This window comes from Lagenorhynchus albirostris, chromosome 8 (assembly GCF_949774975.1).
Source record: "Lagenorhynchus albirostris chromosome 8, mLagAlb1.1, whole genome shotgun sequence".
NCBI lineage: Eukaryota > Metazoa > Chordata > Mammalia > Artiodactyla > Delphinidae > Lagenorhynchus > Lagenorhynchus albirostris.
Genome location: NC_083102.1, coordinates 57,080,167 through 57,224,345, shown reverse-complemented (window position 1 = coordinate 57,224,345; position 144,179 = coordinate 57,080,167). Strand labels below are relative to the sequence as shown.

Sequence of the window (144,179 nt, the reverse complement as noted above, 5' to 3'; positions counted from 1 at the left end):
TTAGGAGACCTGAACCAACTGCCTTCCTCTTGGTAACTCCTGCTTTCCTTCCCAAATTGGCTGTCCCCAGGAGCTTAGGAGTATGGATTCAGCCTCCTGCTTGGGAAAGTGATTGAGCTGTAGTATCTGTCACTCATTATTCAGAAGATAACTTTATCTATCTGGCCAGGCTGTGTTCCCATTTTTCTCACCATTCCATGTAAAATATTTCCCATCCAAACAGGACCTTTGGTTGAACAGGAGAATATTCTTTTTGCAAAAGGATACTTTTAAAATCAAGGCTATGCAAGTTGAAATCTCCACACCAAGCAATGCTCTGTGAAATTACATGAGAGCCTGGTCCAATGTTGACCATTGGGCTCTACTGTTATATTTTAAGACCTGCATGTTTTCTACTTACTTATATTATTTCGTATCATGGGCACCTTGGTTTTCCCAGCAGGGCTGTAACTGATACTTAGATATAGCTTGCAGGTGTCACCCATTATATATTTTCAATGACTAATTTACATGGGGCTGGTACTCTTTTGGTAGGAGAAACATAAATAATTCCAATAACTGGTACCCAAAGAGAAAATTTATAATAAGAAAAAAAAGAGTCTGACACAATGAGCGGGATTCTGTGACAAGATCTGAAATTCGAAGGGGGAGTGTAGTCAGAGCACCTGGACCAAGCCTCTTCTCTGGCATAACGGCCCCCAGGGAGAAAACGTGCTGTGATTTGTGTCTCTTTTTATCTTTTCTTCTATTTTTTTAAATTGAGGTAACATTGGTTTGTAACATTATAGAAGTTTCATGTGTACAACATGATATCTTAACTTACGTATACACTATAGTATGCTCACCATCCAAAATTTAGTTTCCATCCATCACCATACAGTTGACCCTCTATATACATTTTGCCCTCTCCCCACCCTTCTATCCCGCTGGTAATCACTACTCTGTTCTCTGTATCTGTTTGTTTTTGTTTGTTTGGGTTTGTTCATTTCCTTATTTTTTAATTTTTAAATAATCCACATGTGATATACCACATCAACAGAATAAAAGATTAAAATCATCTTAATAGGTATAGAAAAAGCATTTGACAATATTCAACACCCAGTTATGCTAAAAACCCTTAATAAAATGGCTATAGAAGGAATGTACCTCAACATAGTTAAGGCCATAAATGACAAATCCATAGCTAACATCATACTCAATGGTGAAAAACTGAAACTATCCTTTAAGATCAGGAAAAAGGCAAGGATGTCTACTCACCACTTTTATTCAACATAGGATTAAAGGTTTTAACCAGAACAATTAGGCAAGAAAAAGAAATTAAAGGCATTCAAATTGGAAAGGAAGAAGTAAAACTGTCACTATTGGGGGCTTCCCTGGTGGCGCAGTGGTTGAGAGTCCGCCTGCCGATGCAGGGGACACGGGTTCGTGCCCCGGACCGGGAGGATCCCACATGCCGCGGAGCGGCTGGGCCCGTGAGCCATGGCCGCTGAGCCTGCGCGTCCGGAGCCTGTGCTCCGCAACGGGAGAGGCCACAACAGTGAGAGGCCCGCGTAACGTAAAAAAAAACAAAAACAAAAACAAAAAACTGTCACTATTTGCAGATAACATAATTTTATATGCAGAAAACCCTAAAGATACCACACAAAAATATTAGAAATAACAAATGAATACAGTAAAGTTGCAGGGTACAAAATCAATATACAAAAATCTGTTGCATTTCTATACACTAATGATGAACAAGAAGAAAGAGAAATTAAGAAAACAATCCCATTTACAATTGCAAAAAAAGAATAAAATATCTAGGAAAAAAATTAATCTAGGAGGTTAAAGACCTGTACACTGAAAACCATAAGACTGTTGAAAGAAATTGAAGACACAAAGACACACGCTGTGATTTTAAAGTGAGAGCAGTGCCTTCAGGTGCAGCACTTGAACAGTGTAATTACAGCAGAGGGTAAACCTTTCCTTTTATTGTCTTGAATCAGACTGCAGAACTGTCCCAACTCTAAGTTAGGAGCCTCTGTAGCCAGCATGGGAAGAGTTCAGAGTAGCTATGATCAAAGGCAAGAGGCACTTTGTTCTCATTCATGGCTGTGTGTAAAACACTCTTTAGGAACTTCTAATGATTGTTGCCCATGGAGCGTAGATTGTGCCAAGATGATTCGTCCATTGGCTTACCCTCCACTCAGTTCCTTCATATTCACATTTCCAATGATCCTGTCCTCCACCCGGCGTCAGTCACCCACGGCAGCAGTCAAGCCCTTCTTGTCTTCTTGCCCTTGTCATTATCAATAACTGCTCTCCTGTAATGGACAATGAACTCTCTGGCTTTGTTTAGGACTAATTCCTCCAGGAGTACCATTTTTAGCTGCTCTAGAACTCTGATCTTACAATGACTATCCCTCTCTTCTGCATTATCAGTGTTTCCCTCCCAATGCAGCATACACAAATGCTCTAAAATCTCCAATCAAAAAAAAAAAATTACAGTTCTGCCCCTTGACAGTAGATCCTCTGTCTACTACCACGTAGCTGTCCTCTTTATGGCAAAATATCTTTAAAGAGCAATGATGTTCGTTTCCTTACCTGACACTCTCTTATCTTACTGCAGTCCCCATCCTTCCACTAAAACTACTTTTTTCAAGTCATCAACAACTTCCATGTTCCCACACATTGTGGTCAGTTCTCAGTCCTCATTTAACTTGGCCTCCCACTGTCATTTGGCATTATTGGTCACTCCCTCCTTCTTAGAACACCTCAGGACTGGTGCTGTAGGGCACCATTCTTTTTTCTTCTTATTTACTTGCTGCTTCTTATCAGTCTCCCTTTGTTTGTTTGTTTGTTTCTCCTCTGCCTGACATCTAATGCTAGAGAACCATAGGTTCAGTCCTCAGCTGTCTTTTATTCCCAGGGTAATCTCATTCTTTCCCAGTGGCTTTAGATACCATCATATACTTAACTCCCAAATTCATATCTCCAGCCTTTTTCTTGAGTTTGATTTATCTGTCTATTGATCCCAACAGATAATGTCTAACAGACATCTTAAATTTAGCATGTGCAAACTATATTCTGGATATCCTCTCCTCTCTTCCCTAAACTTGCTTTTCCCTCAAAATTCCCCATGTCATTAAATAGAAGTGATATTTATGGGCCAAAGTTCTGTTACAAAGGCCAGTAGGGGCAGAGAGATGTAATGGGGTTTATTTATTCATATTCTGTTGGGCACCAGCATCTTAATTACCCTCCAGCCATATGTTTTGCTCCTAACTAATGGCTGCATCTGTGGAAGAAAACAAACTCTTTTCAACAAACTGACAAACCCTAAATCCTCCTTGTTTTATATGCGATCAACAGTACATCATGGAACTAATTCCCATTGATCACTATTTTGTTTTGGTCTAGGCTGTGTTCTGCCTAAAACATGTGACCAGGAGATAAATTGCAGCCCAGATAATTAAGAGACAAGTAATTTAAATAGTGAGTTATACCCAGGAATTATAAATGGCTCCATGGGCACGTTCTGAACAGTTTTGTTTGTTTCTCTTTTTTAATGTGTCCTTTTTAGTTCTCCCTCAACACCCCCTTTATTGAAGTTTTGTTTTTCTATTTGACCTTTTCCATTTAGTATAGATTTCAGAGTCAGAACCGGGGAGACTTAGTTCCTCTCAGCCCTAGAGGTTATTCTCAGAACAAATCAATTTGCCATTGTATTTAATAAGGTGTGTATTTATTTATCAATCATCTTGTTACTTAAAGGATTTGAGAGATGTCAGTCTAAAAGTCTATGAGGATCATATTGATCATTAGGGCTTTTTTTTGTTTTGTTTTGTTTTGCGGTACACGGGCCTCTCACTGCTGTGGCCTCTCCCGTTGTGGAGCACAGGCTCCGGACGCGCAGGCTCAGCGGCCATGGTTCACAGGCCCAGCCGCTGCGCGGCGTGTGGGATCTTCCCGGACCGGGGCACGAACCCGTGTCCCCAGCATCGGCAGGCAGACTCTCAACCACTGCGCTACCAGGGAAGCCCTAGGGCTTTTTGTGTGTATAATTTTTAGCTTTGTTTTGCCTACTAGCTTTTAGCATGTTAAATAGTTTCTGGGCTTTTCATCTGCCACATCAGAGTAATGACAGACTCTTAGAGCAATAAATAGAAAATTAAATGCTTGAAAAGCATCTGGAAAATATATAACACTCCAGATATACAGATTTTAATCTTGTAATGCGACTGGAGGGAAATAGTACCTTAGAAATTCTCCCTGTTTGTTTCATTTTGATTTTTACTCTGTGAAATTGAAGAACTAAGCATACTTCATATGAAAGCCAAAATGAAAATCTTAACATATTTATGGGTATTGAAGCCTAGCTAATTTTACTTTTACTTTGCCATGTTTATTAGGCAACATGTTAAATTCCACTTAACAAACTCTTCTATGTAGAATTAAGGATTCCAAAATGTAAAAAGAAGCACAGTTTCTTTCTTCAGAGCTTAAGCCAGAGAAAAGGATTCACATAAACAACTGTAATATATTTTTACAAAAACCTTCCTCAGGCCTAAATATTTCTCCAGCTGGACTCCATGTATTATGAAGGGATGTTCTAGTCTCCTATGAGATATTTTACATTTTATGTTGTAATTTCAAAAACCTTTTGGAAATATTAATAGATTCCTATTCAAGAACATTGAGATGACTTTCCTATAACCAAGAACTGCTGTAGACTTAAAATATATCTGTGTTTGAGTTTTTGATCAAACTGGCACCCTAAAACAACGTGTTTTTTTTTAAATGCATTGATAAGCTTGCCTGCTTGCTGTTAACTTTCTAATGTCAAAGTGATAGCAATAGCCCAAAGCCTGTCAAGTGCTCAGACTGAATTATTTTCCTAAATACATAAAACTTCTCTTCTAAAGTGATAACTCACAACTGAAAGATATATTCTAATTTGACTTTAGCTTTTAAATATATTTTTAAATATCACTTTAGTTTGACACCACAAAAAATGACTGTGGCAGAGTGATTTTTTTTTTAAATGTTGTGGTTTAATAATACAGCCACAGCCCATCATACTAATAAATGCTGATGATGGGTCAGTACAAAATGTTGGATGCAGATGATGTCATGGTACACAGTATATATGAAACTCCAGCTATTAAAATATAAAAAATAAGAACCAGTTTTGAATCAAACATTGTTTTAAGTACTTTCCATGAATTAATTTATTTAATCTTGTGGTATAGGCAGAATAGCAGCCCTTCAAAGATTTCCACATCCTAATTCCCAGAACGTGTGAATATATTACATAGATGACAAGAGGGATTTTGCAGATATAAATATGATTATGGACCTTAAATTAGGGAGATTATCTTTATGGGCCAGTTTTATCACATGAGCCCTTAAAAACACAGAACTCTCTCTGGCTGGAGATCAGAGAGATGTAGCAGAAGTGAGAAAGATTCAAAGTATGATAGAGACTCAATCCACCATAGCTGGAGAGAGACACATGGAAAGCATGAGAAGAAATAATGACAGCCTGTAAAATCAAAGGCTGACCCCAAGCTGACAGTCCACAAGGAAGGGAGGACCTTAGTCCTATAACTGCAAAGAACTGAACTCAGCTAACAACCTGAATGAGCTCAGGAGCAGATTCATCCCTAGAACCTCTGGAAAGGAACATAGTTTTGCTGTTTTTGCCCTTGTGAAACTCTAAGCACAGGACCCAGCTGAGCCATGTTCTACCTGGAATTCTGACCTAGAGAACTGTGAGATATAGTAAATGGGTGTTACTTTAAGAAGCTAAACTTGTGATAATTAGTTACAGCAGCAATAGAAAACGAATATAAATTTTGACAGCAGCCCATGAATTGGTACTACTATTATCCCCATTTTACAGGTAAGCAAACTGAGGCACAGAGAAGTTAAGTAACATATCCCAAAATACCCAGTGGTAAAGTTAGGATTTTGACAGGAGAAATGAGCCATCATTTGAGAGGGTGTATTAAGGTTTGTCACACCCAAAAGAATATGTTGTGTATTAGAGATGTATTTTTATTTTTTATTTAATTTTTTTATTTTATATATTTTTTTAATATTTACTTATTTATTTATATTTATTTTTTGGCTGTGTTGGGTCTTCGTTTCTGTGCATGGGCTTTCTCTAGTTGCGGCGAGCGGGGGCCACTCTTCATCACGGTGCACAGGCCTCTCACTGTTGCGGCCTCTCTTGTTGCGGAGCACAGGCTCCAGTCGCGCAGGCTCAGTAGTTGTGGCTCACGGGCCTAGTTGCTCCGTGGCATGTGGGATCCTCCCAGACCAGGGCACGAACCCGTGTCCCCTGCATTGGCAGGCAGACTCTCAACCACTGCGCCACCAGGGAAGCCCCCGAGATGTATTTTTATTAAAAGAAGATGTAATGTATGAACTGTATCTTTTGCATTTGATCTGTAATAGTTCATTAATGGTAGTATACCAGTAATTATTATTATTATTATTATTATTTTTTTTTTTTTGCGGTACGTGGGCCTCTCACTGTTGTGGCCTCTCCCGTTGCGGAGCACAGGCTCCGAACGCGCAGGCTCAGCGGCCATGGCTCACGGGCCCAGCCGCTCCACGGCATGTGGGATCTTCCCGGACCAGGGCACAAACCCATGTCCCCTGCATCAGCAGGCGGACTCTCAACCACTGCGCCACCAGGGAAGCCCGGTATACCAGTAATTATTAGTAAATTTGCTAGTAAACATTAGTACGTTTTTCCTCAGAGAATATTTTCAACTTCACCGTATTTATTTTAGAGATGCACAATTAAATTGCTTGGTCCATAAAATTAAGAATTAATGACTAATGAATGAGAGTTCCTTACTGAATCAAAGGCATAATAACCAGAAATGAGGATTAAAATAATGGTTTATCGTGTTCAAAACCAAAAATCAAGTTCAAACACAAAACATTCAAATCACAGAACAAATTCTTGTCATGAGAATTGTCATAAGATTTAAATGCAACTGGCCGCAGCATGAGGTTCATTGTGAAATGGTATGAAGTGAATGTTTAAATCTGCTTAAACTTCCTGGATTTCTGGAAATCAACACAAATCATGTTAAAATTGCCTTTCTACGTTAAAAAATGGCTTGTGAGAATCGTGAAAATATGAGCACCACAAAAATATATTTGGTCCCAATGAACAAAACTGAGCACATGCTTCTTACAAAGTATCCTTATAAAATTTAAAACTGTATAAATTATACATCAACAGAGGAGCCCACAAAGACCATGGTCATTAAAATTCTGCAAAGAACTAAATTAAATGAATATAATAATAATACATTAATGAATATTAAACACTGTAACATGTTATAAATATTTAATAAATTAATAGATTATTTATTAAATAATAAGTTAAATGCATGAAAATATGAAGGAAGAATTCTTTTCTTACAAAAATATTTTCAATTGAAACGAGTATGGACATCTCAAATAAGTAGTTATATTTTATTGATGGAAACATGGGGAAACTTGCAGAAGATTTTCTTTTTATCATTTACTATCGACTGACAATGTTGCTAATGCTATATTTAACAATATACACTAATTTTAAATTTCTCATAATGCTACCTGGAGACCTATAAATGTCATTACAGTTAATTTTTACACATGGCTTAATGTTGAAATCAGGTAGACCAAAAGCAAAAAAATACAGCTCACATTGCTAGAAGTATTCTCAAAATCTGGAGGTTAAAAGACATATATGGGGCTTCCCTGGTGGCACAGTGGTTGAGAGTCCGCCTGCCGATGCAGGGGACACGGGTTCGTGCCCCGGTCCGGGAAGATCCCACATGCCGCGGAGCGGCCGGGCCCGTGAGCCATGGCCGCCGGGCCTGCGCGTCTGGAGCCTGTGCTCCGCAACGGGAGAGGCCACAGCAGTGAGAGGCCCCGGTACCTAAAAAAAAAAAAAAAAAAAAAAAAAAAAGACATATATGTTGCAAATGTGTGCATATGTTTCATACACCCTCCCCCCATAAAAACCTTAACAGTCATATACATTTTAAGTTAAGTGGTCTCTGGAAGGTACAAGCCTAGCATGTATAATTTAAATATTTTGTCACCTTGGTCTAGAATTTATAACTATTTCTGTATCTGCTAAAAGTAAGAATGAGCTGTTCATGTGTTGAACATGTGTTCAAGTGGTAAGGTGTAAGGGAGACTTGTCTAGAAATCTATGAGTAGCATAGATTCAATGAACTCCGCTTGTAAAGACCCAGTTGGCTCATAGCAATATTAGTCCAATTGCTCCAAATAGGGTTGTATAGTTCCAAGTTAAAAAAAAAAAATGATCATTCTTTCTTAAGCATTCTAAGCTCTTTTAAGACCACTTCCAAATTCAAACTAAATAAAATGTCTTAGTGCACTGCTGCTTTTCTGTGCATATCTTGCTTCTGTTAGACATCACCAACCTTTTGACTTCTCTCTCCTAGGCTTTTAACCCCCAGGCCTTCAAGAAAAGACAAGGTGATAACATTAACTTACTTTTTTTAAAGAAACACAGGGTGTAAGTCTGTAAATCAAAACCAGCACTTGTGTCAAACTTCCTGCAATATGGGCTGTTCATTGCTGGAAATGGTGATACAGGGAGGTTGTAGACTTCTTCCTTATATGTCTTTAAAAATCAAGTAGTCCTAACTATCTGGAATTGGAAATGCAGATAGCTAATATTATTGTTGCCATCTACTCAAATACAATTTTGATTTTTTTTTGTTTTTTGTTTGTTTTCGGTACGCGGGCCTCTTACTGCCGTGGCCTCTCCCGTTGCGGAGCACAGACTCCAGACGCGCAGGCCCAGCGGCTATGGCTCACGGGTCCAGCCGCTCCGCGGCATGTGGGATCCTCCCGGACCGGGGCACGAACCCGTGTCCCCTGCGTCGGCATGCGGACTCTCAACCACTGCGCCACCAGGGAAGCCCCTCAAGATATTTTTTAAACATCAGAATTTATTAAACTTTGACAGCAAAAGAACTACAAAGTAAAATCTTTATATGTAGAACTTGATAATCAGGGAATTATTCTAAGACATAAAACACATTCCTGATGTATCATCCTAGGTATAAAATGGGAAAACAAGAAGTTTTCCCCAACATTTACACTAGCTTTTAAAATTCTTTGACTTTACTATGACCAAAATTGTTTAGATTCTACACAATGGGATTGTTTTGTTCCACGATCAGATGATTGAAAAATGCATCCTTTTAATTCTGTCTTCCAAATGTTTAAATCCTAAAGACAGATTAGGTAAACCAATGCAGAATCATACTGAATAAGGGTTGCAGTTGCCCTTCGGTATTCTCAGTTCTTTCTTCCACCTCTGTTGAAAATTATCAGATTACCTTTACATTATTCATTCAATCTACCGTTATTGAGAATCTATTATAAGGAAGTTACAGAGATTGGTCATAAATAAAACCCATCCAGACCTACTAATGGAAGACCCAACCCTTGACTTTTCCTTCTCACGTGTCGTTGGGAGTGTCTCACATGAGTTCCCATAAATCCAAACACCATGGGGTCGGCTGCTGTGTTGGTGATCCTGTTTCCTTCCTCCCCTGCTTTGGCTCCTTAGTGCTGAGTACAGCCACTTTCACTTTCATGGGAGTTTTCTACATGCTGCAGGCACAACAGTCTCCTGAAGGCACCCCTGGGGTTCCCTAGGCTTCGAAGAGTGGAAATTCTCTCATGCCAGTTTCTCCAGATTCTCCTCCGCCCCAAGGCAAAGCACTGGAGTGCTGCAGTTGTCAAAAGGCTGTGTCTAGTTCAAAGAGCAGGATGGCTCCTCCCTGTTCTGTGTTCCCCCCTGTCATGGGGGGGGGTCTCCATTTTACTCCCTCAGGCATTAGTCCTCATGCTGGCACAGGAAATGAGGTGGGACAGGGACACCATGCTGAATGCAGACTTGCTCTTACCTTCAGTAACTAAGGTTTTGTCAACCTTTTCGTGTCCAACTCCTTCTCTTGGAATGATTTTCCTTCCAAGAATCCTCTTCATTCCTTGTATGCGTAGACTTATATGGATCTATCCCACAGTTCACTGAGTATTTCTGAACCCTGTAGCGGTCACAATTTAGACAGGAGATACTGCAAAACAAATTATTATGCAATGTCTGCCTTAAGAGATTCTAGAATTTCTCTAATTGCTAACACACCTCAGGACGAATTGAAGCCATCAAATATTTGTAAATGTCAAGGAGAAGAGAACAAATTGCTGCTGTTTCCAAGTACCCCACTCTTTTTCCTCAGATTATCATAAGTTCCAGATGTTTATTAATATATTTTTAAAAGAATAACTGATTCACTACTGTTCCAAATTTTGAGAATCACCTTATCTCACAGAAACAAGATTTAAGCATCTGTGTGGATGAGGGAGATTTATTTAAAAGGTTACTGAGAATTTTATTTTAATACTTTAGAGTCTTTCTTGACAAAAGGTGATAGTAAAACATTAAAAGGGTTATCATCTTAAAAGTGGAAAGAGGATTTGTGACACAAAGTCAAGCAAAAAAAAAAACCTTTGAGAATTGTATTTATGAAAAAATTGTAATTTTCAACATAAAAAAATTAATCCCTATTCATCATTCAATATATCATCATTTAATATGAAGGACAGCAGAATACACTTATAAAACGCTGAATAAATTTGCATTTTAGAGTAATTTACTTTTCACTAACATAATTTGGATGACTCAAGTGAAACACAACGCAGTTAACTGAACAGATTATTTCAGGTATAAATTTTACAGGCAAAATGTATGTCAGATACAACTCACGTTTTTATTCCTAAGAGAAATTGTGAGCACTTTACAATGATAATCATGTTGCAAAAATCATAAAGTTCCAATATATCTGAATGACTTAATTTCGATAAGACTTTCTTTCTTTCCTTTATAATCATGAGTTCAACTTCTACATCCAGCACTTTCATTATCCAGAATACTATTCTATGTCATTCAGAATTGTTTCTTCATACACTGAGGGTTTATTGCAGAGAATTACACAAGATGTTAGGATTTGTTAGAATAAAAAAAATCAAAATTGGGGCTTCCCTGGTGGTGCAGTGGTTGAGAGTCCACCTGCCGATGCAGGGGACACGGGTTCGTGCCCCGGTCCGCGAAGATCCCACATGCCGCGGAGCGGTTGGGCCCTTGAGCCATGGCCGCTGAGCCTGCGCGTCCGGAGCCTGTGCTCCGCAACGGGAGAGGCCACAGCAGTGAGAGGCCCGCATACCGCAAAAAAAAAAAAAAAAAAAAACCTGAAAAGATGAATACGGTGTCAGTAGTGAAGAGAAATGATCCATCACTGAAAAATATCAACACTACATGTTTTTGCATCTGCCATACCAGCTTTTTCAGCCCTATAGGAATAATCCCTAATGAAATAAATTAATTGATGTGCATTTTTCTTTAAACTTAGTGTTCGTAAGTGCAGGAAAGCTCATGTTAAAATATATATATATTTGGTTGTGTCACTTTCTTGCTTAAGACCCCTTGATGACTCCCTACCACCACCTGTTGCAGGTTGGTTTCCTAGGTAAGAAGACTTGGAAACTCTGTTACTGTGTAGGAGTTTTATTAGGGAATGGTTTTAGGGATCAACACTGATGGAAAGGAAGAAAAAATTGCAGAATTAAGCAGGGGGAGAAGTGACACTGAGAATCTGTCTCCATGGGGCCTCATCTGAGGAGTTCTGAGGTTGGGATAACCCATCTGAGTTGTCCTGAGTTGGGGTCAAGGAACCAGGCTTTATTGCCCATGTCAATCAGTCATTGAGTGTGGGCCACCATGAGAAGGAGGCATGACCTTTGATGAGATGGCCTCCTTCAGCTGAGGCAGTCCCTGGACGGGGGCCAGTTAGGGAGGGCTGAGGGCTTTCTGCTGGCAGCAGTTGGTGAAGTTAAATCCTTTATTTTTGAAGGGGGATCTGGGTGACACATTATGGCATCTACACACCACTTGACAGGATGAAATCATAACAATATAGCTCACAGTCCAAAGCCAGATCCAACATACTTTTCCCAATTTATTCTCTACTATTAGCCTACCTGTATCCTGGATGCCAATCAACTCCCCTACTCGTTTGTTTTTTTTTTAATAAATTTATTATTATTTTTTTTGGCTACATTGGGTCTTCATTGCTGCACACGGGCTTTCTCTAGTTGCAGCAAGCGGGGGCTGCTCTTTGTTGCAGAGCACGGGCTCTAGGTGCGCAGGCTTCAGTAGTTGTGGCTTGCGGGCTCTAGAGCGCAGGCTCAGTAGTTGTGGTGCATGGGCTTAGTTGCTCCACAGCATGTGGGATCTTCCTGGACCAGGGCTAGAACCCATGTCCCCTGCATTGGCAGGCGGATTCTCAACCACTGTGCCACCAGGGAAGGCCCCAACTCCCCTATTCTTGTATACCTCTATGCTGTTGAAAACAATAACTTGGGCACACTCTCCTCCCCCCTCTTTAAGACCTCATATACTCCCTTAGAGTTTATGCTTCTTCTGTGTTTATATACCATTAGCATTTATCTCACATTATGATTATCAATTTATTTACTAACTCCTGAAGACAGCTGCTTTTCCTTCGTATTGTACAACAAATACTTAACATAGAGCCAATATGCAAAGGTCCTATAAACAGTGAGTGGCCAAATGAATAATGAATGAGCAATAATTCACAAGACCAAGAGGAAGCAGATGTCATTTATTTCATGGAAACTGATTATCTTTTTTTTTTTTTTTGCGGTACGCGCGCGGCCCTCTCATTGTTGTGGCCTCTCCCGTTGCGGAGCACAGGCTCCGGATGCGCAGGCTCAGCGGCCATGGCTCACGGGCCCAGCCGCTCCGCGGCATGTGGGATCTTCCCGGACCGGGGCATGAACCCATGTCCCCTGCGTCGGCAGGCGGACTCTCAACCACTGCGCCACCAGGGAAGCCCGAAACTGATTATCTTATTAAGCAAGCCCAATTCATTAAGGGCAGAAATCAAATCTAATAGACCAACATTTACCCTAGTCCTGGTGTATGTCTGAAACTGCTTGGAATTTTAGAAAATACAAATAAATGAGAGATGTATTCCTTGTCTTCAAGGTTCCTATGATCTATTTGAAGAGAAAGGAGACAAAAAATATAAAAATTAAATGGCACAACAGAAAATAGAATTTAATACAAAGATACGTGAGAAATCATGGACAGCCCACCTACTATAATTGAGATGTGTTATGGAAAGTTATTTATGATTTTTTTTTTGACCAGAATTCAGGTCCCATCTTCCCACAGAACAGTATTTGACATAACAGTCAATTTCCCTAGATAGCTTATATAATCCTCTTTATTAAATTTAGAACAGGCCTTAGGACTAACAGTGATATATAATGTAGTAGCACTTACTATAGCATTTTTATCTGTATGCCAAATTTAATGAATGGATTAATATGTTCACATACTCAACAAATATTATGATGAGCATCCACTGCATGCCGGGCACTGGGGTATAGCTATGAACCACTCAGATAAGCTTCTCCTTACAGAGTGAATGGTCTTTGGGGCAAAGCAGACATTGAGTGATCATAATAAAGGGCACTAAGTGTTATGAAGAGGGACCGTGGGTTACGGTAGTGTTCAACAAGGGAGCTGCTTGGGCTGGGGCTTCTCATTTAAGGCAGGGTTAGGCTGAGGTTTTAAGGGTGAATTAGATATAAACTGGAGGGTGGAGAGAAAAGGAGGAAGGATGGGTTCCAAGTAGAGGGAAGATCATGTGTAAAGGTCAAGGCATGGGAGGAAATATGCACATAGAGGCCATTTGAGTAACAAAAAGAACTGTCTTGCAGATAGAGCACTATGAATAAAGTGAGACAAAGCTACATGTTGGAGAGAGACGTAAAGGTCACATCATGGCAAGCTTTGGAATGAGATTGGTCTTTGTCTTAAATGTTGTGGAGAGTTAAAGGTGGGCAGGACAGCGTCAGATTTGCATTTGTGGAAGATTATTCTAGAAGCAATCTACGGGAGGAGTCGTAAGGGTCAAGGATGACAGCAGGGAGACCAGGTGGCTAATACTGCTATTGAAAGCGCACAGTAGGTTGGCCTAAGGTATTGGCAACGAAGGTGAATAGAAGTGCACGGTAGCAAGTCCGTAGAATGAATGATGATTGGAGATTGATGAACTGTGGGGAGCGAGGAGAAAAGAGGAGCTGGGATGCCCGGGACCCTTGAAGTTCCAGGAAGGGATGCCCGCAGTATACCTGCCTCCTCATCTGATCCAGGCAGTGTGGGAGGGCTTGACTGTGCTCCTGTTCAGGCACAGGCCACAGAGCAGGAAAGGAGTCCCTGGGCAGGTGGCCACAGCAGAGGCAAGGCTGGAAAGCGAGCCACCCTAAGCAAAGCAGGATGAAGGAACAGAGTGACTCTGGGGGTCTGTTGCCAGCGAGGAGGAGAATCCCTGGCCAGGCCAGAACAGAAGAAAGACAAAAGAAAGCAGCCCTCGATACCTGGAACTGAGTTTTACAGGTAGACCTCAATGCTATTACAAGCTGGTCTGACATTCAGAGCCAGGTCATTTTATTCTCCCGTTGGACACAAACAAAATCTCTAACCCCAGATGAGATCACCCTGAGACAAGGATAAAATGAAACAGAGCAAGACCACGTCATAATTCTGTCTAAACACAGACAAAAAACATGGTTATTGTGCCAAAATAACCAAATAAAACACCCAAACCTAGAAATACCCTCTTTTTCTAACAACATCCCATCCGGAGCAAACTCTGCTTCCTTAGACCCTCTCCCAATCACCCAATCCAAGCCTAAGTCTTGTAACAGGTTCTTTCTGACTTTACTGAGATGCCCCACGGTTCCCCATGTCATGTGGTCCCCCGTGCTGTGGTGAGTAATAAACCCAACTTGTTCAGCTACAAAGGGGTTCCTGGTGGTCTCTGGCTGAGGGCACTGACAGTAGGCTAGAAATTCATAAATTGGCAATTGCCTGCCTATATGTGATGCCTTGGCGTTTTAGTGCTGTGGAATGGCACGCCGTGGGCACATAATGAACATTTGCTCGACAAACAAGCAAGCGTTTACAGGAATGAAGAAAAGACCACTGCAATAACCCACCTGCTTGCAATCCATTCCAGCCAGTCTCTTGGATTCGAATGCTGATCTAAACCCACACGGAAAAAGAAAACAGAGAAAAAATTAAAACGAAGACAAAAACACAACCCCCAGAAGATTTATGAGTAATGCTACTTCAGTCACAACAGTCTTTAAATTTTTTTTTTTTACTTTGATTTTGCTCAGGGAACTTTTAGCTTTACTCATCTTTAATTACCTCAATTTCATGCTGAACTCAGGCACAGAAGAGACCTGTTTGTAATTTCAGATGAGAGAAAATGAAATTCCCCTCAGCAAAGTCAAATTTTAAAATTCAACAGGAAGAACAGTGTGCCAGTTCACAAAACAATACCGACTTTACATGTCAGGGTACTTCAGCGGCAGTGCAGCACTGAAGAGCCCACGTTTTGTTCTGAAGACAAAACAACATTCAACAGAGAGGGAGAATGTTAAGACAGAATCTGTTTGTCTCTCCCTCTCTCTTTTTTATTGTGGTGAGAACATTTAACATGAGATCCACCCTCTCAACAGAATTGTATGGACACCCTACCGTATTAGTAAGCGCTATTAAGCACAATGCAAATCTCAAGGACTTAATCAGTTATCTTGCATAATGAGTTTTATGCCTGAACAGCAGGTCCCGCATCCCGCCCACCCTCCTAGCCTCTGGCAACCACCATTCTACTCTCTGCTTCTGTGTGTCTGACTAGGTTAGATGCCTTAGATCAGTGGGATCATGCAGTATCTGTCCTTCTGTGACTGGCTTATTTCAGTTAGCACAGTGTCCTCCAGGTTCATCCCTGTTGTCGCAAACGGCAGGATTTCCTTCTCGAAGGCTAAATAACATCCCGTTTAATGAACCACATTTTCTTTATCCACTCCTCTGGCAATGGACACGGAGGTTGTTTCCACTTCTTTGCTATTGTGAATAATGCTGCAATGAACATGGGAATGCAAATATTTCTTTGAGATCCTCATTTCAATTCTTCTGGATATATACCCAGCAGTGGGATTGCTGGGTCATACAGCATTTCTATTTTTAGTTTTTTGTTTTTGTTTTTCTTCGTGGTACGCGGGCCCCCCACCGCCGCGGCCTATCCCGTCGCAGAGCACAGGCCCCGGACGCGCAAGCCCAGCGGCCACGGCCCACGGGACCAGCCGCTCCACGGCATGTGGGATCTTCCTGGACCGGGGCACAAACCCGTGTCCCCTGCATCGGCAGGCGGACTCCCAACCACTGCGCCACCAGGGAAGCCCTATTTTTAGCTTTTTGAGGAACCTCTATACTGTTTCCCATAGAGGCTGCACCAGTTTACATTCCCACCAGCAGTGAATATGGGTTCCACCTTCTTCCCCATCCTTGCCAACACCTGTCATCTTTTTCTTTTATAATAGCCATCCTAACAGGTATGAGGTGATATCTCATTGTGGTTTTATTGTGCGTTTCCCCATGGTTAGTGATGTTGGGCATCTTCTCATACACCTTTTGGGCATTTGTATGTCTTCTTCGGAGAAATGTCTATTCAAGTCCTTTGCCCGTTTTAAAATCAGGTTTTTTTTTTTTTTTCGCTATTGAGTTTAAGGAGTTTCTTACATACTTTGAATATTAACCCCTTATCAGCTATATGATTTGCAAACATTTTCTCCAATTCTGCAGGTTGCTGTTTCATTCTAATTGTTCCCTAGGCTGTGAAGAAGCTTTTTATTGTCTCTAGAAGGTGGAATATTCAGCAGATGTTAACATTTTTCTTTAGTCTCTTGTATTTTTCAAATGTTCAAAAAAGAACAATAATTATTTTATAATTAAAAAGAAAACAATAGTAATTCAAACTAATTAACAGAAGCCAATTCATAAAGCTAAGTGGAATGGGAAATATGGTAATTGTCTGAGCCTTGATAAAGGTTATTTGAGGAAAAAGGGGAGATTTGGACTTACATATATGGTTATTTATATGAATCATGTTCACCAAGTTCTTCCCCTCTTCTACAATTTATTTGATGCAAAGTCAATGACTCAAAGACCAAGAAACCACCTTCTGAAGCTTCTGAGAAATTTCAGTTTGCCAACTTAATTTTCTAAGTTTGGGAAAGGAAATAATGAGAAAATGAAAATGTGCAAAAAGTTACCAACTCTTATGCATTATGGATGATAACATTTAGCAGTTTCTAGGAGAGGCAGATACAGAGATCATATTTTGCATTTTTAATACACTTCTTATATTTGCTGAAAAAAGCTAGTGTAAACAGATGCATCTCCCTAATGAGGATGCTACAGCTGATAGTCCTCTTTACTGTGAAAACTCCCAAAGTTTATGAAGAACACACACCAAAAAAAAAAAAAAAGAAAGAAAAAAAGCTGAAAGCAGAGACATGTTTTTTTGAGAACCATAGCTAAGTTTTTCTTTAATTACTGAAATATGAGTCAGATTAGGATCATGATATTCATGAATAACACAATGAATAAAAGAATGACTCGCCCACGTGGAACAGAAGATGTCAGTGCAGGGCTGTCGGCTTTGTTATTCCAAACTTAAGAGAATGATGGGCACAGTGTTATTCATTTTGGAAGATTCTACACCAAAACACTGACATCCTAATTAGGACATGTCTGTCTTCTATTCTTGTGCTTTTCTATACACTTTGTCAGTGACTTTCAACCATGTTTTTTAGCTGTATAAGAACTCGACCTCAAATTCTCAAAACTCCTTTTTATCGTCTTTAAATATTTATGTGGCATTCAACACTTCTTTGAAAGCTATGAGTCTACCTCAAATCAAATACAGACTTGCAAGCTAAAAAGTCTGGAAACCACTGTCCAGGGGGATCAATTCAGAAGGAAATATGTCTTATATAAATTGGAAAAGCAACAGGACTAACTCGTTGCAAGCCGAAGTGATGTTGGTGTCAGACCACGGAACATCTTAAGGATAAAAAGGGGATTATAGAGGCACAGCCACAGTGAATCAACCACATTCAAATGAAAGCTTTTAAGTTGTGTATAATTAATAATTTTTGAAGGGGTGGCATGAGGTTTGGGAATTTTTTTGCGGCTTCTCCCCTTTCAATGTTTTCTGCAACCCTCTGGCATTAATGATGATTAACTCTACTTGCCGGGGCTATCACAACCCACCCTATCAGAATTCTAAAACGATGCATATCAAAATAGACAGATAAAATAATTACAAGAGTTAGTAAGCAATCCAATGTCAGGATTGAAATACAGTTGAAGATGTTGGAAAATGTCTAACCTGATACAAACCATCAAACTCTGGAACTTCGCTTCTTTCACTCTACCAGGAAAGGTGATATCCCTGTTGTGGATTATTCCTGAAGGGCCCAAGTAAAGCCTGGGTGTGTGACACCAGTGATCCTCCCTCTCCAGTAGCTATGTACTTTTCTGAAATACTTGGAAGCTGAGCAGCCTTGTGGTAGAGAAAAGTGGTGATGGTGGTGAGGAGGGGGAAGCCTGTCTGTAGAAGAGTCCACCGCAAGAGAAGGAGAAGGCTGGTACAAGAAGCCAGACCCAGAAGCGGTATCTGAGGTTCTAAAGTGAGGGTGGTTCCAGGTTCTGTGAGGCTACTGATGTCTGAATAGGTCACATCTTGGCACGCTGGCTGCGTGTGTGCTCTGGAGGAGAAGCTGAGGATGTGTAAAATCAAAGGTGCCACACCTCCACACAGAGTCTAGAGCCCAGGAAAACTGCGTGCCTTACCTGCTTCTACTGGGCAGGGGACTACAAATCTCCTTCTCAGCTAGCTAATGAGGCAGGGCTGAACTGGAGTGGAAGGAGGCATCTCTACAATTCCAAGATCTCTCTCTATGTGGGGAGGAGACAGTCTTTGACACAGGACTGCACGTAGATGACAGACTTAGAATCATTACATCCATGCTATGAAGTCACCATGAAATGAGAATTTCAGTTTACCAACTGATTTACTTATGCATTGTAACATAGAACAATACATAGTTTCTAATAGGTAACCTCATTTCCCCCCAAAGGCTATATATAACATGTAGGTACAGTTTACAGAAAAGTGATAAAACACCACCTAACTTAAGAAATAGAATATACCAAATGTTGTGATTTTTGCTTTACTTCTATTATACAGTAGAAGCATGGTATCAAATGGGGTATGTTCTTCTCTCACTCATAGAGCACACTCCTTAGAGAGTTACTGCTACATCAAAGGGTTGTTAAACATGACCAAGGGATGAGAATTGTCTCCAAAGAAGTTGTGCTGATCTCCATTCTCACCGGTATTTGAAGGGTGTTCTTGTTGCCTCACGTACTCTAATAAGATATTTTCTTGTTTCCCTCATTTGTGGGAGGTGAGACGGTATTTTACGGTGATTTTATTTTCCTTCTCCTTGACTGCTAATACAATTAAGCATCTCTTAATTTGCTCACAAACCATTCATGTTAACTCTTCCATGAATCACCTTTTGTTCTTTCTCTTGGTTTGACTTTTTATGGTTGATTTATAGAAGTCTTTGCTATGTTCTGATTTCTCGTCTTTGACAGTTGTGTGTTTTGCAAATAACTTCTCCCAGTTGGAGCTTGTGTTTTTATTCTCTTTATGATGTCTTTGATGATAATCAGTTCCAGATATAAATGTTGACATATTTTTCACTCTTTTCCTGTATGTTCTGTGCTTTTGTAAATGGTCTTAAATGAAATAATTTTGTGAATCGAGGGCAGAACAATATTCTCCTATATTGTCTTGCAAGCATTTTGGAGTTTTGCTTTCCACAGGTATGTCCATCTGGCATTGAATTTTATGTATGGTGTGAGTCATAATTCACGGTGTGGTCTTGATTTGCTTTTTTCCAGTTGTGAAATCAATATACTAAACAGTCCATCTTCCCCCCACTGATCTGCCAAGGCAAATATCAAGTTTCTACGTACATGTTGGTCTCTTTCTGGGCTCCCTTTCCTATTTCATTGCTTTGTTTACTTACTCATGTGTCAGTATGACACTGTCTAAATTATGTCTTTTAAGTATTGCTGCCTCAAAGCACAAGAGCCATCTTTCTTGAGAGGTAGTTTCCCCCCCATATTTTCAACTCCACAGTGAGATATTATTATTACTATTATTATTAACAGTCAGTGTTGTTTAGTTTTTCCCTCAGCCTTACCAGTTTTTTTGTTTTGTTTTGTTTCTGTTTTTTCTGTTTTTGTCCTTACCAGTTTTTTTTTTCTCACTGTTGTCTCCTGAATTTCAGACTTTGCGTCAAGGATCATTTTCCTTCTTCCTGAAGTATAATTTTAGAAGTTCTTTTAGTGAAGGTTTGCTACTGGTAAACTCAATTCTTGTTGTTGTTACTAATGCTTCAAAGCATCTTTAATTTTTCCCTCATTCCAAATAAAAACAATCATTTTTCTGGGTATTCTAGAGTGACAGCTATTTTCTGTCAAGACTTTATAAAGATTTTTAAAAAAATTTTCCCAGTTTCTATTGTTCTTGATGAGTGTAAGGTTTTTTTTTTTTTTAACATCTTTATTGGAGTATAATTGCTTTACAATGATGTGTTAGTTTCTGCTTTATAACGAAGTGAATCAGTTATACATATGTTCCCATATCTCTTGCATCTTCCTCCCTCCCACCCTCCCTATCCCACCCCTCTAGGTGGTCACAAACCACGAAGCTGATCTCCCTGTGCTATGCGGCTGCTTCCCACTAGTAGTGGTAGTGTATATATGTCCATGCCACTCTCTCACTTTGTCACAGCTTATCCTTCCCCCTCCCCATATCCTCAAGTCCATTCTCTAGTAGGTCTGTGTCTTTACTGCCATCTTACCCCTAGGTTCTTCATGACATTTTTGTCATTCTTGTAGGTAATTTGGGACTATTTAAAATTCATATTTACCTTGGGCTTTTTGGTTATATAATTACTATGAATTACAGCTTCAAATTTGTATGGGGAATGTCTAGATTTATATGGTTAGGCATTGCCCATGGAGAGATTTCTTCTGTCTAGCTGTCTGTCTAGCTACCTAGCTTAATTGCCATTAAAAGTACCACTTTTTGATTGTTTTGGTCTCTGATCTAGCTCACAGGTTTGACTTCTGTTCTCTGCATGCACAGACCTTCAAAATCCACCTTCTCAACCACAAGGAATTTTCAGATATGCCCATAATAAACACCTATTTATCCAGCACTTATTTATCTTTCCAGATCATGATTCCTTACAGCTCTGGTCTCTGGTGATTTCCTGAACATTCTGAAAAGCTCAGCCATGCTTTTAAAAAGATGATGTTTACATTTTATCATGCATTTCAGGTACTCTGTACAGGGAATGTTTCTTCAGATAGAAATTCAAATGTGGTATAGGAAGCAGAAAACTTGGATATTTTCAAAATCTTCTTTAATATCCTTAAATACTGCTTTAAACTCTTAATAGCCTTCAAATTTTTCTCCATTAAGGAACTGGTAAACTTCCTTGTTAGTTCCAGGACCAGAGGCATCTTGCTTCTGCCAGTCATCTTAATTCAATCTCCCAACTGCTAGTCTTCCTAATCTTTACAATCATTTACATTTTTTTGCTCTTTGTTCATTTACCTCTGAATCCTTCTACTTTCTTTCCCTTAGATTTTCTTGCCCTGTGTCTTCTGGTGACTTTGAGTGTGATTGTTGGAATCAGCAAATGAAGATCAAGCTGTTGCCCTAAACAGTCTTGGCTTAGCAGAGGAGAAAGTATCAAAACATGTAGACATAGCACGTACCTTTCTGAAGTCTCCCTGGGAGAAGATGAAGTGCGACTGCCTGGAGTATGGTAGCAAGTGGGCCTGTCTTGCCTTTGTTTCTGTATCTCTCTGAAATGGCACCACTTTTAGAGAACGCTCTTTTCTCTTTTTCCTCAGGCATCTAATTCTGCCACTTCTTGGGACTGACTAATGACAAGAAAGAAATAACACAGGAGACAGAAAGAACACTAAACTTCCAAGAGGAGTAGAGATATACCAGGTAAGCAGTAGCCGAGGATATATCCGAATACACACGCGGTAGAGCCATATAATGGGCTGGACAAGCATTGCATAAGCTCTACAAAGCAGAGCTCTTTGAAGGTTTTATTTCTAGTTCCTGGCACATAGTAGGTATTCAGTAAGTATTTGTTGAAGGAAATTTAACAAATAAGTGAAAAGAGTATTCAATTTGAACTTAGATTATTTTTTTCATACTTGCTTTAATAATAATATAACAATATAACATCATAGTACAAATTAATCAGTTTAGGTAGATTCATTTTTCAAGTTTATTTTGTACAAAGACCATCAGGAAGTTAATAATGTATCATATCTTGTTTTTCTGCATTACCCATGCCTGAAGTGAGTGTAGTAATTGGGGCTATGCTACCCAAAACAGACATTAATATTTATGTGGTAGCAGCTACCAGAAGAGCAGACATGGTGCCCTGGGGAAATAATTCACTTCCTTGGGCTCAGCCTTGCATCCCAGATTCTTATCAGTGAAGAAATGCCCCAGAATAACTCATTTGTTGATTGCCACTCAAAACCTCTCATACTTTCCCTCCTTCTCTCATTTCTAGTTTTTCTATTATTTTTGCCATCATTCTAACCTTTAAGTAAGGCAGGTGCTAATGAATGTATGATTTTTTTAATCAGCTGAAGATGTTGTCACAATCTAAGTGTACATGTAATTTCCCATAATAGATGTTTTTAGAAAACGGGCGGTAATGGTAGGTTGTTAAGTTTATGTTGAATGAATAATAATGCATGTTTTACGTGCATTAGGGGAGGTTGCTTTGTTAAAAGAAATCCCATAGTGAGTTTTGATAAATTTTAAAATCCACCTACAGACGTATTTAGAACAGGGAGAATAATCACCTTCTGCTTTTAAAAATCTGGATTTTCATGCTTTGGAATTACCTAAAGCAGGGATATGTCTGTAAAATAAACTAAGGGGTTTTTGGGTTTTTTTTTTTTTTTTTTTTAAGAATAGCATTCCTACGTGTTTAACCTTGTTAAACAATATTTTCAAGAGAAACCCTATTAATCCTGGATCCCTACCTTGGTTCAGGTGGTTCTAAGACAGGATCCCCCATTCAGATGCCTCTTGGGGTCAGGTAGATTAGAATAAATGAGTGAAGTAGGCTAGTAGTAATGCAGTTAGGAGTATTTCAGACTGTGGCAAAGTGAAAAGTGTATGCTTCAGCTCAAGAGTTCCCATCAACTCTTGCCTTGTAAAAAAGCTGGTGGCTACTTCCAGATCTTGTTTTTTCAACAAAAGCAAAAACCAGAATTTAATGTGAATTTTCCCATTTGTAGAGCATTAGCAAACAAAATCAAAAAATGGACAAAGATATGATCAGGCCATTCACAGAAGAGGAAACCCCAAAGGACAGTAAACTTTTGAGAATGTGAATTTATTTTCATGGGTACTCAGAAAAAAGAACATGAAAACAACAATGGATGTTATTTGGTCCCATCAGATCTAAGGATCGCCGAGGAGTCCAGCAAAGGGAACTGTCCTTCACTGCTGATAGCAGTGGAAACTGGCGCAGCCGCTTTGAAGAGAATATAATGACATTCAATAAGATAAAGATGCACATACCGTATAACCAGCAACTTCACTTCTGAACTTTTACGCTAGAGAAAGCCACACACATCGGTACATTAAAGATAGCATGTGAATGTCTGCAGCATCATTGTTGGAAACAGCAAAAATTGGAAACATAAATGTCCTGCATAAAGTGTTTGGGGAAATATAGTGTAGCATATTCTTAAAATAAAATGTGGTATCACATTTTAAAAAATGACCCCAAACTACATGTAACAACATGTTAAAAATATGCTACTAAGCAAACACAAGCCAAGAGGTGTGGAAGGCAATGTACAGGTTGCACAGAAAAAGCTGAAAAACCTGGAAAATAATATTATATGCATATATACATATATAATATATGTGAACACATGTATATAGTACAAAATTACTTCCTTATACTTAAATATGAAAATATTGCACGAGAATAATAAATATCAACGTTAAAAGAGTGGCGGTGACCTCTGCGGGGAGAGAGAACGGAATGGAAGGAGAAGGGTACAGGGAGGTGTTTAGTAGCTGTAATGCTGTAGTGCATAGAAAAAGGAAAGATTCAATAACACACAAAGGGTTCATTGAAAATACTTGTACAGTGAGCCACCCTGATCAAGAGCATGTCTCACACCCTCCTACTACACTGGCTACACATTTTTACTCTCTTCTGCTGATTCTTCTTCAACTCTTGGGTCTGTCAGCATTTGCATTCTCCAGAGCTTTGTCCTGGGAGATCACCTCTTCTCTGGGCACTAGTTCCCTACGTGCTTCAATGTCGTTTCTTGGGTTTAAAAGCCATCTATACGCTGATGACTTTCAGATTTATATTTCTAGCCAGAACTTCTCCCCCTAAACTCCAGACTCAGTTATTCAACTGTCTACTTCATGTCTCCACTTGTATGTCTGTTAAACATGTCAAATATAACACAGCTCCTAACTCCCACCTGCAAGCCTTCTCTTTGCAGCCTTCCCCATCTCAGTAGACAGCAACTCCACCCTTCTGCTTGCTCAGGCTTCAAACCATGGACTCAACTTGGAATTCTCTTTTGCTCACACTTCATATCCAGTCAACAAGTTACATAATCCAACCTTCAAAATATATTCAGCATCTGACCACTTCTCACAACTTCCAGTGCTACCACCTGGTCCAAACCAATATCATTTTGCCAGGACTATTGCAATAGTCAGCACATCTGCGTGTTTCTACTCTTGCACCACTTCAATCTATTCTCAGGACAACTTTTTAAAAATGTAAAATCTATTAAAATGTGCGTTAGGTATGTTACAACTTGACCTAAACTCTCCAATGGCTTCTCATCTTATGCAGAGTAAAAGCCAAAGCCTTCCCACGGTCCACAAGGGCCCTCAGGGCACAGCTCTCTTCATATCTTTGTATTCATATCCTGCCTCTTCCCTTCCCTCTGCTAGAGCCACTGACCTCATCACCATTCCTCTCCAAACACAAGGCTGGTACCAGTACCTAGAGGCCTCTACATCCCCTAAACCCTTTATTCTAGTTTATTTGTCTCCACAGTTCATATGTACTGTCTTCTTCTCTGTCTTCTTTCTACTATGTGTCTCCCCTGCTATAATTTAAGTCCCATGAAGGTAGGAAACTTTGTCTCTTGTTTATTGCTATCTCCTCAGCACCTAAAATAGTGTCTAGCACATAGGAAGCACGTAATAAATACTTATTGAATAATTTAGTAAATGGTGAGTAAAAAAACCTTATAGGTAGAGTGAATAATTGACATCAAATCAAAAATTTTTAAATAATCTAGATAGATTGGAATTATGCAGATCAAATTTTTTATGGATGTTGTAAAGACCTAATTTAGATGAAAAAGATCAATTGCATAGGACAAAGAGGTATTTGTTCCCATGTAAAACAAGCTAGCATATTTAATTGATCAAATATTCAACATCTGTTAACTTGGATGACATAAAAAATTAATGTTGACAGACTGCATTTAGAGTAGGGTATAAGAGAAAGCTAATTAATGACACCTACACACAGGCCATATTTCTGTTCTTTGGGGAGAATAATAAAATCATACCTGAATATCTTCTAATCTTACTATGGGTCTAAATTATACTGAAATGAGATACCAATTTAATTGTCTTCCTGAAAATTAATTGTCTTCCTGAAAATTAATTGTCCTTAGCTTCCTAAGAGCATCCAATCATTTTTTGGTAACTATACTCCTGTCTTTCCTTTTGAAGCATTACCAGTATACTTTAACCTTATTGATATTTTTTAATTGCAGATATAATGAATATAGAGAAAAGTATATAAATATAGAGCTTAACAAGTTATTGAAGACAAGTCTGGTGAATCCCCCGAATATACTTTTCATTTCCTGTGTCTACTCCTAGTCTTCCAGGCCTTTATTCAAGTCTTTTCTCCTTTACGTTAGTGCGTGTTATCTTTCTTCATCAGGGTTTCCTCAAAGCTGATCCCATGTAGGGAATGAGATACATGCTCTTTTTAGGAGGGTTCGATACTTCTCCTTCTTTTCCTCAAAGCCTCTCTCCAGGGCCTTGAACATTGAAAGAGCTCAAAAAATGTGCGTCAAATACAGGGACAAATGAAAGTGGAGTTGTATTAATAGATGGTAAGGACACAGGGATACGTAAACCCCTGCACATCTCTCAAATAATGAAGTGGAATCATTGTAAGTGTTGAAATAGATAAGGACAGACTGTATGGTGATCAACCCTCCCTTCCTTATTTTTTAACGCTTAATTTAAGAACAGAACATTTGATATTGAAATGTTAGACTTTATGAAGATGTAGTCATTAAAATGAACAAGTTAATGAGGCAGAGAAAGAATGAGACAAGAACAAGGTTTTCACAGAATCTTTGCATCAATAAATAGCCAAGCCACGACGGGAAGTGCTCCTATTCCTCAGGAGACAAGGAACGCAATCAAGCGCCAGACCTTACTAAATTGCTGCAGTCTAATGGGATAATTAAGAGAAAAACATGGCTACTTCCTTTTTATTCTTCCTTTTCTGAATTGCCCATTTTGATTGCAATTTCACTTGTCTCTGTAGAAAAGGCAAACAAGCAGCCAGTCCTCAGCCACAGCAAGGGAACAACACCCTCAGCATCTCTGTAGAGTACAACAGCTTTCTAATGCCTACACTGCACACTGCTTTAGATGCAGAGAGGGGCAAATAACTCAAAAGCACTCATTACTTTGCCACCTAAACTAATAATGGAATTTGGTGGATTCTATCCCAAAGGAGAAATAATGCAAAAAACTGCATCGTATGTCCAGTCTACGTTTGTAGAATGTTCTCTTCTGAAGACTTCATGCCCAAAAAAGCACGTCTATGCACCTTTTGTGAATGGAAACTGTTGACAATCATAAAAAAGTAGTTCCTTGGCTGGAGATCTCAAAGTATTAGAAGATAGGAGAAAATACAGAAAAATATAGCCGTGTCCTGAATTCTCCTAAGCTGAAGGACCCCATCACCAAATAAATAGATTTACAAATATCTTTAATGCCTGGGCTTCTGAGTGAAGTTTCAAGAAAAATCAAAAGATAGTACAATGAATAAAATGTAGGACAGGTAGCAAATATTTGAAACTACATAAATAAAAATATAGAATTTAACAAGAAAGAAGGGAAGGAAAGGAGAGAGGACTTTTTGGAGGCAGAATGGAGGTGACTTGGAAAGCACCAAAGGGAGAAGCCAGGAACTCAGAGTTTTCTCCTGATTATGCCGCAGAGCACCAAGGGGAGGACTACAGCCGTGTGGCTGACAGGGTCTTGGTGCTCCGGCCGGGTGTCAGGCCTGTGCCTCTGAGATGGGAGAGGAAATTCAGGAAATTGGTCCACTAGAGAACTCCCAGCTCCGCGTAATATCAAATGGCGAAAGCTCTCCCAGAGACCTCCATCTCAATGCTAAGACCCAAGTCCACTCAACGACCAGCAAGCTACAGGGCTGGACACCCTATACCAAACAACTAGGAAAACAGGAACACAACCCCACCCATTAGTAGAGAGGCTGCCTAAAATCATAATAAGGTCACAGACACCTCAAAACACACCACAGGATGCAGTCCTGCCCACCAGAAAGACAAGATCCAGCCCTATCCACTAGAACACAGGCACTAGTCCCCTCTACCAGGAAGCCTGCACAATCCACTGAACCAACCTTAGCCACTGGGGGCAGACACCAAAATCAACGGGAACTAAAACCTGCAGCCTGCGAAAAGGAGACCCCAAACACAGTAAGTTAAGCAAAATGAGAAGACAGAGAAACACACAGAGGATGAAGGAGCAATGCAAAGATCAACCAGACCAAACAAATGAAGAGGAAATAGGCAGTCTACCTGAAAAATAATTCAGAGTAATGATAGTAAAGATGATCCCAAATCTTGGAAATAGAATGGAGAAAATACAAGAAACGTTTAACAAGGACCTAGAAGAACTAAAGAGCAAACAAACAATGATGAACAATACAATAAGTGAAATTAAAAATTCTCTAGAAGGAATCAATAGCAGAATAACTGATGCAGAAGAACGTATAGGTGACCTGGAAGATAAGATAGTGGAAATAACTACCACAGAGCAGAATAAAGAAAAAAGAATGAAAAGAATTGAGGACAGTCTCAGAGAGCTCTGGGACAACATTAAATGCACCAACATTCGAATTATAGGGGTCCCAGAAGAAAAAGAGAAAAAGAAAATATTTAAGGAGATTATAGTTGAAAACTTCCCTAATATGGGAAAGGAAATGGTCAATCAAGTCCAGAAAGCACAGAGAGTCCCATACAGGATAAAGCCAAGGAGAAACATGCCAAGACACATATTAATCAAACTATCAAAAATTAAATACAAAGACAAAATATTAAAAGCAGCAAGGGAAAAACAACAAATAACATACAAGGGAATCCCCATAAGTTTAACAGCTGATCTTTCAGCAGAAATTCTGCAAGCCAGAAGGGAGTGGCAGGACATATTTAAAGTGATGAAAGGGAAAAACCTACAACCAAGATTACTCTACCCAGCAAGGACCTCACTCAGATTCGACAAAAGCTAAGAGAATTCAGCACCACCAAACGAGCTTTACAACAAATACTAAAGGAACTTCTCTAGGCAGGAAACACAAGAGAAGGAAAAGACCTATAATAACAAACCCAAAGCAATTAAGAAAATGGTATTAGGAACCTACATATTGATAACTACCTTAAATGTAAATGGATTAAATGCTCCAACTAAAAGACATAGACTAGCTGAATGGATACTAAAACAAGATATATATGCTGTCTACAAGAGACCCACTACATGCTGTCAACAAGAGACCCACTTCACACATAGGGACACATAAGACTAAAAGTGAGGGGATGGAAAAAGATATTCCATGAAAATGGAAATCAAAAGAAAGCTGGAGTAGCAGTTCTCATATCAGACAAAATAGACTTTAAAACAAAGACCATTACAAAAGACAAAGAAGGACACTACATAACGATCAAGGGATCGATCCAAGAAGAAGATATAACAATTGTAAATATTTATGCATCCAACATAGGAGCACCTCAATACATAAGGCAAATGCTAACAGCCATAAAAGGGGAAATCGACAGTAACACAATCATAGTAGGGGAATTTAACACCCCACTTTCACCAATGGACAGATCATCCAAAATGAAAATAAACAAGGAAACACAAGCTTTAAATGAGACATTAAACAAGATGGACTTAATTGATATTTATAGGACACTCCATCAAAAAACAACAGAATACACTTTCTTCTCAAGTGCTTATGGAACATTCTCCAGGACAGATCATATCTTGGGTCACAAATCAAGCCTTGGTAAATATAAGAAAACTGAAATTTTATCAAGTATCTTTTCCGACCGCAATGCTATGAGACTAGATATTAATTACAGGAAAAAATCTGTAAAAAATACAAACACATGGAGACCAAGCAATACACTACTAAATAACCAAGAGATCACTGAAGAAATCAAAGAGGAAATCATAAACTACCTAGAAACAAATGACAATGGAGACACGACAACCCAGAATCTATGGGATGCAGCAAAAGCAGTTTTAAGAGGGAAGTTTTTAGCAATACAATCCTACCTCAAGAAAGAAGAAACATCTCAAATAAACAACCTCACCATACACCTAAAGCAATTAGACAAAGAACAAAAAAACCCCGAAGTTAGCAGAAGGAAAGAAATCATAAAGATCAGATCAGAAATAAATGAAAAGGAAATGAAGAAAACAATAGCAAAGATCAATAAAACTAAAAGCTGGTTCACTGAGAAGATAAACAAAATTAATAAGCCATTAGCCAGACTCATCAAGAAAAAAAGGGAGAAGACTCAAATCAGTAGAATTAGAAATGAAACAGGAGAAGTAACTACTGACACTGCAGAAATACAAAAGATCATGAGAGATTACTACAAGCAACTCTATGCCAATAAAATGGACAACCTGGAAGAAATGGACAAATTCTTAGAAAGGCACAACCTGCCAAGACTGAATCAGGAAGAAATAGAAAATATGAACAGACCAATCACAAGCACTGAAATTGAAACTGTGATTAAAAATCTTCCAACAAGCAAAAGCCCAGGACCAGATGGCTTCACAGGCGAATTCTATCAAACATTTAGAGAAGAGCTATCACCTATCCTTCTCAAACTCTTCCAAAATATAGCAGAGGGAGGAACCCTCCCCAACTCATTCTACGAGGCCACCATCACCCTGATACCAAAACCAGACAAGGATGTCACAAAGAAAGAAAACTACAGGCCAATATCACTGATGAACATAGATGCAAAAATCCTCAACAAAATACTAGCAAACAGAATCCAACAGCACATTAAACGGATCATACACCATGATCAAGTGGGGTTTATTCCAGGAATGCAAGGATTCTTCAATATACGCAAATCAATCAACGTGATACACCATATTAACAAATTGAAGGATAAAAACCATATGATCATCTCAGTAGATGCAGAGAAAGCTTTTGACAAAATTCAACACCCATTTATGATAAAAACCCTGCAGAAAGTAGGCATAGAGGGAACTTTCCTCAACATAATAAAGGCCATATATGACAAACCCACAGCCAACATCGTCCTCAATGGTGAAAAACTGAAAGCATTTCCACTAAGATCAGGAACAAGACAAGGCTGCCCACTCTCACCACTCTTATTCAACATAGTTTTGGAAGTTTTAGCCACAGCAATCAGAGAAGAAAAGGAATCCAATCGGAAAAGAAGAAGTAAAGCTGTCACTCTTTGCAGATGACATGATACTATACATAGAGAATCCTAAAGATGCTACCAGAAAACTACTAGAGCTAATCAACGAATTTGGTAAAGTAGCAGGATACAAAATTAATGCACAGAAATCTCTGGCATTCCTATACACTAAGGATGAAAAATCTGAAAGTGAAATCAAGAAAACACTCCCATTTACCACTGCAACAAAAAGAATAAAATATCTAGGAATAAACCTACCTAAGGAGGCAAAAGACCTGTATGCAGAAAATTATAAGACACTGATGAAAGAAACTAAAGATGATACAAATAGATGGAGAGATATACCATGTTCTTGGATTGGAAGAATCAACATTGTGAAAATGACTCTACTACCCAAAGCAATCTACAGATTCAATGCAATCCCCATCAAACTACCACTGGCATTTTTCACAGAACTACAACAAAAAATTTCACAATTTGTATGGAAACCCAAAGACCCCGAATAGCCAAAGCAATCTTGAGAACGAAAAACGAAGCTGGAGGAATCAGGCTTCCTGACTTCAGACTATACTACAAAGCTACAGTAATCAAGACAGTATGGTACTGGCACAAAAACAGAAAGATAGATCAATGGAACAGGATAGAAAGCTCAGAGATAAACCCACTTACATATGGTCACCTTATCTTTGACAAAGGAGGCAGGAATGTACAGTGGAGAAAGGACAGCCTCTTCAATAAGTGGTGCTGGGAAAACTGGACAGCTACATGTAAAAGAATGATATCAGAACACTCCCTAACAACATACACAAAAATAAACTCAAAATGGATTAAAGACCTCAATGTAAGGTCAGAGACTACAAAACTCTTAGAGGAAATCATAGGCAGAACACTCTATGACATAAATCACAGCAAGATCCTTTTTGACCCACCTCCTAGAGAAATGGAAATAAAAACAAAAACAAACAAATGGTACCTAATGAAACTTTAAAGCTTTTGCACAGCAAAGGAAACCATAAACAAGATGAAAAGACAACCCTCAGAATGGGAGGAAATATTTGCAAATGAAGCACTGACAAAGGATTAATCTCCAAAATAACAAGCAGCTCATGAAGCTCAATATCAAAAAACAAACAACCCAATCCCAAAATGGGCAGAAGACCTAAATAGACATTTCTCCAAAGAAGATATACAGATTGCCAACAAACACATGAAAGAATGCTCAACATCACTAATCATTAGAGAAATGCAAATCAAAACTACAATGAGATATCATCTCACACCAGTCAGAATGGCCATCATCAAAAAATCTAGAAACAATAAATGCTGGAGAGGGTGTGAGAAAAGGGAACCCTCTTACACTGTTGGTGGGAATGTAAATTGATACAGCCACTGTGGAGAACAGTATGGAGGTTCCTTAAAAAACTACTAATAGAACTACCATATGACCCAGCAATCCCACTACTGGGCATATACCCTGAGAAAACCATAATTCGAAAAGAGTCATGTACCAAAATGTTCATTGCAGCTCTATTTACAATAGCCCAGAGATGGAAACAACCTACATGTCCATCATCGGATGAATGGATAAAGAAGATGTGGCACATATATACAATGGAATATTACTCAGCCATAAAAAGAAACGAAATTGAGCTATTTGTAATGAGGTGGATAGACCTAGAGTCTGTCATACAGAGTGAAGTATGTCAGAAAGAGAGAGACAAATACCGTATGCTAACACATATATATGGAATTTAAGAAAAAAAAATGTCATGAAAAACCTAGGGATGAAACAGGAATAAAGACACAGACTTACTAGAGAATGGACTTGAGGCTATGGGGAGGGGTAAGGGTAAACGGTGACAAAGCGAGAGAGAGGCATGGACATATATACACTACCAAACGTAAGGTAGATAGCTAGTGGGAAGCAGCCGCATAGCACAGGGAGATCAGCTTGGTGCTTTGTGACCGCCTGGAGGGGTGGGATAGGGAGGGTGGGAGGGAGGGAGACGCAAGCGGGAAGAGATATGGGAACATATTTATATATATAACTGATTCATTTTGTTGTGAAGTTGAAACTAACATACTATTGTAAAGCAATTATACTCCAATAAGATGTTAAAATGAAAAAAAAAATAAATGAAAAGGAAATGAAACAATAGCAAAGATCAATAAAACTAAAAGCTGGTTCACTGAGAAGATAAACAAAATTGATAAACCATTAGCCAGACTCATCAAGAAAAAAAGGGAGAAGACTCAAATCAGTAGAATTAGAAATGAAAAAGGAGAAGTAACTACTGACACTGCAGAAATACAAAAGATCATGAGAGATTACTACAAGCAACTCTATGCCAATAAAATGAACAACCTGGAGGAAATAGAGGAAATGGGCAAATTCTTAGAAAAGCACAACCTTCCGAGACTGAACCAGGAAGAAATAGAAAATATAAACAGACCAATCACAAGCACTGAAATTGAGACTGTGATTAAAAATCTTCCCACAAGCAAAAGCCCAGGACCAGATGGCTTCACAGGCGAATTCTATTAAACATTTGAAGAAGAGCTAACACCTATCCTTCTCAAAGTCTTCCAAAATATAGCAGAGGGAGGAACCCTCCCCAACTCATTCTACGAGGCCACCATTACCCTGATACCAACACCAGACAAAGATGTCACAAAGAAAGAAAACTACAGGCCAATATTACTGATGGACATAGATGCAAAAATCCTCAGAAAAATACTAGCAAACAGAATCCAACAGCACATTAAAAGATCATATACCATGATCAAGTAGGGTTTATCCCAGGAATGCAAGGATTCTTCAATATACGCAAATCAAACAATGTGATACACCATATTAACAAATTGAAGGATAAAAACCATATGATCATCTCAATGGATGCAGAAAAAGCTTTGGACAAAATTCAACACCGATTTATGATAAAAGCCCTCCAGAAAGTAGGCATAGAGGGAACTTACATCAACATAATAAAGGCCATATATGACAAACCCACAGTCAACATCATTCTCAATGGTGAAAAACTGAAAGCATTTCCACTAATATCAGGAACAAGACAAGGTTGCCCACTCTCCCCACTATTATTCAACTTAGTTTTGGAAGTTTTAACCACAGCAATCAGAGAAGAAAAAGAAATAAAAGGAATGCAAATCGGAAAAGAAGTAAAGCTGTCACTGTGTGCAGATGACATGATACTATACACAGAGAATCCTAAAGATGCTACCAGAAAACTACTAGAGCTAATCAACGAATTTGGTAAAGTAGCAGGATACAAAATGCACAGAAATCTCTTGCATTCCTCTACAGTAATGATGAAAAATCTGAAAGGGAAATTAAGGAAACATTCCCTTTTACCATTGCAACAAAAAGAATAAAATACCTAGGAATTAACCTACCTAAGGAGGCAAAAGACCTGTATGCAGAAAACCAAAAGACACCGATGAAAGAAATTAAAGATGATACAAATAGATGGAGAGATATACCATGTTCTTGGATTGGAAGAATCAACATTGTGAAAATGACTATACTACCCAAAGCAATCTACAGATTCAGTGCAATCCCTATCAAACTACCAAGGGTATTTTTCACAGAACTAGAACAAAAAATTTCACAATTTGTATGGAAACACAAAAGACCCCGAATAGCCAAAGCAATCTTGAGAACGAAAAACCGAGCTGGAGCAATCAGGCTCCCAGACTTCAGGCTATACTACAAAGCTACAGTAATCAAGACAGTATGGTACTGGCACAAAAACAGAAAGATAGATCAATGGAACAGGATAGAAAGCCCAGAGATAAACCCACACACATATGGTCACCTTATCTTTGATAAAGGAGGCAAGAATGTACAATGGAGAAAAGACAGCCCCTTCAATAAGTGGTGCTGGGAAAACTGGACAGCTACATGTAAAAGAATGATATCAGAACACTCCCTAACAACATACACAAAAATAAACTCAAAATGGATTAAAGACCTCAATGTAAGGTCAGAGACTACAAAACTCTTAGAGGAAATCATAGGCAGAACACTCTATGACATAAATCACAGCAAGATCCTTTTTGACCCACCTCCTAGAGAAATGGAAATAAAAACAAAAACAAACAAATGGTACCTAATGAAACTTTAAAGCTTTTGCACAGCAAAGGAAACCATAAACAAGATGAAAAGACAACCCTCAGAATGGGAGGAAATATTTGCAAATGAAGCACTGACAAAGGATTAATCTCCAAAATAACAAGCAGCTCATGAAGCTCAATATCAAAAAACAAACAACCCAATCCCAAAATGGGCAGAAGACCTAAATAGACATTTCTCCAAAGAAGATATACAGACTGCCAAAAAACACGTGAAAAGATGCTCAACATCACTAATCATTAGAGAAATGCAACTCAAAACTACAATGAGGTATTACCTCACACCAGTCAGAATGGCCATGATCAAATAGTCTACAGACAATAAATGCTGGAAAGGGTGTGGAGAAAAGGGAACACTCTTGCACTTGTTGGTGGGAGTGTAAATTGATACAGCCACTATGGAGAACAGTATGGAGGTTCCTTAATAAACTACAAATAGAACTACCAAAAGACCCAGCAATCCCACTACTGGGCATATACCCTGAGAATACCATAATTCAAAAAGAGTCATGTACCACAATGTTCATTGCAGCTCTATTTACAATAGCCAGGACATGGAAGCAACCTAAGTGTCCATCGACACATGAATGGATAAAGAAGATGTGGCACATATATATGTGGAATATTACTCAGCCATAAAAAGAAATGAAATTGAGTTATTTGTAGTGAGGTGGATGGACCTAGAGTCTATCATACAGAATGAAGTAAGTCAGAAAGAGAAAAACAAATACCGTATGCTAACACATATATATGGATACTAAAAAAAAAAAAAAAAAATGGTTCTGAAGAACTTAGGGGAAGGACAGGAATAAAGATGCAGACGTAGAGAATGGACTTGAGGGCACAGGGAGGGGGAAGGGTAGACTAGGATGAAGTGAGAGAGTGGCATGGACGTATATACACTACCAAATGTAAAACAGCTAGCTAGTGGGAAGCAGCCACATAGCACAGGGAGATCAGCTCGGTGCTTTGTGTCCTCCTAGTGGGGTGGGAGGGAGACATAAGAGGGAGGAGATATGGGGATGTATGTATATGTATAGCTGATTCACTTCGTTATAAAGTAGAAAGTAACACACCATTGTAAAGCAATTATACGCCAATAAAGATGCTAAAAAAAAAAAAGGATGATTTTATGCAGAAAAAAAAATAAACGAATGAATGAAATGAAAAATAAATAAATGAATAAATAAAAATATAAGGATTTGTTATTATGCAATAATACCCCTAATAATTGTTTGGTGACTCAGAATTTCATCATCAAATTCGTAAGATCAAGGCAAACTTTCCATTCTCATTTGCTTTTGGATCATTTGCACTTCCCTTCATGTGGTTCCTTCTACTTTCTAAATTTCTCTACCAAAGAAATTTTAAAAGTATATTAATCTTTTAAATATATTATTCATTTCTATCTAAGTGAAAGGGAAACAGAAACAGGGAGGACATCAAATTAAGAATACAAAAGAGACACAGTTGGCAAAGGAGGATGCTGATTAATAAGAAAAATAAACTTAGATCTGATTACAAATTAGAGAACAATCCAGATGTTCACTGATGTGAATTCGATGGTATCATTTATTTAGTAATTATGTTATGAGAGGTACTGAGTGTCAGATACTAGGAGCTGAAGATAGCTCACACTCAAGCGTGCACATCAGAGCTCAGAGCTGGGGGATACACCATGGTGGTTGTATGTTAGATATTGTCATGTAACAAATTACCCCCAAACTTAGTGGCTTTAAACAGCTATCATACCCTCCCTCCTCAAGAGTCATCAGGATGGCTGGGTTGTTTTGCTAGGCATTGGCACTTGATCACGTCAGCTTCCCATCATCAGGGTGGCTTTGCTGATTTGGGGTAGACTTTTTCTGGGACCTGATGGGACAACTGAGCTCACTTAGCTCTGCTCCATGTGCCTTCTCATCTTCCAGCAGGCTAGCCTGTTCTTGTTGAGAACAAGAGAGCATCATGAGATGCTGAAGGAAGGGGAGCAATAGAGATAGCCAACGTGTCCGTGTCCTCTTGGGGCTAAGCTTAAAGCTGGCATTCTCTGCATTTTCTTCCACAATCTACTGGCAGAAAGAGGTCAAGGGGACAGTCAAGTCAAATCAGAGGGTAGAGAGAGAGACTCCACCACATGAAGGAAGGGACTGCAAAATCACATGGAAAAGAAGGTGCACAGAAGAAAGGGTGAAGAACTGGGGCCACACAATGGCTTTACTTGGGGACAGGAAAGAACATAAGGGAAGTGGTATTTGGCTTCAAACTACCTCAACTAAGAAAATGCAATTTGCCAAGTGAGAAAGGTAAAGGATGCAAAGCACATAGAGATCTCACCCACCATTCAGGCAGCAGTGTCTTCGGGATCATAAAGAGAAGCCAGCCGTATCAGGTATCAGTAACCTAGGTAAAGAGCAGCCAGCACTGAGGCACCTGAGAAGGCAGGTAGTGCTAAATCCTAGTGCTAAGCTCTACCTTTAGAGTCATCTATGACGAGCAGGGGGCTGAGCCGGCTGGTAGAGAGTGGAGGTGGCAGTTCTCAGTAAACTATGTTTTATTGCAGGAAAGTTTTGGCTTACCTGAAGGACTGTGGATACCTAGAGTTGATCTCTTCTAGAAAACCCCATAATTTCAAAGCCACATTTTTATTTGACTCTAGTCAGTTCGTGCTTCCCACCTGATGAAATCCCCTTGGTTTCCTCCACTACATATAGAATGATTCGTTGTTGTGTTTTCAGCATAGGTACATCTGTCTGAGAGCAAATATTCAATAGCAAAAAGAAATGAGAGCCAGATTCATTCTCCTCCGATTACATTATGACACAGGAGGACACCCACCAGTAGTTTTATTCATTATTGGATATTAAAATCAAAGGCCTTTAATATGCAGCAACAGTGTTGTCCAAATTAAAGCCCATCTGTGCATCCTTGTAGAAGTTTTCATAGCATAATGCACAGGCAATTTTAATAAACCTATTATTTTTTCAGTCTGCCCCAAAGGACTGACTGAAACTTCAGCATTATCTTAATGCCTCTTGAAAGCTCTTTTCTCAATCTAGATCTTTTAAAACTAGACCGGCTGACCATGGGCAATGCAGTCACCAGTTGTAAAGAGCCACCTACTGCTCTAATGCCGCCCAGCATGTCTGTCCCCAAGACACAGACCCCTTTCCTCCCTCCTGTCTGCCTCAACCACATTTCTAAGAGCTCCATCAGCTTTTACGTTTTTCTGATCAAAACCTGAGTAAGGTACCAGTAACTCTGGCCTCAGAAATGCCGCCTTTTTCATCCATGTTTCCTTCTCTTGTCATAAATATTAGTGGCAGAAAATTTAGAAATGGGAAACATAATCTGAATGGACTTCCAATGTGTGGTTCAGATTCTTAAAGAAACTTCAGGGGTAACAAAACTCTGCTGCTATAGCTGCACTTCAGTTGCTTTAAATTATAAGATTTAGAGAGCTGTTCAATTCCTTCCTCTGTCCACTTACCAACTTTCTTTTAGTATCAAGTCCCATCTCAAATGCCAAAATAGCCTCTGACATTCTTTCATGGTCGAGGGGAGGAAGCAAGAGATCTTAATAGAATACGGGTTCCAGAAGAGGCAGACAAATCTGGGTTTGAGCTTTTGAGAAGTTATTTAAACTTCTCTAAGCCTTGTTTTCTTCATATTCAAGTATAATTTAAAATGGTATCTACTTCCTAAGATTGTTTTGAGAATTAAGTGAGATAGGACATGTCCCATTACACATTCAGCATTCAGTACACGTGAAAAATTGCTATTATTACTGCAGAATAATAACTCACTCAGTCTTAAGATCTGTCTTAAAAATAAATAGAATGTGACACTACCTAGACTTACTATAGCTCTATTAGTCAAATACTGTTACAAGCACTTTCAGTATATTATCTCATCTAATACAAGTGGTTTCTACGTATTAACTCATTTAATACAACAGTGCCACAAGTGACATACTTTTATTATTGTGTCTTACACATAAGGACACTATGGCAGAAGAAGCTATATGACTCAGCTGAGGTCACACGACTAGAAAGTTGCAGATCAGGACTCTAAACCCAAGCTGTCTGGTTCCAGAGGCTATACTTCCAACTATGATATTATGCGACTTCTGGAGAGAAACTGTCCTTTGGGAAAGGAGGATGCTATGGTTATCATACATTTCTCCAGTGGTTACATAGCTCTAATTAGATGTATGGCTTGTTGACTGAGTTAGGTATTTCAAAATATTTTCCTTCCTCCTTTAGAATATAAAATCCTCTGGGGCAGCAGCAACGCATATTGTTTTCCTTGTGCTGTAGCATAATGTTCTGTAAGCTGCAGGTCCACAGCAGGTCTTATTGTCTGGCTTTCTCTGGCGCTCATTTTCCCAAAGGCCTTCTAGGAACTATAAGTGGGTCCCAGGGGCTGAGAGTTAAAAAGGCCCTGAGGTTGGGCCTCTCCTCTCCCACCCCCTTGCAAAATTCTCATTAACAGTTCTCAGGCAGCTAAGCCCTTGTCCATGTGAAGGAATCCCAGATTACTGGAGAACAACACACATTTCTGGAAACCTATGAAATGATGGTGCCCACAGCTGCCAGCCTCCTGCTTGGTGGTGAGCCCAGCACTGCCCAGAGCTCCACTTGCCACGGCCTATAGGTTCCCTGGACCACGGCTCAGATGCCTGTGAAAGCTGACAGGTGAGAACCAACCCAAAGGGAAGCCAAAGAGAGCTCAAAGGAAATACTGAACAGTCTTTTTTGATCACCAGAATACTTTTCATTCGAAGATTTTTAGAAATGTTTAAAAATTAGACTTTGTAGGCAAAATGCTGCCCTTAATGGAAGATTAGGGATATTACAGGAGGCTACATAATGTACACTATTTTAATGGTTAAAAGGTTTAACATGAAAACAAATACCCTGCTATTTACTATCCCAATAACTCTACATAAAAGAAAACTCATGATATAAAAGAAATTGAATGTATCAAATCTTTCTCAGTTTGGACTTTTCCTTATAACACATTGCATGTATGAAGTGGAATCTATTCAGCATTTGAGTTACATGCTGGTATTTAAAGCCTGTTTGGCCCTCCTGCTTAGCAGTCAGGGAAGGTGGGTTCAGATCCAAGCTCCATTTCTAAGTAGTTGTGTGACACTGCAAAAGTTATTTAACTCTCTCTTAACCTCAGTGTTTTTCATCTGTAAAATGGGGATAGTGATATTTCTACCTCTTAGGATTATTTTGAGAATTAAATCCAAAATGACATACAAAGAACCTAGCACTTAGCAGTTACTCAATTAAAGCATATTATTATTGATATAAATATAGACTGATACATAGATTCTGGTCATTCACTAGACTCTAAACACCATGAAGACAGAGACTTCGTTCCATTCACTGGTATACCAGCATGTAGAACAGTGCCAGGCACATATTAGGAGTTCAGAAACTGGTCAAGTGTTTGAAACAATTTGAGAAAATTTACAGCAGGTTTGTAGTGAAGACTGAATCCTATTCTATGTTAGCGGAAGAGGGGCAAAGCTTCCATGTACAGTTGTATATTAGTACTACCTCAGAACTAATTTTAGTTCACATCACCTGTTAATCTTGTCTTTTATCTCTTTTTCCTTTTCTTCCTCACTCTCTCTTTCTGGCTTTCCTTTGCATTTCTTATCGATCCAGGGTGTATAAACTATCAGCCCTTATCCTCCCATAGGGATGGTGATCCATTTTGTCTAGTTGACTCTCTTTACAGATGTTAATGTCACAAACCTCTGGGTTAAAAGGAAACTGACTCTCTTTCTATGTAGAAATTTTAGTTTAGTCAGTGGGAAAAGGCAGCTTTTCTCTTCCAGCTATGATCTTTGAGAGGAGAGTTTGAAATAGAATGTGGACATCTCAACAACGCAAACTTATTCTCCAAAAGGAATTGCATACCTCCCCCAGGAAGTGTAAGAGAGATTTTTACAGCTCAGTCTCAACTCACGGTTATGATACAAACATCAGCACATCTGATTTTTAAGAAACTAGAAAGAGAGAGAGAGATTGGTATCAATGTAGAAGTTTTATAAACCCAGAAGATTGAATTCGTGGGTATGTGGTCACATATTATTGAAAGTTAGCAATAACTGTACAAGAAGATCACACATGTTTGATTTAGGGAGGGTCTGGAGTAGTCCTCATGATCTGAACCTAAATCTGAGCCTGATTTCTTAATTAATGGAAGTGAACAGAATCTTCAAGTTAACTGGCTGTTCTGGCTCCATGAGAATCTCTTAATCCAGTGCTTCAGGACACCATCATATCCTTACTCATATTCATTCATATGAATATTCATACTCATTCTTCATTCTAGGCTGGAACCTAAGGGGAAAGACTGCCAAGAAGACCTGGTCTTTACCCTGAAGGTGATTACACTCTGATGGATCACAAGCCTAACATGCATTTGGTGATTAGAGAAGAGCTAAGTGAGAAGCATTGGACTCTAAGGGTGAAACAATCACACAGAGAGCTTTGTGGGCTAAGCAGTAGGAGGAGAGTTTATGCACAAAATACAACTTGAATTAGGACTTGATGGTGGCTAGGACTGAGAAAGCAATGGGAAAGAGGGGACACAACCGCAGTAGTGGGAATACCATAAGGAAATAAGTCCCAGAACAGTGGGGGAGGCGGAGAGTGGTGGGAAACAAGACTGAAGGAGAGTTTCAACTTGAACACAATAGACATGGGGTTGAGGTCTCTTAGGGGTTTTTCAGCAAGGAAATAATATGTTAAAAGTGTTCTTTATTCAACAACTAGCACCACTTTTGGCAAGAGATTTTGCCTGGTGCTGTGAGGAAAAGACGAATGAGTCCAACTCTTTGCTCTAGAAAGGTTTAGCATTCATTAGAATCTGACTAGGAAGTCTTGTGTTAGAATGATGTATTTGAATGGCTATATGTGTTTTTCTTTTAATTTTTATTTTATACTGGAGTATAGTTGATTTACGATGTTATGTTAGTTTTAGGTGTACAGCAAAGTGATTCAGTTATACATATACATATATCTATTCTTTTTCAGATTCTTTTCCCATATAGGTTATTACAGAATATTGAGTAGAGTTCCCTGTGCTACACAGTAGGTCCTTGTTGGTTATCTATTCTATATATAGTAGTGTGTATTTGTTAATCCCAAACTCTTAAATATGTGTTTTAAAATGTCCATTTCAGCAATGTTTGGAGGAAAGTTTATTATTAAGTTAAATGTAAACCCTCTTAAAGCCTTCATTAAAAATTCTTCTCTCTTGGTTCAAATCCACTTAAGACTCGATTGTAGAACTGATTGGCACAAAAATATCTGTGGTTCAGAAAAAAGTCTCCAAAGACTGGCATTTAATTTTGTCCAGTATCAGAGTTCATGATATGGATTCTGAGGGCAGATATAATTTCTGGACTTAGATCCTCTTAGCCTAATAGCTCTTTTTTTTTTTTTTTTAAAGGAGTTCAAGATGCTTATTCCGATTCTGGCTATGACCTGCCAGGATCTCTTACCCAAAGCGGATACTAACATCTGTTGTTTTCACTTGGGATGCCTCAGATTTTACAAGCCATATTAATTGTCAAGACTGGACAAGTAACTCACCACGTTTATCTTTTTGCTAGATTCCAAAGTTAATGTGGCTGATATTAAAGTGTCAGTTCCTTGACCTTTGGATCCACAGAGGAGCCTCGGAGGACATTCCCAGCATTTGAAAGCAAGCTGTGAAAACTTGGTACTGGAAAGAAACGTTACTTGCAGTTTAATAGTCTTTGGGGTTAGTGTGGTACTGTTTTAAAAAGTACTTTGTGTTCTTGGAGATTTGGTTGAACAAATTTAGAGCACAGTGTAAGTTCATGTCATTATTCCTTAGCATTACTGAATTTTTAGTGATAAGAGGTTTGAAAATAAGTTATTTTCCTTGTGAGTCTATATTATTGGACTCCTTAGGTACATATACTTGGGAAAGTGCCCTTAGAAATGCTCTTTGATCTGCTGCAGAGAACGCTGTTTTCTCAAGAATGCCTCGGACTCTGGAGAGTATTATTCTAGGGACATCTTGATGAATAGGAAAACATTTTTACATCCCTCGAACTAATTAAAATGAACACAGTTGTGGCTGGGTAAAAGGCAAATGAAATTTTAAATAGTGATTAACAAAATCTATATTCCGGGGTAAAAAATGAATATGGTCAAGGAAATGAGGCTTATCAAGTCTTTCCACTTGCCTCACAAATCTTCTGTGAATTAATAATCACTGACATTTTTATGAAACAATGTCATTCTCAGCACAAGTCCCCGCTTTCTGTATTATGACCACCTTTATAAAGGCTTACCTCAAAGTGAGAGGAATTAAAAAGAAGTCTTCACAGAACTCTTCAAACAATTACCAGAGGAGCAGCAGAGGGAAATAAGGGCTCAACTTATTCTGCCCTGAAAAATTCTGTCAACTGACATAAAAGTAGTATGAGTACATTGAGAAGAGAATATAAATGCCATATAATTACAGAGAACCCAAACTAGATGAATTATCAGGGAAGACTCTGAACTGGAGAAACAGGCTCTGTGACAGTCATTACCTTTTAAAAGTCTCTTATTAGATTAAGGTATCACAATTTGAGTTTTCTACGTCCACTAAGGCCCAGTAAAAATCCATGAAAATAGAACAATGTAAAACTTATTTGTCCATTAGTATAAAAGCAATTTGAAGCAAAAGTACATCTCTGCTACATTTCATTTTCTCAGAAAGAATGATAAACTTGCATTTGAAGTTTGAAACTCTTTTAGCAATCAAGAGGAACTTTTCTATGGTTAATGATTCTTTATTAATCACAGAGAATTACACCTTCAACATTATCTTCAGTCTCTTCCTAAATTAGTTTAACCTACTTAGAGAGTCTTTTAGGATGTCAATGATAAAGCAAATTCTTGAGACTAAAAACATAGGGTCTTCCTCCAATGACTTCACTTCTCCATATATACATAAGAGACGTTCCATCTGATACCCTTGGTTCCAAAAAGAGAAACTTGAACATCAAAGCAAGTAAAGCAATTGCCTGCTGATATATTATGAGTGGTGGTAATTATACAAGTAGTAATAGTAAAATGAGTGAATGATAAAAATTGAAGAGTCTCCCAACACCTCTGATAGTGCTTATGAAAATAATCATAATGTACAGTGTTTTGGGGCAAATTTATAGTTTTTTCTAAACTAGCACCTATCAATTTTTTTTATACTCAGAACACTCTTTGAGGTATGAAAGTCACATGCCATTCCATGAGTTCAACAGATTAATACATTTAGGCCAAGAGAAATAAAATGACTGGTTAAGATCATGGATTTAACAGCAATCAGGATGACAATCCTGGTGTTCCTGGCTCTGAGTCAGAATTCTTTCTATAATAACAGACAGGTGTTATGTCTATCATCTACCATCACAGCTCTACCCACATCTTTATCTCCAAAGAGGAAGTGCTGGTGGCACTATGGCAGCATGTACCTCCATAAGCATGTATAAATAAAAACCCATGTGCCCAGATCCCTTCTTTGAAGAAGCTTGGTGAGCATTGACTGTTTTCTCGTTTCTTTTCCCTGAGAACTGTGCCATGGGTCTACCTTTAATAGAGCTACACTCTTATGTGGAATGGATACAAATATTGGCAAACGATATATCTGATAAGGGGTTAATATCTAAAATATATAAGAAACTCAAACATGTCAGTGGCAAACATCAACAATAAACGAACAACAAGAAACACCTCATTAAAAAATGGGCTAAGGATCTGAATAGACAATTCTCAAAAGAAGACATACAAATGGCCAATAGGTATATGAAGATATGCTCAACAACACTCACTAATCATCAGGGAATGCAAATCAAAACCACAATGAGGTATCATCTCATACCTATTAGAATGGCTATTATCAAAAAGACAAAAGATAACAAGCATTGGTAAGGATGTGGAGAAAAGAAAATCTTTGTACATTGTTGGTGAGAACGCAAATTAGTACAGCCTTATTGAAAACAATATGGTGGTTCCTCAAGAAGTTAAAAAGAGAACTACCATATAATCTCACAATCCCACTTCTGAGTATATATCCAAAGGAAATGAAATCAGGATCTTGAAGAGATATCTGCACTCCCATGTTCATTTCATCATTATTCAAGATATGGAAACAACCTAAGTATCCATCAACAGATGAATGGATTTAAAAAGTGATATATATATATATGATATTCCATGTACATATGGAATGAAATATTATTCAACCTTAAAAAAGAAGGAAATCCTGGTATATGTGACAATATGGATGAATCTTGAAGACATTATGATAAGTGAAATAAGCCAGACACAGAAAGACAAATACCCCATGATCTCACTTGTAAGTGAGATCTAAAAAAATCAAGCTCATAAAAGCAGAGAGTAGAATGGTGGTTGCCAAGGGCTGTGGGTCGGAAAATGAGATGTTGGTAAAAGAGTACAAAGGTTATTATGCAGGATGAATAAGTTCTGAAGATCTAATGTACAACTTGGTGACTACAGCCAATAATACCATATTGTACACTTGAAAGTTGCCAAGAGAGTTGAGCTTAAGTGTTTTTACCACACACACAAAAAGTGTAACTATGTGAGGTGATAGATACATTAATTAGCTTGGTTGTTGTAATCATTTCATAATGTTCATGTATATCAAAACATCATTTTGTACACCTTTTGTATACAATTTTTATTTGTCAAGTATACTCAATAAAGCTGGGGGGAAGAAAGAACAACTGCCTGCCTTCTGTTTCATTCTTTTGAGCATTTAGCAGAGTTTGTGCAAAAAATCTGCTGGAATCACCAAAGCTTCCACAGCAAATCAGAAAATCCTATGGATGATGTTAACAAGTTGGTATTTCTAACATCTGAAACCATGATTACTGCCTCCTAAGGATAATACAGGACTGATGCCCATAAAGATGAAGCTGATACAGGACAGACAAGTAAAAGTGGACAAAATATGTTAATATAAATATGTTTCGTGAAAAAGGCATCTATCAAAACAAGGGGATTGAGAAGTTTGCGTTCCGCTGAGTTTCTAACACCTTTATATTACAGAGTTAAACATGTATGCAAAGTGTTAGTGTTTAAGGTGGATCTCAAGTTATTGTGGCAAGATGCCCTGTTTTATTTGCTTGCAGATATATTAGGCATACAAACAAGAAAGATGTTATTTTGCGGCAAATAGGAAAATTTTAAGAACACTACAGATCATGTAAATTATGGTCAATTACCTGTTAATTATTTTTTCCAACACTCACAGTGCTAACAGCTGTACATTATATATGAACTGGGCACTCAATAAAGATGTGTGGGGTGGATGAGAAAGTGAATAAGCTCAGGGACTGTCCAGAAGAGTGATGTACTTAAACAGATCAAAATGGGGGAACCAAAGGAAATAAATAGGGAATGATAGATATGATATGAAAAGGAGCACTGCAGCAGAGGAAGGACAGATATTCCCAATAAAGAAAAACCATTCACCCCGCAGCTGGTGTTGGAGGGGATTTTCCACCAGGGGAGCTTTTAAAATAATGGCATGGCCAAGGATTCCCCATGCCTAATTCAATGCCTGACATATGCTAAATGCTTAATTGACTCCAAATCTCTAACAGTGAAAGCATAAGATGCTTAATAAATATTTGTTCAATAAGTGAATTGCTCTTTAGTAGGTTGCATCACTGCCACATTGGTCCTAACTGCATTTTCAGAATTATACCATTTCCAGGAAGAAGGTAGCCTGTGCCTGACCCTTCAGCCATGCCGTGGTGAAACCTCTGAGAAGTTCTGGCATGGTGGGCTGGCCTGCACAATGTAGGATCTCTTCAATCATCATTCCCTCGGGAATTCGTTCAAAAGTAGCGTTTGCTCCAAGCGACCTTCCCTTATCTAATCATTAAATGATCATAGTTGACCACTATTGAAAAATCACTCCATGTCAGCCTCTGGTCTACACATCCTGCACATTGAACATCAGGCTCCACCCTAGCCCTTGCGACCAGGATCCACAGGTTTCCCAGACTCCCAGGTGATTCATATGTACATTGAAGTTTGAGGAGCACTGAATTAGTTCGTTTGATTCTTCCAACAGCCCTATGAAGTGGAAAGGTTGTTACCTTTACTTTAAAGAGGAGGAAACAGGGGCATTGAGAAGTTGAGTTACATACACAAGGAGATATAGCTTGAAAGGATCAGAGCCAAGATTCAGACCCAGCAAGGCGGGCATGGTACTGAAAATCTAAACCACAATACTATTTTTTTTTTTTTTTGTGATAGCACTGCCAACAGCAGGGATCCCAAATCTCTAAGAGACAAAGTACAATAAAATGAACCATTAAACCTTTGAACACTGGGACGTTAAAGGAAACCTAACGGTTTCCACCAAGTAGCAGAAAGGACATAGGCTTTGGAACCAGACAGATCTGGATTTTGCGCCTTACTCCTGGCCTGACCTTGTACTAGTCATTTATTTTATTAGTTTCCTTATCTGTCAAATTGGGTTTTAATCTGCCAGATCGTTGTAAGAATTGAAGATAATATTCTCAATTTATCTTGAAAGGTATGTGAAACCAAGAATGCCCAGTAAGTGGTCATTCTAATGAGAGGGATCTGCAATTTTATGTTTGGTATAAGTAGCCTGAAACAGTTATTTGAACTAGAATACTTACAACACCTTGAGCAAATATCCAAACAAAACCTACACTTATTTTCCCCTTTAACTAAATGAAAAACTATTTTTAAAATTTTCAGCAGCTTTGATAAAGATGTTAACAGTCATTTTGAAGGACAGGTTGGGTACAATAACAAGCTAGTCATTTGGCAGGAGTAGGTCAAGTACAACAAAGGACTGAAGGTTTCTATTGAATTCCCAGAGGAACTACTGAACTCTGGTCAAGAACTACAAGAACTCGGGTCACAAGATGGACCCGATCCTCAGGTCTTACCTTCTCTTCCTCTTACCTTCTCTTCCTAGTAACCGTTGAACAAGGATGACTTACAGTTATAATACTGTAGCCAGATCCAGAATCATTCTGGGACATCACCAATATTGATTCAATACCTGAATGACAAATAGGAAAGAACATATGCAACTTCACTGGAATTTTAGAGAGGTAGAAGGCAGAGCAAACTTGTCCTTCTTTCCATTTTGGTCTCTGATTTCATCAGAAAAGATGTTAAATGTAGCCACTGAACTTTGAATTTTCAAATTTTGGTTATAAACTATTTCTTTATTTGCTTATGGTGATTATAATTGAAACGGTAATGTAGGGTCCTAGCTCAAAGCATAGAGTCACCTCTTCTCTGTCGTTTGTGGAGATTCACTGTCACGCTGGCTATTGGGGAAGGACAGAAAAACAAGCTCCTAGCGCCTAAGGGAAGGAATTCTTAGCCCTTAATTCACTTTTCAAAGCCCAGGCAGAATATTAAGGTAATTGGCCCAATCTAAAGCATATAATCTATTTTTCTTTCTCTCCCAACTGCTTCCCAGTACCATTAGGTTCTTATGTCAAGGTTTTCTGAGAAATAAAGCAATTATATTAATGTTGTCAATCACTGCTGCCAGGCTGATCAATAAAAACAATGTTAATCTTACTAATTAATTGCTAGCAGTCACCTAACTAACTTGAAGAAACTATTAGTTGCACAAAACTGAATAAGGAAATGCTCTAAGTGATTTTTATAATGTGCTACTTAAAAAACAAAAGATTTCAATTCCTCTCTAAAATACAATCTTTCAGCTCTAAAGTGAAAAACAGTAGCCTCTTCTATTTGGTTTTTGATGAGAGTATATATTTTTATTGCAATTATCATTCAAGGCTGCTGACAGCAAATATAGCTGGAATGTTCACTACAGATGTGCTATTTGTGTAAAAGTTATCTGAATAATTTTGGTCTGACAGAGCCGGGCAAAGGTAACCCCTTCTCAGGCCCCATTATGGTTGCATAGTCACCAGGGTCATCCTGATTTAGGGGCTTCTGGTTTAACAATAGCCAAAGGGGCTTCTTTGCTTGGGTTTTTTTGGAAACAAAGAAATCATTTAAATATTCCTTTAAAAGGTTGGTTTATTGTATTGAGATTAAAAATTTAGTTCTGCTCTATGTGCAGGTTAAAACGTCATGAACGTTTTTACCCAGGTTGAGGCACTACTTGGGAAGGCAACCTTGGTTTCTTGACTGAAATTGTTTATGTTGGGAGCGTATTTTTCGGGGACTGTAGGCAATCTGAAATTTACACAGTATCTCTAACATGGCAATTTTTTGTTTTTAATTTTAAAAAATCATATGATGGGCTTCCCTGGTGGTGCAGTGGTTAAGAATCCACCTGCCAATGCAGGGGACATGGGTTCGAGTCCTGGTCGGGGAGGATCCCACATGCCGTGGAGCAACTAAGCCCGCGTGCCACAACTACCGAAGCCTGCGCGCCTACAGCCCGTGCTCCGCAACAAGAGAAGCCACCGCAATGGGAAGCCTGTGCACCACAACGAAGAGTAGCCCCCACTCGCCGCAACCAGAGAAAGCCCACACACAGCAACGAAGACCCAACACAGCCAAAAATAAAAATAAACAAAATAAATAAATTTATATTAAAAAAATCATATGAGGAGTTAAAATGCTGATTCCCGGGTTGGTCTACTAGGAGGTCTAGTTCAGTAGGTCAGGTATCAGGAACAAAAATCTGCATTTGACTGTGGCCCATGCTCTGAGAATCGTGACTATGAATCTGAATGGAGAGCCCAGCCCGTTCCAGACATTGAGCTCTCTGAACCTCATCAAATCTTAAACTCCGAGTGCTGAGCTCTTCTGAACACTCGACTCCAGGAGGCTGAGGATGGCAATGGGGGTTGGCAGTTCCTTCAGGAGTTTGGGGAGTTGAGAAGGGAGGGGGGTGGTGGTAGCAGCAATAACCACTTAAACATGGAGAATGCTTAAAGTTAGTGTTTAGTTGGTGACTGCTGGAATAGCAGGCCTCTGGCTTTTGTGGATTTAACATAGTTTCAACAGTTTGCAGGTGATTTCATGGGTGCCTCAAATATTCATTTGTAACATTGCAAAGACAGGAAATTGAATTCATGTTCTGGAAAGCTGGTGTAAACACAAGTCTTTTAGCTAGGAGGTAGGCAAGGCCCTCTAACCAACATCTCCATCTATTCTCACAAACTAAGGCTTCTAAAGTGATAAGAAAAATTTTGCTTTTCAGTGTCTACCATAGGGCGGGTCTGACTCATTTTTATTTTATTTTGTTTTCACTTAATGTTTCTGAAACAAAAGCCAGTTCTTTGGGCAATGATTTACAATGTGTTAATTTCTGCTGTATAGCAAAGTGATTCAGTCATACATATATATATATATATATACATTCTGTAAGTATTCTTATACTGTATTTACTATTTCTGTTTTTATATCATGGTAATGGAGGAGCACAAAAGTGACGGAGTGGCTGGTGAATTTTAATCCTCCTGAGAGCGAATCAGAATTAAAACGTGATGTTAAATCAGGGAAAAGATGGATTTCTCAAATGACTTTTAAATATGCCCTTTATGATGACAGTGATATTATTAACTGTCAGTGATAGAAGAGCAAAGTTTGAATAATTTTATTTTATTTTTTTCTCCACAAATTAAAACAAAAGTACCCCACTGGTTCTTTACTCAAATTAAAAATTATGAGACTTTAAGTAGGCATTAGGGAGTAGACAGAAAAGAGTAACGCTGGCAAGGAAATTGTATTTATATGCCAATGATGAATGATACCTCCTGCCTTTTTCATTCTTATACCATGGGCAGTGTTGTGGCCTAGTCTAGTATTACCTGAGGATTCATTTAGTAAATATATTTGATTGCCTACTATGTGCAAGGAATTGAACTATCAAATTGAGACATTTATCTTTCCTCAGGGACTTTACAATAGGAGAAGAAGGCATGGATATAATTTATCATAATCTAGGGCAGAAGGCAGATGTGGTATTAAAAATGCAAAACAACCGGTAGGACATAGCCAAGAGTCAATCAGAATGAACACTGCCCCAATCATATAGATGCCCGCAGTCAACAAGGGTTCCACCTGCAGAGGTGCATGCCAGGTGAATGTGTGTGCTAACAGAAGGTGACAGAGTTCTTAGGAGAGGGACAGACTGTGAATTCAGAAAATTCCCTTCTGGTTGAGGGTATCAGGGAGAAATATGGGGAGCTTTGAAGAATGGGTAGTATTTGATTAAAAATTAGATGTAGGAAACTGCCTGAGGAAAAAAAAGGCACGAATTCAGAGGAGTTCAGGGAATGCACCAAGGCCAATTAAATGTTTCAGCTTCAGTTTTCTAAATGGGGGGGACACTGCAGATGCGCTATGGGGTAGAGAGCTTGGTCAAGAGCTAGGAGAAATCCTAGGAGCCTGAAGACCAAGCCAGCCCCCGGAGGAAGGCGAAGGACTTGTTTGGACTAGTGGAAGGGTGCAGAGCATGCCAGGCTTCACCTGGTCTTGTTCCTGCAGGCTTTTGAGTAACAGAAGAAAGAGAAAACCTGGAAGGAAGATTAAACTGTACAGTTTCTGACCCTCTAGGCAAGAACGGACAAACAAAATCACTGTATTGAAAAGAAAAAGAAATCAGAAACGACACTGCTAAGTTGCCTACGTGAGGCAGGCTCAGAGCTCAAATCAGAGATCTGACAGTTACGGCAAAAACGAAAATCACATTTGCTACATACTCAGGTTTGTGACGTGAAATTCATACCTATGATGCATTTAAAGCCTTTAGCTCTTACTAAAAAAGGTGGCGATTATCAGTAGCTGGCAAACCTGTAAGATCTTCAAGACATCTAAATTAAATCTTCCGTTTGCCAGTTAAACTCTTTTTTTCTTTACCTGTTTCTGCTGGAGATAGAAAACAGATCCTGTTCCATCCTCTGTGTCTTTAATGATTTTTGTTGTTCAGGGCAATTCCTTTCTTCCTCCTCCAGCTGCCTATTTGTCAAAACGTAATCCTTTCAGTTTCTCTACATTGGATGATCTTCAAACTTAACTACAGAAGTAAAAGCTGAAAGTATGCCAAGGCGATGTTGAAAAAAATGAGGGTGGCATTTCAGAGAGGTACTGTATTCACACAAGTATAGTGATCCCAGCCCCATTTACTAAAACAGAAAAACAAGTTTCAGGAGGCCACAGATGACTCTCATTTGGCATTTAGACCTCAGAGTCAGTCTGACCCTTTTTATATTTATGAAGTTTCCATATGATTTTTTATTGCCTTCTAGTCTGACTTGGTACTTACTTGAAACATCAACCTAAATGTTCACTTTCAGTTTGAATGGGTCATTGTGCATTCCAAGCCTCTGAGTCCTTGGTAAAGTCATAGGTGTTTCTTCTCTGGCAGCAGAAGTCTTGCAATTTGGGAAAGTTGTGTGAAAATTACAATTCACATATTCCCATGATGCGCAATGATTTTATTTTTAGTGTCTTCCGACATTATGAAAGAATCTAACCACTCTCACGGGATTTCTGGCTGGTAATTTCCAAATAAGAGTGAGGAGGGATGTTCTTCCTTTTGTTTGGGGACAGAAAATATTTGTCTGATCTGTTGGCATCTTGACGTCAGAGCACTTCCTGAAACTTCTAAGAAATAGGGCAGTGCATGCGCACTCTGTCTCATAGATGGTAGGCATATGTAGCTGATGGAGCAAACCACAGGAATAAGTTACCTTTCACTTTAATATGTAATCTGAGGAACCCCAGAAATACACAAATCTGGCCTTGGAAGCACTCAATGCAAGGGAAGGAATCTACAGGATTGTCTTTATCCCTTGGTGAGCACCTTCCACGGTACTATCTCTTGAAATCAAGCTAGATGACGCTGCTATTTATCATCTAAGCAAGAAAAGTCAACATTCTATTTGTGTTTTGTATCTGTCATACTTCGTGGCTCATTTTTCTATGTTGAGGATTAACGCATTGGTTCCTGCAAATGAAAATATACTCTGATTCCTGCTAGACAGAAATTCTGCAGGTGGTGACATGGCTGAATGTAATAGTACCTGTTGTTGGGGATACTTTGTTTAAAAACCCCAGGGGAGAAATAAGAAAACAGAAGATGACCAGCATTTAATAGGTTATGTTCATCACCTTCATAGCCTTTCTTTCTTTCCTTAAATTCCCCTCTTAATTTCCAGAGCAAGCTATTTCTTCTTTTTGCTATCTGTTATTTTAAAAAAAAAAACAAAAAACACCGCTACGTGCACCTGGCGCTCAAGCAGGGCCCTGGTTACTGAGCAGTGAACTGGTGTGTGAGTCCATCCTGAGGCTTGGTGTATAAACTAGAATAAATCTCTTTTGAAAAAGGTACTTCACTATGCTTTACAAAAACGTAGATTTTGTTGCATTTTCAACTTTCTTTAATTCATTAAGGGTGTAAAATTCACTTTTAATTTGGTTGTTTCTATTTCATCCAATCTTCCATATCCATGTAGCATATGCACCTTGACTATTCCTGGATAATTTTCAAAATATGGCTGAATGTATACCTAAAATTTCTATTCTTAAAGACTGTCTGGAGGAATTCAAACATATATTTTAACAAATGAATGCTTATGAATTATTTAAATGACCAGTTTCAGCAATATTTAACTTATTTATTCAATACAGTTTTATAGTTTTAAAAAACGTGTTATTTTGTTTTATAAACTCAGCAATTACTCAAGGGAATTTGGAAAAGAAAGAATGAAGAAATTATTTTGCATGTTTTCTCACATTCAGAGATAAACACTGTTAATATTTAAGTTTTTTTCAATGTTGGTGTATATTTATAACCTTTTTCACATGCCAATATATTCGGAGCTTTTCTCCCATGTTATTAAATATTTCTAAATAAATTTTTTACGATTTAATAGCATTTCATCAAACAAAAGCGCCTAATTCTAATGTTTTTGTTCTTGCTCGTTTAGCTACCTTTCATTTTTTGCTGTTATAATCACATTATGATGAATATTTTTATGCACATATATTTTTGTTCATATTTAATTATTTCTTTAGAAATTAGAAATAGAAATTTCCTGAGGGTTAAATTCTTGAATTAAAAAATATTAATGGGTAGAAGACCTAAATAGACATTTCTCCAAAGAAGATAAACAGACTGCCAACAAACACATGAAAGAATGCTCAACATCATTAATCATTAGAGAAATGCAAATCAAAACTACAATGAAATATGATCTCACACCAGTCAGAATGGCCATCATCAAAAAATCTAGAAACAATAAATGCTGGAGAGGGTGTGGAGAAAAGGGAACACTCCTGCACTGCTGGTGGGAATGTGAATTGGTACAGCCACTATGGAGAACAGTATGGAGGTTCCTTAAAAAACTACTAATAGAACTACCACATGACCCAGCAATCCCACTACTGGGCATATACCCTGAGAAAACCATAATTCAAAAAGAGTCATGTACCAAAATGTTCATTGCAGCTCTATTTACAATAGCCCGGAGACAGAAACAACCTAAGTGCCCATCATCGGATGAATGGATAAAGAAGATGTGGCACATATATACAATAGAATATTACTCAGCCATAAAAAGAAATGAAATTGAGCTATTTGTAATGAGGTGGATAGACCTAGAGTCTGTCATACAGAGTGAAGTTAACTCAGAAAGAGAAAGACAAATACCGTATGCTAACACATGTATATGGAATTTAAGAAAAAAAATGTCATGAAGAACCTAGGGGTAAGACAGGAATAAAGACACAGACCTACTGCAGAACGGACTTGAGGATATGGGGAGGGGGAAGGGTGAACTGTGACAAAGGGAGAGAGAGGCATGGACATATATACACTAAAAAACGTAAGGTAGATAGCTAGTGGGAAGTAGCCACATAGCACAGGGATATCAGATCGGTGCTTTGTGACCGCCTGGAGGGCTGGGATAGGGAGGGTGGGAGGGAGGGAGACGCAAGAGGGAAGAGATATGGGAACATATGTATATGTATAACTGATTCACTTTGTTATAAAGCAGAAACTAACACACCATTGTAAAGCAATTATACCCCAATAAAGATGTTTAAAAATATATATATATTGACATTTTAAAACAATATACATTGTCAAACTACCCTTCATAATTTTCCCTGCCAATTTAGTTTCTTCAAAAGTGACTCAAAGTACTTTTTTTTTTTTTAAAGCAGAATATTTTTCCAGTGAAGGAAGGTTTTAACTTAAAGAAAAGGTGTTAATAATTTCAGGGCCTGTACTAGGTGCTGGTGAAATAGAGAACCCTGTAAGGTCTTTTTCTAATTGCTGGCCCCTTAATAATTTCTCCTGTTGTGGGTTGAATGGTTGTTCCCTGAAACAACCACCAAAGGTTTTGCTTTGTTCTGTTTTGTTGTTATTTGTTTGTTTTATGTTTCAGGGGAAGAATAATTCCTAGTACTTTTGGAAGACTTCTCTTATTATCAGTGTCTCAGGCCAATTAAATGTCATGGAACCTCTGATAGCCATGATTTCTGAAAGAAATGGAGTGGCACCTATGTGTTCAAGAATTTCTCTTCTAAGGCTCTCCTTTTTATCAGGTTCTGTTTAATTGTCCCCGGGTACTCCCAAAGGCCTCCAAAACTATGGGAAGATCAAAACAAAAGCCCTAGTGACAGATTATAAGGGACTCTGCCTTATGCTTTCATCTATTGTCACACCCTGTCAACTTTTCATTAAATTTCTGCCAGAAGAAGTCCCATACAATTTTCACACATCCTTCTCCTGTTCCAGCCTTGACCATGACATGCTTCTTCCCTGGAACATCCTTTCTCAAACCAGAACGTCTATAAATCCTAAACTTGGCTTAAAACTTGGTAGCTTTACAAATCTTCTAAATATACCACGCTCATTTTAGTCCCCTCTTTAGGGGTCTTTTGTTATAAAAATGTTTGTCTAAAAATCACAGAGGCATGAAATTGATTTGATTAAATTATTAGTCTCCTGAAAAGTCCCCATTTTTGTTTTATTATATTATTTTTTCTTCTCCCTTAGTTCCCCATACTCAATCCTATTCCTTGCTTCCTCTTTGGTACCCACTCTCTCTTTATTTAATGAATGTCCTTTGACGGATATCTGTGTACCTTTAAAAAATATAACGTATTATTATGTGGATGGGGTTTACATCAACCGACATTGTATATGAATTCCATACTGTTTATTGCTTTTTAAAATCAACATCAAGTTATTGAGATCTGCTCATGCTACTATATTTAAATCTAATTAATTACTTCTGACTACTGCCTTGTATTCTATTGATGGCATATACCATATTTTAGTTATTCACACACCTCTTGTAAAGCTTTCCTAAAACACCTATTTTTACTATCATAAAAAGTGCTGCTGGGGCCTCCCTGGTGGCGCAGTGGTTGGGAGTCCGCCTGCCGATGCAGGGGACACGGGTTCGTGCCCCGGTCCGGGAGGATCCCACGTGCTGCGGAGCGGCTCGTCCCGTGAGCCATGGCCGCTGAGTCTGCGCGTCCGGAGCCTGTGCTCCACAACGGGAGAGGCCACAACAGTGAGAGGCCCGTGTACCGCAAAAAAACAAACAAACAAAAAAAACAAAAAAAAAAGTGCTGCCATTAATTTTTTGACACAGTTCCTTGTATACGTGAAATTTCCTTCACCGGTCACAGGGCTTCTTTCAGATTATGCTTAATAGTGGTAAACTGGTTCTGGATTTTGGAAACATCTTACAACTATTCAAAATGAAGTGATTGATCAAGCTCAAGAATATCACTTTCAATTTGATTTGCTTATATGGTTAAAGGGTTTTTGCTTGATGGTTGTTTGTTTTTGCTATCTACTCTCAATTTCTATAGAAACAGTGTATAAAAGTATCGGCGGATACCGGCTTGCAAGTCAAAATGACTGTTTCAAATACTAGCTCCAATTCTATCTCAACATCTGTGTTGGTTAAATAGGGATGAGAAAAAAACAATGGTGAGTACTAACTTACCAATAGAGGTATTTTCAAGATAATATGAGTTAGTAGTACCTGGCACTGAATAAGTATTTACTACATAGCCGCTGGCATCGTCATAATTATCATTAGCTAAATTATCCCATATTACCTAATAGACTGGAACCTATGTGAGAAAGCTACTTCCTCAGTCTCACTTGTTTGATTATTTTCTTTAAGACTGTTACTGGCAGTCAGACCCATCTTTCCTTATGAGACAATATAGTGAGCCTGGGGAAATAGAATTTTGTACATACTTTTCTTCTGTTCCTCCTTGGATTTTAATTCTTTCTTCATTATACACCTGTCAATCAGAAAATGAAATTACTTAGAGACACACATATTTATCCCATATACTTTAGAGGCAAACGAGTAATTACTTCTCTGTCTCCCAGACTTAAGGGTTTATCCTCAGCTCGCTGCCCCCAGCAATCCCACAAGCAGGTAAACACAGTAAATATTTCTGTGACATTTACTAACGACCGAGTTCAATTAGTATGTGTTTAAAATGTGCAAGAGAAACAGAAGAATCCTATCTTTAAATTTTTGTCAGCTCCTAAAGAATAAATTATAGCTTATATCCAATATACAGCTCACAGACCCTGGCATGCCACTAGGTAGCATTTTTTTTTTTGGCATTTAATAGTATGTCTTCATTGTTTTTCTGATTATAAAAATATTAGTATACATATTATATAAAACTAAAACATTACAGAAAAATATAAACCTGGAAACGAATATCCCCAGTAATTCTATCTCCAGAGATAACTGTTAACTGTTTGGCATGATTTGGGGCACAATTTTTCCCATGCAAGAATAATATAAATATGAATAGTAAGAATTTTTAACCTTCAACAACAAAAAAATTTCCTCAAATTGAGGCTATTGTTTCAGAATTAATGACTTAAATAAACATCTTATATTACCAAATTATAGGCAACACTAACTACCCCACTAGCTTCTAGTTATCGGAAATAGAATCCTTTCGAGTATTTTCTACAACTTGAAATTTGAACCTTCTCAATTCCCTGCTCTTTGTTGGCAGGCTTGCAGGGACATTTAGAGCTAAAAGACCTATGGACATTAGATTTGGGTAAAAGGCTTGAGGCTAGAGGGAGAGGGGATCTTTAAAATTACTCTTTTTTTTCCTACGGAAATTTTCTCTAAATTTTCAAGATCAAAAATAGAAGAGAGGAGAAGACAGGAGAGCAGAGAGAAAACAGTTTGACAAAACCATGTTTGGCTAGGATTAGCATTATAATCTGAGGTGACACTCTAAATCATTTGATGTTAAACCGTTAGAATATGAAGGCTGGCCCTCGTGTTCCTGTCAGTTCTATGCTGTAGAAGTTATCTTATAGATAAAGGTGGCCAAGGTGGCCCTAGACTCTGGATAGATTTCTGGAGGGGTTGTGGGAGCAGTCAGAGGTGTGGAGTGAAGTTGGAAGTAAGGTAACAACTGAGAAAATAAAAGCACTCTTCCAGCCTTTTGAGGTCCCCAGGTGGAGGGGGCAAAGGTGTATGGATAAGAAGGTTGGAGCAAAAGATAGGTGCCTCTGACTTATTACAATCATCATTGTACATAGTAAACATTAACAATAACCATTTACCAACAGAGAAGAAAACTAATATGAAAGTTAGATACTGAGTTCATGTCACTGCATGCCAGAAATAAGGTAGCAGGTTCAGAATGTAGTAACTTATCAACAGTGTTGGGGTCGCAGTAGTTTTGTGGAGTATTGGCAGTGATAAATGATTCAGGAGTAGTAGTGCCATCAAAGTAAACAGCTTCCATTTCCATCACTGACTGTCCACAGACTTAGGTGGCTCTGTTAGATTGAAATGCATGGTACCATATATGGGGAGAATTATCCTGAGTTTGCTTTATGACAGATGGTAAGAAAATACACTTTAACATGCAGGTTATGTTCAAACCAGCAAAAGGTTAGGGTCATGAGAATTTTCTTTTAGATGGTTGTCCTGTTTTTAGAGTATGACATCATATCATTAAGTAAATTAAATCTAGCCCCTACGCAGTAGTACCTCAAACTACTTCCTTCCTAATACACACGTTGGCTTTCTCTCTTCCCGATGATTACATCTGTTCCAGGAATAAGCACCAACATGTATAATGCTGTTTATTTGCTGCAAATCATTTAGCTCCTTAATAAAACTCATCCATATTCAATTCAGCCTATATGAGTCACACCTCACTGTTAGCCTATATGAGTCACACCTCACTGTTAGCCAGAATATTAATATTTCAAGATATAATCCAATCTAGGTCAGGAGGTACTATGAGGACAATTCACCAATTTACAGAGTTTCCTCTTTATTCTGTCTGGGTCTCTTCTACTGAGCATAACTGATTAGTCATGATGTTTTCTTCGTGGATACAAAATTGCTGAAATCAATCAATTGTAAGTATCCAAGTCTGATTAGCTGTATATAAAATCAGGCTAATTCTGTAACTGGAACCAAATTAACAGTTTTTGGACATGTATTTAGTATACTTAGCATATAAGTTAGAACTGTACGTCCTGAGACTTTTTCAAGACCTTTTATCTTTGTAGAAAAAAGCAGGAAGGAAAAGAAGGAAAAAGAGGAAAGAGGGAGGCAGGCAGGAAGGAAAGAGTTGAGCTATCCTCATTTCTCACCAGCCAGGAGAAGGGGCGTTAAAATAAACATCAAGGGTCAAAAAGGCAGCCTGAGTTGTGGACTGATGTCGCAGATACATGACAAATATTTCCGATTTATCAGAAAAAAAAATCATTAAAACTGCAACTGTGAAGCTTCAAAGTCTATGTCCAAATCTAAGGACTGGTGTTGCACAGCTGGTACCAGTTAAAAGTAACAAGTTACTTACCCTACTTCCTACCTGCCTGCGAAAGTACCTTGGTCTACAAGACTCCTAGCACAAGACTCAGAGTGGCAGCTGTGATGTGCTGTACCAAAGATGGGTCCTCCCTGCTCATATACATAAGCTTATGAACATAAGCCCAGCTGCAATATCTGCAGTATGATTATTCTTTGTTTTCTAAGTCTTATATTCATAGTTACATGTGTGCACCGGCGCTGAATTCTTCCCTCCCTCCCTTTCTTCTTTCCCTCTCTCCTCAAATATTAATTGAATATCCATTGTATTTCAGACAAAACCCTGTCCTCTGCAAGTACACAGTCTGTGAGGGACAGAAACATGGGAACAAATAATTAAAAGCTGATGCAGTAGTAAAGTGAGCTATATTGACTGAAGTGAAGCAGATACATGACAAATATTTCCGATTTATCCGAAAAAGAGATCATTAAAACTTCAACTGTGTAGCTTCAAGGTCTATGTCCAAATCTAAGCAGGAAAAAAAATGAGAGAACACAATATTTCAGAACGGTTTGTAATGAAAAATCTGTACAAAAGTATTTACATAACCAGGAGAAGCCTCTAGAGAAAGGGAGAATTTGCGGGTAAATTAATGAAATGGATTCATAGAAAAAAGGCAGAATTCTGGGAGGCCCAAAGGTACACTTTACAATGAATAATTCCATCAGAATTATGTGTGCAAATTAGATCAATTAAAGTGAAAGATGCTCAGTCACATACTGGTCTAAGAGTTAGATGTTGGGGGAATAGAACTAAAACCAATTCTCCCTGAAACTGTGGAGAACATCCCAGGTGGAAAACAACAATTCCTGAAGGAAAGAAAGTAAAAGTATTAGTTTCTTTCTTTCTTTTTTTTTTTTTTGAAGGTTAACAGTTTTTTTAAAAAAATCATGCACGTTTTGCCTGGCTATTTATACATTTCTACCCTCCTTGAACGACAACAGTAACAACAAAAACAGAAGAAAAAGGCACAAACCTTTGCTCATGAACTCAAAAAGGCCAACCAAAAGTTGGGCCCCAGTTGACCCTAATTTTCTCAAAATTTAGAGATTTAATCTCCTTCTTTGTTAGATTTTTTACACACTCAGTTAAATATTTCTTAACTAAAGAACTACAAGAGAGAAATGGGGAAACTGAACATGTTATTTCAAGACAAAGCAAATGTGTGAAAGTCCAGTGCATATTATAGACAAGGTGAATTGGTTTGCTATCACTATTTATTATAACTGTTTATTATTGTTCAAGCATCTATGGCAGCTAGATGATTCTTCAATTTCAGCTGGACTCACTCATGCGTATCTGGTCATCTGCAGGTTGGGTAAGCAGCTCTCCTGATCTAGATGGGGCTCCCTCACAAAATCAAGCATCAACTAACTAGAAACTGGGGGTGCCTCATTGCCCAGTAGACTAGCCCAGGCTTGTTCTTTTTTTTTTTAATAGATCTTTATTGGAGTATGATTACTTTACAATGTTGTGTTAGTTTCTGTTGTGCATGAAAGTAAATCAGCCATATGCATACATATGTCCTCATATCCCCTCCCTTGTGAGCCTCCCTCCCATCCTCCCTATCCCACCCCTCTAGGTCATCGCAAAGCACCAAGCTGATCTCCCTGTGCTATGCTGCTGCTTCCCACAAGCTATTTTACATTTGGTAGTGTATATACGTCGATGCTCCTCTCACTTCGCCCCAGCTTCCCCCTCCCACCCCATGTCCTCAAGTCCATTCTCTACGTCTACATCTTTATTCCTGCCCTTCAACTATGTTCATCAGTACCTCTTTTTTTTTTTTTTTTTAGATTCCATATATATGCATTAGCATATGGTATTTGTTTTTCTCTTTCTGACTTACTTCACTCTGTATGACAGACTCTAGGTCCATCCACCTCACTACGAATAACTCAATTTCATTTCTTTTTATGGCTGAGTAATATTCCATTGTACATATGTGCCACATCTTCTTTATCCATTCATTTGTTGATGGACATTTAGGTTGGTTCCATGTCCTGGCTATTGTAAATAGTGCTGCAGTGAACACTGTGGTACATGACTCTTTTTGAATTGTGGTGTTCTCAGGGTACATGCCCAGTAGTGGGATTGCTGGGTCGTATGGTAGTTCTATTTGTAGTTTTTTAAGGAACCTCCATACTGTTCTCCATAGTGGCTGTATCAATTTACATTCCCGCCAACAGTGCAAGATGGTTCCCTTTTCTCCACACCCTCTCCAGCATTTATTGTTTCTAGATGTTTTGATAATGGCCATTCTAACTGGTGTAAGGGGATATCTCATTGTAGTTTTGATTTGCATTTCTCTAATAATTAGTGATGTTGAGCATCTTTTCATGTGCCTCTCGGCCAGCTGTTATGTCTTCCTTGGTGAAATGTCTATTTAGGTCTTCTGCCCTTTTTTTAATTGGATTGTTTATTATTTTTGATATTGAGCTCCATGAGCTGTTAGTATATTTTAGAGACTAATCCTTTGTCTGTTGTTTCATTTGCAAACCAGGCTCGTTCTTAATAGTGGAGGCCAGGTTTTGAGAAAGTGGAGGTACATGAGATCTCTTGAGAATGTAGGTTTGGAACTGGTACACTGTTGTTTCCCCCACATTCTATTGGCCAAACAAGTCAGAAGGCAATCTCTTATTTGAGTAATGGGGAAATAGGAATTTCAAAGTCATATCTTAAAGAGTATGGATATAGGGAGACCGTTACTTGGGCCATCAGTGCAATCGGTCTCTCTCACAAGAGATAAGCAATCTTCAGGGAAACGACTTTTATTGTAGACAAATTATTATAGACTAGCGACATCAAAACCATTGCCCCATGAAATGATAGAAGCTGGGGAAAAAAGGAAACAAAAGTTAACTTCGGATCATGGAACAACCTGCCATTCATCAACCTCTCCTTATAACTGATGTTGTAATTACCAGTGGCTTTGGGTGTTGTTGGCTTTATGTTATATTGCTAGCACAATGATAGATAACACTGGATAACATTTATTAAACAGCTGCTATATATACCAAGTATTAATGCTAGGCAGACTATCTACCTATCTAATCTTTTTTAACCTTCAAAAATGAGCCTATGGTGTACAACTTATTATAGAGGAAGAAGAACTTCTCCAAGAAACAAGAACTTCTCCAAGAAAGAATAAGAACAAGAACTTCTCCAAGAAAACATCACTAGTAAATTAGAGGATTTGAATCTAGATCCCAAACACATGCTTTTTTTTCTTTTTAAAAGCATGAATGTTTAACTACATAGATAGACATTTACAGTGGACATCCTTATTATTTGCCTCTCTGGCATCTTCTCCCTCTTTTAGTGGCAGTCCCAAGTTTTATTTGAGACTTTTAGTTTTCATGGTGTCAGTGCCCTACAGGTGCTGAGCTCTCAGTCAATCAGTGTATTGCTTTCTTCTGGCCACTGTCATTTCTTTCTTCTGGTCCACACTTGGGCACCTAACTACTTAGTAATCTAATTGGAGCAATTCTCAGGCTCCTTCTAGGACCAGTGGCTCAACAAAGACAGGCTACCAGAAGTCCGCCACAGGTGCAGACAGTAAAGGGGTGCATGGTCCGTGGAGAATTTAAAAGCAATAGTAAAACTAAGTACACGTCAGTTGCTTTTATTATGACCATCTACTGGAAATTATAAGAAATGTTAATGAGGAACTACTACTCCCTCTCAATTTGTCTGCTCTGACTGCCAGCCCCTTTCCCTAACTGGAACATCCTGGGTAGGATTACTATGATGAAGAAACTGGCTTCTTTCTCCAGATTCAAATAGGGAAACCAAGCCCCAGGAATTGCTGGCAATTTCCTCTTATGAAAAATTTGGGCCTGAGCATGGAAACAGCCCAGGGGAAGTAGAACCAAACTGAGTCAAGCCACAGATGAAGTTACCTTGAGCCTAGGTTTTTTCAGTTTGCTTGAGTCAACAATGTCTTTCTCTCTCTTTTTTTTTTTTGTATACATATATCCCCATCCTCTTGGACCTCCCTCCCACCCCCCATTTTCTCTCTTTTTTAAAGACTCTGATTTGTTTCAGAAATCCAACCAACACAAGGAGAAAACATTCTGTTTTAAACCCAGAACATTAACGTTAAGGGTAGAAGTCTCTTTGACCACTATAATTAGTTTGTGTTTATTCTCTGGGCTTGACACACTTTTTCTGAAAAAGGGCCAGACAGTAAATACTTTGGCTTATGTTTTCTATTAATTAAATACTAATTAACTAATGGAAAGTTTTAGGCTTATATTTACTGTCTCTATACCAACTATTCAACTCTGCCATTGTAACCTGAAAGCATCAGGCTACATTTAAATTTAAAGTATCATTAAATTTTGCCATCGACAAAATTTAATCAAATGATTGTGACTGTATTCTAATAAAATTTTATGTACAATAAAATTTGAATTTCACATAATTTTCATGTGTTTCAAACTATTTTTCTTCTTCAGATTTTTCCTTCAACCATTTAAAATTTTAAAAACCATTCTTAGCCACAGACCTTACAAAACCAGACAAGCCACAGTTTGGTGACCCTTTTCTCCAGACTATTTAAAATATTAATATGCACATATATGTATCCATGGAAAATAGTTTCCTTTGAGATTTTGAAATGTATAGATGATATTGATTTACATATACCTTTCTACAACATACTTTTATAACTCAATAAAAGATTTTTAGAAATTTAACCATGTTCGGACTTCCCTGGTGGCACAGTGGTTAAGAATCCGCCTGCCAATGCAAGGGACACGGGTTCGAGCCCTGGTCTGGGAAGACCCCACATGCCGCAGAGCAACTAAGCCCGTGCGCCACAACTACTGAGTCTGCGCTCTACAGCCTGTGAGCCACAACTACTGAGCCTGCGTGCTGCAACTACTGAAGCCCGCGCGCCTAGAGCCCGTGCTCTGCAAGAGAAACCGTGCACTGCAATGAGAAGCCCACGTACCGCAATGACAGCAACGAAGACTGAACGCAGCCAGAAATTAATTAATTAAAAAAATTTAAGCATGTTAGTCCAAACCCTCCTTTTTAACTGCTTCTTACTAATATAACATTGATAATTCTAAGAGATACTTAGGCTATTTCTACCTTTTTGTAACAAACACTTTTACTTATGTCACCTTATTCCCAGGCATAGTACCTTTTCAGGGTAGGTGCCCAATTGTTCCTGGGAAATGTGTTATAAGCATTTGAAATTTTAAACTGTATGAGAGTATCGCATTCCTCACACCCTCATAAACATTTGATGTCATTAAACCTTTTAATATTTGACCATATGATAGATGAATATGTTGTTTGAAATGTTATTTCCCTGAATGTTATTGAGGATGAATACATTTTTACATCTGCATTGACCATTTGTAGTTTCTATGAATTGACTGTTCCTTTCTTTTGCTAATTGTTATTGTACCGCATGTCCTTTCTTATTGGTTTGTAGAAATTCTTTGTATATTCTTGATGAAAACCCTTTATCATTACATTGCAAATATTTTCTCTTCATATGTCTTTATCGTTCTTTCTATTAGTGATGTATTTCATCAATGAGAAGTTCTAACATTTGATACAGTCAAACATCAATTTTTGGTGTCAGAGGATCTTCCCCATTTCAAGGACATAAACTTAACCATTTTTACTTTCTTCTATTATTTTTATTTTTTGTCTTTTACATTAAGATATTTAATCCATCCAGAATTTAATGTTATAATTTCCATAAGGAAGAATATAATTATTTTTTCAAAATGATTAGACAGTTGCCTAGAAAGCATTTATTGAATAATCTGTCTTTTCTCCACTGATATAAAATGCTGCATCTATCATGTCTAATTTCCCAACTATGCATGGGCCATTCTCTGTATTATCTATTTAATTTCACTGATGTATTTGTTCCTTAGCCAATTTCAGAGTTTTAATTACTATACTTTATAAGATGTTTTAATGTCACACAGGGAAAATCCATCTTTTGTTTTTAAATATTGTCTTGGCTACCATTTTGCATTTTCTCTTGTACATGAATTTTAGAATTAAATTTTTAACTGCTGTGAAAAATTTTATTGGTATTTTATTTGGAATTAATTGAATTGATAAATTAATATGGTGACAATTGATAGTCATAAAATACTGAGTTTATGGATCCATAAATATATCTTTCTATATATGAAATCATTTTTTATGTCCTTCATTATCATTCTATATTTTTCCATGGATTTAGAAAAATTAACTGGTTATATTGCTAGCTATTTTGTTGTTTGTGTGCCTAGGAAAAATGACATCTTTTTTCTTACAATGGGTTATGTACGTCTCTAGACAAACTATCAATTTTTATACATAAATGAGACTGTCCTATAGTTTGCTGTAATTTGCTATCACTATTCATAGTATCATATTTGATTCCAGTGTTTTATGTGAATCAAAATAAATTTAGTGGCTTGCCACATTTTCCTATGCTCTGAAACAGTTTGTATAAGCTGGGAATTCCATGTTCCTGAAGGTTTGGTAGACATCACCTATAAAGGAATTAGGATTTAGTACCTTTTGAGGGTCAGGCATATATTTATTTGTAAAAACTGCACTGATTGCAATATATTCAATGGATGATGGTTTAATCAGGTATTCTACTTATTTGTGGCAGTTTTTATAATTTAAATTTTATTAGTAAATTGTGCAATTCATTTCATATTTATTGGTATCATATTGCACATATGACCCTTACTTTTCAAACCTCTTCTTTTGTGTAGTTATATCCTAGAATATTACTATTCTTCTAGTAGTTATTCCTAACTTAGAAACACATAATTTAATTTGTACTTTATAGTCAATATCAACATTTCACCAGCACCTATATCTAATATGCAGATGTAGATATCAATAATTTAGCTATATCTGTATATGCCTAGATACCCATTTTGCTTTAAAGTTTACAGTTGTTTACTGCATGCCTACTCAATGTCAGGCACTTTACTAACCAATCCACAAAATCCCACTGCAAAGTAGGCATTCTTATTCCCATTTTACCAAAAAGGAACTCAGAGAGCTTAAGCAAAGTATTCAGGATCTCATAGCTAGAAAGGCGGGCAACTGGGGCTTAAATGTAAATCAAAGCCTGTCCTATACCTAGCCCAAGCACTGTCCAGAAATCCAGTTTTGAATAGACTTTCATCTAGCTTCTGTCAAAAGTCAATTTAGGCCAAATGATACAATAACAGACTATGATGGCAAATTTAATCCCTGGTTGATCAACAGAATCAATTTAGAGGCTTTAAAATATACATAATTGTGTGAGTCCTGTTCCAAGATCTACTGAATCAGAATTTCTAGGAATAAGACCAATACATACATGCTTGATATTTTATATTTTGAAACATTCCCCAGATAATTCTGATGGTCCAGGTTTGGGAAGTGCTCATCCAAGGTTTACATTAATGATTCATTCCACTAAACTAATATTCCTCAAAAATATGGTCTATTGAGCTGATGCCCACTAAATAATAATCTCTCAGTCAGAAGTTCTGTAATTGTATCTTAAACAAGCTCCCTGGGTAATCTTGTGCACACTAAAGTTCAAGAACCATCACTATATGCTTACTGAGTTCTATCCTTAATATATCTTATTTTGGCTCCTTAGTATTTTCATAACTGACAAACTAATCTTGAGTTTTTGGCTTTGTAGAGGATCCAAAAACAATAACAAAACAAAAAACAGGTATATGGAGAACACGTCAACATTCTTTGTGAAATTATCATCAGCAAAATTCTATTGATTGTGACTTGAGAACCAAGCTGAAAGCTCAAGATAACTTGAAAGTTTCATTATATTAATTACACACGGGATGGTTTCTGGTCAAATTATTGTTCCTTTTTCTTCATCGCAGTTGTCCAATCATTGACATTTTGGGTCAGACAATGCTTTTTTGAAGGACGGGGAGTAGCTGTCCTATGCATTGTAAGACATTTAGCAGATTCCCTGGCCTCTTCCCACTACACAGCAGTAGCAATCCACCTACCCAGCTCCCCCCCGCCCCAACTGATAACTGAAAATGTCTTCAGACATTGCTAAATGTCCCCTGGAGGGCAAAATCACTCCCCAAATTGCCCACTGCATTACAGGATGGCTTATCTCTTCTCACTGACTTTATAGTTAAGACTCCTGCATGAGTATATGAATTATGAGCCATCTCAAGTAACTGTGGGAGTTGTGAATTATAAACACATTTGAAACAACAAATATTACAACTTTATTAAAAATCCATTCATAGATATATTCAGAAACTGAGTCTTTATATAATTATTAACAGATTCCAAAATAATTTAACAGATTCTTCACTTCAATATGACCTTTTGGAGACCTGTGAAATGACCTGCCATCCCAAGCTTGTTCTCTTGTCTAACAATTTAGCTAGCATTATCAACAATTCTTCAAAAATACGTCCTAGTTCTTCAGGGCATGATAGCATATGAAGTCTATCCATGGATACTACAGCAGATAACAAATTATATAGACCTGGGTAAGTGAAGGGGAGATGAATGTAACCATTGAGTTAATATTTGTCCTTCGTCATGTTTGTCTTTTTATCCATTGTTCAGGAAAATGTCATAAAAAAGTTTGTCATAGCTCAGTGTTTGATGTTGGATCCGGATAAGTATTGGTCCAGAAGAATAAGTATTTATTTGTAATATTTGAGACCCAGCTAATCTTGGGTTTCAGAGCTAGTTCTCATTAAAATCACTAGCATTTCTATTTATACTTTTTCCTATCTGTTGACATTTTGTAAATAAATATTTAGACACCAAGTGGCTGCACCTATAGGACTTCACATTTGGGGATAAAAAAATGAAAAATATCATTATCTAGCCGTTTCCTAAGTTTGCATGTTTTGTTCTATGTTAATGATGCTAATTAAAATCAAACAGAGCAAATAAAAAGTAACAGGAGGCTCAATTTTCCTATATATCATATAAAAGAAGGCATGAGAAACAGAGTAATTTAAGGATATCTTGTGCTTATGTAAGTTAGGAAATATGTATTTTACTAAAATTCATTTCTTTTTTAATTTCTAGAAGATTTTGAACAGAGAAAACACTGTTATGTTACATTTAGGATTCTGGTATTCATTATAGCTATACTGCTTTACATAATTAGAAGGCCACTGAAAATAAAAGTAGTTTACTTGCATTCAATTAGCACTAACTGAGCATATATATTATGCAGATGTTGTGCCAGGTGTCCGGGAAGACTAAGATGAATAATCACGGTCGCTGTCCTTGGGGAGCTTGTAGTCCCTGGGGGAAAGAGATTGTGACTAATGGTAGTAAGAAGTGGGTAACAGATACATGCTTGCCGTGTGGACACAGGCCATGGACTGAGGGGTCAGTAAGCAGTTCTGGAGTGTGGCTGGAGGTCACAGTGCAGTGGGAGGATGTTATAGAAGATGGGCTGTAGTGGCGGTCTGCAGATTCCACAGGAAAAAAATGAAGAAAAAGTATCTTCCTCACAGTTACCTTCTGGTAACACAAAAGCTGGGTAGGTACATTTTTTGCTGCTCTTTCATATAACAAAATAAATCAGTTGTTTTTTTTTTTTAACTGGCGTCTGGCCAGTGGTGTATTAAGCAATAAAGATACTCCAAGTCAAAAATCATTTATTTATTTGGTATTTTTGGTTTCAAATGTTACCTTCTTTCTCCTAGTCTAACTACGTAACTTTCACTCGTGTTTTAAAGAACAAAGAGAGCTTGAAGTGATAAAACATGTGGATAAAACGTGTATCATTAACTTCATTGATTTGGATATATTCCATTTTATTGAAGGTCATGTCAATTATAGACATGATGCTCTATATTTTAACCAACTGAAGCCAACCCTGTCATTTTCCCCCTCATAATAGAAGGATGGCTAAGGGTTTGAATCTACCTTTAGATAAGCGTATTTAATATAATACAACTCAAGCCAAAAGCATTGTCACACTAGCCTATTAGGGTGCTCAGGATATATCCAAGTGCATTAAGTCAAGGGCAGCAGCAACAGAAACAGCCCTGGCTTCCCAGCTCCTTGTTCCTTCACTCACACATCCTGCCTCTAGGTCAAGGTGTTCTGAATCTCCTGGTCTTTCTCCCCTTTCTCTTTGCCAAATTGTACTCTCAGAAAAGGATCTGATATTTATATCTTGGTATAAATTTAAGTCATTGTATTATCTCTCCCTTTGTTACTTGCTTCTGAATCATACCTTTAATTATGTATACAATTCATTTTAGATATTTGTGAGTAGGAAAAGGAGATCCAGTTAACATAAGGACATACTTAGTAAATACCTAATGGCTGACTGTTGGATTACTCACCAAGTATTAGCTGCTTTGGGTCATAGAAAAATGAAGCATGTAACTTTATACCTTCAAATAATGTTAGAGGTGGAAGAGACACCTACTTTAGCTTCTGCAGTTTACACATTACAGGACTAATGGCCAGCAAGTGAAGAACCAGGAGCCTGGGGTAGCACAGCTGGAAACAGAGCTCTGATCTCCTGATCAAAATACTCCCACTATGCAACATGCTATTTTCTGCAAAGCAGGCAACACAGTCCCCAGTGCAAAAGACTGAAGATAGATAGAGTTTATAACGTATGACTCTTAGGCTGTGCCTTTTGATTCTTACATTATTGTCTCTGGTTATGTTTTACCAGAACTCCAGCCCAGCCTTGGCCATAGAGACACTCTACAGCATTGCTATTGGTTAGTAATTTCAACATTGACCTTTGTTTTCAGAGACACTAATCATCCTGATTATTATGTTCTGTGTTTTATCACATATGCCTCTTTCTTGGTACTGTTGCATGTACATGATGTTCCATCATCACTGAGAGCTTTAAGCCTCTTCTTCATCAATTTTTATCAAAATATGTTTTACTTATGTTTGTAAACCAAACGTTCCCTGGCCTTACTGGCCTACACCTACAAAATAAAATTACATTTCCTTTAATAACCATATTATGACGACTTAGAATGAGCATTCTATTCAACTGCAAGGAATCCAGTGTCTCAGCTGGGGAGATTTACGTACTCTGCCAATCCAGGCTGTCTTCTGGGGTCTCAGCCTTCTCTGGTCTCTACTCTGCCCCATGAGTTGCTACTTGTTCCACTGCAGGTCACCTCTTGATAGGCTGAGAGTGCAGTGTCTCTCAAGTTATCACCCCTTCTCTGTGCATCCTCAGTGGGGATACTGTTGCATCCACAGGGGTGAAAATTGGTTCTTGAGGGGTGAAAACATCTTACTTATCTTACTGTTTAAATGGAGAAGGCACAGAAATGCATATAGTACATATACAGTCTATCTGTGGCATGAAACTTTCATGAGGAGGGAAGCAGTTAGGGAAAAAAAGCGGGGGGGGGAGGAAATTGCTTGACTTTTCATAGCCCAGCTGAGACCAACCTGCAGGTGTTTACAAGATTTCCTTAACTAAAGATTTTGGGAGTGACATCAGATGAACTCCTGGGAAAGTGCTAGATCTAGTCTCACTCAGAACACATCCTCCCTTAGGGCACCTCACAATGCACCTCTCCACCTAGGTCCTGATCGACTTTTATTCTCATCGGTGTTACTACCCTCTCTCCAGGAGAGTTCTGGACGTGTCTGTGATTTACATTTTACATTTCCCCTCCCAGTTTCATTCTCTGTCCTGGAGCTGCCGGTTTCCAGGGTGGTTGACTGTGGAAATTTCCACTCCCTCCAGAGTACTCATTACTCATAACAGGTCGCCTTGCCTCATGGCCTCCAGAAGGAAAACCTTGTTGGAATATCCTAGTCTGATACAGTACAGTTTTCAAGTCTGTGATATCTGGTCTTAAATTACTCTAAAATGATAACATCAACAATTTAATCTAGTTTGAGATTAGTCAAACCCAATCTAATACCCTTTCAGTTTCCCTTTTGTCTGAAAAGAGATCATATTGCCAAGTCTTCCCGGTCATCTCTGAGATCATTGTGCTCAAATTCCAGTACAAATAATTAGAAAAAGGTGAAGAAATTCTTTAACTATTTTGTCAAAGTATAATAGTTAGTTATTCTTGAAAAATCCATTATCACTTTGTCTTCCTTTAGATTCCACCACAAGAGTGACCCAACTGAGGTGTCAGTTGTTGGGTAGTTGATATATGGTTTTACTCTATTTCAGATTGAAGTGCGTACTGATGATAAGTGAAAAGCTTCCAGCAGGTTACCAACTTACCCCTGTTTGTCTGGGACTTGATCTTAGCACTTAAAGTCCTGGGTCCCAGGAAACCACTCAGTCTTGAGCAAACTAGTTTCCACCTTTTAAGTGACTACTTAGAGACCATTCTAGCAAAGGTGACTTAACATTGGCAGGTATTATCACGATTTCCTGTGGTGCGGTGCTGAGTTTGTGTCCTGGATGCTACATTCTTCCTGACTCTATTTCTCACCGTAAAAAGCAAAGCTATGCAGCAATATTACTTTTCCCTATATAACAAGTTAAACATTTTATCTTATAATCAGTATGTGAACACCTATCTTTTAGAAACTGGACACTGAGGCAGTCACTCGGTAACAAGCCTCTAATAGGAAAAGCTATTATCTTTGACAGCTGAAAGTGGTGAATCATTCCATTTGGTAATCACAGTTTGCTGGTTGTCATGAAAAAACATTTTAAATATTGCATGATACTGCTTAGCCCTCTGCCCCTCCTTGTCAATGCCACTGCTGTGTCTCCTGAGAGACCCAGTATGTTAGGGCATGCCCACTGAAAATTGAAGCTGTATAATCTATTACCATGCAAAATAGAAATCAGCTTCATGCTGTGGGTAGCATTGAAACAGCCTTGTTACATCTACAAAGATTGCTCTGATAAGAGCATCCCCAGTTGACCAGCATATGGGCTCTGATGAGGCTATGTGTCTCTCATTTAATTTATAGTTGGAGCTTCCACCTTTGAGGTTTAACTAGCTTTTCAATGGGACATTTTGCACCTGTGCAGTGTTACTAATCCCAGAGACTATTTTCCTCTTTATCCTGTGGAATTATCGAGAGAGGCCAATTAAGGGGGGGAAAAAAGCAACTCAGGGAAATAGAAATATGCTGTATCCCAGAGGCTATGAGATGGAGCACATGAGGGAAGATGAATTCCTCTTTGAATTTGCTACTATAATTTTAAAATAACATCATATATATATACATATATAAATTGGCACATATTGCAGGAAGCTTTTAATGAGTTTTACAATTCTCTATTAATTCCTATCGTACATAATTCATATAGTTTTGAAGTTCCTACTGTATAGATTAATGACAACAGACAACTCTTTCTTCTCTTCTTTCTTTGCCAGAAAGAACAGAGGTCAGTATCGCATAACTTCCATATCAGCTGGAGGAAAGTAGAAGATGCCCTCATCTCTATGTTACAAATGGAGAGACCCTCGCACAAAGACACTGTGAAATCTCCAGCAACCTCATAATTTGCCAGCAGGCCTGAAATATGATCAAGTCAGGGCTCTTACATCCCTGTGAGCTTTCTGGCAGGAAAATGGACCCACTTTTTCTCTTTACTTTGTCTTGTTCTGAAAAACATAGTTCATTAAGTTTTCAAAAGATTGATTTTCTGATAGTTTTTTATGATAATGCTTAAGCACAGCCAGGAAGGAAATCAAAACATCAGGTATTAGAAGTTCTGTGCAACCTAAATAGGGAAGAGATTGAATTTAAATACATAAACTGGAATAAGCCAAATATTTTCACATTTCAAAGTTTCAGTTATAGCAGTGTTCCCCTCTGCTATGTTGAGATTGTGACCTTTTATATCTACTATTGTTTTGAAGTGCCTGAAAGGCAGTCACCCCACCTCTGTCCTGTTTCAATTGTAGTAGCAAGTTTTGGTGCCAAGGAATTAAATCTGATCAATTATGGAAGATTTTATGTAATTTTTCTGCTTATATTAGAAAGATTTAATAGTGCCCTAATTGCTTAATATGACTGCTCAGATTTCATTAAGATAAAATTATAGCAGATTATTGTAATATTTAATTATGAACAAGAGACTTGGCTTCGTTACAGGGAGTTCTGACAAAATACATAGGTTGAACCATATGACTCAGTTTCATTCAGTTCAGTCTCACAATTTCAGATCTTGAAATAATTGTGGCTATGCTATTTTAATAATCCAAGTCTGATGTAGGTTTTCGTCTCTTCATAAAGAGCTCAGTCAACAAATTAATAAGCTTTGCACTCAGAATTTTAGGCTAATAGAGACTTGGGAAAACTAACCAAGTTTTAAAGCGATCCAAACTTTTTGAAGTTTTGATACATACCTATTATTTCTTTATTTCTTTTGCTGTTTCCTTTTGCTAAAAGAAGCATTCAAAGTACTGGCAAATGAATATTCACGTGCAATGAATATTCTTTAAAAATAAGTTTTATAGCGAAAGAAGTTTTATTTTGAGACTTTTATAATATTTTCCTTCCATAGAAACATCTTAATATATAGGGAAGCCTGGATTGGTTCATCCTTCAACTTAAGTTGATTATTTAAACTCTGTCTATTCCCAAAAGAATTTGAGTTGGCCCACAAAAATACACACAATACAAAAGGATGATAAATAAATTAGGAAACTGAGAAGATAGGAAAATGAGAAATATTAATTTAAAAAAACCTAAATACTTGGCAGGAAAATGGAACTCAGGGATTCCACCATTAGCACTTTCATCCTTAGATCAGTGCATCTCAACCTTGTCTGTGTGTTCAGACCAACTGGGAAGCTTTTAAAGGAAGGTGAAAGATTTATACGATCTTAAGAGAAACCAGAGTATTAGGGAAGCTTTTGAAAAACACAAATGTCTGCACCCCACCTCAGGTCAGTTACGTAAGAATTTTGAGGGTGGGGTCTGGGTACTGCTACCTTCAGAAAATTATGTAGGTTATTCTAATATGCAACCAAAATTAAGAATCATTGCCCTCTGCCAAAAAAACAAACAAATAACACCCCACAACGTGTTCTCTCCTTTTGAATGTAAAGAAAGTTACGAGACTTTCACAGCAACCCATTCTGTCTCTTACATCATTTCATATCATTTTATCTTCATAGTAATCCTGTAAAATACGATCTAGTTTTATTCCTTTTTACACGTGAGATCAGACCGGTCAACTTGGTAAGGTCACTCAACAAGGATACAGGGAACGTGGACAGCTTTAGACTGACATCACAAAAACCTATTTCCTTAACTTAATTCCTATATCCCCACCCTAGAATCTTCTTCTATGCTGCTAGTAGTAAAAAAAATATATGCTAATAAACCAAATGATAGGAATGCTGTCAGCAAAGGGCTTATTCTATTACTTTCCTTCCGTGACAATATGAAAAAACTCTGATAAAAAGGGCTGAACAAATTCAGTTACCAAGTGTACCACACTCACGCCCAGAGATAACTGGAAGAAGCTCCACCATGCCCCAGTCTGCTCTCCCAGGGTATATCTCCACACATTTATTCCTTTTCCTAAGACTGCACATTTTTTTCTGTAAATGACTACTTGCCATTTACATTCATTGTGTTCTGATAAAGGGCTGTCATAGCTTTAAAGTAACCTTCAAAGAAACCATCCCAAATCAAACACTTATAGATCTCTGTCTCCCTACTCCTTATCTTGGAATGAATATCTGAGAAGGAAATCCTTTCACCACATATTCGTTGGGAAGGAAAATGGATTGTGTTTTCCATATGCGAGGCAGGATTTTTGATGAACTTTGAGATATTTTGGTATTTTATGCACCTGTCACTTTGTTCAGTCAAAGTAGTTTTGTTTCTTGACAACCTGTTCAGTAACATCAAGAGGCCAGCGAGAAGTTGAGCTAAATTAGGTAAGAGATTCCTAAATGGTACTTGTATTGAGGAGCGGCTTTTTATAAACCCACTTCATAGTGGAGACCCTGGGAGTAAAGTGGTCCTAAACCTTTCCTGGTGTCCAATACTGTGTTCCTCTATCTTGATAAGATGCATTTTAGAAAATTCTTATAGGAGACAGAGACTGGATAGGTATATTCATTCTGACACATTCTTTATAGAAACATTAGTAGCTTCAACTGTCCGTTCGAGGTGGTGAGATTTGGGGCCAGTTTATTTTTCCACTATGTATCATTATTCTCTAAGAGTCACATTTTCTAAAGTGCATATTTATAATTTACAGTAATTTATAAACAAAATAATGAATAAGAGGCATGGAAATAGCTTTAGAGGACATCTGAAAAGAAACAAAAAACTAGAGAACAGTATCATTAAATATCATTAAAGACAAATTAAAATGGCACAAAACATTTTGTCAACTATAGGCAATGCCTCTGGGAGTCTTGGCATGGGGAAGGGAACAACTAGATGGGTACTCGGTCTGCCATGGAAGAAACTGCTGGACAAGTCAGTGCCGGGGCAGAGCCGACGCTGAGTTCTTCAAGAAGCAAGGAAACTGAACACACAGCTCTGGACTCCTTTAATCTAGGATCTTCCTTCTCAGGGGAATGACATACCCTTAAGGAATTAAATGAGGTTGGCCTTGCAGCTCTGCCAGGCACAAAAGAAAGTGTGGAGGGAGGTTAGGTATTCTGATTGTTCCCCATCTTTCCACTCCCAACCCCAGAAATCTTTTTAAAAAATAATAATGAAATATCTTTATCAGTTTGTGTTTTTCCTGATTAGAGAAAAGAGAATCTTGGAGGCCGGATTGGGAACCTGGGTCAGAGAAGCATTGCTGGGTAAACCCTGCTCTCTGCGTCTTCATGAGGGAGCTATTGACAAGCTGGTCTGGTTGTGCTCTGCATCCCCACAGGGCATTTGCACCCAGCCCTACTGACTGGGGAGCAGTGCAATGCAGCTTCTGACAGATAGCTTGGTTATTTTGTTATAAGGAGTTTCATTTCCCAAGGATGAATTATGAAGACTTTTTTCTCTCTTTTTGTTGTTTTAGGGCTGTCTTATCTGAAAATGTGTTCATTAAGTTATCACGCATTGCCTTCTTTCTAGCCCTACACATTTAATACAGGTAAATTACTCCTTAGAGGACAGCCTCCCATAGTTGGAGTAGCACCTGGAGTAATACAACCAAGAGAGCAGTCCTGAAGGGTTGGGCATGAGAGGTGGACTTGGCAAAAGAAAGAATAAAGAAACGATCAGATGAGGCTTGAAGGTAAGCAGGATTCCTGTGGTAGCCCTTGGTTGGGTCCATTTCTCTTTCTGTTTTGCCTCCTAATCAGACTTGTTGTTATTTACCCACTGACCTCTGTTTCTCCATGACACTCTCCCAGCTGGCCTTCCTACTAAATCTCTTTGCTGGCTGAACATCGGCCTTCCCCAGCTAAAAGCCAGCCAGAAAAATACTACCTCCATCTCAATAGGCCGGAGTGTGGCACTCTAGGAATGGAAGCAACAGCTATGGCTCCTGCACTGAGTCAGTCGGGTATCCAATTCAAGCAAATGACCACTTAGTAGGCAGCTACTGTGTTCAATGGTCCTGGGATAGTACAGAAAGAGATGCAAAGATTAAAATATAGTCTCTGTCCTTGGGTAGTTTGGGACCTGCTTTGGGGATAAAGCAATTGTTTTCAAGAACAATAGTAAGCACAGCAAGAGAGATGTGGCACTGTGTTATGAAAGGGGGATATTCAGAGAATTTCCTCGCTGCTCTCCCTCCCCCCACACGCAGTGAGCTCCTAACAACATGAGGTGTTAGGACTTCATGCCCTCTGTGCCCCAGTGACTGCCTCATGCAAGTCTGTCACACAGTGTTTGTAAGCCATTATTTTGGAGAAGAGATATGCAGTGGTGTAAATCTGAAAGGGCTTACTAGGCAGGAGAAGTGCTGCTGGGGAGTTAGGGATGAAGGCTGGAAGAGCATTCTGGTTGAAAAAAAAACAAACAGGTGCAGTAGTCCAGAGACATATAATCCCTGCCCAACTTCCTGTGCTCACTGACTCCCACTTCAGCCAGGAATTTTGAGGAGGGATTTCCACACAGGTATTTGAAAATAAGACTTATCTGGTAAAAACAGCTTAGTTGGTCTCCCAACTCTGACATCACTTAGGAATCCTCATCTGCTTGCTTCCTTCCCTTCCTCCCATTCTTTCATTCCTACCCTTTCCACTGCTCTTTGGTGTCCTATTTCCCTTTTCCCTTGCCCTGAGCTCCCCACGCCATCCTCATCCCTGCAGAGGAAGCTCTGAGAAGCTCTAACAGAAGCTCTGAGAGTTGGTGTGGCTGCAGCATGACATAAAAAAGTCCGTTTTCCACATTTGTATTTTGCCTCTGCAAGATTTAAACCTCCCCTCTCCTCGCTGCCTCACCCCCTAAAAATCTGCATCAAGTTCAAGTGCATCTTCAACTCTCTCCTCTTCAACGCCCCGGAATGGAACTTTTCACAATGTTTTGGCTCCCCAGGAGGTCTGAGGATCTAGTGTATGGCCTTGGTTTTATAATAAAAGGCTGGTAAAATGTCTTTTTTTTTTTTTTTACTTCCACCTTCTCCACTGGATTGTTCAGTTTTGGCTTTCCTATCTTCCCTTGTATCTTAGTAAGGTTTCCTTCCAGACATTTCTTCAAATGACTTGACAACAGCCCTGCTATCTTCTAAGAACCTAACAACACTTTGGCTGCTTTAGAAAAATGTGTCTGTTTTTCCATCTCATTAAGAAGCATCTGCAATCTCTCTGAAAACACATGAAAGGGATATACTGAGGGCATGCCAGAATCTGAAAGTCCCATTGAAATTAAAGCCCATTAGTGTTTTTTATGACATCAAAGAGTTACCCATGCATTTAAAAAATGTACTATTTTGTTTTGGATATGGGTAGGATAGGATGTAAAAGCAAACATATTTGCTTCTTAGTTTATAGTCATAGGAATCAAAGGAAAGAAGAGGAAAAGAGAAAAGGGAAGAAGAGAAAAGACAGAACTGACTCTTTCCATCTCAGGTTATTTCTGAAATGACAAAATGATGATCTTTCACAATTCTCCGAGCTGTGTTCGTGTCGCTACTCTTCCACTGCTCTCAGGGGTGACTCGCCCAGGACAGGGTCCCTTTCAGCCTCTCTGGCTACTAAGCTGAGGCAGACATAGCCACAAGGTGTCACTATTGCTAAAATAGCTCTGCACCTACAGATTCCGATACATATATAACCTAGCTTTCATTTTGTTTTTAAGCAGGGTCTTTGGGAGAGGCCCTTTCGGATTGGCAGTATCAGCTGCCTCCTTCACTTCAACACACTGTGACCTTGTGTGAGGCTTGGATTCCTAATCTGGAAATTGGATAGAAGAAAACAATTCCTGTTTTTCAGGATAGTTATCAGCTTTAAATTAAAACACCTGGTGTAGCTGGGTTTCGCAGGCAGCACCGAGTAAGCTCTCAACACAGGTTAGCTCCCTTAACTCAGAAAGTGAGGACTGGGGTTGGGAGGTAGGAGAGAGTGAGAGAGTGGTAAATTTTTGAGCCCGCCTGCCTTCCTTCCTTCCCTCCTTCCTCTCTTTTGATTTTAGAGCTGAAAAAAAAAATACCATCTAGTACAGAGTTCTGGCTATTGTTAATAGCTGTGCCATTAAAAAAAATGTTTGGGAAAAGCTAAGTACTATAGCTTCCTTTGGCAGAGTCAAAGTATTAAAGTCCTATTAAAGTGTCTAAGGAGTCCTGTCATAAAGAAACCTATTTAATCAGATTATTTTGTTGAATCCAAAGTTCCCCAAGTTTCTTTGAGCCAAGACATTTTTTTTTGTTTGTTTATTATCATCCAGATTGGGAAACTTTAGTCTGGTTTAACTTCTTTGTCATGTAGATGAGAAAACAGAAACCCAGAGAGTAACGTTTGGTTCATAAAACACATGTCTTAGAAGTGGCAGAGCTGGTCTGGAACCACTGCGGTGTTAGTGTTGGTTTGTACCAGATCACAAGAACCAGCTGTGCTCATCTCTTTCCAATCCTGTGTTTAGTGATAACCAGGTTTGTTTGCCTGACGTGCAGCAAGCCAAAGACTGAGATGAACAACTTTACAGCCAAGAAAGAATTTATTCACAAGGCAGCCAAGCAAGGAGATGGGAGAACAAGTCTTAGATCTGCCTCCCCAAAGGCCAGGGTGTTGGGGTATTTATGGGATAAGCAGGTGGTCTTAGGCTGGGGAAAGGTGATTGGAAGCAGGGGAAAAGGTGAGTAAATCCGTGTTCTGCGCAGGTGTGCCTGGCTCACATGCTTCCACGTATTCAACGTGGAGGCGCTTAGCGTGACCTGAGGGTCGGGTTTCCGGCCCTCTGACCTCTAAAGGCCATTCATCGGACAGCTGCACAGGCCCAGTTTTAGGGTCAGTGGTCCCAACCAACCCCCAGCCAGCGTGCACTGGGCAGAGGTTGACTCCAGTTTCCTATAAAACAACTGGGCTGCGTGAAGGTGGGAAGGTATGCAATTAAAGAGAGGAAAAGAATGAAAGAAAGAAAAAAAACCTGAAACAATCAATGAAGGCAGTTTACAATCAAAGGGTTTACAAGCAAAGAGGTTCTCTTATGTTATTCTGTAAGACAAGTTCAAGAATTTCTATTAGTTATCAGCTCCTGATAACTCTGTGGGGCATGGTTTCAAGGTTGAAAGCTTGAAATCCACCTCAGTGGGAATATCTACACCACAGAAATTGTCGAACACCACAAATTGTTTTTTTTTTCTCCAGAGAAAAAGTTTACCAGCACACCACTGTTAGAACCCAAACCCACATTTCATTGATGTTTTCAGCCTCTAAGGTACTTCAAAGCAGATGTTTTGAGAGAGGAATGACTAAAACTCAGAACATTAGTACCACTGAATGTGCATGCATGACACATATTGATGTCATTAGGGGGAGAAGCAGAATATATCCCTCACGTTAAGAGGTATTTCAGTTTCCATCTGGGTTCTAACCTGGCAGGACACAGGCAAATTTCAAGATAGAGGAAGATTATTTGCTAACTGGCCAGTATCTCTTCCAGCCCAATGCTGACTCTTGGGGTAGCTTCAGGGGCCAGAACAAATTCAGTGACTCCATGTACCCCACTGCTGGCCCACTACGGCTTATTTTATAGGTTCATGGGATGCTAAAAAGTCTCTCTCACTAATATATAAATATAACAATAATGAGGAGGTTGACAGCCATCACTGGAGTACTTTTCCCAGGCCCTGCATTCAAAACTTCTCACACCCAGTCCTAGTCTCACAGAGGAGAAAACTGAAACGCAACCAACTTTAATAACATGTCCATGGTCACACAACTAATACTTGTCTGCCAGACTTTAAATAGCATGATTTTCCCTCAAGCCACTTCAGGCATCCTCGGGTACAGTGGAAGAGGAGCAGAAATGAGGTGCCTGGCGCGGGCACTCCTCAGTAAGAAAATGCCCCGGAAACAAGGAAGAAAGCACTCGATGGGGGAGGCATCTGCCTGCTCTGTTTAAAACCCACACTTTCCAGGCTTCCCTGGTGGCGCAGTGGGTGAGAGTCCGCCTGCCGATGCAGGGGACACGGGTTCGTGCCCCGGTCCGGGAAGATCCCACATGCGGCGGAACGGCTGGGCCCGTGAGCCATGGCCGCTGAGCCTGCGCGTCCGGAGCCTGTGCTCCGCAACGCGAGAGGCCACAACAGTGAAAGGCCCGCGTACCGCAAAAAAAGACAAATACAAAAACTCACACTTTCGGGCTTCCCTGGTGGCGCAGTGGTTGAGAGTCTGCCTGCTGATTCAGGATACACGGGTTCGTGCCCCAGTCCGGAGAGATCCCATATGCCGCGGACTGGGCCCGTGAGTCATGGCCGCTGAGCCTGCGCGTCGAGCCATGGCCGCTGAGCCTGCGCGTCCGGAGCCTGTGCTCTGCAATGGGAGGGGCCCCAGCAGTGAGAGGCCCGCGTACCGCAAAAAAACAAAAAACAAAAAAACCCTCACACTTTCCTTAGACAGGAGGGCGGAAATGGAATTGTTTCATGCCCAATGGGGGGGATATTAGGTAAATACATTGGAAACAGAGAGATTGCCGTAGTTGATTGCTTCTGAGCAGAGAAAATATGGAAGTTAAAGTAGCTTTTACAAATAATAGCTTGGGTGTTAAACCAGAATGACAAGCTGCTTCATGCTTTTGGGAAATGGCTTCAAATCATTCATCAGTCGTTTCAGTCACAACATTAGCATCAGCAGAGACTGAAGTTTGAAGTGAGACGGCAGCTGAAAGCAGGAGAAGCACAGAGCCACGTTGCCTCTGGCCGGAGCCCTGGGCTGTGGGATTCCTAGGCGCTGTGGACGGGGGTGGGGGTGGGGGTGGGGGCGATGCCATGGAAGCCCAGAGCCCAGGCATGAGAGAGTTGGGGCCACTGGTCTGTCCTCTGCACGTGCCTCCAGCCTCACTCCTAGCAGCTGTGGATGCTGAGAACCTGGCCTTGCAATAAGAGAGGTCACTCCAGCTCCACAGTGATTTGCTCAGTCCGGCTTTTTTGTTTGGGGAATGAAGCGCTGGAGCCATGGAGCACCTCTGCATTCAGGCTGGGACATTCACTTTGTGCTCTCTCTGGTCTACTGGTTGAGCTTCACACAGATTTTTCTTCCTGGAGGGTTTATCTATTTTGTTGATAAATTTGAATTTGATACCACCAAATTTGAGCCAGAAATCATTTCCTATACCACTATTTACGGCTCAAATCAGATAAGTACCACTCTCTACAATGGACTAGAGATCTGTCAGTCATGGTCAAGCATCCCAAATCAAGCCCTCATTATGTGAGTTTGGCCGAATTGGCTCTTTTTAAGCGTGGAGCATGCCATTGTTACATACTACTGGGTTGCCTGCCTCTAAAATATCCCGTGCCGAGCATCTCATAACCTGGAGTGGAAAGGCCGCAAGTGTAACCTATCATGACCACAACTCCCTTCCAAGGAGGGATATGAGAGGAGCTTTCAGGTGCTTGCTTATATAGGTAACCATGCTCTGCAGCACGTGGTCCTGGATTATTCTTCCACTGCAGCTGTAGGACATAGCTTGATGTAAGCACTGGCTGAGAAGGAAAAACGCTCAGAGCGCGGCTCCAGGGTCCTTCCAGCATGACAGCTGCAGGGGGCTTGTGGCTTAGCACTAGATTGTTTTCCCAGTGTACAGGCTTCCCACCAAGGAGAGTCGATGGAAAGTTCAGCCCATCCACTCGATAAGAGTAATCTGCACACACCCCTGAATTGGGAGCTAAAGCAGTTTAAGAGTGAAAAAGCATGAAAATTTAGACTCTGATAGGATCAGCAGTTTAAATTTAAAAAAAATATAATAGAATATTAAATGGAATAGCAAGATCTACTATCCATCGGTGCTATGAAGTGGAATTGATGATGAAACTTTTGCTGCCTACCATTTTATTTTAGACCCTAAACAGCACAACAGATTCCAAAATTAATTATAAAAAGCGAGGGCAACTACATCACAGTCTTTGTGTGCTTATCGCCATCCACCACAGCAGTCCATTAGTACTGCTTTATCAGAGGATGTTAGAATGCAGACACATCAACAAAGCTCATTTATTAATGCCATGAACAAATTAGATCATCAGAGCTTATTCCTAAATTTTTGGATCAAAGCTGAATATTAATAAGTAAATAGACAATTCAAAACAAAACAGCGCATACGCTACAGAAAACCCTCTTCTCCCTGTCCCCCTCCCCAAATGAATATTCTCCATCTTCGAACCTATAAAGTTTTCCCTATTTGCCTAGGTCACCTATACCCAGGGGACCTTCTGCATTTCCTTGGTTATGGGAAGGAGATGCTTTCCAGTGAGACAACCATTGTTCAACTCTGTGTGATTTCTCATATTTCTCTTCTACTGTCCTACATTATACCTTGTTTCCAACAGAATTGGTTTTCTCACCATTCAATAAATATAATTTACTTTTCTGTCTCTGTGTATCCACCCGTGCCATTGTTTCCACCTAGAATGCCCCTTTCTTTCATTTTTAACTCTCAAGTCTTACTTATCTTTCAAAACTCAGCTAAAAATCACCTAACCTGGCCCTGAGAACAGGATATGATCTTGTCTACCTGCAGTCATCTGAAAAGATTATTTTCAAGTTTTTGTGTGTGTAAGAATCATATGTAGAGCATATTAAAAATGTAGATTCCCAGGCCTTACTCCCAATGATTCTGATTAAGCAGATCTGGCATAGGGCTCCATAATCTTCATTTAAAAAAATATCACCAGTTAATTCTTTTTTTTTTTAATATTGCCGATTTTGGTGATTTGTTTTTTAAAGAAATTAACATATCACAGGCAGAATGAAATGAAGTTGGTCACCTCAAGTGTTTCAGTGAAACACACACACACACACACAGCACACCACAACACCATAAGACAATGTCCCACAATAATTGCCTAGAAACATTTAAAATACAGACTCCTTTTAATTTCCTAAATATTACACAGCTGTGTACGGCATTCTGAGAAAACAGACTTCAAATATGTTGTTCTTACTGAGACCAGGAAAAATTGCCAAGAAAGCACCAGATAAGTTCAAATTACAATTATTATTATTGCCATAAATCAAAGGGTTTATTTAAGAGAGCTAAGGTTTCCTCATCGGAACTTTGAAGTCAGAGTAACCCATTTATTTATTTATTTATTTATTTATTTGCTAGTATATAGAAATTAAATATATTCAATTTTATTGAGATATAATTGACATATAACACTATAGAGTTTAAGGTATAGAACATAGTGATTTGATATATGTATGCACTGCAAAATTACCACAATAAGTTTAGTTAATATCCATTACCTCACATAGTTACAATTTTTTTCCTTGTGTTGATTGTTTAAATATATTGACCCTGAATCCTATGGCTTTTTATTTTATTTTATTTATTTATTCTTTTATACAGCAGGTTCTTATTAGTTACCTATTTTATACATATTGGTATATATATATCAATCCCAATCTCCCAATTTATCATCACCAGTTAATTCTGATGCACTAAGTTTGTGGACCATTCCTGCTATAGACTGAATGTTTATGTCCCTCACCCCCATTTCACAGATTGAAAGCTAATCTCCATTGTGATGATCTCAGGAGGTTTTGGGATGAGGTCCTGAGAGTAGATTCCTCATGAATGGGATTAGTGACCTCATAAAAGAGGCTCCAGGCAAACGTTATTTTTGAGGCAGTTCTCTTTTATTCTCATGATAAAAATATAAAGCCTTGGTCCCTATCTTTAGAATTGGAAGAAAATTTGTCAGTTTTGAGGGCATTGTTTGTATTCATTGCTCATGGCTGTGACTTGATGCCAGCTAATTCACCAATACCTTCAGAGGTGGCTGGGGAGTCTAAATGTACGGTCTGAATTGTCTGACAAACAACCATTGTCTCAGTTCCTCTACCGATGGAAAAAATTATGGTTTTTCATTAAGCATACACCTAGCTAAACTTAGTGAACTATTGCTTTGCAGAGAAGCCTGGACCCTATTTTACTTAATTTGCTTTGTATTAAAATTGTTCAATTAAACCTGGGAAGAAAAATAAGGTGTTCCTCTAATGTTTATATGAAAGCCATTTTTCTAAATGAGTTCCTGTATGAATATACATAACATTTTATCAAAAGTAATAGTCTTGGCCTTAAAAAAAATCATAGCACTATATATTAATTATCCAAAGCAGTGGCTTTATTTATGACCTCTTTGACACAGCCTTCACCTCAGTAGTCTCAACCCCAGAAGCTGTGAAGAAAATAAAAAAGGAACTGAATGTAGGTTCTCAACTGGAACGATGGTTAATTACTTCTGTTCTGCACTGTTTGTGCTGTATGGTCAGTAACATGCTAATGAGTTTCAATTAAGTTACCTCTGCAAATCTAAGTTACCTTTGCAAAATTCTGCCAAGAAACAGAAATTGTGTCATATAAGGTGGGATGTTGGATGAATATTGTCTTGTTATCAGTGACCATATATGCTTGACCCCTGACTTTTCCATTATGTGTGATTCACTGATGTGTGTTATGGGGTTAAGGTCATGATTACAAGTGGCTGAGAAGAAAGTAAAAGAATTAATAGGGGAAACAACTGTAACTCTAATATGTTATGGGAAACCTGAAAGATGTTCTGTGGACTGTTGCACCCTAAGCCTTGTCAGCAGAATGCTGAGGTGGGAAGGTGACTGGCCTGAAAGAAGGCGCTGGAATTAGAACATTTGTCAGTGTGTTCTTCATGGAACACTAATCCCTTAAAAAATAAGAGAGGAAAAAAATTTTCCCATGGCCAAAGAATTTGGGAAACATTATATACTCTCTCTTCCCATGCCACCTTGGAGATTTATACAATTAAAGATTCTGAAATTCCCGCAATTAAAGAAAGACCAAAAAGTAATTAAATTTATTAACCAATACCTCCTGATATTTTCCTGAACTCAACCGTTATTTTGAGAACCATCTGTGGAAATGATGTCCTGGTGTCTGGGAACATGAGTTTGGGGAGTGTTCCCTCCACTTCCAGAACTGATAAGAAAGAGTAGCTCACTGTGCCTGAACTATTTATACAAACCATGTGGTTTAGGAGGAACACCTGCTTGCCTTCTGAGAGTGTGGGATTTAGGGATGTGCTAGGCAGAGGGTACCAATGTTACCAGCCCCCTATAAAAACCTTGGACATTGAGCATCTAAAGAATCTCTCTGGTTGGTAACATTTCACACGTGCTGTGACAATGCATTGCTGGTGGAAATTAGGTGCATCTGTGGGATTCACTGGGCGAGGAAGCTTGTGCCTGGTATTCCCTTTGTTGAGTGTGATATTCGTATCATTTCACACTAACGCTGCTGAGCTGTGTGAGTCCGCCTGGCAAATTATTGAACCCGAGGGTGATCTTGGGCACCCCCAAACACATGTGGTGAGCAAGAAAGACACATCTCTGCCCTCACAGGAGTTACCATCTAATGATGTAGGTGATAAACCAGTACTTATAAAAATGATCATTTATAAACCTACGATTAAGATAAATAATTTTTATAAAAAGGAAAAGTGCAAGTTTCTGTGAGACAAGTAACAGCAAACTGAATGTGGATTGGGAATATCAGAAAAGGCTGTGCTGAGGAAGTGAGAATTAAGATGAATCCTGAAGGATGGACAGGAGTTACTCAAGATGAAAGGAAGGGGATGAACAATTTGGACAGAGGTAACAATGACTGCAAAGACTCTAAGACTTGCTATAGCAAGACCCTGGTCTTGCTATTGCATTGTGCGTGTATCAGAAGGAAGTCCGGTCATGCTGAGGATATTTATAGGTTGAGACTGACCCCAGAGTCAAAAGATCTGGCTTCTTTTATACATACGTTATTGGCGAGCAATTGCACCCCTAGGTATATACTCAACAGAAGCAGTGCACATATATACACCAAAGTAGATGTCCAATGATGTTTATAGCAGACAGAAACCATAAATGACACAAATGTTTTCTATAGAAGTATGGATAAACAAATTACAGTATATTTATATAATGGAATATTATACAGCCATGAATTTGAAGAAATTATTGATACATGCAGCAAGATGGATGAATCTCAAAAAACAGAATGATGATCAAAAGAAACCAGACATAAAAAAGAACATTTATATTGATTTATATCAAAATTTAAAACTATAAAACAAATCAATGGTGATAGAAGTGAAGATATTGTTTACCTTGAAGTGTAGTGACTGGGAGTAGCATAAGTAGCACTGGGTGCTACTAATATTCTATTTGTTGATCTGGGTAGTGAATATATGAATGTGTTCAGTTTATGAAAACCTACTGTACTGTACACTTAAAGTCTGCATACTTTTCTACAGATACGTTTTAGCTCAAAAACAGTTTACAGCAAAAAATCTGAGTTCTTGCCTGTTATTAACAAGCCCTTTTACTTTGGACAAATCACAGACTCATCAAGCCTCAAATTTTTCATCTCTAAAATGTATGAAGGGCTTCCCTGATGGCACAGTGGTTAAGAATCTGCCTGCCAATGCAGGGAACGCGGGTTCGAGCCCTGGTCCGGGAATACCCCACATGCCGCAGAGCAACTAAGCCCGCACGCCACAACTACTGAGCCTGTGTGCCACAACTACTGAAGCCCGCATGCCTAGAGTCCATGCTCCACAGCAAGAGAAGCCACCACAATGAGAAGCCCGTGCACCGCAACGAAGAGTAGCCCCCGCTCGCAGCAACTAGAGAAAGTCCGCACGCAGCAACGATGACCCAATGCAGCCAAAATTAAATAAAATAAAAAGAAATAAATTTATTTTAAAAAAAGAATGAAAACACCTGCCTTTTCTTCAGTTTTTAATAGAAATCAAATGTCTTCATGAATGATATTATAATCTGATTTGTAGATGGGATATCAACTTGTGATGTCATTTAAAATATTCATACTCATCTCCGTTGACTCTCAATTATTCATTCAGTGCCTAGTTATCTAATCTGTGAGTTTCCTGGACTTCAGCTCTTCTCTTCTATACTATTTACGCATAGCAGAACATGCAGAAATAAAAGAAAAAGCAACGAATTGTTTGTTTTCAATGGGCACGTATGCCTTAAAAGTTTATGTTGTAGTATAGTTTTTAGATTGTCAAAGTATTGCCATTGTGTATGCTAACTTGAATCTCTAAAAATTTATTTTGATTACTAAAAACAATTGCTATAATTTATTGACTGTTTATATCACAGACGGGCATCACATATATGGTAATATATGTATATATACATACATATCTGTGCATTATACGTATATACATATATATAATCATCTTATTGAATCCTCACCTCAAACCCATGAAGTAAGTTTTGTAAAAACCATTTTGCAGGGCTTCCCTGGTGGCGCAGTGGTTGAGAGTCCGCCTGCCGATGCAGGGGACACGGGTTCGTTTCCCGGTCTGGGAAGATCCCACGTGCCGCGGAGCGGCTGGGCCCGTGAGCCATGGCTGCTGAGCCTGCGCGTCCGGAGCCTGTGCTCCACAATGGGAGAGGCCACAACAGTCAGAGGCCCGCGTACCGCAAAGAAAAAAACAAAAACAAAAAAACATTTTGCAGATAAGAAAACTGAGGTTCAGTGAGGTTACAGTACTTGTGTAAGGTTATGTAAGATGTGGCTGAATTCGGTTTGGTACCCGGGACTGTTTGCCTCCACAGTCCCTGCTTTTCATCCACACTATACCCTCCTGTTGGTGGTGCCTCTGGAGCACAGGTTTCATTCATGCTTCCTATATGGATCAGCTGTGGCACGGACATTGACCACCGGCAGCAACTCCTTTATTTAGCAAACACCAGTGCCAAACAGTCTGTCTTTTGCACATGACAAAGTCTACATTATAAAAAGAATATATGTAATCTATTTATTTGGTAATTCACTGCATCTCACTATTTGCCCCATACAAAATGCCTGATAGGAAACTAACTTTTGTGATGAAATCACAGCTTCAAAGCAAAGATTTGCAGCATTAGAAAGACATGTACAGAGCTCCCCTGATGGTGCAGTCGTTAAGAATCTGCCTACTAACGGAGGGGACGTGGGTTCGAGCCCTGGTCTGTGAAGATCCCACATGCTTCGGAGCAACTAAGCCCATGCACCACAACTACTGAGCCTGCGCTCTAGAGCCCACGAGCCACAACTACTGAGCCCATGTGCCTAGAGCCTGTGCTCTGCAACAAGAGAAGCCACCGCAATGAGAAGCCTGCTTGCTGCAACTAGAGAAAGCCCGCGCGCAGCAGCAAAGACCCAACGCGGCCCCCCCCCAAAAAAAAAAGAAAGACGTGTAAAAGATCTCTTGTGATTTGATCTTTTTTACAGAATTTTGTCTTCCAGGAACCTCTCAACCCTTCATTTTAGAACAGATCTCAGTCTCCCACCCCAGATCCTCAATCTTTGTCCAGGATTACAAGAGACTTTTGTCTAAAACGTGCCTGCATGCAAGTATAGTTGAAAAGGTAGAGGAACCGAGGTGATGGGGGGTTGAGGCAGAGGTTGAAACCTCAGGAAGCCTTAGAAAGGACAGAAGGTGTTACAGGACAGTTTACAGTGGGTAGACCAAGGAATCACAGTGCTTGGATTTTGATAATAAAACAAAGATGAGACCTTTTCAGGCCTGCATGAGAGAAGGAGGGCATTGGTTACTGAGATCTGCACACAGGGTGATTAAGAAAGAGGAGATATAATCAGCTTCCTGCTTCTGTGTTCAGGGCCCAGCCAGCATCAGCAAAGCCTTGCACTCATCCATTTTATGTAAAGAGGGTTGACGCAAAAGACCATAACAAGCGTGGTAGCTGCCCTCAGAGGGGTCCTAACTTAACACCTCAAGCCTTCACAGAGATGTAAGCTTGCATAGAAAGGCAACAAAGGTGAGGGCAGGCAGGGTGGGGTGGGAACGAGGGCTGAGGGGTGGAGCCCAGGTGAAGGAAATGGGAGAAATCGCTGCATAGGAGAATGCTCTCCATAAGTAGGCTGGTCACAACTTGTCTAGGAACAAACTTAAGAAACTTTGTGTATCTGACTTTGTGTCTCTTTTCCTCTCCATTCTGCTATCACTTCCCTGGAGCCTTTTGTCTCATCTGTAAAAGAAAGGCGCAGAAATGGATAATCTCTGAGGTCCTTGCCAGCTCTGACAGCCTATGACTAATCCTTCCGTGTGAATGCAGCGCTTTACAGGGGATGTAATACCACATTGCCTTTGGGGAGAAAACTAGGCTGAGTGTAGAATTATGAATTTGACCTTTGAAATTTAAACTGTTTTGATTGTATTTTTACTGTTTTCCTAAGGGAGCCATTCATGTTGCTTCTGTACTTGAAAACTAAACATAGTTCTTAAAGGGAATTGGTGAAAATGACGATTATCCATCATTCAACACTGGGGTCTGTCTCAAGGGCTGGTTAGAGGGCGTGTGGCTATTTGAGGTGGAGGAAATGAAGCAGGAGAGGAAGTTTATTATGCCAAATACAGCGCCCACTAGAAATCCTAGGAAACCCAGCCTCCTGAGCTCAATGGGATTTTGAAACACTTGCTGTTTGAAATAATTCACTCTTGCCTAAAGGTATAAAAGAATATTTTTCCAATTTTCCTCTTGAAATATCACCAGCTGTCCCAGACATTTAAAAAAAATAGTAGTATTTGGATGTACTGTATTTTAAAAAGAGTCAGCAAGATTCAGCTTACTTTTGCCTTAAGGCTTTGTGCCTTTACATTTGCAGTCAATTTGAAAAATAGTGTGAGATGTCTGTTAAACTTTGAACACAGTGAGACTTACACATCTCCCTTTTTGAGACTACAAAATCATCCTGTATCTTTTGGTAAAGAGCCAATAAATTGACCCTTAGGAAAGAGGCAAACCATACCCATGCATCTAAATGCCTCTAGCAAGAGAGCTTGCTCTTTTTTGGACACGTAAATTGAACACAGCAACAGCTCCAAAATCCATCTTTCGGATGAACATAAGAGAATTCTTAGTTCAGAATGGCCTAGAGGAAACCCCTGAGTACTATATGAATTATGTGGGATCTACTTAGAAAATGGCTATTTCCATATTCTGCTTAATATGTGACATTTGCATCAAGAACTCTGAGGATTACAGATATGGACAGAGTTGTTTTATTTATTACATCACCTTATGTTCCCAGGGGTGCCCCACATGTTTCTGAGATAGAGTTCCCCTGTCAAGTTGTGTCATAATGGAAGTAGATCTATTTCTTTTTGTTTTTAAATGACTTTATGTGAAAGTTAATTAAGGCCACTTTGAAGGGTCACTGCTATGTCCTATTGTCTTAGGTCAAGTTCCTGGGAAACAGATTCTGGGACAGATATTTGTGAGCAGGAAGTTTATTGGAGGGGGTGGGTACTCTCAGGAACAATATCTCTGATGGGTGAAGGAAACAAGATTAAGCAGAGGGAGAAATTGAATTATGTGTATATGGCTCCTATGGCCAGTCACTGCTATACTCTCTGTAATGGTTAATTTTATGTACCAATTTTGCTGGGCCAAAGGGTGTCCAGAGAGTTGGTCAAGCATTGCTTTGGGTGTTTCTGTATTCCATAAGGAGGGTGTTTTTGGATGATATTAACATTTTGAATTGATAGACTGAGTAAGGCAGATTGCTCTCCCTAATGTGGGTGGGCCTCATCCAACTGGTTGAAGGCCTGAATAGAACAAAGGAATGACCTTCCCCTAAGTCTCTTGCCTGGTAATCTTCAAACTGAAATACTGATTCTTCTTGCTTGAAATTGTTCAAACTGGGATATCAAGCTCTTCCTGGTTCTACAGAAGCTTGGGGGATTGGCTGTGAAGATTTTGGACTTGCCAGCCTCCATTTCCATAACTGTGTGAGCCAATTCCTTATAATAAATCTCTCTCTCTCTCTCTCTCTCTCTCTCTGGCATTTTCAGCAGGAAAAGTACTCCACGTAATTCTTCTAGAGATGCTTGGGGACGACACTTTGAGAAACGTGAATCTACTGGACCCATTTGAGGAAATACTGACCAACAGCAGAGCCATCCCTTGTGGCATTCTGGCCACTGGGAAGATCACAGTGATAACTCTTGGTGAAATGCATTCTGTGGTGAATTTTAGTATTCTCATGCTTTTTAGGCAGTAGGGAGTTTTCTCATCCAACTGAAAATAACTAAAATGTAGATCCGATTGAGTTTTCTTTTTCTCCGTTCACTGAGTGAAAGACAGACATCAGAAGCATAGAGAATTGGTAGCGGAGATTTGCAATGATCAAAATAATGCTTGGATGGCTTGACTTGAACTCTGGCTTCTCAGACATACTGACAGCTCTGAAGGCATTGTGCCGCTCCATGGCTTGGACTGACAAGCAACTAACCGTGAAATAGAAAGAGAATCTCAAAACAATTTCTGAAGAAGTGAAATGTGAACAATAAACTTCCTGATTCCATTTAGTCACTTTTTATTGACAGAATGCTCCCGTTTTGAATATCTGAATGAAATATTCATTAATAGGTTGTTTAAGGTACTATATACTGCCTTTATTTTTTAGAGGTTTTTTTTTCTTTTAACTAAACACACTCCCCTTCTTCTCTGTCTCCCTTCAAATGGTATTTTTCCTAAAACATCTACAAATGAGCGTCACAAAATTTAGCACTTGACCATGTATTCCTTTGCCCTGTATATATAAAATAAGAAAATGCATTGAAAGCACTTTGAAAATATAAAGCACTATGTTCCTATAAAATTACCATGATAATATCAGGAGGGCTGTATGAGTTCCCCTACTGTAGTACAGGTTGCTGGAAAATAAGGATTTGTCTTCTACTCTCTTTGTAGCCCTCATGGCTCCCGGCACAGGCTGAGGCAAATAGGAGACACGCTGACTTGACAATATTTTATCACCATTTGTAAGCCTTCACTTATTCTCTGCAGTCCCTCTTGTTAAAATCTTATAAAATCAATTCCTAAAACCATCACCTATAGTTTAAACACATTTGATAATGACTATAAGAAACTTTGGTGCTCCTACATTAGAAACATGTGGCATCTGGCCTCTCTTCCATTTTTTCCCCATGACAAAAATTGCATTTGACCTTGGGAACTCTTTTCTGAGAAGCCTGAATGTGACTCCAAAACCCTTCTTAACACCTACTCCAGGATTCTGTGCCAGTCAGTCAGGGTTCCCTATCAATCAAGACTCAGGGTAACATCCTTACCATCCTTTTCCTACGTATTAACTCCAAGTTAGAAGTCTGTCTGGACTTGTGGAAAAGAAACTAGTTAGGACATCATAAATTTTGGGCTTCCAGGGCTCACATTGCCATCAACAAGCTGTATGACCCTAGGCAAGTAATTAAATATATCGGAACCTTCATTTTCTCATCTGCAGTGTAAGTTATTTAAACCTACTGCTAGTTGTGAGATTTTGTGATGCAGTAGATGGAGGCCAGGCAATCACAGTTTGGTCAGGCTCTCAGCAATCATAAAAATCCAATAAAATATGCTTTTTTCTCATTCAGAAAAAGAACACTTATGTTTGACATAGCTGCTAGACATTTCCATGAGGCTGTGTTTGCAAATTCTTGATGATTCTTTAATTTTTATAGTTTCTCTGTGAGGAGAGCAGTCACACTGGTTGTAACTGAGGTAACGAAGCCTTGGCTGCACGAAGTATTTGGACAGGCCTGTGACATAACTCAGTGTTACCACAACCATTTTCCAGGTCCCACTAGGACGGCACTTTGAGACAATAAATGTACCCATTCCTTAACGCTTCTACAAAAGCCATGCTCTGACTCTAAAGCAAAAACTATACCACATTTCATTTTGAGAGGCTTTGGACAATGATGTTATATGTCTGAACCAGAAGGTTCCTAATAACAATCCAATCAGTCAAGGATGCCGCAGTTGACAAAACTCTCAGAAAGTTAGCTGCCCTGCCTTGTCCTGCTCTAGCCTGGAGCTCCAGGAGGAGAACAACTTTTACATTATGTCTGAAGCCCAAAAGCCACCTGTGCCTATTGGTGGCTTGATCACCAGCTCAAACAGACCTACTGGTAACTATGAGATGAGGATTGTATGCAGAAGGGGATATGATACCACCGTGTAAACTGTGGAGCAAAAGCATGGTATTCTCTGTGAGAAAAAGAGAAACACGGCATAAACATGGCTGAAATTTGTTTATGTTATGAAGGCACATCCTGAGGGGTCAAATAGAAAGAAATGATAATATCCAGAGTTGTTTTGCAACTTCTTGACTAAAGTGCAGTGGATATCAGTGTTTGTCATCCACGATTAGTGCTCCCAGAGGCCCTCAGAAAGCCGGGCTCATCTGAAGGAGACTCATTGAGTGCTCTCTTTCTGTTGCTGTTTCTCTTCTTCTCTCCATCCTCTCTCTCCACTTCTCTCTGTCTCCATCTCTGTCTCTCTCTCTGACACACACACACACACACACACACACACACACACACACATACATAAGCATACACACATTTCTTTATAACAACCTAACGATTTTGATCACAGTCTTATCTCTGAGGACTTTAGACAGAGTCCAGTTGTCTTCTATAGCTTTCCAAACTGTTTCTTTTACAGGGATATTTACAATCCTAGAACAAACAGAAAATCTATGACTCATTGTGAGGTTGACAAACACACTCACTGTGACAATGCTCTGTTTTCCTGCGTGCGAGTTTTACTAAGTCATACTTGCAACCTTGTTGTTTGTGGACAGAGAGCCAATTTATTTTGTCTTTTACTGGATATTCATGTAATCGTATATTAACTAGGTGTGAACTGTATACAAATCTTATCAAGTAACTCAGAGGCCTTAAAAGATACCTGGGATTCATGTGGCATCTGAGAATTCCAAAGTGTCCTCCCATGTGTGACAGTGCTAAGGAAGATTCACCTTGCAGAATTCTAACACTATAAGAAACTTAGAGGGAAATATAAGGACAGGCAGGAAACTTATTAAATCTTTTTATCACCATACCTCGTTCTCTCTGAGTTTGAACAAAGGATCTAAGTTGAAGGAAGCAACTAATGCTGTGTTGACAAGTGGATGAATAATGGCTATCTTTTTGTTCCCTAAAATTGTTTTGAACTACATCTGCTATATTTTACATTTTCTGAGGAAAATAGGTTTTTAAGTTCCTGTCTCCTCCTAGGCTGTATGATATAGAAATTAAACTAGCTGGACTTTTCAAAAAATAAATCACATAAAGTATGATTTCATGGATGAAGGAGCTAAGCGTCCAAGAGAAGCTGCCCTCTGACCTCATTTGTTAATGAATGTGGTCTGTCATGGTGATGGGAGGTGGTCATAATCAGTACAAAGTAGTCAATCTATAAATACCTGTGGAAGTTTTCTTCTTCAGTTCAAGATAGACTGAGCTACAGTCTTCTCCTGTGAAATCCATAAAATACAATCTGAAAAATCACTAGTACCTGGAATAATGCCTAGGACATGGTAAGCTCTTGATCAATATTTATTCTTTAATGAAAATTAACCATTTTCAGATGGAAAGCAATAGATCCTCTACATTATCCTGAAAATTTCTGCATTGTCCCGAAAGCCAAAGAGGGCACAGCTAGGAGAGGCATTCAAATCGCTATTCACAAACATAAAGGGCGCCAGAGGGGTCTGGAGACCTCCTGCTGTGCCAGGCTGACCTTTTCAAGGCTGGAAATGAAGGAGGTCTTGGGAGGTCTGGGGTTGACACCTGGCAGTGTGTGTTACTCCGAGTTCTGTGCAGCACTTCTTTACAAACCATTATAGAAGAATATCGTGTTTCAACAATGAGTAAGGCCACGTATACTGCTTCCAATCTGTCCTGGGTCCAACAGAAGAGAGGAGGGTTCAGAGCAGCAGTAACAACATTCCTCATCCCCTTAGGGAATAAAACAAAGGGTAGAAAATGTGCAGGGCTGAAGCCCCTCATTCCCAGCCTCGGCAACCCGTTTTCTTTCTCTCGCCTCTAAAGAGAAGAGGCCCTGGAAGGGGTTCCTGGCTTGGTAGGATTATGATAGGGGCCGACCTTGGAGCTGCTCTCTGAGGGACATGCTGACGCTCTGTTTGCAAGCGCTCCGTAACGGCAGCCAATGCTGATGAGAATAAACGATCACCGCACCAAACACAAGTTCAGGTGTCTGAGCAGTTAGACTAATTCAGTCACAACTGCTGGCACATTTGATTTGGAAAAAGAGCCAAGAAAATTATCAGCAAGCTAGAACCTGAATGTAAATGTTGATCTAGTTACTCATTTGTACTAGGATCATCGTGCAGCTGAAGAACATCACTCCATCATGACTAAGCCACGTGGTTAAAAACATCTAACATAGATTTTCCAGTTTAAAAACAGATGTTATCCTTACACCACAGCAAGTTCAATATTATTTTACATTTAACTTATTGGGACACTAATGCTCAGCTAAGCCTTGTGACCACACAGTTACTCAAGGCTTCTAGTCACTCTAATATCCTTTTTGCTATATACTAAAGCCCCCTTTTCAGAAATCACCTTCAACCTTTCTTCTCCCTTGGTCTGATGGCCTGTCATTTTCCAAAATAAAAATAGTAACAGTACCTTACTATTTGTAATTCTTGAAGATCTCTTATAAGAATAATAAATCTAAACTACTTATAATCTGAGGGAAATATGGTTATCTTTGGGCTGGAGAATTTTTATAGGAAAGATATCCACAATCATCTTTGGAGGGCAAGGTAGATATATAAAAAATAATTTATTTTTTTTTCTCCATCATATGAAGAAATGTTAACTAAAGTCCTTGGCAATTCTTTTCCTCCTGTCAGTGAACTTGCAGATACATATGATAAGGAATTAAGAAGTTCAAACAGCATTATCTAAGTTTTTACAGCATGAGATGAGTTACCATGAATGAAGATGAACTCACTATTTTCTCTTTGGGAAGAGTGGAACTTGTTACACAGAAAAAGTTCGTAGGAAAATGGGGAACACAGCTGCAGGGATTAATGCTGTCAGTAATGGGTTGGGTCTCTGTCCTTCCCACTAACTTCCTCTCTGCAGTTGCCACTTGAAGCTAGCTCTGTTCTGAACTGGGCCAGGGGTCAACTGTGTGGATGGAACCAAGTCACCCTGCTTTGGAAACCAGTCTCAGAAGTGGTTGCATCCCTTGTCTCACAGTGGTTCTCAGTCCAATGTCTTTGACCAATACTAAGTCTTATCCCTGCATGGCCTGTTTGCTGGACTCTGAGCTTCATACATAACAATTTGTGGTGCCCTCTGGCCCTACCACAAAGCTGCCTTGTGTGCCTGGATATCAGCTGGAATTGGAAAACCAGACAAGACACAATGAAGAGTCCATCTCTAGCATACGAGTTCTCAGAGGCATAAAAGGGCACTTTCATGTGTATTTTCTTGCCATAGGATTTCTGGTTGTCACCTCCATTTACTAATTTTTTTTTTTTCTGTACACAGGATAAGGGGATGCCTTTCTCCTTGGCAAAGTCTATAATACTGAAAAGTTGTCATAGAGTACAGATCCATCTGACAGTGTGTCAATGATGATTATTAAAGCACCCAGTTGTCTTATGGGAGGGACTATGTGGTTGGGAATAAGAACACTTGATTCCTTGAACACAGCAGTCATTGTGAGCAGATTACCTCCAACTCTACAAATAGACGCAAAGAGCAACAAAGTTTTCCTAACATGTAAAACTCAGATCTCTTGATTCTTCCTCCTGATTTTTTATTCAGTTCCAAAGTGATTTTGATTACTTCAGAGCACTGACCAAGATAGATAGCCAAACACTTAGAAAAAAATCACAAATGACAGGTTATGAAAAATATTGTAAGACATTTTTGAGATATATAGCAAAAGAAAAATTCTAGTAAAAGCCCCTGAAATATCCGAGCACAGTAATTATGTGCAAAATAAGTGGGGCAAAAGCAAGAAACTCTGTGTCACAGTCTCTAACTAAACAATGGATGACCAGTTACCCACTTGTGGTGGCTTAAAAAATGGCCCCCCAAAGAGATATACATCCTAAAACCTGGAATCTGTGAATGTTATCTTTTTGGGAAAAAAAAAAAAGACCTTAAAGATGTGGTTAAGAACCTTGAAATGGGGGAATTATCCTGCATTAGCCAGGTGGGCCCTAAATGCAATCACATGTGTTCTTATGAAAGGGAAGCAGATATCAGAGATGAGGAGATGAAGACACTACCACAGGGGAAGAGATTAGAGTGATGTGGCCACAAGGCAAGGAATACCAGTAGTCATCAAAAGCTGGAAGAGACAAGGACCAGATTCTCCCCTAGAGCCTCTATGAGAGGCTCCCAGTATCTTGACGTCAGCCCAGCAATACTGATTTCAAATTTCTGTTCTCTGGAACTGTGAGAGAATGAATTTCTGTTGTTATAAGCCATCAGGTTGGTGATAATTTGTTATAGTAACCATAGGAAACTAATACTTCGTCCATGAATCAGACAAAAGATGTTTTACCGAAACATGCCCTATAGGCATTTATTTCAGGTTGGTGACACCCTTCAAAAACAAGCTGCAGCTCTTGAGTAGAATTTTCAGAATGGTTTTCTATCTGGGGTATCTCTATTCCTTCTAATTCTCTTATTTAAAAAATGCGGAGTATTAACTTCACTTAGCAGATGTGGCTGCTGACCTGGAAAGTTTCATCAGCAGTATAGAAGAGGGAGAACAAGATTCTGGGTCCTGAGACTGCAAGGAGGTCAAGTGAGATAAGGCCAGGCATTGGCATCTGAGTAAAGACAAAACATTTTCTCCCACATGTTGTACTAAGGATTAGGAAAGCTGAACTCTAACATTGATCTCCAATGATTACCTATGTCTTCCTGAGCAAATAACTTCATTTCTCTAGGTCTCAGTTTCCTCATCTGTGAAATGAGAGAGTCATTTAGACATACTCAGCAATTCCTTGAAGCCCTAACATGCTATGGCTTTATCCAGCCCAGAGTTGGAATAAAAATTTTTAACAAGCTCAGCCTTAAAGACAAAGAATTAGAGTTTGTGGTCACCTATATGAGTATCAGACATCTCACTACCCTCATCATATACACATCACACATAGGAGTGTGTGTGTGTGTGTGTGTGTGTGTGTGTGTGTGTGTGAAATATTCCTCTGTCCATTTAAAAACTTCTGGATGAAATGATACACCACAGAGTAAATAAATTTATAAATCTTCTTTATAGCTCTTCTCATTTAGTTATTGTCTTAGATACACTACACTGAAACTATTAGTTTATACATCTGTCTCTACCATTAAACAATAATCTTCCTGAGAGAAGGGCCTGAATCTTATTCATCACTGAATCCCCACGGCCTACCACTTAAGTGCCTGGCAGAAAGCAGGTGTTCAATAAATATTTGTTGGATAGATGCATGGCTGACTAGCTGGCCTCTCTCCTGTGCTAGGATATCAGAACCCACATGAGCAGTAGAGTGGAAGGTCCCAGGAAGGGGAGGAGCCTTAAAACAAACAAACAAAGAACATTACCTGCATCTCCTACCCATGGTGGACAGTATCGTCCACAAAGCATCTACCCCAGGTTTTTTTTCATAGCTTGAAGCCTTTATCATGTTTTATTTTGGGAGAAAATTGGGTGTGCTTTATCAGAGGTTTGTCTTTTTAGAACATTATTTATCTGTCTAAAGCACCATTAAATTGTTAATTGAAATAAAAGAGACTTAATTTGTAACTGGGACTTGATGAAGTGGTAATTAGAAACAAATGTTGTATTGCAATGGAATGCTTTTCCTTATTATTAGCATGCCTATTGATTCTTTTTAAAATTACTCTGTTCAGTTGAATTTCAGTAGATGAACTTCAGGTATTTTTCCACTGAAAAATGACAGTGAAGAAAATTGCCAAGCAATGTGACAGTAAGTAAAGAAATGAGTATTTGGTTGGGCTACTTTTCATGATTCTTCTTGCTATTTTTTTACGAATTAATCCAACTTGTGAGGAAGAAAATATGCTGAGTTATACTCCACTCTACCTGAAAAAAAATTACTCTACAGACAAAATGGCATCAAGGGCTGGATTAAGCTTGATTTGTAACAGGATACTCTTTGACACTTACAGGTTAAAAAAAAAATCCATTAGAGGGCCCTTAATTTATAGCATCTTTAAGAGAAAGCACTGATACCAAACTAACAATAAATTAACAATACTCCACTCAGATAGGAGACCCTGTATTTACTCTGAATTCCTTCCATCTCTGTGAACCAAGATGTAAGATGTTTTATTTCTTTTTAGGCTGACCTGGGGGCTGCTGTCAAGAGACATGGGATCCTTTCCACATCCTTCTCAGGCAAGTCATTCAAATCACAACTATAGATCCTTGTAGTACAGGATTTGTTTTATTATACTCTGATACATCATCTATAAAATATATACTCAAATAAATGAGTTATAGTCAGCCGAGTTACATCATTTAGCTGGACATACTTTAACTAGTCAGTCAGATTTCCTTCCTTCCAAACCAATTTTATATTTCTGTTAAATCTGGTCCCTGGGAAAGTTGGGTTCCTTACTAACTGGTCTGTGGGTGCAAACAGATCAAGTCTAAACCACTCCCTCTCAGCCACTGGACCCTTTTTCTTGTTATTAGATGTCTACAGATCTCTTCCTTTATGCCTCTAGTCTCGATGCACCTCCTCCCCAATCATCTTCATCACTTCTCTGTTCTTCACTCTGCAATTGGTTTTTAAATATCTCTTACTGTCTGTTTCTTAGGAAATGACATCTTTCTCTGGCTCCACCAACCAGGCTCTAGAGTGTATTTCTCTTAGTCAGTTTCTGCCTTATTCTTACCATATAATGAGATATGAATAGTGAAAAAATTCCAAAACCCTTATCATGGGGCTGGGCTTTTTAAAATATCAACCAGCTTTAGCAGAATATGAATTGAGCTGCATCCAGAAGACTTGCATGTAGCTCTTGAGTTCTTTTATCCAGGTCACCATTTTTGGATGGTGTCTCAAAAGAGTTGAGAAATCCCGGACAGAGTTTCCTGGGGAATTTAGACCCCCTGGGAAAATTTATTATAATCAGTTAATAATCTATCACAGGATAGTTTATGACATTAACATTTATTCATTTACCCCTCATCAGCCACCTCAGGCTTCAAAACAAAACAAAAGCCAACCAACTACTAGGCAAAGTTTCCCCAAACAGTATAGCAACATTCTGTCTCCCAAGTCTTACTTTCACGGGATGGAAAGTGTTATTGTAATGCTAAGAAGGACACACTTTTCTGGGGGCAGACCCAAGGAAACAAGTGATGGAAGAATACAGTGGTGTGGCTTCAGGAATTCAGAATTTTCCAAGATTCCTCATTTGCTTTCCTACTTACCTACTACTCGGAAGTTTAGGGTCTTCCCTGGAGAGTAGAGGAGATTAAGGGCCATATCAATGTTATCCCCTGATTTAAATACAGGGTATGAGCCACCAGACCTCTGGGCTCAAGGTCACTCACCAGTTTATATCACTGTGAGTTGGTCCTTGGATATTAGAACAATACCAAAGGAAATGTCACTTATTCAGTAGAACAAGACAAAGTGGAATAAAGAAGAGAGTAAATTACACTGTTGGAAAGAAGCAGGCAGGATGGCTCTCTAACCTTGACGGCTGGGATCCATCTTAGGTCTAAAATGGGAAGGATTCCTCTTCCTCTAGGGAAAACCAAGAGTAAAGCAAATCATTTGGTTTCCCTTCAGCTCCCTCCATTCTTTGCATACTTAAAGTGTTTATCTGGTCTTGCATCTGAATTCCACAGGTGACCCAGATTCACCTGGGTGACTTCCACTTTGATAGCTATCAAAGCTATCTCCCTTAATGTAAATCAGCAGTCTCAAAGCCATAAGTATTGTCAAAAAAAAAAAATCAGAATAGACATAACCAAATGATACAGTGAGACTTTCTCAAGAAAATTTAATATCTAAGTCAAATCAAAGTCACCCAACAAAAGGAACAAGAATTTATTTTGTTGGGCTTCCCTGGTGGCGCAGTGGTTGGGGGTCCGCCTGCTGATGCAGGGGGCGCGGGTTCGTGCCCCGGTCCGGGAGGATCCCGCGTGCCGCGGAGCGGCTGGGCCCATGAGCCATGGCCGCTGGGCCTGCGCGTCCGGAGCCTGTGCTCCGCAACGGGAGAGGCCACAAGCAGTGAGGGGCCCGCGTACCGCAAAAAAAAAAACAAAACAGAATTTATTTTGTTGTAGCCACTTACCTCCAAATAGATTTCAATTATGTTGATTACCAAGGGTGTTTGGCAAAGAAAAACAGCCCAGGACTTGTAGTTATAAGTCCTAGGTTCTTGTTCTGGGTTGGTTACTAATAAGTTTTGTGACCATAAGCAAATCATTTAACCTGCCTTTCCTCTCTGTTTTCTTATCCATAAAATACGGATAATAATGCATGTCCTACACCTATTTGTTCCACATACAGCTCATAACACAGAATATATAAACTAAATAAAAAATGAGATGTACCATAGCAAAATCATCCTAATCCAGCCCCCTTCCCTGTTCCTTTACATACAGGGTAAAGTCACAAAGTGTTTAGATCACTAACCTGATACTGTGAAAATCTTTCTAAAAAGCTGTCTCATTTAAGAAGAAGCCAAAATTAAAAGACAAATAAAAAGCCCTTTCTCTCAGGCATCACTTTCCTCAGAAGTGAGATAAACCTGGGACCCTGACACTGGCTGATGTGGCTGTGGGATTATTTGTGGGGAGAGTGGGATGGTCACACAGGAAATGAAGAGGATGACTATGATTTTAGCCATTTGCAGAGTCAGTTCCTCCTTTGGGGTCAATGGTAGGAGCAGCAGGGAATGAAATCTGAGATGAATGCCTGGGACCTTGCACCTGGAAAGGGCTGTCTAACCTGCCACTGTCCTTTTGTGTGTTACACATCCACTCTCACTGGAAAGGTTAAAAAGTGTTTATGTCCTTTCTCTTTACTATGTGCCAGAGGAAATGCCTGAATGCTCTCAATTTCTAAAAGGCTAAACAAAAGTTAAGGCAGAAAGACAGGCTTGAGGTAGCACTGCTTTCCTTTTCCTCACTGACAAAGGCCGTAGGTGCTCCAATTTCTGAGCACCAAACTACAAACATCCTTGCTATGTTTAGCCAAGGATAGGTATGATTCGCTGAATGACTGGACTGCATCTAGGTATCTGTTTTAGGATTCAGCCAAAGTTGCAAAGTTTTCCCTTTTAGGTTAAGAAAGTTGAATGAACTTGCTTGTTATGTCAATAGTAAGGATTAGGTCAGGATTTGAATGCAGTTCTGTCCAACTGGCAAAGCCAGTACATGTTTCACCTCTCCACACTGAGGCAATAGCTGTGATTCACAAACCCAGCACTTATTTCAGTCTGAAAGGGTTTGAAGTGATTTACAAATGGCAGAAGGAGTATCTCATTTCCGATTGCATTCATGAGCTTTCTTCTCCCTCACAGATTGTGAAGCCCTTACTGTCCCCATTACTGACACTCATGCAACATATGGGTTCACTTGGCTTTCACAGATGGCGCTCTGTCTGCATTTGTTGAATGGTTCAGTGGAAGTTCGTCACGGGGACTCTTGGAAAGTAAGCACGGAAAATATCAAACAGGAAAACGTCCTCTGGAAAAGTTAAGCAATTTACAGAGTATGAATGTGCTTTCTTAGGAACTTCGAGGTCTTAAAGAAGTTTTTAATACTTTTATTCAACAAACATGTAGCCCTTAGCGTGGGCTGATACTGTCAGTGTTTTACAATGGTCAGCCTTTTCAGTTCTTACGAGAACCTGTGACGTAGATGCTATTATTTTTCCTTTTTGGCAGATGAGGGAGTTGAGGCACACAGAGGGTACGTGATTTCTGTCCAAAGTCACAAATCTAATTAGTGAAAAATCTAGGATTCAAACCCAGGTTCCTGCTCCAGAATCCATGCTCGTGAGCCCTCTGCTTTGCTGCTTCTAGGGGACAGTTGGAATAGACATGATATAAACAAAGATTCAGTAAGGCGCCTAAGCATTATGAACCTGAATGTTTTCCCCTTGAATCTTTAGCTTTTTATTAGCTAAGATGTAAAAATATCTTCAAAGCATTAAAATCTGGCATTTGACATACTCCTATTTAAAAAGAAATTGAAACAACTTTCAATTAGTGAGGATACGCGGGAGGACTCTGCCCTCCACGTGTACTCGTTGGGACCAACCTTGCCTGGTCTGGGCACTGGGGACTGGAGACAGTCTGCTACCCACTAGGGGTCCAGGAGGAGCACAGCCTTGGGACACGATGCGTCCTCAGGGCTGAATGAATAAACGCCACACCTTATCCTTCCATCCCACAACGGGGGCTTGATTCAAGTACTGGGGGAAGGCAGCTTAGTCCTGCTTCTAGTGGACCCCGAGATCCACCCTTCAGTCTCTCATGGGCCTTTCAACTTCAACTCTGCTTCACTGTGCCCTTTCCTTCATGTGGCTTTTACCAGTTCCACCTTCCGGTTTCACGCCTTTATTGTCTTCTACTTTCTAATCATTTAGTTAACATATATCTTATTTAACTTACATCTATTGGGCAACTACCATGAACAGGCACTCCACTTACAGTTTCTTTCTTTTTTTTTTTTTTGCAGTACGCGGGCCTCTCACTGTCGTGACCTCTCCCGTTGCAGAGCGCAGGCTCAGCGGTCATGGCTCACGGGCCCAGCCGCTCCACGGCATGTGGGATCTTTCCAGACCGGGGCATGAACCCGCGTCCCCTGCATCGGCAGGCGGACTCTCAGCCACTGCGCCACCAGGGAAGCCCTACAGTTTCATTTTAACCGTCATAGAATTATAGAAAACTCCTAAGTCATCTCAGTTTATGTCATGTGCAAACAACTGTGTCAACCAAATATTCCATGAACTTTTCTAAGAGGATTCATTAGTTTCCTATGGCTGCTATAACACATTACCACCCACTTGGTGGCTTAAAACGACAACTCATCACCTCTCTTTCTCTTCTAGTCAAATCTCCCTCAGCCTCTCTCCTTTAAGGACACTTAGGATTATGCTTAAGGCCCCTCTGGATAATCCAGGATAACTTCTCCATCTCAAGATCCTTAATCTCATCTGCAAAGTTCCTTTGGTCATATAAAGGCTCATTCACAGGTTCCAGGATGCAGATATCTTTGGGGCCATTATTCAGCCTACCATAGATGCCCAAATAGACTTATTTACCTTTCTGAGAGTAAGATATCCATTTTCATGCTCAGTGGACAAACCAAAACCACAAAATGTCAACTGACGTTAAATCTACACACCCAAAAGATAAAGTCAATAACGTGTTTCCTCTTTTTAGTAAAACAGGCAGTCTGAATGCAGTTAAGCACCATAATAGTTGAATTATGTAAGGAGCCATTTTTTTCTTCAGTACCATTCCAAAGAAAAGTACAATATGACAGTGTGACCACAATTCTCTACTTTTAACATAAATTTTGGAATCATCCGAGCCATTATGAAACTTCAAACATTCCTTCTGAAAAAAACAAAAGTCTCTTGACCTTTTGGTTATTTCTTAGAAAAGTATGGTGGTTTTAGACATGTCCATAAATTTTAACGTTCCTCCCAGTAAGAGAAAACTTTTCTTCCTTTTTCTCTCCTAGAACCTCGGTGGCCCTTTGTGACTACATCAACTAATGAAATACAGCAGAAGTGACATTCCATGACCTCCAAGGCTAGGTAAGAAAAAGCCATGCAGATTCTGCCAGTTTTTCCTGCGAGGCTCACTTTCAAGCCCTAAGCAGCCATTTTCAGAGTGTAACTAACTGAAGTGCCACGCTTGAGGGATCCTGTGGAAAGGTCACCACACTGAAATGGAAAGAGATGCCTGAGGAGCGGCGGCATTCCCGCCCCAGCTGGCAAGTCCCCACCCTGAGCCCCAAGTCTTCACATCTTGTCTTCCAGATGTGGTCTCAGACATTCTGGGCCAGAAGTCTACCAACTAGGACCTGCAGACCAAGTCCAGCCCACACCTATATTTTTTTTAAGGAAAGTTTTATTGGCACACAGCCACCCTCTTTCTTTTATGTATTGTCTGTAGCTGTTTTCCTGCTCTAATGGCTGAGTTGAGTTGTTGTGACAGTGACTACTGGATTTGCAAAGCCTAGAATATTTACTATTTGGCTCTTTACAGAAAACGTTTGCCAATCCCTGTTGTAGAGTATAGACAACCTCTCCTGAATGTACTCTATCCAAGTTGACAGCCCACAAAGTCTTTGAGCATAATAAATGCTTGTTTTATACCAGCAAGATTTGAAGTGATTTGTTATGCAGCCTCAGATAGCTGATACAGAGTTACGGTGATATCACTAAGACATTTCTTGGAGTGTCGTTTCTGTTTTTAAATTATATATAAGCTCATGTAATATTACTGATTTGGGGGAAAAAAATATCCCTTCAGCTAGTACCTTATCTTGGCTCCCTCACTGCAAACTCCTCTGAAGGGTGCATCTACCATTCTGCTCAGTTCATTCCAACCCGGTTACTGGTTTTTATCCTTACCACTCTTCCACAGTGGCTACTATCAAGATCATAAAGAATATCTTGCCAAAAGCAAGGTGTTCAATTTGCTCAACCTCTTAGAGTTCTTGTTCCTGTGTTTTGTCTTTTTTTAAAATCTTGGTTGAACTCCCTTTCCTTTCTTCCCAACGTCTCCAGGATCCCCTCACATCCATCCAGTGTTTTACCTGACCTGACTTGGCATGTTTTACCATCCCCCTTTGACTCTTCCTCTTCCAGTAGACTTCCAGTTGTTTCAATTCTCCAGGGCTTGCTCCTGGATCCTCATCTCTTCCTTATCTACTTTTATTATCTACTGTTTCTGTGGGTGACTTCATCCAGCTCTCTGGCTCCAGACTTGAACATCTTAGTGTCTACTGAAATTTCCATTGGGGTATCTAAGAAGTATGAAACTTAACATGGCCCAAATAGAACTACTGAGTTTTGCTATAGAACCTGCCCCTCTCAGAGTCTTCCTCATCATATGAAATGGCATCACCACCTACTCAACTTCTCAGGTCAAAATTGTCATCATCTTTGATTTCTCTCTCATATACATTTCACACGTAATCCATCAGTAAGTCTCATGGCACTATTTAAAAAATATATCCCAACACTTATCATATTATCTTCAAGCCACCATCATTTCCCACCTTCAGCTAGTATTAAATTTGTGTTATTTCCTTATGTATGCAATACTTACCTTCATCACTACAAGCTCCTCAAGAGTCTAGAAGAATGCTTGGAGCACAAAATATCCTTATTAAATATCTTTAGATGAACGGACTGAATTTTAAAAGGAATTCAACTAAAAAATTTCCTGAAAAGATAAAAATAAATGAATGAAGGACAATGTCCAAAGACGCTATTAATTCTGCAAGAGGCAAAGAGGGAGATTTTGAGGCCTTGGTTACAACATTCCACTTCTTGAATTAAATGATGATTATTATGGTAGTTTACTTCAAAATTACTATTTACTTTTACAAACATATCTTATAGCCTTCTGTATTACAATGTTTTATAAAATGAAAGGATGTGTGCAGGAGTTGGAAAACTAAGGCTATGGCCCCAATGTAATCTGCAGCCTGCTTTTGTACAGTCCTTCAGCTAAGGAGAGTTTTTACATTTTAAAAGGTTATTAGAAAGAAAAGGAGGTGACAGAGACAGCACGTAGCCTACAAAGCCTAAAATATTTACTATCTGGTCCTTTACAGAAAATGTTTGCCGCTTATTTGAAAATATAGGCATCAAGTAGATGTTTTATTGTATTAGAAACTATTTCAAAAATCCCACTGTTTTAAGATGGGGATTTGATGAAGAAGGTGATGAATAAGCAAGTGGCCTGAAGCCCTACAGACCTGATAAAGACAATTCATAAAAAACCCATAAATAATACAAGTGCTTCTAATTGACACAAACCAAGGTCAATTAAATTTAATGCCAAAGATATTAAGGAGAGACATAATTGTTGAATATTAAAGATGTGAAAGAAGAAACATTTATGATTCAGTGTTCATTTAATATAAAATTTATGGCATACATTTTAGAATAGAGTAATTTTCCATTTCCTAAGGGGTTTACAGATTTTTAACTTTTTCTTCAGCTTATAGATATAATTTCATATCTTAAGCTTAAATTCCTATTCCATCTCTCCAAATTGAAGACCAATTAAAATATTAAGCATTAAAAATATTAAACTGATTATATGAGAGAAAAACTGTCAAGTAAAATATTAATGGAAAGTGGATTAAAATGTTTGGGGCTGTATTAAATATTTACTAGGCATCACTTTCAATAAATTAGCAGGATTGCCAAAGTTTTTATTGCTGCTGCTATTAAAAGTGAACACCAAAATAGCTATTGCATTGGATGCAAATAAATTAACTTTTCAAATGAACATTATTCCTTTTAATGAGTTTTATGTTGCCATCTTGGATATTTACATTAAATACTAACTTTTAGATAATTCAATGTGCATAGCATGCTGGCTTAAGAATTTGGATAAATTGTGGGCTAGAGTTATATTTTTAAGATGCTTTTGGCTGTTATTTTAAGCCTATAGCATCTTTTCTTTCAAATTAAATGAACAAATGTAAACAAATATATTTATATGCTTTTTGTACTAGTAAGCTACATTCTTTTTGCATCCATTACTTTTATGTGTGGTAACAGCAGGCTATTTGGGTGGGGGAGAGTCCCTCTAACCACCACAAATTGTATGCAGCAGTGGCACAGGTGGAACTGTCAATCATGGTTCCCTGCTCTCTCCTGACAATAGATGAGTTCTTGACCTGAGCCAGACAAGGGAGAGGGACCCTCATCTCTTGAGCAGAATGACTTACAGATGGAGAAGCAGTCGGCACCCAGGAGAGTAAGCCTGCTGAACAGGATACCTGAGCTCTTCTGCTTCTTGTTCCCTCCTGATCTGTTTCATCCACTTTCTTTTATTCAGTGAGCTACCCCATACCCTGCCAATCAATTTCAATTTTTTTGCCCCTCCCAACACAAACATCTGGTTTTGTCTTAGGTGAACCAGAGTCATTTTCTTTTATTTGCTGTACTCCATCTGAACACCTTCATTTAGGTTCACATGACATAGAACTAAAGCCTGAGAAATATAATGTTATGAACTGCATTTAAAAGATAAGAGCTATTAAAAATTGGCACAAATGATTTCACTGCATTTCACTACATATATTTGCCAGGTTTGTCTCACCCAAGCTGCAAATACTTTTATACCATGAATATTCTGTGTTTGTAGAGAGAGATGTTATCCAAATGGTTTCATGTGTATTGATGTTAACCCAGTATTCTAATATGATCTATGTGGCTGGAAAAAAGTCCTCTCCAGTCCTGTGATATTTGCTTGAACTGTGTGAATTCTCTTAGCTAATATGGATTCAGACAAACACTAAAATAAGAGTAAACACTAAGGAAACACATCTACTTTACCATAACAAGTGAAAACCATGTAATTTGTGAATAGCACTTTCTTGTAATATCCAGTATGCCCAAATAAAATTTTTTTCTCTAATTTTCCACTGAACTTTTTGTTTCTAAACTATGAAGTTGAGTTGTAGAAGGGGCTAAAAGATTTGGAAAAATGATCATCTGTAAGAAATAACCACAGTTTCTATTTAGAATGCTTATTTTTATTAACATCATCTAAATCAGCCCTCACAACAGCCCAAAGTACAGGCATTATCTCTTACTTGGTGAAAAAACTGAAGCTCAAAGAGGAAAAATTGACTTGCCTGAGGTCACCCCTTATTTATGAAGGAACAGAGCTGAAATTTGAACCGAGGTATATCTGTCAGCAAAGCCCATGCTTTTACCCACTACACTATTTAATTTCTATAACAGATTCTATACTCTGTTCATCAGTCCATGAAAAAATATCTACAGGGTGCAAGAAAAAATTGGATACAATTTGTCACACAAAATGGCTTTTTAAAACCAACTCAGATAAGAGACTTGGGTAGGTCGTATTTGAAGAAAATAAAATGATGGTATATATATATATATCACAAATTCCAATCTCTGCTTTCCTATGCTGATTTGAACCCTAGAACTCTTAAGTTCAATGTATAATACTTAAGGCTACTAAAGAGACAAGTTCAGAGTTCCCTTTAACAGTAAAATTTGAAAAACACAAATTAAAAAACTTTAAGCATTAAAATGTGAGAGAAGAGTGCCATAATTTTATCTAGTGCTATCACAAACCCTGATGTGAAAAATGGGCATGAGGGACTTCCCGGTTGGTCTAGCGGTAAAGAATCCACCTTCCCCGGGGGGGAAAAAAAAGCATATATAATGCAGAGAATTTTTTTAATATAAAGGATATACCAGTTCTCCCTCTAAGCCATTCTCCTCCACTAGGCAAAAGTTCTTTTTTTCCCTAGTGTTCCAGTTGTGACTGAATATATTTTCTTGTGCTCTGTCAAATGCATCTTTCTTATCTGCCACATACACCCATTGACCTCACTCATATATATTTCTCCTCTATTTCCTAAAGGGGATCCCTAGATCAAACACTCACACAGCACGATTAATTGCGTGGGGGGGAATTCTACTATATAAATATTATATCAGTAACGAGTGAAATTGGAAACATTTCATTTTTTAAGCCGAGTACATGCATCTGTTTCTGAGAGTGAAACTTTGTGAAAATCTCCAAATATAATGGGAAATATAAGCAAAATGGTATTTGAAGATGATTTCAATATGAAGTAACCCCAGTCAATAATAAATACAATGGTTGTTTCCTTTGATTTAGAATTAAGCATAAAGCAACCCTAATTGCCTTAATAGGCATCTAACTGGAATCCATCATCTTCTAAGACGCATAGAGTCCATCACAGTATTGCATTTTCCTCTGGCTATAGAATGTCAAGGAGGGGAAATGTGAGCTCTCTCTTTATTATCTTTGGCAAATCTCATTTCCTTCTTTTGTCAGGTGACTGGAGTGGCTTTCTCTCGGTAGCACCTCTGGTTTTGCAAAGTTTGGCTTAACTTTCTTGGTCTCTGTAGATATTTACAACAACACAAACATGCTATGTTTGTAGAAATATGTCATCTGGTGCTCTTTGTTTGAGCTCAGCTGGGGTATACGAAGAGAAATCAGGTTTTGAAGGAAGAACTACAGAACAATTTGGACAGATACAGGCATGAATGTCTGAAGAGGACAGCTGAACCAGGTTATGCATCAGACTGAGCTTCTTTGGCCTCAAATTGAGGCCTAGAAATAAAAAAGAAGGGCCTGTGAGGTGGGGTAGCGTGGGGCTGGCACCAATTGTGCTGGTTGTTAAATTCATAGCATGTCCCTGCTGTACTGAAACCTATTACTTTCCACAAGTTCAGATGGCAGGTTTTTAAAGTTATTTCTGGGTTTCAAAATGCCACCACCGTCAGGGAGCTTCAAGCCATACAGGGATGGAAAATAATCTCTCTACACCCACCCAACAAAACAGTGAATCCTTGCCTTGTACCACTTACAAGCAGGCACAATAGCCATAAAGGCCTTTAGCCATCTGATTTCTGTTCCCTAAACAAGGTATCAGTCAGCTCAGTCTGGTTGACTCTTTTGGTTGATATCAATTTACTTAAGTGCTACCTTCCTTTGAAAGGATTGACTGTACTCAAATACTATTTCTTGAGTGCAGCTAAGAAGCAAAATATGTTTATTAACTGTTTAAAGAGACATATGCCTTTTCAGATTAAAAATGTGTATACTAATTTAAATACACACACACACACACACACACACACACACACACACACAAAGAATCTGCCTTCCACACGCCACAACTGGAGAGAAGCCCGCATGCTGCAACTAAGACCTGACACAGCCAAAAATAAAAAAAGAAAGAAAGAGAAAATGAAAACAGAAAAATGGGCATTAAAAAATAGAAATTTTCAGTTCAGAATAGCTAAGCCATGGATGGCAACCTGCAGCCCGAGAATGAAGCTGAGGCCTGGAGAGGGTCTGTATCTGGGGACAGTGAGGATATCCTGATCCAGCCTGGCCTGAAGCTGGCCCTACTCTTGGATCTTTTAGCACTGAGAACCAGTGAATTCTCTTTTATGTTTAAGCTCCATTGGAGTCAGATTATCAGTCACCTGAGGTAGAATGAGTCCTCATTCATACAAGTGCAACCACAGGATTAGGGAAAAAAAAAAAAAGAAATACCAAATGTTTACAGTATTATCTTTGGGTGGCAGGATCTTGGGTTATTCTTGTTACTCTCTTCCTATATTTTACTTCATTTTCCTACATTTTTGTAACAAGCATTGTGCAGAACTATGGATGGTGGGGATAGGGGACAGTAAGAATATAAATTCATCCTACATAAGAAAGGCATTTCCTCTAAAAATTAGGTTGAAAGAAAATCCAAACCCAGAATCTGTTAGGCTGCCTTCTGTAGGTGTGGTTTTCAGAGTGGACTCCCTGGACCAGCAGGATGGGTATCATATGGGAACTTACTAGAAATGAAAACTGTCTGACAGCATTAGACTGACTGGATTAGAAACTCTAGGAGAGAAGCCTAGCAACCTTCGTTTTAATAAGCTCCCCAGGTGATTCTGATGCATGTTCAAGTTTGTAAACCACTGTGCTAGAGGTATTGATACAAACTGGCTCTACATCCTGGATTTCAAGCAGAAGCACGTAGGTCCCAGCTTTCAGATGGGACTCAATGGAGCTTTTCGTGAAGGGAAAAAGAACTCTAGATAGTGCAGTTTTACTTTATGTTTAATCTCCCTGTGATTTCAACAAGGGATCTCAAAAACTGTCTGTCTAACATATGCAGCAAATATGAATCTTGCGCTATAATTGGGTGTGTAGGAAACATTGTATATTTTTTGTTCATTCCACATCTTACCAAGTTGGCAGTGAATCCAATCGGAGGCAATCTTAGGACCTCCTCTCCCCACAGTTTTACAAGGGTCTTTGATTGAATCACGGGTGAGAGTTAATTCTAGAAAACCTGGAAGTATTGGGAAGTCATCTTAGGTTTTCAGCCCGCTCTGGTTACCACTGAGAAATCCAGGAGGCCCATTTAGTTCTGGTGATTCTGCCATTCTGTGGCAGACTTGGGGTCCCACACCATTCCTGGGGCTGGGAGCCTTTGTTCTAGGGCCTAGCTCCTCTGGAATACCATGCAGACATGCCATTGGAGGTCTTGTCAATACCCCTAGGAGATTTCAGGAGGCTGAGAACAAGTTCCCACAACTTTGGCAACCACAGCTTTCATTCCATTCCCATTCTGAAGGAACTTATTTTTCTGTGTAGCTACCCTCAAAACACTCTACCAAGGCAGCTAGCAAATTATATCAGTGACCCCATGTTTTCAAAGAAAACTGGAATAGGGGTTGTCTTTAGATACAGTCCCTGCTTTCCCATAGGCAAAAGCCTCAGCATTTACTGGTTCAATAAAAGAATTTTCTGTATGCTACTCAGTCATACACCAGCCTGACTAGAGGTCATACCTCTGTAATCTCTCTCTATGCTGGCTGCCTGGTCATAGGGTTAGGCTATTCCTCCTATCTAGGGTATCTAAACATTAGTGATAATAAAAATAAACTTTATATTTCAGTTGTATTTATATACTTCACTAGGAGCCTTCTTTACTCTCTCGTTTACTTTCTCAAAATAGCCCTATGAGGTAATTCTAGTTTAAGTACTCGAGCTAGGTTGCCCCAGATCACAGGACTCTTGAGTGGAGGGAAAGCGATCAGGATTCAGCTCCAGCTCTGCCTCGTCTCCCCAGTACCTGACAGAGATTTGACTCTTTTCCTGCACCACACTGCCTCTTGCTCTACCCTTCTGAGGGCAACCAATCAAGGCACTCACATTTGGATCAGCTGTCCAAAGTGCATCAATGCAGCCAAAGCACCTGCGAGGTGCCCCTTGGAAGTAATCCAAACGACTGATTAGTAATGTTTTGGATTAAACCTCTCCTTGGTGGTGTGTGCTTTCTGGTCTTGCCCAGTATCATGAGTCAGGATCACATACTGGGGAAATAAAGAGTATTCTCTCCTGGAACAAACTTAAGAAGCTCAGTGTATGCTTCTGAAGTGTGAAGAGTGAGCACCATGTTGCATTCAGACGATACATCCTAACTAACAGGCTGGCCCAAGGGTCCAGACCAAAGAGGATGTGAGTTTTGAAATAACTACTGGAGAGGGTTTAGAAAGGAAAAACAAGGCTACTATAATCAATTCATATTAATGGAAATCTTTACTTAGCATTTATAAGTATCAAGCTCTATGCTAAGCATTCCAAACAGTATAATAGTTAATGCTCTCAAAAACTCTACGAAGTTGTTTTCTGTTCCCCAGATAGATCATCTGTAAAATAGGGTTTATATTATCATCTCCATTACAGCATCATTGTGAGGACTAAATGAATGAATATGTGTCAAATGCTCAGGAGTGGACCTGGTACATAACAGACAGTCAATAAGTGTTAGTGATTATTCCCTCCCTTTTACATACGAGAAAACTATGGCTTAGCCATGCTGAACAAAGTTGCCCGAAATAGCCTGGTAAGTGTGAGAGTGAGTTTGCACCCTCTGACTCTGAGAACCATGCTGTGAACACCAGCACACTCCAGTTTCCCTGTGCTTTCTCTCAAAAGCCAGCTAAAAAGGCTTCTGGATCCCTCCCACCCGACCCCTCAAAAAGTGCACTTGGTCTTCTTAGAATTGATTACCTTTGCCTACTTAAAAATTTAGGAAGAACATTTATCGAGAGAGTGTGTGAAGTTTATTACCAAGAGTGTTAACAGGAATCAAGATAAACTTTCAGTGAAAGCCACTGACACTTTCATTAAGCACTGACCTACGCACTGAAAAGCCCTTTGATGGATGTCTCCGCTGTAGCTCCCACAGAAGCCTCCCAACTGCCGGCTACAGTAATGTAATCAGGTAACCTTTGTCTGTGACAAGCCCCGGGCTGGTGAATGTTAAAACACAAACAAAAGGAAATGACTTTTTGATTGAAATGGCTGTTTTGTGGATTGGTCTCACTGATAAAATCAGTCAAAACAAATACATTTACGCACCAACACATACTTAGAAAGGTTGTGTTTGGAAATTTCATGGCAGATGTGCTCTCTTCTGCTTTTGCTTTTAAAGTCCTTGGTGGCAACTATCTTACGATAAGGGAGAATGTCCAGAAAGAGAGTTGACTATAGTTCTCAGTTTTTAGTTACATAAGATCACATTGGGAATCTGTTAAACAGCAGCTTCCTGGGCCTTCGGAGCAGAAATTCTGATCCAATAGGTTTAGAATCAAGCCAAAGATTATATGTGTACATAAAATTTAAAAATTTTTTTATTGTTTAAAAATGGTGCCAGAGATGTCCCCGAGCTCTTGACAGATCAGGGGATGGAAAAAAAAAAGTTGTTGACAATGTTTTTACATGAATAAAAATGAATACTGAGAATATGAATTTCACATAACTTTTTTAAAGTGAGTGACTTGATATATACAATCTTAGGTAGAATGTATATTCCTAGGGGTAAGCATTGAACTTTTCACTTGATATTCCCAGTGCCTGGTACATGGTGGGCGCTAGGTATTGCTGAATGAAGGAAGAATGGATAAATGGTAATCTTAGGGTCTTGCCTCATTTTGGTGTCCTTGGTTTTGCTTTGCATTCAGCAAATAATCATTAATAGAGATTCCATATTTACACAAATGGAATAAATGAAGGTATCACTGAACAAACTACTCTTTAAATAGTCCCCACACTACAAAGTCCCCTCTTGGGAAAACCTTTCACTACAAAGTCCCCTCTTGGGAAAACCTTTCACATGAACGAACCACCTGGGAGGAAGATGGCTCGTTTCCGGAATGAGCCAGGAAGAGCCTTCTTCTAAGCCAGGAAGATGGCTGGCTTAAAGATGGCTTCCCTGACACCATCAGGTGGTCCCGCTTCACTCCCACCCTACAGCTACCCTCAGACACCAGACGGCCCCAGACGACAGAACAGCAACTTAGCCCCTGACCCCAAACTCTCTCCATACATTTGCAGAGATTCTCTGGCATTCCTCCACCCCCTCCCCTAACCTTCTTCGCTTTACTCCACCAGAACCCCTGGGCAGCCCTGGCCGGGCCCCCGTTGCACCCTCGGGTCCTACTCCTTGTAGAGTCACTCAGGTGAGCACTTCAGGATGGCCTTCCTACTTCACATTGCTCTTACTCAGCTTTACCAAATTGAGAAGACAGAGGCAACTGAAGACTCTTTCCAGGCCTGGTTCCCTAGGCAGCAGCCAGACACGGGACACACGCCTTGTTCTCAGGGTTGACTCCTTCCCAGCCTTTATGACGGCACCACAATGAAAGAAGCGGTGAAGGAATTAACCCCTGAGAAGCAAACCTGAGTGCAAGTCTGTGATGAAACACTCTGGTCTCCTATTCTTTGTCCTTTTTAACTCATACCTAAATGACTTCACATAATTTAGGGGGTAAGAACAGAGAGGAAAGAGAACCATCTAGGTAGGAACGGTACCCCTCCAATTTGTGGCAACACTGGAGGTAAATAATAGTGTCTTCTTTTTAAATATGAGTAAACTAAATCTCAGAGCCTTTAGACAACTTTCCCCAAATGACACTGTTGGTGAGAAGCTGAGGCAAGATTGAATCCCAGCCTAATAGGACAGCATGTGCTCTCCATTCCCAAACACTTCCTCCCCAGTGGCAGCAAAGAACAAACACAGATGCCTATGGGATGTTGGGGGTATGCACCAAACAGGCTCCCTTTCTTAAGTCTTGTGTTTTAAGTTCATGTATATTTTGCATTTTCACAATATAGATGTGTGAGGTTGAAGGTAAAAGAAATGATTATTTCCTCAAAACTTCCAAGAAGATGAACCACACTTTTAATACCTCCAGCAGATTAGGGGTGAACGTCACTCAAGGGTGAAGCCTATCTCCAGTGCTACTGATTTATCCTTACTATCCCAACCTAATAGTGATCTCAAGTTGAAACAGAAACTTTGGGCTGATAAGTATCTGGAAGAATAATTCCTCCTCAGTACGTCAGTATAAAATCTTCGCCTTGGTAGACATACTCAGCATCCAATTCAACAGGTTGATTCATCCAGTTACCTTTGGATGTGCCTTGTCTACTATTACATTCAGATATTATACATTAAGTTACTCCTTAATTCAAAGTTCAATGCAATAAATTATTCTTAGAGACTAGAAAAAGGTTGATTTTATTAGATATGAACGGTATATACTACAATGTTTCCACCCACTCATCAGCTCTAGACTTCTTGAAGTCAAAGGTAGAAAGTGAAAGAGGAAAAGATTTAGGTTACAAAATGCTTGGTAAGATATTATACCACAATAGGAGAAGCAAATGTTTCCTCTTGCCTGTGAATTGTCAGGTCTCAATTTCTAAGTCCAACAGAACACTACTTTAAATGAAGGGCGTATTTTTTTTTCTGCAATGAACATGGGGATGCAGATATTTTTTTGAGTTAGTGTTTTCATTTCCTTTGGATAAATACCCCAAAGTGGAATTGCTGGATCATATAGTAGTTCTATTTTAATTTTTTTGAGGAACCTCCATACTGTTTTCCACAGTGGCTTTATCAATTTACATTCCCACCAACAGTATGATAGGGTTCTCTTTTCCGTATATCCTCACCAACACTTGATATTTCTTGTCTTTTTGATGATAGCCATTCTAACAGGTATGAGGTGATATCTCATTGAGGTTTTGATTTGCATTTCCCTGATGATTAGTGAGGTTGAGCACATTTCCATGTACCTGTTGGCCATGTGTATATCTTCTTTGAAAAAAAATATTCAGATCCTCTGCTCACTTTTAATAGGATTGTTTTGTTTTGTTTTTTGGTATTAAGTTAAATGAGTTGAAAGGCATATACTTTTATAGAATATGTTTTCAAAGTACTTGGCCTTTCATCGAACACTCATTGTTTGGGCTCCATTTCCCTGCACCACAACCTGGAAATTGTCTCTAGGAAAAAAGCCTTAATATATGTGGGACTCACCTTGTGAGGTGAATCAAGGATTGGGGCTCTGCTTTGGCTCCAGTCCTATCACTGCAAACAGTGATTTTATAAGATTTCTACAGGTTTTATAGTTATATAAAGTGGGAAGTTAGGTCCGATACCAACTACTCATCATGGCTGAGACCATAAATTTGCTTATATGGTCTTAGAGCAACACACACAAAAACTTGAGTTATTTTAAAATTACCATTTATTGCTAGGCTTTTGACAGAGGAAAACCTCAGGGGTAACTATAAGCACTTCATAGATTTCTTCCTGAGGATTTATCAATTTAATTAAAATCTTACTTGAGAACAGGCAACTGACTTCAATCATCACAGTGAATGATTATAAAATAAAGACTAACACACCTAAATAAGCCTAGGTGATCATTATTCTCGAAAGCTTCCATCTAATTGAGTTTTTAGAAATTCAGAGTCATTGTCTTATATAAACAATGTTGACCTTGGCAAGTTTATTTTACCAAAAATTAACTTAGATTTAATAGACCACTTTTAGGATATATAACCATAATTTTTTTGAGTCAGTAATGCCCCATGTGCCAACTGGAAATTAAGGACTTCCATAAAACATTTCTGATCACTACACCCCAACTAGATTAAGTTTCTGGGAAGAATTCTCCTACTGCCTAATTCATATAGCTTCCTATCCACCCAGAAATAGAGGAATTGGCCCCTTCACCTTGGCAATTTATAGAGGAATCCTACTCCCTTCTATATCTTGCCTACTTCCCCAAACAATCTTAGGCATCTTGAAATAAAGGAACATATGCAAGAGAATCATTTACATATGAATTAGAGAGCAACCACTTTTTAGAAACATCACTGGTAGAATATATTTGTAAAGAAACGCAAACATTTCAACAAATGACCCTGGCTTGTACTGTTGAAGCATTTAGGTGAGAAAATTGCTCAGAACTATGATAACAGGTAGCACCTCCATCATGGTGGTACTGACTTGGACTGAGATATTTCAAGAGCCATAAGCTTCAGCTCCTATATATTCTTCTCTAGTCTCCACAGTGTATTCCTACAAAAAGGAAGTGAAGTTGGCCTTGAGTAGCAATGACTTTAAGTCAAGACATAATCATCATTTGCCTGGACTACCGAAGGAACTTTCTACTACTATTTCTGTTTTTACCTTAGTAGTAAGTATCTATTGCTACATAACAAATTACCCCAACTTTTAGCTGCTTAAAATGACAAATATTATCTCACACAGTTTCTGAGGGTCAGGAGTCTGGGAGTCACTAAGCTGGCTTGGTCTGGCTTTGAGTTATCAGGATGTTGGCAGGGGCTATAATCATCTGAAGGCTTGAGTGAGGCTGAAGGATTTGCTGCAGACTTTGGCTTCTCACATGGCTGTTGGCAGGAGTTCCCAGTTTCTTGGCTAAAGGTCTTAGTTCCTTATGACATGGCAGCTGGCTTCCACCAGAGCAAATGGTTAAAGAGGGTGGTGGGGGCCACACTGTCTTTCTTGACCTGGCCTTAGAAGTTAAGCACTGTCACTTCCATCATGTCCTATTCATTAGGAGTGAGTCACTAAATCCATCCACACTCAAGGGAGGGAGAATTAGGCTCCATTTCCTGAAGCAAGGAGTATCAAAGAATTTGTAGACATACTTTAAAACCACTACACTCCCCTCTTTGATCGAGTATATATACTGCAGTCACAATCTTTTACTAACAAATCTGTTTACATCTCTCTTCTTATTAGCCTTTCAATGGTATCTCACTGATTTGAAGATAAAAACACAACGTCTTTGGTGCTACTTGATGTGGCCAGTGCTCTCCCCCTACAAACCCCTCCAATGTTGCCTCCTATTTTTTCCCAGTTCTCTGTCTACTGGCCACATTCTCTTGCTTTCAGTTCCTCTTATATGCCAACTTCCTTTTGATTCAGGGCCTTTGCACATGCTGTTCCTGGAACCCAGAATGATCATCATCTTGCTGCACTTATTCATCATTCAGTTCTTGGTCCAAAGGATACTTCCTGAGGAGAGCTTCTCTGACTCATTAGCCTTTATTAGCTACCCAGCTACAGTTCTTGTTATAGCCTGTACTTTTCATCTGTGGGGCTGATCACAGTTTATGACTGCTTATTCATCTGACTATTTTGTTATGGCTGTAAAAAGTCTGTCTGATTTGTTCACCATTGAATCCTAGTGTTTGGTACAGGGTTTGGCTGGTATTAGTGCACAGTAAGTATCTGTACTGAATAGGTTATTAGGAAAGGAAGATGAATTGATAGAACAGAGACTTCTGCTTTGAGACCCAAGTTAGAAGAGGTAAGCAAATACATCTTTATCTCTAAGCTTAAGTAAAGACCAAAAGAAAAACATACCATAAATGTGCATAAAGTGGGATATACCAACTGATGGAGACGCCAGCAGGGGAAGCACAATTACAGGAAGACAAGGAAGGCACACATGTAATCAGGACTCTGCTGCTGCATCACAGATCTGGTTAGGTCATTAAAGAGATACAGCCCTAATCTTAATCTTTGGCTCTGTGCTAAACCGGTACAGCCTTGGTTCAGAAATGCATGAATATATCTGCACTTCAAGGTGACTTTGCAGGTAGGAGAATCATTATTCTTAGAACTTTTATTCTGATGTTTTGCCCCATCTGCTTGCCACTCCATCACTCACAAACTGATCTGAAAATATGCCCACATGGTGGTAGTCTCTGAGCTGTAAACTGTGGGCAAGAAAGGCGCCCAAAAAGCATCACTTCCCCAGTCTCATCCTCTTTGTTAACATGACAAGGGTGAGATTCCTGGATTAGAACCATTCTAGGTTTTGGGATGTCTTTTGCAATAGGAAGAGACATCTAGGTGAGAGTTGGAAAACGTCCACTGCTACTCATTGTGTTGTCAAACCCTTCGCACTCCTGGGGACTAAGAGGCCTGCCTTTCAGAGAGTCCATTCACAGAGCATTGCAAGTGAGAAACAAAAACAGCTTGTTGGGAAATGAGTTCAGTCCCAGCAGCACAGCTCTGAGCCTGGAGGGAGGACAAACAAAGCCACTGCTAAGAATAAAGGCAAGTTCCGTGTCTCTCTCCTTATGGTTTATCTTGCTCCAGCCTCTTGTGTCCAGGCTTGAAAGCGTCTAGGGATCTGACTGAGCCTCTCTAATTGGGTGCCTGCAGTTCATCTTATTTTTCATTAAAAAAATAAGCTCATCGGCACTGTAGCCTCAGGGGTCCACACGGAACATGTTTATAGAGAAGTTTTTGTGTTTATTAGCATTTCACAAAGCCCATTAGACAAAAGCCTCAGAAACTCGCCCAGCCTCAGGAAGCTTCCAAATATGAACACTTTATGTCACAAGCCCTAGGTCACTGCTAGTGACAGGCACACAGGGCCCTGAGAAGGTTATCCTTTCACTCAGCCCAGGTTACTTGAGTCAGTGGACCTTGAAGGGGACACCCCTCCAGAAAGTCACAGCCATTCGTTTTGGGTTGAGGTTGCAGGAAAGACATTTCCTTCGAAGTAAAAAATCATGAAGCACCTACTAACCTACTATGTGTCCGGCATGCTGGGTGATGTAAATATGCTGGCATGTGGATGTTCTCTTAATACCGACAATAATTCATGAGGTAGATGAGAGTTTCTTGTCTTACAGAAAAAGTCACTGAGGTAAAGAAAGATCAATGACTTGCCCCAAGTCCTACAAATAAGAGGAGTCAAAATTCAAAATCAGGTCTATCTAATCTCAGAGTCTCTCTTCCTCCTACCAGAATGTAGAGTCTCTTAATATAAATTACGATTTGCACAACAGCCCCTTTGAGACTCTCATCCCAAACTACGGTGAAGTAGTACAAGGAGGGCAAAGGGCCAGCAGACCAGGATTTGGGTTCAGTACCTGCTAGGCCACCTGCTGGGCCACCTTGCTGGGCCGTTTCTTCATCGGGATCAGGTGCCCTCCTGGAGGAAGACTGAGCACGAGTCATGCATCAAGCAACCAATATGTCAAGACCTAAGAAGAAATAATGTTCCACAAGGATAAGCACAGCAGAAAGAAAACCAAATTAATTTCCATTGCTGCCAGAGGGGGGGAAAAAGACATTTCAGCAATTGATTCCAAACGCCGACTGTTATGAGACAGAACACAAGAGCAAGTGACTTCAAGTTAAACCTGACCAATTGATTAATAGAAACCATCAAGTAATTGCCTACTAATAGCAGCGGCCTGGAAGGCACTGGAATGTTTGTAAGGAAGTCTCAATTCCACCCAGCCCAAGCATTTCCTAACACTGGAAATGAAAGAACAGATTTTGTGGCTATATTAAATATATGTAATGACCATTTTTAATTACTGCACTTAAGGGTGGTTGATTTACATATGCTTCTTAGTCTTTTCCTCCTCTCCTCCCACCAAGGTATGTAATAGCTGTTGAAGCAAGGACAGAATGAAATGCAAATAAGCAAAGATTGTACAACAGGGCCACGGTATGCTGCTTCTTAAGGCCAGCTGAAGCCATTTCATTAAGTCAGGAGAGAAACATTTTTACCAGTAAGGTTTATACATAAACATAAATGGGAGACGTAAATGGGAGCCTGACTAACCCAACGTTCACCAAAAATTTGGCAAGGTAGAAACCCATTCCTCAAATATTTCTTGCTAGGTTGAGGTTTGATTTTTTGCATTGTTTCTGCATAAATAAAGTAAAAACATTTTTGAGTGAGCCATTACCATCGATCATCTGCCTATAATTAAAATAATTGGTACAGAGTTACATATGTCAGGGGTCAAAATAAACTCTTCCTTCATATGCAGTATGCTAGCTGTATGTTAGGAGACCATCTGCAAATATCCAACCTGAATCTCCTTCTGAGACATAAGATCCTGGAGGCAGTTAATGCAGAGCAAAACAGCAAGGTGTGATTAGCATAGGTGTTCTTCTAAGGAGTCTGAATCCATTTAAGTTTGTTCCAAATGTGGGTTTGCCCTAGGAAAGGCCCAGAACGTATTTTTATTTTAAACCAAGTTGGCAAAGTATAGCCCAAGGCCAAATGCACCCCCCTTTCACCTATTTTTATAAATATAGTTTTATTGGAACACAATGACACATTTGTTTATGTATTATCTGTCTGCTTTCAAGCGACAAGGGCAGAGTTGAGTAGTACTGAGAGACGTCTGCAGTGCTGAATGTATTTACTATCTAGTGCTTCATGGAAAAAGTTTGTCTGCTCCTGATCTAAACCATGCCCAGTTCTCCTTTGAATTCTACCACATAAAACCAATCAAACCAACAATGCTTATTAAGATCCTGTATGGGCAAACTGGTATGTTCACCTCCTACTGAGTCATCCCCGGTAGACTCTTCCCTGGGAACAGCCTCTGACAGAGTAGAAGTGATGGGACTGGCTGCTTGCATAGCCCAGAGTTTCAGGGTCACGGCCAACACCACAATCTTTCAAGCAGCAGTATGGACCCATGGTCCCTCTCCCATGGCTGTCTTCTCAGTGTTTTGGGCAATATATGACATATGAGGCCCAGATCACACTATAACACAGCTGACACTCTGCCTGGACAAGATAGACTTATAAGAAACTGATGCCCACAAGATTTAAATTTTGGAATTAGCCTTGACAACAACCTATTCTGACTTTCAAGTGTCTTAGGCTTAAAGAGAAACAAAACAAAACAAAACAAAAATCATTAATTTTTTTCGGCTTGGCAGGCATTCTTTGTTTACAGTTATATGAAGGCATTCCTACTTAAATTCTTTTGGTACTGCAGATTAATATTTTATATACAAAATATATAAACAGCTATTTGTATGTAATATCAAGAGAATATACAAACATATTTAGTCTATCAATACATTTTCCAGAACTGAGAGGGAAAGATGACAAAAAAACCCAGGTACTTTGAGATCATAGAGTGATCGCTGGGCATATTAGGTCCTACTGCACTGTACGCATCAGCATTTAGAGCCCCAGAATGATTGCTTTTTGAATGATTCCTTCATTACCAGGAAATTGCTTACAACTAAGCAGGATATGCCCAAAGCTTCATATAATATCTTGGCTTCTCTATAATATTTTGATTGCACATTCATAAGAAGATAAGGGCTCTTGTTCTTTCAGAAAAAAGAAACAGGCATTTTAAACTTGGCAAGTTTTCTGGCAGTAAGTATTCTACAAGGGTTCATGACATTTCCATGAAGCTGTCTATAATACATCACCTATCAACCTCTTTGACACTATCTACACCAAAACATCCCAAAGGCAGTCAGAGGTGAAGGCTCTGGAGTCTAATTAACCTGAAAGTGTCAAGTTTTCAAATTCTCTCCAGCCTGAAGACCCTAGGAAATTTCATATGTTCATTAATTCTACAAATATTTATCAAGTTTAAGACAATGTTAAGGATACAAAAATGGATAAGAACAGGTCCTTGCTTCCAAGCACCTCAAAATCTATTTGTTTCATAAGAGAGGGCTAGTGTGAGCTGTAAGTAGGCTGAAAAATTCCTAACAAAAATTCAGAGCTTTTCTGTAGTGAATCAGATCTAGCCGATTAGAAAATCATTTCTTAGGCGAAAAGGATTTTGCTAGATGGAAAGAGATTGTATACTGTCTTGAAATGGCTATAGTTTGTTTTTAAACCCACCTTCTTGCAATACTCGTTTTAAAATTTCTCTCAATAAATTTCTTATTGACTTCAAGCAGTTCAGCCTATTTAATGCAAGAATTTAACACTATTTTTTAAAAGAATAGGAAGCTAGTAATAGCCTTTGATAATCGTGAAAGATCAAATATTTTAATAGTAATGTTGTGTCCATTGTGTTATTTATAAAAAAGGGAAAGCAAAAATTCATAGCCTCTAAATGTAATTGGATCCTAGAATAGAAAAAGGCCATTGGTGAAATAACTAGGGAAATCTGAATGAAGTCTATAATTTAGTAGTATTGTACCAATGTTAGTTTCTTAGTTCTGATAAATGTATCATAATTACGTAAAATGTTGACATTAGGGAAAACTGGATGACAGAGTATATGGGAACTCCATTCTATTTTTGCAACTCCTCGGTAAATCTGAAATTATTTTAAAACAAAACGACTAAAGAATAGTACCAAGTTATTGTTCAAAGCTATTTAGTTTTTCTCATATCTTAGTGTAGACGTGAGAGAACGCAAACAGGAGCACCCGAAATTGGCCAGATAGATAGGCATTATCAGGACTTTTTTTTAAAGTAAAAACATGGAAGTATAGGCTTCCAGTGGCTCTTTCAAATGTAAAATGTACCACTCTGCTGTGAGATTTAGAGACAAAACCCTATAATTCTCTCTGAGAGTAGAACTAGAGGGATCTTTCAGTTTATTCCAGTGCTTGTCAGTTTATCCGTCAATACATTCCTTATGGCCAGAGAGTTAATGTGCACTTCAGAGGGTATGAAGGTTTGCCAGAGATGACGCACCTACAGATACAAACTATCTTCATCATCTCAGGTTTAACTTTAAAAATTCATTCAATACATTATGTTTTATATAACTTATCTATTTAACTGTTCTCTTGAAGTTCTTATAAAATTGATGACCAAACTAAACAAACCAAAGCAAAAACTGAAGCTCTTATATGTTAAAAAAAATTTAGCTGATTGTATCTCGTTGATCTAAGGATATCATTTGATCTTAGATGTATATAAAATTTGCTGAGGGGTGAGAGTGGGAAGAGGGATGTACTATAATTTGAGAAGCCTAGAGTTCCTGGCCTAACAGAGTTCATGCAATTTGCTCAAGACCTGTACCACCTGAGTGAAGACCAACAACTCATTGTGGGTGTGCACGTGGGTCTTGGCATGTGGGATGCCTCACTCTCACTTTTCTAGCCACAGAATCCTTCAGTCAGGAATCCTTCAATCCTTCAATCCTTCAGTCAATCCTTCAGTCAGAATCCCAGATAGTTCAAGAGGAACCTTCCCTTTTTATGTTCCCTGCCCTTTTTGTTTGTCACCTGCCGTCTTTTCCCCACATGGAAAAAGGGAGGACATTTTTCAGTATATCAAATTCAGTCAATTTAGCAATCCAGGGGACTGGCATGCATTTAAAGATGCTTTTCTTTCAGCTTGTTACACTGACAAGACCATTGTTATGGAGTCTGAAACACTGAATGAAAATAGGTGCCCTCCAGAGTCCTACTTGGTTAGTCAGGTCTATAGAGTACAAGGGGAAGCAAATTCAATTGTATGACTTTAGGCAGTAAAGATTAGAGTGCAACTTTGATTTGAGAAAATCAGTCCCTATATTCCATTTATATAATTAAAGGCAGGTCAGTTTGAATTATTTAGATAATCCCCCAATTTATGGATTGGATTGGCTTAATCACTTGACCTGAGATTTATTACTCAGATACCATTTCCGTAATTGCTCAGGAAGTTCAATGTTTGCTTGTTTTTATCTTTAATTTCAGTTGATGACCAAAATTAGTATGGTAAGAACTGTTCTACCTAGTATTCTATCAATTAATTAGAACTGCAGTACAATGTACATGGATATAAATTGTAATTAGCCTGATGAACTAAGAATCTTAAATATTAAATTGTATATCCATGTTCTAAAAATTGCAACAGGAAATATAACACCCTATGTTTCTGGTATATGGTTAACTTTTGTAACCAAAAAGTATGTTTTTTCTTTTCTTATTAGGGAGAACAGAAAACCCAAAAAAACAAGTCAGGCTGTCTGGAAAAATCAAATCAGCCAACTCTACCCATTCCTGTGTAATTCTAGAAGTGACACCAAATCTGACCCTCAGATCAAACTTACAAGAAACTTTATACAGACACATTCAAGAGGGGTATGTTAATAAAAGTCATGAAAGAGGTATTGGTAATATGGCGCTGCAACATTTTAAAATTATTTATCTCCTATTTTGTCACAAGGCAAGAGTTGTTTCCTCTATTTTTCCACTGATGCCCTTCTGAATTCATTTTTAAACATCTTTTAAAAATTGGAAAATGTATTTGCCAAGTTTATAATTTACTCATTTTCATGGGTTATAAGTTTAAAGCATAATTGTCTTTTCTATATGATATTATTCTAATCCTAGCACATAGTTGAAAGGAAATTGCTAGATTTACCTATCCCCGGTATTCATGGAATATTTATGCGTTGGATTTCTCCTCTGTGTTTCTCCTGAGTTCGTAGGAAAAGCAATGTGAATTTTAATCATATCACATCATATAGGAGGTATGAAAAATTTTCAACACTTTATGCTATTTGGTAGAGTTTATTCTTTTGCCTGGTATAATATCTAAAATTGCATTCTGAAGCATAAACTCAAAACAAAAATCTCTCACTTAGTTTTTAATAGTCACCCCACCAAAGACAGCAGTGAACCTTCTAGAATCTGAAGATGGGAAAAAATATCCCCCAAAGTGAAGCTAAGCCATAAGACATAAAACTTGACTTTGCAGTCCAGATACCCCTTCTCCCCTCTGCCACCCAAATATCCCTAATTGTATATATATAATATATATATAGTTAACATATATATATAACACACATATATATAACGCATATTTATACAGGGTGGAGGGGTGCTCATGGGATTATGGAGTCTAAGAAGTCCCAGGATCTGCATTTGGCAATCTGGAGACCTAGGAGCTCCAATGAACTCAGGAGCACTGAAGGCAGAAGAAGTGGATGTCCCAGCTCAAAGACAGTCAAGCAGAGAGAGTGAATTTTCCCTTACTCTGTTTTTTGTTCTATTCAGGTCTTCAACAGATTGGATGAGGCCCACCAACTCTGGGGAGGGCAATCTGCTTCACTCAGTGAATGTGTTTAAGAAAATATCTGTGCACCCCATGGCCCAGTCAAGTTGACATTTAAAATTAGCCATCATACAAATTAAATCATGGTAGAATGTCAGAGAGCTTATAAGCTACCTAGATATTTAGCCTCAGAAGAGTTCTAATGAGAGACAACTTATGCCTCAAACTGCAGCATCTGTAATTTCTACTGTTTAGCAGACTTAACCTCCTCCCATCCTCTGATTCCTTGGAAAATACTTCCTCCATTCTATATGTGCCTGATGAGATATCAGTTATGCTTTAGTAATGGTCAGTCCCAGTACTCCCCCTGGACACACTGAATAGAAAGAGAAGCATATTTTGCAAGCAGGGCCAAGGAGAGCCCTGCCTGGGATTCATATACAGCTGTAGAGAAGAATGCTGCTTTCTTTCTACTGGTTGTAAAACCAGGATGGTGTGAAGTTGTGGTTTCAAGTGGCCATCTTCTCTGGCCACATGGAGGAAACTGTAACAAAAAGTAAAGAGACCATCATGCAGAGAGAAGAGACAAACAGAAACATGACATGGAGGGGAAGACAGACTGTTAAAGATTTGAAACTCTCGATATAGTTGGTCCTGAAGGCATCATTCCTGGACTTTCTGCTTAAGTGAGCTAATAATTTTTTGTTTTAAGTTCATTTGAATTGTGACCAAGAGAACCCTGGTTAATACAAACTATGGATTCCTCTGCAAAGTGTCATGAAAGATAAAATGCAAAATGTCATTAGAGGCAAACAAACTCAAGGGCACTGTTGAGAGCCCTTATGAATTTAGATCTCCACCAACCTCTGAGAAATTGGCCAACGTCTGATTTCATAACTATACACTACACAAGGGCTGAAACTTCATGTTTAGTAAGCAAAACTGTTATGATAGTTCTTTTGCTAATTAAAATACTTTTGCTAAAAAAAAGAGGGGTTCCAAAAGGCATAGAATGGCATCTGGGTCCCAGGGATGGGTCACTGTCTCTTGCCTTTTGGCCCCCTTCCCCACATACCCTGCATCACAGCATGGCCTTCCACTATAGCACACTATAGCACACGTTTCTCAATGTCCTAATATAACATCAGTCACACAATACAGTGCCCTGCAGATGGTGGATTGGTTGGATTGTGTTGTCAGAAATTTAATACAACCAGAAAAGACATAGAAATCATTGTATCCTCTGGAGTAGGGGGTTGGGGGGGGAGGGAGTCATTCTATTCTGTCATAGTATAAAAACTGAAAAATATTCTCAAGATAGGTATTAAAAGTAAAGGAAAATGAGGAGCCTCATTTTATGGAATGACCAACCTCTCATTTCAGATTTTTCCCTCTCTCACCTTTTTCAAGTTTATTCCATGTCTCTGCCTAGAAGGTCCCTGTGTAGCCAGACTAAGGAAGTCAAAGCTTTTCCATCTTCTACCAAATCCTAGTCAGTATAATATATTGACATAAAAAAAGCGACATCATTAAAAGTCAGATTTGGGCCAACATTGTTTTTTTCTTGACTCACATATTTTCTCAGATCCTCTGGATCCACAGAATAACCAAAACACTAATCTCTCAGCCATGTCTTTTGAACGGTACCAGCAAAATGAGGAATAATCATCCCACGCTCTATCCATTCATTACAGCCAAACCCCCTGTACACAGATAGATGCCATGTTGAACAATAGCCTTATCCCAGCAGCTCTTCCATAGCATACAGCTCTGGCATTCACTCCCTCCAGTGAGGTCCCTCAGCAAAACTCATATAGTCTAGCAGACTAGGACTTTGAAGGAATGCTTCTTTAAGTATTTACTACAAGTGATTTTAGGAGAGGTTCCTTCTAAAAACAGGAGGGTTTAGCTCCAAAAGAGCTCGCCTTACTTTCTGTAAACTTCACAATTTTCATGTGGAAATAATCCATACAGATTTAATGTTCTCAGCATTTATTCATCTTTGTGGACTTCCTTCCAACTCCCACACACATTTCCCACATCCTGCTTCTCTTGAAAAGTGTAATATTCTAGGTTTATTCAGAGTGGAGCATAATGGAATAATTGTTTCACAGTTCCCATAAACTCTGCTTTCAAGTGGGTCCTCCAGGCTCTGCCCTTCAACCACGTAGTATGTTGCAGTCTCCTGTGATCCAACTGGACTCAGATTCTTCCTCCCCTCCTATCACATGGCCAGGTGCCTAGACCCTGACCCCTGCCATTTATGGCTCCTCTTTCTCTTTTCTTAGACTTTCCCATTGTTCGTTATGCTATGTGTCTTGGTCATTTGCCAGCTCATCATGTGTGGTTGAACTCTAATCCTCTCCAGAGTTAAACTAATGAACGTGTTCCCTCTTTTACCACAGAAAATCAATTATTTTTGCCTTAACATCAAATGCCTTAAATAGCTACTTCAGAAACCCAAAGGGATAGAGGGAGAAACCTAAGCCAAAAAACCCACCAAAACCACATCTCCCCCCACAAAAAACCCCCACAGAAACAGTTACAAATAGCAATGCAAGGGTCAAAGGCTGACCCTCTCCTATTGAAACTTATCTTTCTCTCTGTTTTCCCATACATTGGAATCTAATTTGTTTTCCCTCAAAAGGTGGAAGAGCTTTTCACACTTAGTGGAATTTACTTCTAAAGTATTAACGTTAACATTACCAAACATTGTAAGTCCTGCTTCACAGTTTATATACTTGTATGTATTGTATTTAATATATGCATATGATTAATAAGTACTTAAGTAGGTCCCAGATAAATAAATACTCATTTATTCAACAAAATATGCTTTGAAAGCTCCTGATGCCAGAGGAAGGGACAGTGACAAAAGGCCAACAATTTGGGATGTTCTGTGGAAAACGGATTCTATGGTGCAAGAGGGGATATGTGTAAGTCAGTTAGAAAGTTGGTATGGTACAGGTGTGGAGTGGCATGGATTAGAGTGGGATTGGTAGTGGTGGTGGAGAACGAGAGGAGAGGGATTTGAGAGAGATTTAGGGTGTAAAATCAATAGTCTATGTTGACGGACTGGATTTTGGGTTTGGGCAGGATATAATTTCCAAAGTGTGATGTGTCAAGGAACGGCTAGGTTTCTGGATGTGTTAACTGGATGGTTAAAGTACTGTTCATGAAATTAGGAAGCAGTGGGAGAGAACACTTAGGGGAAGTAGATTAGGAGTTTGGTTTTAGAGAGGTTGAGTTTGAGATACACCTGAATTCATCCCAAAGGAGATATCAGATAGGTAGTTGGATATACACGTCTGGAAGTCAGATGAGTGGTCTGTGCTGGAAATACAAACTTGGAAGTTGTCAGTGTGTGGCTGTTAACACCATGAAAATAGATATGGCCATCTGGCGTGAAGTTGTAGAACGATAAGAGTCCCTAGGAAAGTGCTTCCAGAAGGAGAAACTATCAAAAGAGACGAAGAAGCTAGGGCCATAGAACTAGAAGGCATTGAGGGAGACTGCAATAAAACAGATAATAAAACAGATGCTGTAAATATAAACTCAATGAAAATATGCCTAATGATACTACAAAGTCACATAAGAGCTTTTTGTACTTATGGACACGGACTTAAAAGCTGTTTCTGTGTGTGTGACATGAGTTTCAGAAAACTGGAAGGGATGGATGAAGAGTGGAGTGGCTGAAGTAAGCACATGCCAGGCAACTTCCAAGGGCTTTACAGGCATAATCGTATTTAATCCTCACAGTAACTCTTACAGATAAGGATACTAACTGTTCAGAGAAGTGAGACAAGATGACCTGCCCAAGCTCACACAGCTCTGTGAGGCAGCAGCACTAGAGCTCAACACCCAAGGTTAAAGATATCTGATTGAGTTTTGTTGTTGATAATTTTTTTTTAATTAATGATGAAATACTCCTTCTAAAAGTGAAAGTGGAATAAGTTTGCAAGTCACCTTTGAAATATTCAAAACAAAGAAATAAAACATGATAGTCTTTATTTTAAGGTGTTCCTTCTCATTTTATGAATACATGAACATATTTTTAAAACATATTTATAAAAGCATCTCCCTATTTCCACTCTGCAGAGCAATCATTTTGAACACTTTCACCTGTGTGGTTGCTCTTGGTTATGCTGCTGAATTTGTTTTCATATTTTAAAATGATATGCGGTGGATATAGCCCAATTACACATGCCTACTCTCCCTTCTCTTCCTAGCCAATACAATTATATCATGGTCTCAGTTATAGAAAACCATGTTATATATTGGCATAACTTTGTAAATATTGTTCATTAGAGACAGATGTATCATGTTTATATTTTCTCTTGAGTTAATAATTGCTTCATTTTAACTCGCATGCTTTTTAATAAACCTATTCTTAACTTCCCACCCTAAGGTGACATCCTTGGTGTCACCATAAGCCAATCACAAGTTGTTTCAAAATGCTCGTTTGTCAGCTAAGCCCTTCCATTTCCCAGCATTTTCATGCCTAGTTATGTTTTTATCCTCCTCTGTTTACTTTCTGTCTCCCAGCTTTCCCTGGATGTGTGCTCTTCTCTTAGGCTCTCACTCCATTCTCTATCAAATGGAATCTATTAACAGAGGGTGGAAAGCAATCTGATACCTGTCCCAGGTCACTGACATTTTGAGCATTGGATCCCTCAATTGTGAAATGTAAGGACTTGCTCCCTGTAGAAGGCAGGTGAATAAAGGACAGAGGGATCCTATTGGCACCTTGAAACCAGTCTAAGAGGTCATGATGCATCACTGTGGGTGTTGGAGTGTTGTCTCATCAGCCTCACAGCACTGGCATGTTGATTTAAGACAATAACCTTCCACAAGGACCCTCCCTCCACAAGACTGGCGCCATAGTCATTCTTAGTATAGAAACATTCAAGTGAAGGCTGACTTCAAAACAATCTATAAACTCTATTAATCTTTCATTAAACCAAATCATTCCTTAAAGTGTAACTTACATTATAAGTTGTTTTTCCTAGTTGTTAAAGCACATTATTAAATATTTTATAAGTGATTGCTGTCACTATGTCAGAAATATAACAACATCAGGGAATTTTACATTCATTCTTAGGAAAGTAATTATGCAGTAAGTTTTAGAGAAAAGTAAACTGGTTTACAGTCACTATTCATTTATTTTTGCAAGGACTAATGCTATTTTAGAGAAATCATGCAACTTTAACTATGTACAACTGAAAACTAGATACTGTTACATATTTCAATTGGATCGTTCAATCTAATTGCCAATCACTGTAATTTGGGTCTAAGCTGGACTTTATAAGGGGCCATATTATTTTGCTCTAAAGACAGTAACAGTCTCTGGTTAAGGACGGCACACAGACCACACTTTGCAGTAAGTGATAAAGCCTCTTTAAGTTGTGAGATCTCTGCTGGTCAAATTCCACCGACAGAAGTTCCCTGGCCTACTCACTGGCTAGGTCAGTTACACTCACAGTGAGGTCACAGCACTGGCAGCATCAGAATTTGGCAGGAAAATTCTTGGGCCCCACTTCAGACCTCTTAAGTCAGAAATCCTGTGAGCAGTTCCTACAGCACTCAGGCCTAAAGCAGTAGTTCTCAAACGTTAGTTAGTGTATCAGAATCACCTGGACACCCATTGCTGGGATTGACCCTAATTCAGTAGTTCCCAGGCAATGCTGATGCTGCTAGTCAGGGGACTACACTTTTCGAACTGATGACCTAGGCAAATGAAACACCATGTGAATGTTACCACGTTACTAAACGGAAGGTGACTCTCTGTATCCCATGATTTTGTTCGAGGGAACTTACCTGATTTCCTTTGGATGTATGCACATGTAGGGAAGAAAAGGGAGAGTCCATCCTTTAACACACACTTATGACACCTACTCTGTGGCAGGCAAGAGAAAGACAAGGACCACATCCTGGAGTTCACACCCCAGCAGGGGAAAACAACAATAAACAAACAAGAAAACAAAACATTTTGTTACGGCTATTTTACATGCTTTAAAGTGCTAAAAAGAATAAGTGCTGTGCTAATAAAGTGCCTAAGAGGGGAACCTGAGTATCTGGGGGAAATCAAAAAGTGATTTTTCAGCAATCTGAAGGATTGCAATCTGAAGGATGATGTATTAGTTTTCTATTGCTGCTGTAACAAATTACACAAACATAGTGTTTTATCTTACATAATGTTTTATCCTACAGTTTGGTAGGATAGAATTTCGACACAGATATCACTAGATAAAAATCAAAGCATCAGCAGGACCCTATTCTTTCCTGGAGGCTCTAAGAGAGAATCTGTTTCCTCACCCTTTCCAGCCCCTAGAGGCTGCTCTTATCCTTGGCTCATGGTTCCCTCCCTCTGTAGTTAACACCAGCAACACTGTATCTCTTCAGGCACCTTTCTTTAAGAGCCACATTATCCTCTGACTCTCCTCTTTTTCCTCTCTTGTCCACTTTTAAGGACGCTTCCGAGTACACTGGGCCCACCTGGATAATCCAGGCTCATTAAGGTCGGCTCATTAGCAACTGTAATTCTATCTGCAACTTAATTACACCTTAGCATGTACACACAGGTTCTGGAGGTCAGGATACTGCCATTTTTAATGACTAACATTCCACTTACTACAGGTGACATGAATTTAGCAGAGTTAAAAGAGAAAGAACATTCGAAACACATGTTGCTCTAAAAACAACATATGTGGGTGGAAACCCAGGGAATGACAGGAGCATGACATTTAAAAAGGTGAGCGAACTACACTGTGACCTGAGTAAGAAAGTGAAGGAGAATATGGTGAAAGAGGAGGATGGTGTTTAAGAGACAGGGTCTCCAGAAGACATAAATTTGCAAACAAATTAATTAAAATTATAATTTTGGCAGAGGAGATGAATGAAAACAAAAAATAAGCCACCAAAATATGCTGAAATCTTATTAAAGCAAACATACCCCAAAACTTTTATCTACGTAATGAGCAGACATATCCAACTCTCAATTTCAAAGTGACTATTTCACTTCGTAATAATGATTTATCTATTGCTGGGAATGCTTAAAGTTAGACTCAGTTTTCCAAGATTTCTGCCAGAAATATCAACAGAAGAAAGGTCACTGTTCTTGAAAGCTACGTGATAGGTGAAGAAATTAGGAGAAAGAAAAGTTTCCATGTTATCTTTCTTACCCAGGCAAACTAGTTTTTATCTATTTGATATGATAATAATTTTTAAAGGATAATTTATCATTATGAGCAAACGTTACATGGAAATTGCAATGTAGAAATATTTCCTTTCTGGCATCTAAAATGTTCTGAGAGACACCCAGGAAGATCATTGGTACATAAGATAATTAGTCTATTTTGCCCTTGGGAAGACCCTAGAAGGGATTACTGTTCTGAGTCTAAATGCAGTTCTCTGTGCTAGAGCAGGGGCTCTTAGGCAGCCTGAAACTCCTGACATTACCTGCAAAGTTATCCACATAGGTCCACTTTCCCTGTCCATTTTTTTGAGGGAAGGAGATAGTGGCTTTAATCAAAGGATTCTCTGACTTTAAAAAGCATAAGATTTTTAGGGCAGTAAAACTGTGATGGTACAGTGGTAGATACATAACATTAAACATTTGTCCAAACCCACAGAATGTACAACACCAAGAGTGAACTCTAAATGTATGTTACAGACTTTGGGTGATAATGATGTGTTGATGTAGGTTCAAAGAGGTATAAGCATGAAAGCAGGAGCACCATCACAACTGATAACCACTGTTCACATGTTGGTAAACATCTCTCCAGATTCTTCTGTCCCTCTTTCTATCTCCACACACCTTCACACGTGCACATACACACACACACAAGTTAAATGTATATATTTACATATGAATAATTCTTCATAGAAAGGATACTCAAAGTATGTTATGAACATGATTTTATGATACTAGCACAATTTATATATGGTTAATCTCACTGATGTTATTTTCTGTTGGCATTTTTTAATAATGATAAAATGAACATTATGGTGGCTACATCCTTTTACACCCATTTTCTCCTTGGGAAAAGTGTCAGGGTGTTATTTCTGCTTCAAAGTATAAAATAACTTAATCAACATCATATTTCAACATCAACAGCATATTTCTCTTATCAATCAGCCTTGGACTGATTGGTAATAATCAGAAGGTAATACCTTCTTTTGAGAATTGCCTTTATTCTCATATTTATTGACATATTTCTCTTTTATTAATTGAATTTTAAAACTCATTTCAGATTACAATAATTTATACATTTTGACAACATGTATTTTCAGTTTATAATTTTAACCTTATGTATTAGCTAGTGTAGACTAAATTATTTAACAACTAGGCCTCTACATTTATAATGGCTCATTCAGTGAAGTGGTTTTGGGATGCAGGTGCTTTGATCTTGTGACTCTACTGTCAGCTCCTGCCTTATCATCATCTACATCCAGCTGAGGTGGGGAGAGAATATGGAGGAGGTACACTGGCCTTTTGTAAATCTTGGCCCATAAGTTAGCACACATTACTTTCACTTATATTTCACTGGCTACACTTAGTGGCAAATGGGATGGGGAAATTTAGTCCCTGGCTGGGCTGTTACTTCCCATCTACAGCTGTATACTCTAGGAAGGATGAACAAAATTTAGGAAACAGATACAATTTCTGATACAACTTGGACCGTTTTGACAAGCAGAAGTTTTTAAGTTTTATGAAATTAAATCAAACATTCTTTTTCTTTGCAAATTACTTTCTGATTCATTGCATAGGAGCATGGAGACTGAGCAGAAAGTGGTAACCCAGAGCTCGCAACACTCTTCTCGTTGGGCTGGGGAGATAGAAATGAAGTTCAGAGCCTCCAAGACAACCAGGACTTGAAGGATCAAGATCCCAGAAAAAGAGGGGACTGCAGAAAAGGAAGCCCGCCCTTCTATAGATAACCTACCCTCAATGCATTTGCTGACCCCGAACCAGTGCAAGTCTTGTGAGAGGCTTTGAGAAACCATGCGGAAAGCAGCTGCTAAAAGGCTAAACCTTTAAGCAAAGGACGCAGTGATTGGATGGTTCCAGGAAGACTGAATTTTGAGTTTACCAGGGAGGAATCGCTCAGGCCCAGGAGGAATGAGAGCCTGAAGGAGCTATGCTCCAAAAGTAAGGGCAGATCAAAAATAAAATAGCTTAACCAGATATAACTGCCTACCAGAATGAAATTAAATCTCCTAGAAAAATAATATCTGGTAATTCCACTTGATAGCTCTTTGCACCTGTTTATGACCAGAGTGATAAACTGGTTACAGGGAACCCGGAATGATTCACTACTTCCCCTTCTCCTCCCTTATCTTTTGGTTTCACTGAAAGAATGCTGGCTAACTGCTTTGGAGATGTAAGGTTGCTTTTATTTATTTATTTATTCATTCATTCATTCATTCAGAGGACATGATTTGCTTGTCCTGCCATGAGTTAAGCAGCCTCTGTGGATTGTTAGAAAAAAGGTTTTCTTTCTTCCTTTTTATCTCCTGTGGGCCATGGAGATCCTACAATTCTGGAATAGTTGGTGGTTCACGTTTGACTTGGCTCCGGTTATAAACTGGAATTTTTACAAACGAAGAATTTATTATTGCCATTTAAAAACAAATTGTAAAACAAGCAATTGGTTTAGGTATTTGATATGAAAATATAGTCCCATTCCTTTATTTTAATGTTGCTATAGAACTGGGGGCAAAAATACATTCTACTTCTCATTTTTCCATGCTCCATACTTGCTCTCTGTCCTTAACACTAAATATGCTAACTTCCTTGTTTTTAAATCACATTTTTAGTTTCAAAAAACTTATTTTTGTTACGTTCTACAAATACCTTCCATTTAAATTTTTTAGAAAAAAATCTAGAGGGAAAAAGCCATAGAAGCTAAAACTTTTCCTACTTCCAACAAATAAGAAGAGAATAAGTCTGCTTGTAGAAGGTGTTTTTGAAAAAAAATTTGTTTCTAATTATATCTTGGTAAATAAACTTTATTTCTTGAGCAAAATGGGTTTAAGAAATATAATGTGAGATTCTGGAAATGGAGGGTGCAGCAAAAAGAGCATGCACCCTTTCTATCATGGTATTGCCATCCTATTGTATTTCAGCTTGTGGACAGCATATTAAAATTAAATTGTGTGAGTGTGTGTGCAAAAACTAAGGGTCCAATTTAAAATTTCAGTTCATTAGTGGCATCAATACAAATTCTCTGGTCTGAAATAGAATCCTGCCCCCTTCTCTGACACACACAGAAATTAAGAGTATCCATGCATGTCAAATACAGCTTAAAATAGCTGGGCGTTTAGATAAACATAAAAACTATGTTCTACAAAAGTGAACTAAATCCTGTGGGGCATATAGGAAAAAAAATAACTACTTTTGCTCTATGCTTTTGCCTTAAGGATATTCATGAAAGAGGTTTTTTTATTTTGTATTTATTTGAAACATTTTATAATTAGTCCCTAAAAGAACTGTTAGACTCACCATAAGGTAGAGAAAATAAATACATTTTTAAGGTCTGGATTTCTATTATATTTAGATTTTAAAAGTTTAAGCAAAGCTTGCTAATTTCACTCCATTCTTTTTGTAACAGAACCAGTTCACAAACTTGTGGTGCATCAGTTTGAGAACAGTTTTATTTTACCTGTACAGATTTCAATTTTATGGGTCTTTTACTTTTCAAATGTATAATATATAGACATGCTCTATCTTTATACTAACTCATTCCATTATAATTTTTACTGAGACTCTCATCTGTTTACCTAAATCTTTGATGCTTTAGGCCCCATTTTTCAAAGCAGAATTCATTTTGTTCTTTAAAAGCATTGAACAAACCAGAAAATGCATCATACCATATACTGAGATGGAAAATGCTGAATTTGTGTGCTTTTTTCCCAGTAAAAAACATTTAAAATTTTATCAAGTGACATTACATATTTTCTACAATTCAATTAAGAGTTAATAGAGATGCTAAGAAACAAGACCTATGACTAAAAACAAAGAGAAAAAAGACAATATAAACAGACCCACAGGTGATTCAGGTATTGAACCCATACATTAGTAACCCCTAAAGAGTATTTTCAAGAAAATAGGTGAAAAATCATCAGATCCCAATGACTTCACCAATGAATTCTTCCAATTATGTAAGGAATTAAGCTAGCATAACCTTGACTCTAAAACCTGACAAGTCATTACAAGAAAGGAAAATTACAGGCAAGTTTCTCTCATGAATAAAGATATATAAATTTTTAACAACTATTGTCAAATTGAAGTAAATAGTATATGAAAAAAGAATACTATATCATGATCAAATTGAGTTCATTCTGGGAATGCAGAGTTGGTTTAACATTTTAAAATTAATTTAATTCACCACATTAAAAGAAGAATTTAAAAGCTGATCATCTCAAAAGATTCAGAAAAAGAATATGATAAAATTCTATAACCATTAATGATTCTTAAAAAAAATGTCTCGGCAAACTAGGAACATAAACTTCTTGAATCTGACAAAGTATTTATAAAAAGTATCTATGAAAACATTTATATGTAATGTTATAATACTGAAAGTTATCACCTTGACTTTAGACATAAGTTCAACACTGTGCTGGAGATCCTAACCAGTGCAATAAAGAAAAAAATAGAAAAAGAAAAAGGATTAGGGATTGTAAATGAAGAAATAAAATTATCCACTTTTTATAGACAACTTGCTTGAATCAGTGGATAATCTATCAGAATTTACTTTTATTTCATTTTTATATACTAGCAACAGTTAGAAGAAATTCTTAAGAAATATACTATTCATAATAACATCAAAAATATCAATACATAGGGATATATCTAGCAAAAATTTTGCAAGACCTCTACACAGAAAACTATAGAACATTATTGTGAGAAATTGAGGAAACCCAATAGAATTAGAGAAATACATTGTGCTTAAGAATTGGAAAACTCCATGTTGTAAAGACATCATTGTTCCCCTACTGCAGTGCAAGCCCAGTCAAAATAGCAATAGGATTTTTTTAAAAGTAAAACTTGACAAGCTTTTTCTAAAACTTACATGGAAACACAAAAGGGTCTTAGTTAAGACATTCTCAACAAAGAAGAGCATTGTAGGAGGACTTGTTTTACTAAGTCATTATAAAGCTATTTAAGAGAGTGAGTTGCTGAAGCAAGGATAAAAGAATAGATCAATGGAATAAACAGAGCTTATAAAAAGGCAACAGATGTAGAGGTACTTGGTTCATGAGAAAGAACTGGGGGAGATGGGAAAAGAACAGTATTTTTAATAATAATGATAATGGAAAATTTGGGTATCCATACAGGAAAAAAAAATGCAACTTGATTACTATCTCATACCATACACGAAACTAATTACCGTTAAAGTATAGATATAAATGTGAATGACAAAACACTAATAATTTAGAGTGCAAGAAAGATTCAGATGTCCACTAAAGTTTTCCTCAAAACTGTGACTACTGAAGACCATACACAAACACCATCTTCGGGGCATCTCCAGATGACTTCAGGGAAACGAAAATATAACTCTTTACCCCCCCCCCCGCAATAAATCCTGCAGAATTCATCAAATGCCATTAGATAGTGATAAGATGGGAATCCCCAGGTGGTCCAGTGGTTATGACTCCGTGCTTCCACTGCAGGGGGCCCAGGTTCAATCCCTGGTCGGGGAACTAAGATCCCACAAGCTGCGTGGTGCGACCAGAAAATAAATTAATTAATTTAATTAAATAGTGATAAGGCAAGATTAGAGTTCTGGAAATTTTAATCTGGTGTGTTTGAGGGGAGTGAACCTGAAAGCGAGGAAATTAAGAAGCCCCAGCAAGATTTGGCGTGTTTGAAACTTTTAATAATATCGTTAGTTTTGAAATGCAAAGAAAGGGGCAAATCAAAAAGACACTTCAAGAGGACTTGGCCATTGGGTTGATGGTGTTGGCAAAGTGGGGAAAGGTCATAGTGACTCAGAGGTTTTGAGGCTTAATCATATCAGTAACAAGGGTAGAAAATCAGACAGGCAAACTGCTTTGGGGAAGATAATGACTGAGTTTGAGATAATGGCAGGATATCCAAACAGAAATGCTCAAAAGAATGGTAGAAATAAGTTACTGGAAATAAAGGGGCCAGGCCTAGAGTGACAGAGTAGGATGTCAGTAACGTCTGTGGGTAAATGACACATGTCTGGCTACTCACTGTCTGTCCCAATTCTCTCACATCCATTCACTGAGTTACAATTGTGGTGTCATCTGCGTAAGCTTGGCTGGTTTTGGAGTAGAGGGGAAAGGACAGTGCTGGTATAGAGACTGACAATTCTTCAGAGGGCTGCCTGTGAGTAACTCTTAAGTCACACAGATACTAAGCAAAATTGTGAACTAAGCTTGTCTTAAGGCCTTCTAGATAAAGAGTTGTATCAATAGACCCTGGCAAACTACTCCATTATTCCACTAGCATTAGAATCCGTCACGTACTTTCTTTCATCAGTTAAGTTAACCCTCACCCAGGAGAATATTAGTGGGGTATGAAGCCTCACCTGAAGACCAGTCCACTTAATTTTTTCAGTTGAGCTGAGGAAGGACACTGGTCATCTGGTGTGGAAGAAAAAGCCTCTTCATAACTCTTTTCCTATTCTCTCTGGTACAGGGATAAGGCACTAGATAAATATTCATGGCCGTGCGTAATGGATGTCATTGGTCACTGTCCCTCTAATGAATGGCACCTGTATGCAAAAAAAAAAAGAAGGTCATTATTTAATGGAAAAAAGTTCTAAGTGGTCCAGATTTCAGAGGACTGCATAACCATGAATATTTATGTAACACATTATCATTTAAAAACACTTTTTTAAATCTTTTCAAAGCTTTCTAATTGAGCTATAAAAATTCATGCTAGCCTAGAATAGGCATGCATGCTAAATGCCCAGAAGTGCTGTATCAACCCTCTACTACAGTTTGAGTGCTGAGGCTGTGAGGCAAATTCTCTCTCCCCTGCTCCTATGAAATCAATTTTCCTAATTTTCTCTGTAAGAGTTCTTATTTCCACACAACTCCTTGCTAACAGTTATTGCTCAAATTATGTTTTTGACCTTGAGGCCCTATTTATAGAGAATTTTTAACAGGGGGGAAATACTGGGGCAAGAGAAGAAATCAAATTCCTAGCGTCTCCCATAAAGACCTGCTTCAAACAAGATCAGGTCTTTATCCTTGCCTCCCAAGAGAAAATGGTTTTCTAACCCCAAAAAAGAGAATTCAATAAAATAAAATAAACAAGAGTAAAGGCACGTGGCCAAACACACCTAGGTTAGGAATACAAATCATTGCCCTAACCAACTAACCATAACTTTCACGGCCGGTTTATGATAGTGATAAAGGCCTCAGTGATGGGAGTGAGCACAGAGCCCTAAGCTATTGCATGAAATCTGTTTATGGCTCAGAGCAGAGGTCAAGAGCTTTTATGCAAGGACTCAAACCACATACATGCTTTAATGTACTAAGAAATAGCCTTTTCCCCTACCCCTGCATCCATTTAGAGACTCTGCTCTGCCCAAAGTTCTGGAATCCCTATCACTCAACATCAGCTGCTTGGACCAATCAGGGATGGACCCCTTACCCATGTTTGACAAATCAGAATTCTCTTCCAGAAAACTCGTACTGGGAAACGGTTTGCTACACGGATCAAACTGGAAGGTCAAGACATGGGGCCGAGGCTTTCATTCTGGAACAGTTATAGGAATCCAGCGTTCAAAGAGAAGAGTAAAGTAGGTGAGAGGTGCTGAGAGAAGATACCACGTAGCCCCAGAGGGACAAAATCAGCTGCATCTGGACTCTCCACAAAGAAGCCAGGCTCTACTTTGTGCAATTGTAATCCACGATGTCCACCTTGAAATTCTGTCTTCCTACTTGTCCCAAAATACAAAACAACAAAAAGTCCTGCAAGAAATATAACATCATGCCAACTTTACTCATTGTTAACTTTACTGTTCATTTAAAAATACCTTTTAAAACAGTTTGTAAGTTAGATATTCTGGTTTCTAACATTGAGTCATAATGCAGAGCCTTTTAAAACATACAACACCAATATTTTCTAAGCAATGGAAATTAAACGTATCATCTTTAACCTAAAACAATGTTTTAAAAATGTCAAAAATCTGTCTAAAATTGGAATATTAAAAGGGCAGCCTATGCAAAGTGCAGTTTGAAATTTAGCTCCGCTATGGGTCCAGATATTCAGAAAAAAAAAAAATCAAAGCTACTGATTCACTGACATTAAGGAAGGAGTCATTTCCCAGAATGAGGTCTAAGTAATACATCTGAATTGCTGGAAGAGTGAAACGTCTTGGAGTTAAACACAAGAAAAAGCCTTATCCCTGCAATCACACCCTATCATTCAGGTTTTCTGGGATCATGCCTGCCTTGAGAAAAATTTTTCTACTGCTTATACATGCCAAGTCACAAGAATTTCACTCATCTATGGTTCATTAACCACTTACTGAGACCAACTCGGCGGGTGGTTTGGGAAAATGGTGCAACTAACAACCTCTTCCCTTCCTTCTTCTTTCCTTCTGCTTGGGGCAGCACCTGCATGCTCTATTTTCTTGTTTCCCTGAGAATTTCACCTCTCAGTTATTTCACCTTGATCAGTCTCTCCCTGTCGATATATATATCCTCTGTATTCACTCACTTTCTTCCTTTTTCTCTACCAACTATGTCCCCATTACCTTGGAAGATTTCTCTCTGTGTCCCAGGGCCAAGTTCACCAGTTTGCAATCTTTGCAGTTGCATAGGTCTCTTGGCTAGAAGAACATCCTGCCTGGTTTAATGCTCTGCACTCACTGTTTTGAACTAATGGAACCGTGGAGCATGCATATGAGCAGAGGAGATGGCAATATGCATGTTTATTGTTCATA

General features: G+C 38.9%; 1 long non-coding RNA gene across 1 annotated transcript; it reads right to left on the bottom strand.

Annotated features, from left to right (window-relative positions):
* Positions 1-48,128: 48,128 nt before the first annotated feature.
* LOC132524250 (uncharacterized) lies at positions 48,129-141,992 on the bottom strand. Its single transcript, XR_009541830.1, has 3 exons — positions 141,810-141,992; positions 57,347-57,393; positions 48,129-48,175 (listed from the first exon to the last, which is right to left on the bottom strand). It is a non-coding gene; the product is annotated as an uncharacterized LOC132524250 (long non-coding RNA).
* Positions 141,993-144,179: the final 2,187 nt, after the last annotated feature.